This window comes from Artibeus jamaicensis, unplaced genomic scaffold, assembly GCF_021234435.1.
Source record: "Artibeus jamaicensis isolate MK-2021 breed Jamaican fruit bat unplaced genomic scaffold, CSHL_Jam_final scaffold_1031, whole genome shotgun sequence".
Classification (NCBI taxonomy): domain Eukaryota; kingdom Metazoa; phylum Chordata; class Mammalia; order Chiroptera; family Phyllostomidae; genus Artibeus; species Artibeus jamaicensis.
The window spans coordinates 589,984-734,162 of record NW_026522026.1 but is presented as its reverse complement, the minus strand read 5'-3'; the positions used below and the strand labels follow the sequence as shown (position 1 = coordinate 734,162).

Sequence of the window (144,179 nt, the reverse complement as noted above, 5' to 3'; positions counted from 1 at the left end):
TACAGAACACAGACTGATAGATTTATTGGGGAAAGGGACTGGGAGGCTGGGTGAAAAAGGCAAAGTGATTAAGCCAAAAGCACTCCCGTCATAGACACAAACAACAGTATGGTGATTTCCAGAGGGAAAGAGAGGTTGGGGAGGTAGAAAAGGGTAAAGGGGGACAGTGGTGAAGGGAGGGGGCATGGCAGCAGGAGGGGAACACACAGTGCAATATACAAATGATGTATTGTAGAATTATATAGAATTATTATTATAGAATGATGTACACTTGAAATGTACATAGGTGTGTTAACCAGTGTTACTGTAATAAATTCAATAAACATTTTTAAAAAATGAAAAGTTTAGTATTCAAAGTAAAAAGACTTCATACAATGTTTCCATGTACCTACCTCTGTGTGAGGGTCCTTCTCAGGGCTGAGAATTGTGCTGGTCAGAATGTGTCCTCCCAGTTATTTGTCCAAAGATGACAAAAGAAAGTGAGTAAGAATGAGAAACTGTAGCTCTTATATATGCTGCAATGGATTTCTAGTGATAATAAGGAAAAGCTAGTTGGAACAAATAAACTAGGTTCGTGTTACTTAAACAAAGATAGAGAAGTATCATTGCCAATTTGGCAATCTTTTTCTAAAGGGTTTTATTTTTCATTTCTGAGGAGCTTAGGTCCATTCAATATTTTGTATTTCCTGTGGAAACATATGATATACAATGAATCATTATGCCCTTTTGTTTCAGTAAAATAACCTCAAGTTTGTGGTGCACAGTTGCTTCTTTATTTTAAAGAAAAGCTCAAGCTGTTCTTGAAGTACATGTAATGAGCCATCTTTTGTTATATGTTACTATTACCATATTTTTATTTTATCTGAAAGTTAACTACATTATGTGAGAAATGGAAATATCAAGTTATTTTATTTATATTATTTTATATTTTTAAATGTCAAGTTAATTTTAAAGTAAACTCTAATACAAGAGAGACATAATTTGGGAGGACAAAACAAAATTAAAATTAGAAATTGTTATTACATCAGTGTGGCTAAATACCACACACAGAGCACTGTGGCCAGTTATGTCCTGAGTGTCTTGATTATACTACCTGAGTTTTGACCCCTGTTGTACATCTTTTGGGTTTAACGTTTCTACCCCTTTTTTCAGTTGAGTAGTAAAGTTGCATTACTATTTTATTCTTAGGTATTTCTACATGTTTGCTGATCTATGTATTATTTTTCCCATTTATGTAAAATTAGCATAGTTGTGTAAATTTTTTTGAAGAATGACAAAAGTGAGTGCTTGGATTAAAATTTGATCTAAGTTTTGGAAATAGGAAGAATGAAAAACCTAGATTCATACATTTTCTTAATGTTAACTGCACTTGAATTCTCTGAGTCTCTGATTATTTCAAGATATGTAGATGATTTAAAAGATACTTAAATGAACCTTTTTTAAAAGGAAGGTTCCTGTGGCTAGTGAAGAACTAAAACAGTGTTCTGAGATTGTGTTTTGACCTGGTTTCGTCAACACATAGCAGAGAGAAAGGAGGATGGAGGGAAACTGATGGATTAAAAAAATTGAAAAAGTAGACCGAGTAATCACAATGTGTAGACCTTATTTGGTTCCTAATTTACAGGCAGTATACAATTTGGACACCAAGAGGTTTTTTGATATTCTTAAGGGAATTAATGTTATAGGTGAAATAAGTGTATTGTCATTACCTTACAAACAAGAATCCTGGTTTTTAAGAGATCCATTCTGGAATAGTTACAGATAGAATCAGGAGACTGAGACTTGCTTATCTATACTCTGTTTTGCCGATAGGGAATTGAGGTATGGGCGAAGCATGATGTATTAATTGTTATTGGGGCTAGGCATTGGGTACATAGATATTCATTACACAATTCTATTTTCTGTACATTTTAAATTCCCCATAACAAAGTTTTAAAAAATAGAATGTATCTATCACTTGAAAGAATAAGTAACCTTTATAAACTTAACAATATATGTTAGTGTGCTGCAGAGAATAAAGTGAATTTACAGTCAGGACATTTTCTTCAAAGAGTAATGCCAATATTTATTTCTGTGTGATATCAGATTAGCTATTTCAACTCATTTTACATCAGTATCTTCATTGAAAATGTAGACATTTATACTTTCCATGTCATGGAGTTCAGCTACTCCATAGTTCATTCATTCACTCATTGAGTCATTTAATCCCTACTACATTTATTGAATGTCAGACAACTATTGTCAAAGTGACAGAATATTTAAATGTTTGATTGTTAAAAATATTTGGGGAGTTCTGCAGAGATGGTGTCAGAACAAAGAAGCTACATTTTGAGAGTTGACCTTAATTTTAAACTATTGCACTTAATTTAAAAATGCATTAGCTTTGTCACATTTTGTTGACTTAAAAACACTCTGATGACATAATCAAGTGTAATATACTGTATAATTGGTTTGCTAAACTTGGGGCTTAATCAGTTACTGAACAATTAATATGTCCTAATGGTGAAAATGATTCTATGTGTAAGTTAACATGGAAAGTTTAACAAACTGCTGTCTTCTCTGAAAAGAATTCAGCTTGTCAAATGAGAAGTGTTTCTTCTTTCTTGTTTGGGTGCCCATATATTTTTAAAGCAAGTGTTTTAAATCCTGGAAAAATCTACACTGTAACAGATCATTGGCTTTGGAGGACTTAGGATGAACATTGTCAAAAGTGAAAGATCATTTCTGAGTGACTTGTGGCCAACAAGAGCAACATAAGCCAACGGAAGCTCCTATCTGTTTAGAAAGGAAACAGTCACTCAAGTTAATCTTTAGTTAATTGATGGCTTTAAAGATCCTGAGCTAATACTTTCTAGAATAGTACCTAAAGAAACTAGTGTCTCTAGTCACCGGGACAAGGTGACAGTGAAATCAGACTTAAGTGTCAGACATAAATATATTTTCATGAATAAGCACACTTGACCCAATGAAACTCGGTCGTGCAGGAACTTATTTGCAGTCTGCTGCTCTGTGGTGCAGCAGTACCAGTGTGTCTTTAGACCTGAGGAAGGCGTGTAAATGTGTCACTTCCAAATTGTGGATTCAGCTCCAACCTGTGAAGGAAAATCAGTATAGAGTTGCCTTTTAATTAGAGTTTTATTAGATGGGTAACTCTCTAAGAAGGATTATAGCTCCTCTTTGAAGATCTCTTGGGGGATATTGCTGGCTTCATCTTATTACTCAAAATATGCTTCCTTTTTCAGGCTTTATTAAACAAAACCCTGGCTATATACAAGCTTTTTCTGTAAATTAGACCTGCATGGTTTTAAAAATGCAAAATGTAAATGAAACACATTTGTTAGTTGATGAATCATGTTACATTTGTTTTTTTCCTTTAATCGACAAAATAACTCTAAGCCATAGTGAGGGAGAAATGAATATCCTGGTTTATTATACAAAGAACTAGAGGAGTAGAGTTAGTATTAGGGTCACATCACACATATTTAATAAGATTCATTTCTTTCCTACTTTAAAAGGATTGTTGTTCAGGTACAGTTGTCCCATCTGCTTTCCCATTGCTCACTCCTACCCTGCCTTCCTCCCTCCCATAATGTCCATGCCCTGAATCCTCTATGTGAGTTCCTTTGCTTGCTCTTTCCCCTTCTTTCCCCTGTTATCCCCCTCTCACTATCCCCTCCCATGTGGCCACTGTCCATTTGTTCTTTATTTCCAAGTCTCTGGTTCTATTTTGTGTTTGTTTTGTGGATTAGGTTCCATCTATAGGTGAGATCCTATGGTACTTGTCTTTCACTGCCTGGCTTATTTCACTTAACATAGTGCTTTCCAGTTCCATCCATGCTGTTTGTGAAGGGTAGAATCTCTTTCTTTTTGAAGATTATCTAAAAAATATTCATAGTTTATTGATAAGAATTTGTTACATAAAAAATAAAGAAGGGCCCTGGCTGGTGTAACTCAGCAGATTGAGCATGGGCCTGTAAACCCAGTGGTCTCATGTTCCATTCCCAGTGAGGGCATATTCCCAGCAAGGGCCAGGTCTCCAACTGGGGGCACGTGAGAGGCAACCACACATTAACATCTCTCTCCTCTCTTTCTCCTTTTCCCTCTCTTTAAAATATAAATAAATAAAATCTTTAAAAAATAGAAACAAGTAGGACTCTAGTAAATAAGTTTATTTATAAACTGAAAGTTGTATCTTCATTACTTAAAACCTAGTATAAATACCTTAAATAACAACTGTATGTTTTGGGGAGGTAATGATATATTATCATGTAAAATGGAAATCTGAAGACTGCAGTTTCAGAATTGACCTTGACCTCTATAAATAGTATGGCCTTTGGAGAAATTTTGGTAAGCTGTCAGGGCTTTATTTTCATCTGTGAAATAGTCAAGTTAAAATAAATACCTCCCTTTTGTTCCCATGAGTGGCAGATCTAGATTTGGAGGGGCCAAGGCTCATGTAAGTTTGAGAGCTGACAACAATTAAAAATACAAAATTATAGTTACCAATTACCTGCTGTTTGTTTGACAGCAGCCATAGAGAAGGGGAGAAAGAGGGACGGCCAAATGCCCCAGGCTTCACTGCAGTGGGAATGGTCTGTTAGAAGTTTGGGATAGGAATGGAGTCTGCAATATTTGTCTTTCCTGCAGAGACAACAACAATGTCAGTGACTACCAAAAGCAAACTTTTATTCCTCTCATGTCACTTGTTGACCACTGAGGGCAGCCTGGTCCTGGGATTTTGTGGTGTGTGTTTGTCATTCCAGGACCCAGATGGAAGAAACAGTGTCCAGTTAGGACTCGAATCTCTTGTGGTGTAAGGAAAACAGAAGAGCAGGACTGGTGGGACTGCTGCCGAGGAGCGGCCTGTGTTGCCTTGAGCTCACACTGCAGTGCCCAAGCAGGTCAGGGTGCCACTTAGTCAGTGAGGCGTACTGTGTACAGAGGGCGGATGCCCTGTGGCCCTATGATATTGGGTGGAAATCTACAATCCTCTTTTTATAAGGGTGGTGGAAGGAAATGGCTGGGAACAGTAGTACCATCTATCACAATTGGGAAGCCGAGCCAAGGGACTGACAAATGCATTTCATTTATTCCTTTAAAACAACCTTATTCTTTGACAGTCTAATTCCTTCTGCCTTGTCTGTGATGCAGTTTTACTAATGATCATCTTTTGAAAACGAAATGTTCAACTCCATATGTTCAACTGTATATAATTTATGCTCTTGCCTGCCTTAATTTCTCTGGTCAGTGTCCTGTGGCTTTATGTTCTGTTTAATGGGAAACCTCTCCTGTTGCTGTTTCACTCTTCACCCCTTAACTTTTTATGATTTGGACATTTACTGAGTTTCCCATTTCTAAGCATCGTGTCATCCAGGTGGTTATTGCTCTTCTTATATTTTCTCTAAGTGTTTATAAATTCTTAACCCTTTTTCTTTTCTTGGCTTTTTTGAATAGCTTATGAATTTTGTGACCTCTCACTGCCCCTTTCTACCTGCTTTCCTGTCTTTCTTCTGGTCTAAGAATGAGTTTCCTCATGATGGTACCTTTTTCACTCCTCCTACTTTTGATTTTCTCCCCACCAGTTTTGCTCCAAATCCCCAATTCTCCTCCTCCTCTCCCTCTTCTCTCTTTACTATACAACAATAAATTCACAGAGGATGTTGTGTTTCTCAGAGCAATGTGCTCTAAATTGTATCCAATGGTAAAGACCATCTGAATTGCATTGATGTGGAGTTTCTGCAGTAGTAGTGGTGCAAAACATTTTGTTACATAAAAGTGCAGGATAAGCAGCACACACAGCTGACTGGACCATCACAACTGATTCCTTGTTTGTTTTTGCATTACAGATGTCCTGGGCATGAGTGGTGGGAAAAGTTAATAGTATGGCCACAGCAGCCAGGTGGAATGCCTGTCCTTCATTCCCTACTATGTGTCCTTGGGTAGTTGATTACATTCCATGTGCCTCAGTTTTTGTAGAATGTCAATAATGATGGCAATTATCTTATAAGATGATGGTGAGTATTAAATAGTTATATGTGAAGCTTGGGAACAGAGTTTGGCAAGCATAAGAAATCCAATGTTTTGTCTAGTTCTCAAGGTATATTTTTCTATGATAAACTTCTGTGGTTAATTCTCTATAGATTTTCCCTCCCAATTGCAGTAATGTGAACTCTTAACCCTGGTCCTTGTTAATCTGATTATAAATTCCTATTCTTATATCAATTTTTCTAGGTAAGTGTGATATTCACAGACAGCTTGTTTCACAGGGTAAAGAGCAAATGGGAAGTGTGGAGAGTATTGTAGTTTATGCATATTCATGTTCCCGGAATTTAAATCCTGGTATGTTGTGCACACTTAACACAGGTTTGGAGGGTGTGAATGTGATTGGCAATTGCTCTCTTACCTCCATACATTTGCTATATTTTTATCCAGCATGCGTCCTCCTACTTTTCCCTGCCTATTGAAATCAGTCCTTTCATTTCCATCTCTAAGAAAGCATTTTTTTCTGTCTCCCCAGTGAAAATCATAGTATGTCTTATGGATCATTTTTTATAGTCCTAATTTTACTTATGTGCCATACCTCAGGAATTCTTAGATAAGAAATAATTTCTTTATTAAAGAAGGATTCCTTTCTTAACTAAGGAAAAAATTCTTACCTTTGATTGTTACTTCATCAGGACCTGGTTGTGTCTCATTAGCTAGTGAATTTGCTTCCAGTCCTTTTCTACCAAGATTTTGTGATTATATGTATGTTCTATAATAGTTTATCTATTCTAGTCTTCTCTCGAGAGGGATAAATGTCTCCCTCCTGTTTATGTTCATTATTGTTTAATCTTGCATATAATACAGGGTGGGAAAGAAGTAGGTTTACAGTTGTTCATATGGAAAATAATATAACAATCAATAAGTAATTAGAAGAAACTATGTGTTTCACATACTTACATCTGTAAAACTACTTTTTTCCCACCTTGTAAATAATATGAATTCCTTAGATTGTTACTTAGTTCATTGCCTCGTTTCTGTTTTTGCTACTAGAATGTTTGATGAAGAGGAATTGAGTTTTTTTAATATTTGCATTATTCTGTTCCCTAGTCTAGATCCAGGTCACTTTTTATTAAAAGACTTGGATGAGTTAATTTATCAACTACAAATTGATACAAGAATTTTGTATGAAGTTATTCATGAGATGGTACAAAGTTTCACTTGAAGGATATCTGGAGAAAATACCTCTGTGACAAAAGAATAGTCATTATGATACTTGGAAAAATAGTATCAGTAGATCTATAGAAATTTGTTTTAATTATTTTTTCATCCTTTTTGAAAATATTCCTTCTAGAGTATGATCTCTCTGAAGATAGCATGTATTTGTATCTTTTTTTTCTAGTTTTTATCATGGTGGGAATTCTATGTATACATTTATATGAGGTCTGTCTCAAAAAAGTCCAGTCATTGCAAATATAACGAGAATGGTTGGTGTAACCCTGATAGAACCCGGCAGCCAAGGAGAGTGGACTGGAATGTGCATTTGTGAACAATGATGACTTTGCTGTACTAGTCAGTGGGGGTGGTAGACGCCACTGAGTGAGCATGTGTACTGTGTGGCTGTCACACTCAACATGACTGAGTGTGTAGAGCAATGAATCTGCATCCAATAATGTGTTATGGGTGAACGTTCTTCTGAGGAAATTCAGAAGGTCGCAGCTATGGGCAACTTCATCATGTGATTGGCAGCTTCATCATGACAATGCACCTGCTCATGCATCCTGTCCTGGTGCAGAGGTTTTGTTGAAACAACAAATCACCCAGGGGACTGAGCCCCCCTACAGCCCAGACTTGGCATCCTGCAACTTCTTGTTTTCCCAGAACTAAAATCATCTTTGAAAGAAGGGGGATTTCAGACCATCAATGAGATTCAGGAAAATGCAACAGGGAAAACTGATGGCGATTGGGAGAACTGTGTGAGGTCCCAAGTTGCCTGTTTTGAAGGGACTGAGGCATCATTGTCCTGTGTACAATGTTTGTTGTATCTTGTATTTTGTTCAACAAATGTTTCCACTTTCTATATTACATGGCTGGATACCTTCTGGAGAGGTGTTGTATGTATAGAATTACATTTTACATAAATTATTTAGAAGTAATTTTTTGGTTGTTACTCAATGCACTAGGGTTTCACAAAAAGTTGTTTATAAATATTATAGTATTTTAACATGATGTTATACGGGCTGAATTGAAAAAGTTACTTTCGGCCCAGGAACATTTACATTTTGTTTTTCTGGACTAGTACCTTGTGTACTATAGAGTCATCTGAAAGAGTAGAGGTGCTGGCTGACAATACTGCTGTCACTGTACAGAGTAGTAAAGAGACCAATACCCATGTGATCAAATGCATAAACCAAGTTATCATTAGAAGTTTTCACAGTGTACCAAAACTAAAGAAGAAGCAATAAAGGCCCACTTTCCTTATCAGTTTTCTCTGTTTAGGAGTACACTACATCATAATGTAACCAGGCACCAAGATTTAGATGTATGACTGTTATTGTTATTATGCTTACTAAGAAACAAGAATGTAAACAAAGGTAAACTACAAAATAAAAAACTTCATAGGATGTTCTGAAGATGAAGTTGATGTTGCTCATATAAAAGTCTGACCCATGTGATTAGTGTTCAATTTCAATAGGCATTTTCTCTTGAAATCTTTTAATTTTTAAAATATGGTGATTTCATGACTCTCCAATAATTGTGGAACAATGCACATTTAAAATTTAAAGGTGAGTTACAAGCGTTTGGTGGCAGTGGGGAAATTGATTTGACATTGAGCTTAAACTATCAAGTTTTCTTTGCCAATAATTTCATGTAGTTTTCAAGTGGAACCCACACACAGTTTGTAGTTTAGTAATTATGCTGACATATTCCCTTACTATGCATGTGTATGATCCAGTAAATCTTTTTTTTTTAATTTTTATTTAGTTATTTTTCAAGTACAGTTTTTTTGTCTATTTCTTCCATCCCAGCCTCCTCCACCCCTCGCTCCCCACCTCCCTCCCATTTCCACCCCCCTTAGTTCTTGTCCCTGTGTCCTTCCTATTTGTTCCTCCAAATCCCTCCCCCTTTTTCCCCTTAACTTCCCTTCCTTCTCCCCGCTGGTCACTATCCCCTTGTTCTCTATTTCAGTGTCTTTGTTTTTTTTTCTGCTTGCTTGTTTGTTTTGTTATTTAGCTTCCTGTTAAAGGTGAGATCATATGGTATTTGTCTTTCAGCACCTGGCCTATTTCATTCAGCATAATGCTTTCCAGTTCCATCCATGTTGTTGCAAAAGGTAGTAGCTCCTTCTTTCTCTCTGCAGCATAGAATTCCATTGTGTATATGTACCACCATTTTTTGATCCATTCATTTACTGATGGGCACCTAGGTTGCTTCCAACCCTTGGCTATTGTAAATTGTGCTGCTATGAACATTGTGGTGCATAGGTTCTTTGATATTGATGTTTTAGGATTCTTAGGATATAATCCCAGCAGTGGAATTGCTGGGTCAAAAGGCAGGTCGATTTTTATTTTTCTGAGAAAATTCCATACTGTTTTCCATAATGGTTGTACCAGTCTGCAATCCCACCAACAGTGAACTAAGGTCCCCTTTTCCCCACAACCTCTCCAACATTTGTTGTTCGTTGCTTTGTCTATTATAGCCATCCTGACTGGTGTAATGTGGTATCTCATTGTGGTTTTAATTTGCATCTCTCTGATAGCTAAATATATTGAGCATCTCTTTATGTGTCTCTGAATGTTCTGTATGTCCTCCTTGGAGAAGTGTCTGTTCAAGTCCTTTTCCCATTTTTTAATTGGGTTGGGTGTCTTCTTAGAGTGGAGTCGTGTAAATTCTTTGTATATTTTGGAGATTAAACCTTTGTCTGAGGTATCATTGGCAAATATGTTTTCCCATACAGTTGGTTGTCTTTTTAATTTAATACTGTTTTCTTTAGCCATGCAGAAGCTTTTTATGTTGATGAGATCCCATTTGTTTATTCTTTCCTTTACGTTCCTTGCTCTAGGGGACATATCAGTAAAGAAGTTGCTGCATGAAATATCTGAGATTTTCCCGCCAATGTTTTCCTCTAGGACTTTAATGGTGTCAAGACTTACATTTAAGTCTTTTATCCACCTTGAATTTATTTTGGTGTATGGTGTAAATCTGTGCTCAGGTTTCATTTTTTTGCACGTAGCTGTCCAGTTCTCCCAACACAATTTGTTGAAGAGGCTATCTTTACGCCATTTTATGTTACTGCCCCCTTTGTCGAATATTAATTGACTTTAGAGAGTTAGGTTGATTTCTGGTCTCTCTGTTCTGTTCCATTGGTCTATGTGCCTGTTTTTATGCCAGTACCAGGCTGTTTTAATTACAGTGGCCTTGTAATACAGTTTGATATCAGGTATTGTGATTCCCCCTACTTTGTTCTTCTTTCTCAAAAGAGCAGCTGCTATTCGGACTCGTTTATGGTTCCATATAAATTTTCGAAGTGTTTGTTCTATGTCTGTGAAATATGCCATTGGTACTTTAATAGGTATTGCATTGAATCTGTATATTGCTTTGGGTAGTATGGACATTTTGATGATGTTAATTCTTCCAATCCATGAACAAGGTATATGTTTCCATTTGTTTGTGTCTTCCTTGATTTCTTTCTTCAGAGCTGTGTAGTTTTCTGCATACAGGTATTTTACCTCCTTAGTTAGGTTTATTCCCAGATATTTTATTTTTGTTTTTGCTATATTGAATGGGATTTTTTCCTCGATTTCTGCTTATGCTGTTTCATTGTTGGTATACAAAAATGCCTTTGATTTCCAGGTATTCACTTTGTATCCTGCTGTTTTGCCAAATTCATTAATTAGTTCAAGCAGTTTTTGGGTAGAGTCTATAGGATTTTCCATGTACACTATCATGTCATCTGCAAACAGTGACAGTTTTTTTTCCTCCTTTCCTATTTGGATGCCTTTTATTTCCCTTTCTTGCCTGATTGCTGTGGCTAAACCTCCCAATACTATATTGAATAGAAGTGGTGAAAGTGGACATCCTTGTCTTGTTCCTGATCTTAGTGGAAAAGCTTTTTGTTTTTACCCATTGAGTATGATGTTGGCTATAGGTCTCTCATAAATGGCCTTTATTATATTAAGGTATGCTCCCTGTATTCCCACTTTGCTGAGTGTTTTTATCATAAATGGGTGTTGTACCTTATCGAAAGCTTTTTCTGCATCTATTGATATGATCATGTGATTTTTGTCTTTGCTTTTGTTTATGTGATGTATTACATTTACTGATTTGCGAATATTGAACCATCCTTGCATCCCTGGGATGAATCCCACTTGATCATGATGTATGATCTTTTTGATATATTGTTGGATGCGATTTGCCAATATTTTGTTGAGGATTTTAGCATCTATGTTCATCAGTGATATTGGCCTGAAGTTTTCTTTCTTTGTTGTGTCTCTATCTGGTTTTGGAATTAAGATGATGCTAGCTTCATAAAAAGAATTTGGGAGTTTTCCATCCTTCTGGATTTTTTGGAATAGTCTGTGGAGAATAGGGGTTAGCTCTTCCTTAAATGCTTTGTAGAATTCTCCTGTGAACCCATCTGGTCCAGGGCTTTTGTGTGATGGGAGTTTTTTTATTACTGCTTCAATTTCTTTTGCTGTTTTTGGTGTATTTAGATTTTCTGCTTCTTTTTCACTGAGTTTTAGAAGATTATATTTTTCTAGAAATGTGTCCATTTCCCCTAGGTTTTCAAATTTTTTGGCATACAGTTCTTCATAGTAATTTCTTACAATCCCTTCTATTTCTGTGGTATCAGTTGTAATCTCTCCTCTTTCATTTCTGATTGTGTATATTTGTGTCTTCTCTCTTCTTTTCTTGATGAGCCTACTTAAAGGCTTTTCTATTTTGTTTATCTTTTCAAAGAACCAACTCCTGGATTCATTGATTCTTAAAATTGTGCTTTTAGTCTCTATGTCATTTAATTCTGCTCTAATCTTGGTTATTTCCTTCCTTCTGCTTGCTCTGGGCTGTCTTTGTTGTTGTTCCTCGAGTTCTTGCAGGCATAGTGTTAGGTTGTTTGTTTGAAATGTTTCTATTTTCTTTAGGTAGGTCTGTATTGCTATAAACTTCCCTCTCAGGACTGCCTTTCGCTGTGTCCCATAAGTTTTGGGTTGTTGTGAGATCATTTTCATTTGTTTCCAGAAATGTTTTGATTTCTTCCCTAATTTCATTCTTGACCCATTCGTTGTTTAATAGCATACCATTCAGTCTGCATGTTTTTGGGTGCTTTGTGTTTTTTTCTTTGGGGTCGGTTTGTTTCCTATCATGTGGTCTATCTTTGAGAATGTTCCTTGTGCATTTGAAAAGAATGTGTATTTAGCTTTTTTGGGATGAAGGGCTCTCTCTATATATATCAGTTAAGTCCATTTCATCTAGGGTGTTGTTTAATGCCACAATATCTTTGTTGATAATTTGTTTGGAAGATCTGTCCATTTTTGATAGTGGGGTGTTAAAATCCCCTACTATAATTGTGTTGCTGTCAATATTTTTCTTGAAGTCCTCTAAGATTTTCTTGATATATTTGGGTGCCCCTATGTTTGGTGCATATATGTTTACAATGTTAATGTCTTCTTGGTGGATTCTTCCCTTGAGTATAATGAAGTGATCTTCTGGGTCTCTCTTTATAGCCTTTGTTTTGAAGTCTATTTTGTCTGATATGAGAATTGCTACCCCAGCTTTTTTTTCTTGTCCATTTGCTTGGAAAACTTGTTTCCAGCCTTTCACTTTTAGTCTGTGATGGTCTTTTGTTCTGAGGTGGGTCTCTTGTAGGCAGCATGTGTATGTCATGCTTTCTTATCCATTGAGCTATTCTGTGTCTTTTGATTGGAGCATTTAATCCATTTACGTTTAAGGTTATTATTGATAGGTACTTATTCATTGCCATTTTTGTACCTGTGTTCCTCTCTGTCTCCCTCTTATCCTTCCTTCCCTTAAAGCAGACCTTTTAGTATTTCTTGTAGAGCTGGCTTGGTGGCAGCAAATTCTTTTAGACTTCTTTTGTCTTGGAAGCTGTTTATTTGGCCTTCTATCTTGATTGAGAGCCTTGCTGGGTAAAGTAGCCTTGGTTGTAGGCCTCTGTTTCTCATTACTTGGAATATTTCTTGCCATTCTCTTCTTGCTTGAAGTGTTTCCATTGAGAAGTCAGTAGCTAACCTTATTGGGACTCCCTTGTATGTTATTTCTTTTTTCTCCCTTGCTGCCTTTAAGATTCTCTCTTTGTCTTGGAATTTTGCCATTTTGATGATGATGTGTCTTGACGTGGGCCTCCTTGGGTTCCTCTTGGTTGGAACTCTCTGTGATTCCTGGATTTGTGAGACTTTTTCTCCTATCAAATTAGGAAAATTTTCTCTCATTACTCGTTCAAATACGTTTTCTATCCCTTGTTCTTCTTCTTCTCCTTCTGGTATTCCTATTATTCGGATATTATTACGTTTCATATTGTCTTGCATTTCTCTTAATCCCTCTTCATTCTTTCTGAGCCTCTTTTCATTTTCTTGCTCTTTCTGTGAGATGCTTTCTACCTTGTCCTCCAACTCACTAATCCTATCCTCCGCTTCATCTATCCTACTTTGGAAACTTTCTACTGTGTACTTCAATTCGGAAATTGTGTTCTTCATTTCCTCTTGTCTCTTGCTGATAGTTTCCATTTCCTTTTTGATGTTGCTGTAGTTTGCAGAGATCATTATAGTTCCCCTGTAGTTTCTGTTAGTTCACTGTGAGCTTTTTGAACTTCGTAATAACCAGTGCTTTGAATTCACTGTCTGATAGTTGATCAGCCTCTATTTCATCTAACATTCTTTTTGAAGTTTCTGCTTTTTCTTTCATTTCGGGATTGTTTCTTTGTCTCCCCATTGTTTGAGACTCTTCTTGTTAGTGTCAGCTTCTAAAATTGATCTGTTCTGAAACCCTGGTTTTATGGTGTAAACTTCTGTGGTATGATCCTTGTGTCGTTCAGTGGTGCAGACTCCTTGAAGTTTCTTGATGTTCTTCGTCTCCACCTACACTCACGCTGGTCCTCGTGCTGGTCCCTGTGTTGGTCGCCTACCACTGCTGAATGTCCCAGCTCTATTAGCCACCTCCTCAAGCACCCAGGCCCGTTACTACGGCAGCGGCACAGAGGCTGGGAATGTCCCCGCTCCTGTATCTGGCTCTCTCTGCCGTCCAGGGCCGTCACAGGGGTTTGGAGTGTCCTGGTTTCCGTACCTGACTCCCTGGCATCTAGTCCTGTCTCTATGGCAGTGGCACAGAGGCTTAGAATGTCCCAACTTCCTTACCTGATTCCCCAGTGTCCAGTCCCGTCGCCATGGCAGCAGCACAGGGGCTGAGAACGTCCCAGTTCCCGTAGGGGGCTCCTCTGCCACCCAGGGCTGTCTCAGGGGTTTGGAGAGTCCCGGCTTCCGTACCTGACTCCCTGGCTCCCAGGCCTGTTGCTCTGGCGGCAGCACAGGGGCCGTGCCAGACCCAGCCACAGTAGCTGACTCTGCTGCCATCTGGTGTTTCAGTGTCGGTCACAATCTCTGGTCTTTTAATTTCATAAATGCTGGGTAACTGATGGTTTATTGTGCTGTTTCTCTATAGATCTGCCAGGATTTTCACCCATGAGTAGAGGAGCTAGTATCGGTTCCATCTTACTCCTTCGCCATCTTCCCAGCATTCCTCCAGTAAATCTTTTAAGTTAATGCTGAGTACTTCATGAATTGTTACCTTCTGTAGTCACATATTCACTTTGTGAAAAACAATATTCTTCCATTCTCCTTGATGCTGTAAAGTATTTTCATACGAACACACATTTTTAGCCAAGTGTTTTAAATCCAAGGTGTGATTTCTAGCTGTTGTGGAACATTGGCTAAAAGATCTAGGATGAACAGTGTCAAAACTGAAATAACCCCTGCATGGATCACTGCCAATAAAGGATCAGAGAGTCCAAAAGAGGCAGAAAGCACACTGCTTTGAAAAACAAATACTTTTACTCAAGTGGAGTTTTAATTAAAATCTGACCCAAAGACATCTTGACTAAATACTTTTTAGAACAAGATCTAAAATGGCAATTGTCTTTCCTGACAAGAAATTCAGGTTGCCTGTGGAATCTCACTCTTGTTAGTGAATAAAGTCATTTAACAGATAAAACTTAATTTTTTTGCATTACATTGTACGTTCAATATTTTGTATTAGGTTCATATGTACAGCATAGTGGTTGGACAACCACATACTTTATACAATGATTTCCCAGAGGTTTCATGTACTTACCTGGCACCACACATAGTTACTAGTGTGTTATTGACTATGTTCTCTGTTCTGTACTTTACATCCCCATGACTATTTTTGTACTACCAATTTTTATTTCTTAATTCATTCACCTATTTCCTCCAATTTCTCAACCCTTTTCTCCTCTGACACCCATCAGTCTGTTCTCTGTATCTATGGGTCTAATCTTAGGAAATGGTTTTTCTTAAGAAATCTGTATCTGGTGGAATTAAAATTTATGAGTTATCTTTGCTCTCCTGTTATAAAGACTCTTTTTTTTTCCTTTAGTCATCTTTTTGAATTATATACTTGGTGGCTAGGTTTTAGAACAAATTAAAAAATTTCAACCTGTTACTGAATTGATCCTTTTGCATTAGGAAATATGCCTTGTCTCTGGTAACACTTCATGTCTTCAATCTCTTTTGCCTGCTATTAGTATAGCTAAACCAGATTCCTTTTGGATAGTGTTTTACATGGTGTACTTTTTTCCCCTTGTTTCACCCTCTTCTCAAACAATCAGTGTCTTTTTGCTTAAGGAGAATCTCCTGTAGACAATACATAGTTTTAACAATTAGCTTTGGCAGTCTTTGTCTGTAATTAGATAATCCAGTTTGCTTGTTACTGATGAAGGGCTCCCTGCCTGTGTTGGACTCAATACTATGGCATCAGCATTTGAGTAAAGAAAAAGCAGTTATTGTTAATCAACCAGCAAGGAGACTGGTCATGAGGCTCTAATCCATCTCCTGATCCAAGGATTTCTGTGTTATATTGAAAAGAAGAATTGAAGGAAGTTATGTGTATTCTATAGAGTTACATTATTTGACCAAATGAGAGCTTGGAGGATGTATCACATCCTCCAAGCTTTTGGAGCTTTTTATGCATCACATGTTCATAGTGGGGGGGTTAATATGTAGTCCCCAGTAGATTTCCTGCTAATGATGTTGAAAGGTGAGTTGTTTCTCCAGTGTGCATATCAGACTGCATGAACTGTAGTTTTGTTCTGTTACCTCTGGAAGAGATTTCCCTATCTCTAGAAATAAGACAGGCCAGTTTGTACTGGTTGTGCAATTACAACTTCCCCTTTTTCTTCTTCATTCCTTACTCCTTAGGGAAAGATGATGACAAGGTCTGGTTTCAGTTAAGATGGTTGATTAACTCCAAGATGGAGTCAGATTAGTCTTCCAATTGTATCCTTCTTATCTGGCTCTTAGGATTTCTGCTGCCCACCTGTTCCACAATGGTCCCTGAGCGTTAGAGCATCCACTCTGGGTGTTTAATTACAAGCAGAGAGCACAGCAATGGTAGAGTTGGAAGTGGGCTAGGGTACCTAAACCCTAGTATGAGACAAAGAATAAAGTGTCACTTTGGTTGTCATGTTCCCCAGGACCTGAACCATACTGATGCTGTTGTGATGATCACTGGAGAAAAAGAAAGTATGGGTTTGATCACTGTTTCCTGCTGATCAGGGATGGAGGTGAGGATTTGAGAAATGAAATTGCTTTATGTTTATTAAAGTAAGCCAGGGTACCTGTGAAGAGTAAACAAATATTTAATCTTAATAGAAGTAAGGTTTTTTACGTTTATAGTTCTGATCTCAAGAGGGACCTGATTCCTGAAGATGCCAGGAAAAACAGATTGTTTAGAAAATGGTCTATGGCCAAGGTTCTGTTTGTGCCAGTATGTTGGTGATTTCTAAATATTTTGCCACCTGGCAGGTGGGGTTAATATATAAGCAGCAACTTTTTTTTTCACACGGATACACCCAGTATTTAAAAGTTTATATGGAATCACAGAAGGCCCCCATAGCAACAGCATCCTTAGAAAGAATTTAAAAAAAAAAAGGAATCATTGTACCTGATATCAACTATATAATGAGGCAGGGGTTCCCAACCCCTAGACTGTGGATTGATACCAGTCTGTGGTCTGTTAGGAACCAGGACACACAGCAGGAAGTGAGCTCCAGGGCAGCCAGCAAGGGAAGCTTGGAAGCTTCTCTGGCATTAATTACCTCCTGAGCTCTATCTCCTGTTCCCCCTGCCCCTGTCCATGGAGAAAAGTTGTCTTCCAAGAAACCGGTCTCTGGTGCCAGAAATGTTGGGGACTGCTTCTATAAGTCCATAGTAATGAAAACAGACACATAGATCAAGGGAACAGAATATAGAGCCAGACATAAAGCCACACTGTTATAGTGAATTAATATTTAACCGAGGAAGCAAGCACATGCAATAGGCTAAAGATAGTCTATCCAATAAATGGTGTTAGGAAAATTGATCAGATACCTGCAGAAATATGAAACTATGATGATCTTCTTACACCACACACAGGAACAGATTCAAAATGGATCAAAGACTTAAATGTTAGACCTGAAAGCATAAAAATCCTAGAAGCAAACATAGGCAGCAAAATCTTGGACATTGCTTGTAGCATGTCTTATTGAGTGTATCTTGCCATGTAGGGGAAGCAAAAGAAAAAATGAACACATGGACTATATCAGAGTAAAAAGGTTTTGGACAGCATAGGAAAACAAATAAAAGACAACACATAGAATGGGAGAACATATTTCCTGATACATCTGAGGAGGGGTTTATATCCAAAATTTATCAAGTACTTTCAAAATTCAACACCCCCAAACAACCCAAAGCCTATTAAAAATGGGCAAAGGACTTGAATAGACACTTCTCCAAAGAGGAAGTATGGATGGCCAAGAGACTCATGAAAAGATGCTCAATGTTGCTAATGATCAGAGAGATGCAAGTTAAAAGCACACTGCGATGCAATATTATACCTGTCAGAATGGTTGTCATCAATAAGTGAACAAACAACAAGTACTGGTGAGGATGTTTGGAAGGGCAGCCCTTTTGCACTGTTGGCAGGAATGTAGATTGGTGTAACCACTGTGGATAGCAGTAGGAAGCTACCTCAAAAAATTAAAAATGGATTTATCTTTTGACTCACCAATCCCTTTTGTGGGACTATATCCAAAGAAACCTCAAACAGTACTTGGAATGACATAAGCATCCTGTGTTTATTGCAGTATTGTTTACCTTCACCAAGACAGGGCAGGATCCTGAGTGTTTACCCTTGAATGAGTGGCTAAAACAACTATGGGGATGTTTACCAATGGAATACTAGTTGACCATAAAAATGAATAAACTTTTACCCTTTGCAACAGTATAGATGGACCTGGAGAAAATTGTGCTGAGTAAAAGAAGCCATTCAGAGAGAGACAAATCCAAACACTTTCACTCATATGTGGAATCTAATAAATGAACTAACAAGGCAAAGATAGATAGACTCAAAGTGAGCAGGATGGCAGCTAATATGGAGGAGAAAAGGAGAGGGTATGGAGGGACCGAGCAAAAAGGACAAAGGTCTTCTGTTTTAAAAATCTCTGTGGACTTTCATTTATTTAAAAACTTTTTAGTTGAATATGCTATTAGAGTTGTCCCATTTTTTCTCCCCTTTATTCTTCTTCATCCTGCATCCCCCTCCCACCAGCATTTGCCTAACTTGTTTTATGTTCATGGGTCATACAGATAAGTTTGCTGGCTTGTCCATTTCCTATAGTGTTCTTTTTTTTAAACTTTTTTTTGGCATTTTTTTCATTTTTAATGGCATCGATTATGCCATTACATTTGGTCTATTTCCCCTCCTCCGTTCCCCTCCACCCTGCACACCCCTCCCCCACCATTCTCCCCCCTTTAGTTCATGAACAGGTGTCTCAAGTTCTTTAGATTCTATATATCCCCTACTATTCTTACCCTCCCCCCTATCTATTTTCTATCCTCTGTCTATGCTACTTATTTTCTGTACCTTCTCCCACCTTCTCCTTCTCCCACTCCCCTGTTGCTAACCCTCCATGTGATCTTCATTTCTATGGTTCTGCTCCTGATCTAGCTGTCCTCTTAGTTTGCTTTTGTTTTAGGTGTGGTTGTTGATAACTGTGAGTTTGCTGTTCTTTCACTGTTCATCTTTTTTATCTTCTTTTTCTTAGGTAAGTTCCTTTAACATTTCATATAGTAAGGCCTATGAGATGATAAACTCCTTGAATTTGATTTTATCTGAGAAGCACTTTATCTGTCCTTCTATTGTAAATGAAAACTTTGCTGGATAGAGCAGTCTTGGTTGTAGGTCTTTGGTTTTCATGACTTGGAATACTTCTTTCCAGCCCCTTCTTGCCTGTGAGGTCTCTTTTGAGAAATCCTCTGACAGTCTGATGGGCACTCCTTTGTAGGTGACTGTCCCCTTATCTCTTGGACATCTTTAAATGTTCCAACATCCGAATTATAGGGGTACTAGAAGGGGAAGAGGAACACCCACGAGTGGAACACTTATTTGAACAAATAATAAAGGAGAATTTCCCCAGTCTCGCAAAGGAAATAGACTTCCAGGAAATCCAGGAAGCCCAGAGAGTCCCAAGGAAGTTGGACCCAAGAAGGAACATACCAATGCACATCATAATTATATTAGCCAAGATTAAAATGAAAGAGAATTCTAGAAGCAGCAAGAGATAAGAGGACAGTCACCTACAAAGGAGTGTCCTATAGTGTTCTTAACCTCCCCCTGTCTGTTTTGTATCTGCCATTTATGCTTTTTATTCCCTGTACCTTTCCCCCATTCTCCCTCTGCTCTACTCCACTGACAACCTACCATGTAATCTTTATTTATGTGGTTCTGTTCTTGTTATAGCTGTTCGCTTAATTTGTTTTTGTTTTTGTTATTCTTTTTAGATTTAATTGTTGATAGCTGTGAGTTTGTTATGATGTCACTGTTCATATTTTTGATCATCTTCTTTTTCTTAGATAAGTATTTTTAACATTTCATATAATAAGGGTTTGGTGACAATGAACTCCTTTAACTTGGCCTTGTATAGGTAGTACTTAATCTGCCCGTCCATTTTAAATGATAGCTCTGTTGGATAGAGTGATCTTGGATGTAGGCCCTTGCCTTTCATGACTTTGAGTATTTCTTTCTAGCCCTTTCTTGCTTGTAAGGTGTCTTTGGAAAAAATAAGCTGATGGTCTTATGGAAACTCCTTTGTAGGTAACTATCCTTTGTAGGTAACTATCCTTTGTAGGTAACTGTCTCCTCTCTTCTTGCCACTGTGAAGGTTTTCTCCTTATCTTTAATATTGGCTAATGAAATTATGATGTGCCTTGTGTGCTTCCTTAGGTATAACTTCTTTTTTTAGTTTTATTTAGTTATTTTTCAAGTACAGTTTTTTTTGTTTATTTCTCCCATCCCAGCCCACCCCTACCCCATGCACCCCACCTCACTCACATTTCCACCCCCATTAGTTCTTGTCCACTGTGTCCTTTGCACTTGTTCCTCTAAATCCCTCCCATTTTTCCCCTTACATTCCCTCCCCCCTCCGCTCTGGTCACTGACCCCTGTTCTCTATTTCAGTGTATTTGTTTTTATTTTGCTTGCTTGTCTGTTTTGTTGTTTAGCTTCCTGTTAAAGGTGAGATCACATGGTATTTGTCTTTTCACCCCTGGCTTATTTCACTCAGCAGAGTGCTTTCCAGTTCCATCCATGTTGTTGCAAAGGGTAGTAGTTCCTTCTTTCTCTCTGCTGCATAGAATTTCATTGTGTATATGTACCACATTTTTCTTTATCCATTCATTTACTGCCAGGCACCTAAGTTGCTTCCAGCTCTTGGCTATTGTAAATTGTGCTGCTATGAACATTGTGGTGCATAGGTTCTTTGAAATTGATGTTTTAGGATTCTTAGGATATAATCCTAGCAGTGGAATTGCTGGGTCAAAAGGCAGGTCGTTTTTTATTTTTCTGAGAAAATTCCATACTGTTTTCCATAATGGTTGTACCAGTCTGCAATCCCACCAACAGTGAACTAGGGTCCCCTTTTCCCCATAGCCTCTCCAACACTTGTTGTTTGTTGCTTTGTTTATGATAGCCATCCTGACTGGTGTAAAGTGGTATGTCATTGTGGTTTTAATTTGCATCTCTCTGATAGCTAGCGATATTGAGCATTTCTTTATATGTCTCTGGATCTTCTGTATGTCCTCCTTGGGGAAGTGTCTGTTCAAGTCCTTTTCCCATTTTTTAATTGGGTTGGTTGTCTTATTAAAGTGGAGTCGTGTAAGTTTTTTGTATATTTTGGAGATTAAACCTTTGTCTGAGGTATCATTGGCAAATATGTTTTCCCATACAGTTGGTTGTCTTTTTAATTTAATACTGTTTTCTTTAGCCATGCAGAAGCTTTTTATTTTGATGAGATCCCATTTGTTTATTCTTTCCTTTATATTCCTTGCTCTAGGGGACATATCCGTAAAAATGTTGCTGCGTGGAATATCTGAGATTTTCTTGCCAATGTTCTCCTCTAGGACTTTAATGGTGTCATGGCTTATATTTAAGTCTTTTATCCACCTTGAATTTATTTTGGTGTATGGTGTAAGTTGGTGCTCAAGTTTCATTTTTTTGCACGTAGCTGTCCAGTTCTCCCAACACCATTTGCTGAAGTGGCTATCTTCAGCCTGGTACTGGCATAAAAACAGGCACATAGACCAATGGAACAGAATTGGTCTTTTGATTACAGGCTGTTTTGATTACAGTGGCTTTGTAATACAGTTTGATATCAGGTATTGTGATCCCTCCTACTTTGTTCTTCTTTCTCAAAAGAGCAGCTGCTATTCGGGCTCATTTATGATTCCATATAAATTTTCGAAGTGTTTGTTCTATGTCTGTGAAATATGCCAGTGGTACTTTAACAGGTATTGCATTGAATCTGTAAATTGCTTTGGGTAGTATGGACATTTTGATGATGTTAATTCTACCAATCCATGAACAAGGTATATGTTTCCATGTGTTTGTGTCTTCCTTGATTTCTTTCTTCAGCGCTGTGTAGTTTTCTGCATACAGGTCTTTTACCTCCTTGGTTAGGTTTATTCCCAGATATTTTATTTTTGTTTTTGCTATATTGAATGGGATTTTTTCCTCGATTTCTGCTTGTGCTGTTTCATTATTAGTATACAAAAATGCCTTTGATTTCTGGATATTGACTTTGTATCTTGCTGTTTTGCCAAATTCATTAATTAGTTTGAGCAGTTTTTGGGTAGAGTCTATAGGATTTTCCATGTACACTATCATGTCATCTGCAAACAGTGACAGTTTTTTTTCCTCCCTTCCTATTTGGATGCCTTTTATTTCCTTTTCCTGCCTGATTGCTGTGGCCAAAACTTCTAATACTATATTGAATAGAAGTGGTGAAAGTGGACATCCTTGTCTTGTTCCTGATCTTAGTGGAAAAGCTTTTAGTTTTTGCCCATTGAGTATGATATTGGCTATAGTTCTCTCATAAATGGCCTTTATTATATTGAGGAATGCTCCCTGTATTCCCACTTTGCTGAGTGTTTTTTTTATCATAAATGGGTGCTGTACCTTATCAAAAGCTTTTTCTGCATCTATTGATATGATCATGTGATTTTTGTCTTTGCTTTTGTTTATGTGATGTATTACATTTACTGATTTGTGAATATTGAACCATCCTTGCATCCCTGGGATGAATCCCACTTGGTCATGGTGTATAATCTTTTGGATATATTGTTGGATACGATTTGCCAATATTTTGTTGAGGATTTTAGCATCTATGTTCATCAGTGATATTGGCCTGAAATTTTCTTTCTTTGTTGTATCCCTATCTGGTTTTGGAATTAGGATGATGCTGGCTTCATAAAAGGAGTTTGGGAGTTTTCCATCCTTCTGGATTTTTTGGAATAGTCTGTGAAGAATGGGGGTTAGCTCTTCCTTAAATGCTTTGTAGAATTCTCCTGTGAAACCATCTGGTCCGGTGCTTTTGTGTGATGGGAGTTTTTTGGTTACTGCTTCAATTTCTTTTGCTGTTATTGGTATTCAGGTGTTCTACTTCTTTTTCATTGAGTTTTGGGAGATTATATTTTTCTAGAAATGTGTCCATTTCCCCTAGGTTCTCAAATTTCTTGGCATACAGTTCTTCATAGTAATTTCTTACAATCCCTTCTATTTCTGTGGTATCAATTGTAATCTCTCCTCTTTCATTTCTGATTGTGTTTATTTGTGTCCTCTCTCTTCTTTTCTTGATGAGCCTACTTAAAGGCTTGTCTATTTTGTTTATCTTTTCAAAGAACCAACTCCTGGATTCATTGATCCTTAGAATTGTGCTTTTAGTCTCTATGTCATTTAGTTCTGCTCTGATCTTAGTTATTTCCTTCTTTCTACTTGCTTTGGGCTGTTTTTGTTGTTGTTCCTCGAGTTCTTGCAGTTGTAGAGTAAGGTTGTTTGTTTGAAATGTTTCTATCTTCTTTAGGTCGGCCTGTATTGCTATAAGCTTCCCTCTCAGGACTGCCTTTCGCTGTGTCCCATAAGTTTTGGGTTGTTGTGAAATCATTTTCATTTGTTTCCAGAAACATTTTGATTTTTTCCCTAATTTCATTTTTGACCCATTTGATAGCATGCCATTCAATCTCCATGATTTTGGGTGTTTTGGGTTTTTCCCTTTGGGGTTGGTTTCCCATTTCAGTCCCTTGTGGTCAGAGAAAATGCTTGGTATGATTTCAATTTTCTTGAATTTGTTGAGGCTCGTTTTGTGTCCTTTCATGTGGTCTATCTTTGAAAATGTTCCATGTGCATTTGAAAAGAATGTGTATTTAGCTTCTTTGGAATGAAGGGCTCTATATATATCACATAAGTCCAGTTAATCTAGGGTGTTGTTTAATGCCGCAATATCTTTGTTGATATTTTGTTTGGAAGATCTGTCCATTTTTGATAGTGGGGTGTTAAAATCCCCCACTATAATTGTGTTGCTGTCTATATCTTTCTTGAATTCCTCTAAGATTTTGTTTATATATTTTGGTGCTCCTATGTTGGGTGCATATATATTTATGATGTTAATGTCTTCTTGGTGGATTCTTCCCTTGAGTATTATGAAGTGACCTTCTGGGTCACTCTTTATGGCTCTTTTTTTGAAGTCTATTTTGTCTGATATGAGAATTGCTACCCCAGCTTTTTTTTCTTGTCCATTTGCTTGGAAAATTTGTTTCCAGCCTTTCACTTTGAGTCTCTGATGGTCTTTTGTCCTGAGGTGGGTCTCTTGTAGGCAGCATGTGTGTGGGTCATACTTTCTTATCCATTGAGCTATTCTGTGTCTTTTGATTGGAGCATTTGATCCATTTACATTTAAGGTTATTACTGATAGGTACTATTCATTGCCATTTTTGTACCTGTGTTCCTCTCTGTCTGTCTCTTTTCCTTCCTTTCCTTAAAGCAGACCTTTCAGTATTTCTTGTAGAGCTGGCTTGGTGGCAGCAAATTCTTTTAGACTTCTTTTGTCTTGGAAGCTGTTTATTTGGCCTTCTATCTTGATTGAGAGTCTTGCTGGGTAAAGTAGCCTTGGTTGTAGGCCTCTGTTTCTCAATACTTGGAATATTTCTTGCCAATCTCTTCTTGCTTGAAGTGTTTCCATTGAGAAGTCAGTAGCTAACCTTATTGGGACTCCCTTGTATGTTATTTCTTTTTTCTCCCTCGCTGCCTTTAAGATTCTCTCTTTGTCTTGGAATTTTGCCATTTTAATGATGATGTGTCTTGACGTGGGCCTCCTTGGGTTCCTCTTGAATGGGACTCTGTGTGAATCCTGGATTCGTGTGACTTTTTCTTTTATCAAATTAGGGAAGTTTTCTCTCATTACTCTTTCAAATATGTTTTCTATTCCTTGTTCTTCTTCTTCTCCTTCTGGTATTCCTATTATTCGGGTATTTTTACGTTTCATATTGTCTTGCATTTCTCTTAATCCCTCTTCATTCTTTCTGAGCCTCTTTTCATTTTCTTGCTCTTTTTGTGAGATGCTTCCTACTTTGTCTTCCAACTCGCTAATCCAATCCCCGCCTCATCTATTCTACTTTTGAAACTTTCTACTGTGTTCCTCAATTTGGAAATTGTATTCTTCATTTCCTCTTGTCCCTTGCTGATATTTTCTATTTTCTTTTTCATGTTGATGTAGTTTGCAGCAGATCATTATAGCTCCCCTGTAGTTTCTGGTAGTTCATTGTGAGCTCTTTGAACTTGGTAATAACCAGTGCTTTGAATTCAATATCTGATAGTTGATTAGCCTCTATTTCATCTAGTATTCTTTCTGAAGTTTCTGCTTTTTCTTTCATTTGGGGATTGTTTCTTTTTCTTTCCATTGTTTGAGACTCTTCTTGTTAGTGTCAGCTTCTAAAATTGATCTCTTCTGATGCCCTGGGTTTATGGTGTGAAATTCTGTGGTATAATTCCTGTGAATTTTAGTGGTGCAGACTCCTTCAGGTATCTTGATGTTCTCCGTCTCCACCTTCTCTTGTGTTGGTCCCTGCGCTGGTCCTCTCACTGGTAGCCTACCACTGCTGAGTGTCCCAGCTCCTGTAGCCAACTCCCTGGCACCCAGGCCCATGGCTATGGCAGTGGCACAGGGGCCGCAAGTGTCCTGGCTCCCGTAGCTGACTCTGCCTCTGTCTGGTGTTTCAGTGTCGGTCACAGTCTCTGGTCTTTTAATTTCATAAATGCTGAGTAACCGATGGTTTATTGCACTGTTTCTCTATAGATCTGCCAGGATTTTCACCCACAAGTATGGGAGCTAGAATCCACTCCGTCTTACTCCATCGCCATTTTCCCAGCATCCCCCTTAGGTACATCTTCTTTGGGACTCTCTGAGCTTCCTGAACTTCCTGGAAGTCTATTTCCTTTGCCAGATTGGAGAAGTTCTCCTTCATTTTTTTTCGAAGTAAGTTTTCAATTTATTGCTCTTCCTTTTGTCCTTCTTGCACCCCTATGATTCACATAGTGGAGTGTTTAAAATTGTCCTAGAAGTTCCTAAGCCTCTTCATTTCTTTGAATTTTAGTTTCTTCATTCTGTTCTAGTCGAATGTTTATTTCTTCCTTCTGCTTCAAACTGTTGATTTGAGTCTTGGATTTCTTAGTATCACTGTTGGTTCCCAGTACATTCCCCTTTATTCACTTTGTGTAGCTTCCTCTGTTTTGCAACCATACTCAACAATTACTGTGACCATCCTCATTACCAGTGTTTTGAACTCTGCATCTGACAGCTTGGCTATCTATTCATTGCTTAGTTCTATATTTGGAGCTTTGATCTTTTCTTTCATTTTGTCCATATTTCTTTGTGTTGGCATTCTTGTTACATGGCAAAGTGGGGAGCTTTAGATATTCACAAGGGTGGGGTCACCCAGGTTGCTGAGTTGTGGTGCTATATGTTGGGTGGGGTCTGAGAGGGAACACCTGCTCTTGTCCCTTGGTTGGCTCTTGGCTGCTTTTCAGTGAAGTCCCAGGTACTTACAAGTAAATTGGCCCCTTCTGGTGATGATTTGTACATTGGTGGGTTTGTGAACATTCTAGGACCCTGTGGGTCTCCAATGAACTCTCCGATGAGGTTGGGGGTTTCTCTTGCCACAACAATCCCCAGATTTTTACAGTCAGAGGTTTTGAGGCTTTATTTTCCCTGCTGGAAAACTTGGTTGTGTGGTCTATTTCGCTCCCTGGCTATTCCTTCTCGTTCATCCACATGCAAATGTGGGACTGCCCAGTCTGCCAGCTGCCACCTTGTGGTCTGCCAGCTGCTGCCTTGCTCTCCCAGATCTTCTAGCTGCTGCCTTGCATGAGAGTCCTCTCCACCTCTCTGCCTGTCTCAGTTCATCTGACCAGTCTGGATGAATATTTCTTTAACTTCTGGATTGTTGGACTTCCATACAGTTTTATTGTCTGGAAGTTCTGATTATTTTCTGTTTTTGAATTTGTTGTCATCCTTTTTTTGGTTGTGTGAGGAGGGAAAGTGTATCTAGCTATGCCTCCATCTTGGTAGGAAGTCAGGACCCTTTGTGTGTGTTGGCATCCAGCTGAGATTGTATAGTCCACTTGTATAATGTTTTTCTGAAATGTCCCCCCTCAGTGCTTAGAAGCCTTGATTAGGCTTGATTGCACACTAAGATATAAATTCTAGAAAACAAGCAAATAATGGGCTCAGCCAGAAATTCCTTAAAAGACAATACAGTGAAACTTTCTGTCCTAAAGCACCTTTACCCCATGTCTAAAACAGCTTACAGGTCAGTGCTGGGTTTTATGATCTGGTGGACAGTTTTCCCACATTGGCTGTTGGGACTTCTGGAATCTGTGTTTGTGTATCCAGTAAAGAAGGAAAGCCTAATGCCAAGAAGCCATAGCATTCACTCATGTACACCACATTTTTGTAATTTCTGCATATTGTTTTTCCTGCTTGTTCACATGTTTAATAATACTTCAAACTCAAAGTATACTCAGTCAAGTCTGAGTTGTCACTAAAACCAATTTGTGCTTTTGCCATAACTGCTTTTGGTGACCTATGAAAGTAGTTCACTATTCCCTTGACCCAGAAAGCTCCACAAAATCATGCAATTCAAGAGTTTCAAATTCTCATGTTCACTTTAACACCCATAAGACTTTCCAGGCCTTCAAGTGTATAAAAGTCTGAAATGCTAACAAGTATCTGAAAGATGTCCCTTTACAGAAGCCACATGTGCCATTTTGTTGTTATAATGGTGGAATTGGCAGGTGTGCTGAGGCCACACAGTGACGCTAGACACAGGCTTGGTGACCCCAGAACAGTGCTGAATTTTTGCTGCACATTCTTGAAAATGCAGAGTAATTCAGAGCTTGAGAGGTTAGATGTAGATTCTCTTCTGCTTATTCAGAACATGCAGGTGAACAATCTTCTCAGAGGCAGCACAGAATGTTCAGAGTTTGTGGGCAGCTTAACCCACACATGAGCTCTCTCTGCCACATTGAGACAAACCTACTGAAAAAGAGCAGATTGTTCCTAAACCAGAAGAGAAAATGCACGGAAGAAAAACATATCCAAGAAGAAACTAAAGAAAGAAAAACATAAGGCCTGGGAGTAAATTCAGCATAAAATAAGTGTGCATCAAAGGCAAAGCAGGAAAAAAGAAAGCTTTTTTAAACTTTCACTAGCCCTTGTGGCACAGCTAGTCTCATATGTAACTGCAATTCCTGGAGTGGCTTCTGTTTCCCATCTATTTCTGTTATTCTTTCCTGGAAAAACTGGGATCTTGGTTAAATTCAGTCCTTCCATTTATTCTGCTCTTGTATACATCCTACTTGCTCAGCTCAGTATATACACTTAAAAGTTGTTTCTCTTCTAAATTTTTATTTATTTATTTAAAGATTTAACTTATTTTTAGAGAGAGGGGAGGGGAATGAGCAAGAGAGAGGAACATCAATGTGTCATTGCCTCTCGGAAACCTTGTACAGGCCCTCAATCCAGGCATGGACCCTCACTGGGAATTGAACCTGCGACCATGTAATTTGCAAGCTAGTGCTCAATTTACTGAACTGCATCAGCCAGTGTACGTCTCTTGAAAATTTGTCAGGTTGTGCCTCTTAATTCCATCTCATGGTTCCCTAATCAAACATTAATCTAGATATTTCTGCAAAAAGGATATCTCAGATGTTATTAAATATAGATAACAACAGAGAGATGTTCCTGGATTATTTTGGTAGGCTCAATATAATCATCTAAAGTTGTAAAAGTAGATAAATTTCTTTATCTGGAGTCAGAGATCTGGTTAGGATGAAAAGGCACCAGAGGTGTGCAGGGGAGATGTCTGGCCAACATGGAGGCATCGGTGGAAATACTGTACCTTTGCACACAACCAAATTTAAGGACAGCAAAGATTTAGAAGCAAAGTACAAGCAAAACAGACAGAAATGTTATCTGTACCAAAGTCCGAATAACAACAAACCATTCATCTAGACTAGTAAGAGGGGCGGAGTAGGTGTCTGGTAGAGAATGGTCCAGACAAGAGGAGGCATTTATTTGCAACCCAGGCGGGCATGGGACAAAAACCCAGTAATGCTTGCAAGGTGGCAGGCTGACTGAGGACACACATTTGTGTGCAGAGAAAACAGACAGGTTTAAAAACAGTCAGTGAGACGGACTGTGCAACCAGGGCCCCAGGGACAGGAAATAAAGCCTAAAAGAATGGACTGGAAAAACTTTGGGGGGCTGAAGTGCCAGGAGAGGCTCTCAGCCTCAAAGGAGAGTTCACTGGAGAGACCCACAGGGTCTTAGAACAAACACAAATCCACCCACCCAGGAACCAACACCAGAAGGGCCCAATTTGCTTGTGGGAAGGGGTAGAGGGGTCCAAAATCTGAGAGAGATAGGAAAAAATGCCATTGCTCCCTCTCTGATCCTGCCCCCAGTCACAACACAGTAACTGACCTGACTTTCCCCATAGAACACGTAACCATTTGCCCCTCACACATAACAGGCTGGAACAGAGCAAAACATTGTGGCTCAAATAGAAGAACAGCTCAAAGCCCCAGAGACAATATTTCTAAGTGACCAAGTGATAGGTAATCTATTGGATGCACAGTTCAAGACATGGTAATGAGGATGCTCACTGAACTGGTTGATTTTAGTTGCAAATTAGATGAAAAAAATGAAGTCAACATTAAGTGAAATGAGGCAAAATGCACAGGGAACCTATAGTGATAAAAACAAATCTGGGACTAAAATCAATGGAGTGGACCAGAAGGAAGAAAGAAGTGATCAAACAGAAAAGAATTAAGAAAAAAAATTCAAAAAAATGAGGAGAGCCTTAGGAATCTCCAAGATATCTTTAAACATTGGATCATGAGAATTATAGGGGTACCAGAAGGGGAAGAGGAAGAGCAACAAGTGGAAAAGTTATTGGAATAAATAATAAAGGAGAACTTCTCCAATCTGGCAAAGGAAATAGATTTTCAGGAAGTCCAGGAAGCTCAGAGAGTCCCAAAGAAGTTGGACCCAAGGAGGAACACACCAAGACACCAAGATTAAAATGAAGGAGAGAATTCTAAAAGCAGCAAGATATAAGGGTACAATCATCTACAAAGGAGTTCCCATCAGACTGTTAGGGGATTTTTCAAAAGAGACCTCACAGGCAAGAAGGGGCTGGAAAGAAGTACTCCAAGTCATGAAATCCAAAGACCTACATCCAAGATTGATCTGTCCAGCAAACCTTTCATTTAGAATGGAAGGACAGATAAAGTGCTTCTCAGATAAGAGCAAAATCAAGGAGTTCATCATCACCAAGCCCTTATTATATGAAATGTTAAAAGGACTTACCTAAGAAAAAGAAGATAAAAAAGATGAACAGTGAAAGGACAGCAAACTCACAGTTATTAACAACCACACCTAAAACAAAAGCAAACTAAGTGCATAACTAGATCAGGAACCTACAGAAATGGTGATGACAGAAGGGTTAGCAACCAGGGTGTGTGAGGAAGAGAAGGGGGGAGAAGGTACAGAGAATAAGTAGCATAGATGGTACATAAAAATAGGGGGGAGGGCAAGAATAGTTTGAGAAATGTAGAATGTAAAGAACTTGTGACACATGGACCTAAACTAAAAGAGGGGAATGGGTGGAAGGAGTGTTCAGGTTGGAGGTGAATGAAGGGGGGAGAATGGGACAACTGTAATGGACTAATCATGAAATATATTTAAAAAATAAAAAAGAAGAGCTGTGCAGGGGAAATGAATGAGCCTTGAAACACTCTTTTCTAGAGCCTCTAAAAAAGATGCAGCCCTGCCAGTGCATTGATTCAGCCTTGGGAGACTCTAAGCAGAGGAACTAACTGAGCCATGTCATTGTGTGGACTTCCAATTAATGGAACTGTGAGGTAATACATTTGTGTTACGATGCCAAATTTGTAACTATATATTATGGCAGTAATGGAAAAGAATACTAGGGTTAAATAAAGACCTCGAAGTCGACATATCCAATGCAGAATTTAGAATATTTCAAATCCTTGTCCACTGAGACTTCTCTGGTCTTTCCTTCCTCATTAATATTACCATTATTCACATAATTACTGGAGCCCCATATAAAATTATCTCCAGATGATTGTTTTCTGTAAGTGCATGATGGGTTCTGGTACTCAGCGGGCATCCCGTTGCCTATCTTCTAATTTTATCACCCAGATTTCAGGTGTCTCACTGTACTTTCCCTAATTATATCTTTGGCCCCATGGTATAAGGTTTGGCTTCTGTCAGCTTCTTGGCACCTGCATTGCTTACCTGGGGACAAACTGGTAACTTTTCTGACAACAGTGGAGATTTCATATTATTGCTCAACTCTTTTTTTTAAACAGTGGGAATAATTTTTGTTCAAGTGGAGAGTACTTTGCTTTTTTTTTAACATTTTGAAAATTATTGTTCAAGTATAGTTTTCTGCTTTCCACTTCCCCCACCACTCCATCCCACTCTCCCTCCCTCCCCTATTTCCAACCCCCTTGTTATTTTCTATGGGTCTTTTATCACTGTTCCCGCAAATCCTTCACCCTTTGCCTGTATAATCCCTCCCCTCTCGCATCTGGTCACTGTCAGTCTGTTCTCAATTTCAGTGTCTTCAGTTATATTTTGCTTGTTTGTGTATTTTGTTGATTAGGTTCCTGTTAAAGATGAGATCCTATGGTATTTGTCTTTTTTTTTTTTTTTAAGGTGAACGATTTGTGCATTCTGAAGAGAAACCTGGGTATCAATGTTTCTATAAAGGTAATAATAGTGCCTTCTTTCTCTCATTTATTTATTGATCATGATCACCCCAAAACATTTTTTCATTGCTTTATGAGAGAGCATCAGAGAGAGAGAAAAAGAGAGAGAGACAGAGACATCAGTGTTGGAGAGAAACTTTGCTTGTCTGCATTCTCGTACAAGCCCCACCCAACCAGGGATTGAACCCACAACTTCGGTATGTGTTGCAACCAGGAATCCAAACTGTGACCTTTTGGACCATGGGGCAGCATTCCAACCAACTGAACCACATACAACAGGCCAGGACTATTGCTCAAGTCTTTATTTTCAGTTTGTTAGCCTAATGTTTATGTGAGTTGTTCTGGCTTCCTTCTAAGATGATTTCTCCACCAGTTTAGGACTACTGGAATATGTCATCCTTATCACCAGTTGGAAACTACTTTATTGCAAAAGCCTTTGGGTGAAGTAGCAGTAGTTGTATCTTGGGTAGTAGTTGCAGGGCTGGTGGGTGATTGTGTGGCTGTGGTCAAACTCCTTGTAGCAGATTCTACTTGGGATGCAGGGTTTAAGTAGGCAGGATACACAGGAAGGTTTCTAGAGAATTAGAGAGCAGGCCAGGAAAGGGGAGGGGGTGGTGGAGGACTCCCTGGGCCATTAGGGGGAGGAGGAGGAGGTGGTGGAGGACTCCCTGGGCCATTAGGGGGAGGAGGTGGGGGTGGTGGAGGACTCCCTGGGCCATTAGGGGGAGGAGGTGGGGGTGGTGGAACACTGTCTGTGCCATTGGGGGGAGGAGGGGGTGGAGCAAATTCTGGGCCAAAACTAGTAGGTTCTGGAGGTACAGGAAGACGCAGTGGTGGTGGACGTGGTCTCCTGTGGTGTCTGTGACTCTCACCAGGCTGAGGGAAAAAAGAAGAAAACAAGTTAAATTAAATATTTCATTGTGAAGACCAAGAACTTACAGTCTCTGTGGCAGGCAGAATTCTGAGATGGCTCCCAAGATTCCTGTTTTCTGTTGGCCAATGCTGTTCTGACTGTACCAGGTGAGCCTTTTAAAATAGGTTGCACAGGTCAGAGACACAAGATGTCAGAGAGATTTGAAGCTGCAGCAAGTGCTGTTGTCTGGGCTTTGGAGCTTAGAGCCATGTCGTGGAGAGGAACACATGGGAATAAATGGTAGAGGGGCAAGAGGAGCTAGGAATGGTCACTGGCTCAGAGCAAGCAAATAAGGACCTCAGTCCCTCAAACAAGGGACCTAATCCCTCTAATAGTCACAGAAGCCTGAAAGAGGACCTGGGCTCCAGAAACGAACACAGTTTTGGCAACACTTTTTCAGCATTGTCAGACCCTTAACAGAGAATCCAACCAAGCCAAGGCCAGAATTCTGACTAAAGAATCTGTGATATAATGAATGGAGTTTTGAAGCTAGTAGTTTGTGGAAATTTGTTATTCAGCAAGAGAAAATACTGTATCTATCTAAGTCACACAGTTTGAAAGTCTGTATTAGGGAAGAGGAAGAGTTTTTCTTTTTTGTCCTGTGAATGCCTAGGTGCTCAGTGAAAGCTGAGATAGTGCTGAAGGAAAATAAAAAGGGAGTTAAATCACATCCTTAGCCTCTAGTAGATAGAGACTGCCATTGGCATTAGTTCCAAATTGAGAAATTGTGGAGCTGATTGAGATATGAAAATTTTTCATATCTTGTTAAAGAGTTCAAGTTGTTTTAGACGTTGAAATTAGGAAGTTGTCAAATATGTTACTGAGCACCTACTTTGTGCAATATGCTGAAGTAGGAGCTATAAAGGTATAAACATGCAGTTTGTGAGTCTACAGATTAAGTAGCTATGATACTAGAAGGTAAAAAATTGCGCAAAGAGAGTCAGTTCCCTGCCTCTGCTACTTAGAGACTGTTGAGTGGGAAATGCTTTCTGAGCCTCTCTCTTACTTCACCTGGAAAATGACATTCCCAAAAGTACCCCTGTCCTAGGGTCATGGTGAGATTTGTTGTGAAACATTATTAGCAAAGTGCTTAGGGCAGTGCTTGGCTTAGGTGCAGTGCTCAGTGAATGTTACATGCTGCTATTTCTTATGTTAAGACCTAGGATAGTGGTTGCAGTTTTTGGAACGAAAAATAGTGCAGGAAACAAATACATTTAGAGTGACTAGTTTTGGAGAGAGGAAGGATTGTCTCACTGAGAAGGCAGCATTTGAAAGGGGGCTTAAATAATACAAAACTGTGTTGAGGGCAGGTCAAAGGGAGGGAAAGTATATAAAAGCTCCAAGGCAGGAAAATGCAGGTGCTATTCTCTTGAGTCCTCTTCTCCTCTGTGGGACACACAACTGAACTTCCTTCCTGCTCTCCCCAGGTCCTTCAGGGACTTGTGTGACACTGCCAGTTCCCAAATGTAGGAAACCCCTAAATGATTTGTTTTCTTGATTCCTACTTGCAGGTCCCTAACCAGAGGTGGCAGATGTCAAAGCCCTGTTCCATTGCAAATGTGTGGTGTTTCAGTGTTGCCCCGCAAATCCTTCAAATGCCTTAGATTTATGCCACACCACTCCCCAGAAGCCTGCACTTTTCTAAGTTGTTGCCAGTTTAATTAGAGTTCTCTTCCTCTTCTTTAGCCCTCATCCACCCCACTAAGCTGGTGTTTTCTACTGTTTCTTCAAAGTAATGTGGGAAGGTACACATGAACTTTATTGATTTACTGGCCACATACCTAAAGTCATAAGTATTTGGATATTTCCTTTTTCTTTATAAGTGTTTCTTCAGGATTCTGTCAGTCTTTCCTTTTTTATGCCTGAACTTCAATATGTGCCTTTTAACTGGCTTGTTTTCCCACAAGATAACTAGCACCCATGTGCCACTTTTAAACAACGTCCCCTTCCAACCATGCATTTTCCTGTCACCTCTTTCTCTTCACCTCTGTGCTTGATGGCAAAACTCTCTGAAAGGGTAGCCTAGCTTTGCTGACACTGATCCCACTTCTCATACGTGAGCCACTCTTCGAACTGACTTTTGTCCCCAGCATGCCAGTAAAACACTTTCTTTGGTGTTACCAATCCAACACAAAATGCCTAGTCACAGCTCTGAACCTGTTATGTCAGCTCTCCCTACTTAGTGACAGTGTATTGAATTGGGAAGGGCATTTGACCCAAGTGCTGACAATCCAAAGGCTAGATCAGGGTGTTTGAAAAGTTCAAGACTTGTCTTTCAATCCGCAGAAACTCCAAATCTTTAGGGTGGAAGAATACTTCCCATTATTTGCACTGTTGAGACAGTGACTTTGCTGAAAGTACCCTTATCTCCTGATCATATCCTGGGTATCAATCTAAAAGTTATGTGTAAAGCAAAAAATCTCTGTAGTAAGTATCTGCTTTTTCATAGCCTTTTACCTTAGCCACAGTGATTAGCTTCCTTTTCACAAGTTAACAATGACAATGAACTTGGTAAAGAAGATGAAGATACTATGTTAGAAAGAAAAATTACCCTCTTGTTGGACTAAAATGAAGCTAATTTATTCCATCACTTGGCTTAAGAACAATTCATCTAGAATATGAATACTTAGAATCTCAATGTATTTATTCTTTAATGGGATTAATATTTATTCATTTTCTTTGGTAGAAATTTCTCTGGCGTTTATCTCTTTTTCCCAAAACTGGAATAAATCTATCCCCACTTTGTAGCTGACTATTATTCTGTTAATTATAGAACACCAAAACATGTCGCTTTTTTTCCCTTGATAGTTTGAATATTCTTTGAATATTTAGAATTCTCTGTGGTGCTTAACCCAGTCCTCTACTCCTGGGAGGTGTTTATTGATATAAATATTTACAGCTTATTAAATGTTTCCTGAGTCCTTGGAAAAATGCATATTTCTGGGTCTTACTGTCAGACACTCATTCATTCTGGAATGTGGCTTGGCTTACTGTATTTTTAATAAGTGAGTTATTTTACTCTGATGTAGATAATACATGAAGCCTATGTTCATAAAATTCTTTTGTTTTAACTATGTCATTGTGTAGATGAGGAAACAATATTCCTATTAAATTAAAGAACATATTGAGGTATATTTAAAAAAATGTCACTAAGTTTACTGGAAATAATTGCAAGAAATGAGTTTCCCTACTTGTGAAGTTGCTAATGTATGTGTCTGCAGTTTTATTCATGTCTGTGTAATGCAGTCTGATATTACAGAATTAAACAGTGGCATGTGGTAGCCATGAGCTGTGTGTGGCAATTTAAATTACAGTAGATGTATAATTTAAGTGGAAATTAAGCAGTAGAACAGTGATTGAGAACTGCTAATATATAAGGAATAGTAACATCATTAGTGTGAAAACTCTGACTAGTAGCTGCATGAGAAATATGAAGGGTGATTAAGGAGACTTACCGAGAAACAGGCTTGAAGGGCCAAGAGGCCCAAGAGTAGGCACAGTGATTTCATCCTTACTGTTACTCCTGGAAATAAGCACAATGGCTCATCAATATTCCTTGTGTTTTGAAAGTGTCCCAACCACTGGTATTTGAAACAGTGTACAAATAGTACTGTATAGCATTTTAAGAAGATTGTCTAATTTTATTTTGGATTCAGTATTAAGAAGGAGCAATACTATTAGGCTTCTGATGTGGAAGTTTGAAATAATGAAACTCATTTTCACTTTTGACTTGTAAGCTAAACATAGGAGATAATGGCAATAAGTTGTTCATTAAATGCTTTATTTGACAGAGCTTTTATGAGTAAGATTTTTTCTTTCATATGTTATCTTGTAAGGTAAGTCTTTTTCTTACTGTGGAGATGTCTCAAGAAACATTTATTTATATATGTGTATTGAAGTTGTTGGTATTACATCGGTTAACAGAATTATATAGGTGTTAGGTGTCCAATTCCATAGCACATCATCTGTGAAATGTACTGTGTGTTTACTACACCAAGTCAGTCTCCTTCCGTGTCTTTGCAGTTGGCCCTCTTCACCCTCTTTTGCCACCTCCACCCCATTTCCCTCTGGTAATGGCCATAATTTAGTCTCTGAGCGTTTTTATTTGGCTTAATCTCTTCACCAAGAAATAAAATTTAAAACCTAAGATTTAGTTATAGTAATACCTCTAAAACAAATTTATAAGGTAATGCGGTGCCTATTATAAAATATCATGATGTTCAAGTCTGAACAAGGGTGCATTTCAAAGACAGTTGACCCTTGAACAAAACAGGTTTGAGCTGCAGGTATCCACTTATATTGGGTTGTTTTCCAGTAAATACACAGTGGGCACTCCATATCCCTAGGTTTTGCATTCACAGATTCAACCAACTGAAGATTGAAACTGGTTTTGATCTTCTCACTGGGAATCTGTGGGCACAGAGGGCCAACTGTGTGCCTTTTTCTACACCGTAGTATATATAAGGGACTTGAGCATTCACAGATTTTTGTATACATGAGGGACCAAAAATCAATCAGTCTGCAGATACTGAAGGATGACATGTGAGTCAAAGATTATGCTTGGATTTTCTACTGTGGGGCATTGGCACCCCCAACCCCTATGATGTTCATGGGTAAACTGCAGTTGAAAGAAAAATTGTCATGTAATATATCCTATTTTTAACAGCATTCTACTAAGTTGTTTTATTCCATGATAAGCAATCTCAAGTTCTCCCCAAAATTACATATAATGTACATCAAAGACCAAGGCAGAATTGGGGATACGTTCAGGTGTTTTTCTCTCAATTGGCTTCAAATTTACAACGAATTTCAAGTTCATGATAGCCTCTGTTCTGGGAGAGCAGTACATGCATGTCTGTGAAGACTGGCTTTCTAGTAGTCAGCTCTACCTATCAGGTGAGTGTGTTGACTGAACAAGTCCTAAAACAATCGTAGGGACAAATTTCACTGAATATTCCATTATACATGCAGATAGCTTTTTCTTTAAGTATTACTTTTCGTCTGACACATTCTTGGATAATATTTAAAAAACAAAGTCAAAACTCAGGATAAACATGTGCTGTAGAACAATTCAATTCTCTTAGGGTTTATTTGCTAGTGTTCTGGTCATAATGAAGCTCAAAAAATGTTAAGGCACATCAGGGGGAAGAATTGATTGATTGTGTAATTGGCTTGATTAATTGTCCTAAGTGCTCACACAAATGCTTTTCTCCGACATTAGAATTTCACAAGATTTAATGATTTACCAAATTTCATGTAAGTCACATATTATTTTAGGGAAAAGTGGATGTTCTCCAGAAGCCCATGAAACTGATATGTTTAAAAGTTTCAGAACAAAATGGTGTGGTACTGGCATAAACAATCATATAATCAGTGGAACAGAATAGAGACCCCAGAAATTGATGCATGCCTTTATGGTCAATTAATATTTGGCAAAAAAGCAAGAATATGCAATGAGGTAAAGGTAGTCTTTTCACTAAATGGTGTTGGGAAAGTAAATAAATATGTGAAAAAAAAGAAATCGGATCAGTTGTTCACCATTCTCAAAAATAAAATGAAAATGAATTAAAGATTATATTTAGGACTCGAAATCTTAGAAATCCTAGAACAAAACATAAGCAGTAAGATCTCAGACATTTTTCCTGGCAATATTATTTGTAATATAGCTTCTTGGGAAGGAGAATAGAAGGAAAATCAGACACATGGGAGTACGTGGAACTAAAAAGTTGTCATACAGCAAACTATCAACAAAATGAAAGGACAGCCACTGAACTGGTGAACATATTCACCAACAGTACATCTGATAAGTGGTTAATGCCCAAAATTTATGGAGAACTTAAAAACACAAAACAAGAAAACCCCAGAACAAATACAATAAAAAAATGGGCAAAAGACCTGAATGGACACTTCTAAGAGTACATGCAGATGGCCAATAGGTATATGAAAAGGTACTCAATATCACTAATAATCAAAGAAAGGCAAATTAAAAGCACAATGAAATATCTGGTCGGAATGGCAAGCATCAATAAATCAATAAACGACAGGTCCTGGTGAGGATGTGGAGAGAGGAAACCCTTGCACAGTGTTGATAGAAATGCATACTGGTGTAGCCAATGTGATAAACACTATATTGTTTCCTAAAAAAATTAAAAATAGAGCTGCCTTATGACTCAGCAATTCCCCTTCTGGAAATATATCCAAAGAAATCCAGACCTTGAATTAAAAAAATATATGTACCCTATGTTCATTGCAGCATTAATGACCATCACCAAGATTTGGGAGCAGCCTAAGTGGCCATTAACAGGTGAAGGAGTCAGAAAGCCATGGTCCATCTGCACAGCAGAGCACTACTCCACTGTAGAAAGAAGGAAATCTTCCTTTTTGGAACAGCGTGGATTGACCTGAAGAGCACTATGCTAAGAGAATTAAGCCAGTCAGAGAAAAAGACAAATACTATATGACTTGACTTATATGTGGAATCTCATGGACAGGAATAGTTAACAAACAAAAGAGAAACAGATTCATAGGTACAGAAAACAGACTGATAGGTTTATTGGGGAAAGGGACTGGGAGGCTAGGTGAAAAAGGCAAAGTGATTAAGCCAAAAACACTCCCGTCATAGACACAAACAACAGTATGGTGATTTCCAGAAGGAAAGAGAGGTTGGGGAGGTAGAAAAGGGTAAAGGGGGACAGTGGTGATGGGAGGGGGCATGGCAGCAGGAGGGGAACAGACACTACAATATACAAATGATGTAGAATTATATAGAATTATTATTATAGAATGATGTACACTTGAAATGTACATAGGTGTGTTATCCAGTGTTACTGTAATAAATTCAATACACATTTTTAAAAAATGAAAAGTTTAGTATTCAAAGTAAAAAGACTTCATACAATGTTTCCATGTACCTACCTCTGTGTGAGGGTCCTTCTCAGGGCTGAGAATTGTGCTGGTCAAAATGTGTCCTCCCAGTTATTTGTCCAAAGATGACAAAAGAAGGTGAGTAAGAACGAGAAACTGCAGCTCTTATATATGCTGCAATGGATTTCTAGTGATAATAAGGAAAAGCTAGTTGGAACAAATAAACATCTAGGTTGGGTGTTATTTAAACAAAGATAGAAAAGTGTCATTGCCAATTTGGCAATCTTTTTCTGAAGGGTTTTATTTTTCGTTTCTGAGGAGCTTTGACCCATTCAATATTTCGTATTTCCTGTGAAAACATATATTATACAACAAATCAAAATGCCCTTTTGTTTCAATAAAATAACCTGGAGTTTGTGGGGCACAATTGCTTCTTTATTTTAAAGAGAAGCCCAAGCTGTTCTTTTTCAAATAACTGTAATGGGTCATCTTTTGATATATGTTACTATTACCATATTTTTATTTTATCTGAAAGTTAACTACATTATGTGAGAAATGAAAATGTCAAGTTGTTTTTGTTATTTTATTTTATATTCTTAAATGTCAAGTTAATTTTAAAGTAAACTAATACAAAAGAGGCAAAATTTGGGGGGATGAAACATAGAATTAAAATTAGAAATTGTTATTAAATCAGTGTTGCTAAGTAACACACACAAAGCACTGTGGCCAGTTATGTCCTGAGTGTCTTGATTATATTGCCTGAGTTTTGGCCCCTGTTGCACATCTTTTGGGTTTAAGTTTCTACTCCTTTTTCAGTTGAAGTAGTAAAGTTGCATTACTATTTTATTCCTAGGTATTTCTGCATGTCTGGTAATCTATGTATTATTTCTTCCTTTTATGTAAAATTAGCATACTTGTGTAAATTTCTTTGAAGAATTACAAAAGTGAGGGCTTGGATTAAAATTTGATCTAAGTTTTGAAAATAGCAAGAAAGAAAAACCTAGATGCATACAGTTTTTTAATGTTAACTGCTCTTGAATTCTCTGAGTCTCTGATTGTCTTAAGATATGTAGATGATTTAAAAGATACTTAAATGAACCTTTTTTAAAAGGAAGTTTCCTGTGGCTAGTGAAGAACTAAAACAGTGTTCTGAGATTGTGTTTTGACCTGGTTTTGTCAACACATAGGAAAGAGAAAGGAGGATGGAGGGAAACTGATGGATAAAAAAAATGGAAAAGGTAGACCAACAAATCACAATGTGTAGACCTTATTTGGTTCCTAATTTACAGGCAGTATACAATTTGTACACCAACTGATTATTTGATATTAGTAAGGGAATTAATGTTGTAAGTGAAATGATTGTATTGTCATTACATTACAAACAAGAGTCTGTTTTTTAAGAGATACATTCTGGATTAGTTACAGATAGAATCAGGAGACTGGGACTTGCTTATCTATACTCTGGTTTATGGGTAGTGAATTGAGGTATGGGTGAAGCATGATGGATTAATTGTTATTGGGGCTAGGCATTGGGTACATAGATATTCATTACACAATTCTATTTCCTGTACATTTTAAATTCCCTAGAACAAAGTTTTAAAATAAGAATGTATCTATCATTTGAAAGAATAAGTAACCTTCATAAACTTAACAATATATGTTAGTGTGCTGCAGAGAATAAAGTGAATTTACAGTCAGGACATTTTCTTCTAAGAATAATGCCAGTATTTATTTCTGAGTGATATCAGATATGCTATTTTAAATCATTGTACATCAGTACCTTCATTGAAAATATGGACATTTTTAATTTCCATGTCATGGAGTTCAGCTACTCCATAGTTCATTCATTCACTCATTTGACAGTCATTTAACTCCTACTACATTTATTGAATGTCAGACAACTATTGTCAAAGTGACAGAATATTTAAATGTTTGATGTGTTAAATATATTTGGAGAGTTCTGCAGAGATGGTGTCAGAACAAAGAAGGTACATTTTGAGAGTTGACCTTAATTTTAAACTATTGCACTTAATTTAAAAATGCATTAGCTTTGTCACATTTTGTTGACTTAAAAAAACTGATGATATAATCAGGTGTAATAAGCTATATAACTGGTTTGCTAAAGTTGGGACTTAATCAGTTACTGAAGAATTAATATATCCTAATGGTGAAAATGATTTTATGTGTAAGTTAACTTGAAAAGTTCAACAAACTACTGTCTTCTCTGAAAAGAATTCAGCTTGTGAAAAGAGAAGTGTCTTTTCTTTCTTGTTTTGGTGGCCACATATTTTTAAAGCAAGTGTTTTAAATCCAGGAAAAATCTACACTGTAACAGATCATTGGCTTTGGAGGACTTAGGATGAACATTGTGATAAGTGAAAGGTCAGTTCTGAGTCACTTGTGGCCAACAAAGGCTCAGAGCAACATAAGCCAATGGAAGCTCATGTCTGTTTAGAAAGGAAACAGTCACTAAAGTTAATCTTTTAATTAATCCATGGCTTTAAAGATCCTGAGCTAATACTTTCTAGAATAGTACCTAAATAAACTAATGTCTCCAGTCACTGGGAGTTCAAGGTGACAGTGAAGTCAGAGACTTAAGTGTCAGACATAAAAATATTTTCATGAATAATCACACTTGACCCAATGAAACTCGGTCATGCAGCAACTTATTTGCAGTCTGCTGCTCTGTGGTGCAGCAGTACCAGTGTGTCTTTGGACCTGAGGAAGGCGTGTAAGTGTGTCACTTCTGAATTGTGGATTCGGCTCCAACCTGTGAAGGAAAATCAGTATAGAGTTGCCTTTTAATTAGAGTTTTACTAGATGGGTAACTCTCTAAGAAGGATTATAGTTCCTCTTTGAAGATCTCTTGGGGCTTCTTCTTATTACTCAAAATATGCTTCCTTTTTCACGCTTTATTAAACAAAACTCTGGCTATATACAAGCTTTCTCTGTAAACTAGACCTGCATGGTTTTAAAAATGCAAAATGTAAATGAAACACATTTGTTAGTCGACGAATCATGTTACATTTGTTTTTTTCATTTAATAGACAAAATAACTCTAAGCCATAGTGAGGGAGAAATGAATATCCTGGTTTTTTAAACAAAGAACTAGAGGGGTAGAGTTAGTATTAGGGTCACATCACACATGTTTAATAAGATTCATTTCTTTCCTATTTTTAAAGGATTGTTGTTCAGGTACAGTTGTCCCACCTTCTTTCCCATGCTCACTCCTACCCTGCCTTCCTCCCTCCCATAATGTCCATGCCCTGAATCCTCTATGTGAGTTCCTTTGCTTGCTCTTTCCCCTTCTTTCCCCTGTTATCCCCCTCTCACTATCCCCTCCCATGTGGCCACTGTCCATTTGTTCTTTATTTCCAAGTCTCTGGTTCTATTTTGTGTTTGTTTTGTTGATTAGGTTCCATCTATAGGTGAGATCCTATGGTACTTGTCTTTCACTGCCTGGCTTATTTCACTTAACATAGTGCTTTCCAGTTCTATCCATGCTGTTTGTGAAGGGTAGAAGCTCTTTCTTTTTGAAGATTATCTAAAAAATATTCATAGTCTATTGATAAGAATTTGTTACATAAAAAATAAAGAAGGGCCCTGGCTGGTGTAACTCAGCAGATTGAGCATGGGCCTGTAAACCCAGTGGTCTTATGTTCCATTCCCAGTGAGGGCATATTCCCAGCAAGGGCCAGGTCTCCAACTGGGATTGTGTTAGAGGCAACCACACATTAACATCTCTCTCCCTCTCTTTCTTCTTTCCCTCTCTCTAAAATATAAATAAATAAAATGTAAAAAAAAAAAAAAGAAGGACTCTAGGAAATAAATTTATTTAAAGAATGAAAGTTGTATGTTCATCACCTAAAAGCTAGTATAAATACCTTAAATAACAACTGTATGTTTTGGGGAGGAAATGGTATATTATCATGTAAAATGGAAATCTAAAGACTGCAGTTTCAGAATTGACCTTGCCCTCTATAAATAGTATGGCCTTTGGAGAAATTTTGGTAAGCTGTCAGGGCTTTATTTTCATCTGTGAAATAGTCAAGTTAAAATAAATACCTCCCTTTTGTTCCCATGAGTGGCAGATCTAGATTTGGAGGGGCTAAGGCTCATGTAAGTTTGAGAGCTGACAACAATTAAAAATACAAAATTATAGTTACCAATTACCTGCTGTTTGGTTGACAGCAGCCATAGAGAAGGGGAGAAAGAGGGAGGGCCAAATGCCCCAGGCTTCACTGCAGTGGGAATGGTCTGTTAGCAGTTTGGGAGAGGAATGGAGTCTGTAATATTTGTCTTTCCTGCAGAGACAACAACAATGTCAGTGACTACCAAAAGCAAACTTTTATTCTTCTCATGTCACTTGTTGACAACTGAGGGCAGCCTGGTCCTGGGATTTTGTGGTGTGTGTTTGTCATTCCAGGACCCAGATGGAAGAGAGAGTCTCCAGTTAGGACTGGAATCTCTTGTGGTGTAAAGGAAAACAGAAGAGCAGGACTGGTGGGACTGCTGCCGAGGAGTGGCCTGTGTTGCCTTGAGCTCACATTGCAGTGCCCAAGCAGGTCAGGGTGCCACTTAGTCAGTGAGGCGTATTGTGTACAGAGGGCGGATGCCCTGTGGCCCTATGATATTGGGTGGAAATCTACAATCCTCTTTTTATAAGGGAGGTGGAAGGAAATGGCTGGGAACAGCAGTACCATCTACCACAACTCGGAAGCCGAGCCAAGGGATTGACAAATGCATTTCATTTATTCCTTTAAAACAACCTTATTCTTTGACAGTCTAATTCCTTCTGCCTTGTCTGTGATGCAGTTTTTCTAATGATCATGTTTTGAAAACAAAATGTTCAACTCCATATTTTCAACTGTATATAATTTATGCTCTTGCCTGCCTTAATTTCTCAGGTCAGTGTCCTGTTGCTTTATGTTCTGTTTAATGGGAAACCTCTCGTGTTGCTGTTTCACTCTTCACCCCTTAACTTTTTATGATTTGGACATTTACTGAGTTTCCCATTTCTAAGCATCGTGTCATCCAGGTGGTTATTGCTCTTCCTATATTTTTTCTAAGCGTTTGTAAATTCTTAACCCTTTTCTTTTCTTGACTTTTTTGAATAGCTATGAATTTTGTGACCTCTCACTGCCCCTTTCTACCTGCTTTCCTGTCTTTCTTCTGGTCTAAGAATGAGTTTCCCTCATGATTGTACCTTTTTCTCTCCTCCTACTTTTGATTTACTCCCCAGCAGTCCTGCTCCAAATCCCCAATTCTCCTCCTCCTCTCCCTCTTCTCTCTTTACTATACAACAATAAATTCACAGAAGGAGTTGTGTTTCTGAGAGCAATGTGCTCTAAATTTTGTCCAATGGTAAAGACCATCTGAATTGCATTGATGTGGAGTTCCTGCAGTAGTAGTGGTGCAAAACATTTTGTTACATAAAAGTGCAGGATAAGCAGCACACACAGCTGACTGGACCATCACAATTGATTCCTTCTTTGTTTTTACATCGCAGATGTCCTGGGCGTGAGTGGTGGGAAAAGTTAATAGTATGGGCCACAGCAGCCAGGTGGAATGCCTGTTCTTCATTCCCTACTATGTGTCCTTGGATAGTTGATTAAATTCCATGTGCCTCAGTTTTTGTAGAATGTCAATAATGATGGCAATTATCTTATAAGATGATGGTGAGTATTAAATAATTATATTTGAAGCTTGGGAAGAGAGTTTGTCAAGCATAAGAAATCCAATGTTTTGTCTAGTTCTCAAGGTGTAATTTTCTCTGATAAACTTCTATGGTTAATTCTTTAAAATTTTTCTTTCTCAATGGCAGTAATCTGAACTCTTAATCCTGGTCCTTGTTAATCTGATTATAAATTCCCATTCTTGCATCTATTTTTCTAAGTAAGTCCTGTATACACAGACAGCTTGTTTCATGGGGTAAAGAGCAAATGGGAAGTGTGGAGAGTATTGTGGTTTATCCATATTCATGTTCCCAGAATTTAAGTCCTGGTATGTTGTGCACACTTAACACAGGTTCAGAGGTTGTGAATGTGATTGGCAATTGCTTTCTTTTTTTTCTTTTATTTATTTTTATTTTTATTCATTTTTATTGAAGTTGTTTTATTTTTAGGTTTTGTAAAAAATATTTTTTAATTTATTTTTTATTGATTATGCCATTACAGTTGTTCTATTCCCCCCCTTCATTCCCCTCCACCCTACCCTCCCCCATCCCCATCATTACCCCGCCTTTTGTTTATGACCATGTGTCTCTTACCTCCATACATTTGCTATATTTTTATCCAGCAGGGGGCCTCCTACCTTTTCCTGCCTTACTGAAATCAGTCCTTTTATTTTCATCTCCGAGAAAGCATTTTTTCCCATATCCTCAGTAAAAATCATAGTATGTAATATGGATCATTGTTTTGGCCCTAATCTTAGTTATGTGCCGTAACTAAAAAATTCTTAGCTAAGAATTCCTTTCTTACCTTTGATTATTACTTCATCAGGACCTTGTTGTGTTTCATTAGCCAGTGACTTTGCTTCCACCCCTTTTGTACCAAGATTTTGTGATTAATGTCTCTTCTATAATAGTTTATCTATTGTAGTTTTTTCTAAAGAGGAATATATGTCTCCATCCCACTTATGTTCATTACTGTTTAGCCTTGCATATAATACAGGGTGGGGAAAAAAGTAGGCTTGCAGTTTTTCATAGTGAAAATTATATAATAATCAATAAGTAATTAATTAGAAGAAACTCTGTGTTTCACATATTCACAAGTGTAAAACTACTTTTGTTCCACCTTGTAAATAGTATGAATTCCTTAGATTGTTACTTAGTTAATTGCCTCATTTCTATTTTTGCTACTTGAATGTTTGATGAAAAGCTATTGAGTTTTTAAAATATTTGTATTATTCTGTTCCCTAGTCTAGATCCAGGTCATTTTTCACTAAAAGACTTGGATGAGTTAATTTATCAACTATAAATGGATACAAAAATTTTGTATGAAGTGAGTCATGAGATGGTACAAAGTTTCAGTTAAAGGATATCTGGAGAAAATACCTGTCTGATAAAAGAATAGTGATTATGATATTTTGGAAAATAGTACCAGTAGATCTATAGACATTTATTTTACTTATTTATTCCATCCTTTTTGAATATATTCCTTCTAGTGTATGATCTCTCTGAAAATAGCATGTATTTGTATCTCTTTTTTCTAGTTTTTATTATGGTTGGAATTTTATGTATACATTTATATAAGGTCTGTCTGGAAAAAGTCCAGTCATTACAAATAAAATGAGAATGGTTTGCATAACATCGATATAACCTGGCAGCCAAGGAGAGTGGACTGGAACTTGCGTTTGTGAACAATGATGACTTTGCTGTACTAGTCAGTGGGGGTGGTAGATGCCATTGAGTGAGCATGTGTACTGTGTGGCTGTCACACTCAACATGACTGAGTGTGTAGAGCAATGAATGTACATCAAATCTTGTGATATGTGTAAACATTCTTTTGAGTAAATTCAGGAGGTTGTAGCTATGGGCAACTGGTGATTGGCAGCTTCATCATGACAATGCACTTTCTCGTGCATCCTGTCCTGGTGCATAGTTTTTGGTGAGACAACAAATCACTTAGGTGACTGAGCCCCCCTACGGCCCAGACTTGGCATCCTGCAACTTCATGTTTTTCCCAGAACTAAAATAACCTTTGAAAGGGGAGGGATATCAGACCATCGATGAGATTCAGGAAAATACAATGGTGAAACTGCTGGCGATTGGGAGAACTGTGTGAGGTCCCAAGGTGCCTGCTTTGAAGGGACTGAGGCATCATTGTCTTGTGTAGAATGTTTGTTGTATCTTGTATCTTCTTCAATAAATGTGTCCACTTTCTACATTACCTGGCTGGATACCTTCTGAACAGCCCTTGCATGTATAGAATTATATTGTACATAAATTATTTAGATGTAATTTTTTGGTTATTACTCAATGCACTAGAGTTTCACAGAAAGTCCTTTATAAATATTACAGTATTTTAACATGATGTTATATGGGCTGAATTCAAAAAGTTACTTTTGGCCCAGGAACATTTACATTTTGTTTTTCTGGACTAGTACTTTGTGTACTATAGAGTCATCTGAAAGAGTAGAGGTGCTGGCAATACTGCTGTCACTCTACAGAGTAGTAAAGAGACCAATACCCATGTGATCAAATGCATAAATCAAGTTATCATTAGAAGTTTTCACAGTGTAGCAAAACTAAGGAAGAAGCAATAAGTGCCCACTTCCCTCATCAGTTTTCTCTGTTTAGGAGTAGACTACATCATAATGTAGCCAGGCACCAAGATTTAGATGTATGACTATTACTGTTGTTGTACTTACTAAGAAACAAGAATGTAAACAAAGGTAAACTACAAAATAAGAAACTTCATAGGATGTTCTGAAGATGAAGTTGATGTTGCTCATATAAAAGTCTGACCCATGTGATTAATGTTCAATTTCAATAGGCATTTTCTCTTGAAATCTTTTAATTTTTAAAATATGGTGATTTCATGACTCTCTAATAATTGTGGAACAATGCATATTTAAATATTAAAGGTGATTTACAAGCATTTGGTGGCAGTGGGGAGATTGAGTTGACATTGAGTTTAAACTATCAAGTTTTCTTTGCTAATTATTTCATGTAGTTGACAACTGCAACTCATACACAGTTTATAACTTACTAATTATGTTGACATATTCTGTTACTATACATGTGTATATCCAGTAAATCTTTTAAGTTAATGTCGAGTATTTCATGAATTGCCACCTTCTGTAGTCACATATTCACTTTGTGCAAAACAATATTCTTCCTTTCTCCTTGGGGCTGTAAGGTATTTTCATATCAACACACATTTTTAGCCATGTGTTTTAAATCCAAGGTGTTATTTCTCATTGTTGTGGAACATTGGCTAAAGGATCTAGGATGAACAGTGTCAAAACTGAAACAATCCCTGCATGGATCACTGCCAATAAAGGATCAGAGAGTCCAAAAGAGGCAGAAAGCACACTGCTTTGAAAAACAAACACTTTTACTCAAGTAGAGTTTTAATTAAAATCTGACCCAAAGACATCTTGACTAAATACATTTTAGAACAATATCTAAAATTGCAATTGTCTTTTATAAAAAGAAATTTAGGTTGCTTGGGATATCTCACTGTTATTTGTGAATAAAGTCGTTTAACAGATAAAACTTAATTTTTTTGCATTACATTGTACGTTCGATATTTTGTATTAGGTTCATATGTACAGCATAGTGGTTGGACAAGCACATACTTTATAAAGCGATTTCCCTGAGATTTCATGTACTTACCTGGCACCACACATAGTTGCTAGTGTGTTATTGACTATGTTCTCTGTTCTGTACTTTACATCCCCATGACTATTTTTGCATTACCAATTTTTATTTCTTAATTCATTCACCTATTTCCTCCAATTTCTCAAACCTTTTCTTTCTGACACCCATCAGTCTGTTCTCTGTATCTGAGTCTAATTTTAGAAAATGGTTTTTCTAAAGAAATCTGTATCTGGTGGAATTAAAGTTCATGAGTTATCTTTGCTCTCCATTTATAATGGCTTTTTTTCTTTCTTTAGTCATCAGTTTATATTATATACTTAGAGGCTAGGCTTTAGAACAAATTAAAAAATTTGACCTGTTATTTAATTGATCCTTTTGCATTAGGAAATATGCCTTGTGTCTGGTAAAACTTCTTGTCTTCAGTCTCTTTTGCCTATTAGTATAGCTGCATCAGATTCCTTTTGGATAGTGTTTTACATGGTGTACTTTTTTCCCCTTGTTTCACCCTCTCCTCAAACAATCAGTGTCTTTTTGCTTAAGGAGAATCTCTTGTAGACAATACATAGTTTTAACAATTAGCTCTGGCAGTCTTTGTCTGTAATTAGATAATCCAGTTTGCTTGTTACTGATGAAGGGTTCACTGCCTGTGCTGGAGTCAATACTATGACATCAGCAATTTTGTAAAGAAAAAGTAGTTATTGCTAATCCACCAGCAAGGAGACTGGTCATGAGGCTCTAATCTATCTCCGCAACCAAGGATTTCTATGTTATATGTATAGATTTTTTTATGAATATACTGAATATTCTCTTCCATTGTTTGAGTTTTTAAAAAAATTATTTAATTATTGTTCAAGAACAGTTTTCTGTTTTTTACTCCCATCCCAGCCCACCCCCCCATATCTCCCCACCTCCCTCTTGTTTTTAGCCCCCTTAGTTTTTGTCCATGTGTCCTTTATAGTACTTCCTGTAAAACCTTCCCTTTTTTTCCCTGAAATTCCCTCCCCTCTCCCCTCTGGTCACTGTCCCCGTGTTCTTTATTTCAGTGTCTTTGTTTTTTTTTTTTTTTTTAAATAAATTTTATTTAGTTATTTTTCAAGTACATTTTTTAATCTATTTCTCCCATCCCACCCCCCCTGCCCCGTCTCCCCCCTCCCTCCCATTCCCCCCCCCCCAGTCCTCATTCTTGTGTCTTTCATACTTGTTCCTCAAAATCCCTCCCCCTTTTTCCCCTTAAATTCCCTTCCCTCTCCCCTCTGGTTCAGTGTCTTTGTTTTTATTTTGATTGCTTTTTTGTTTTGTTGTTTAGCTTCCTGTTTAAGGTGAGATCATATGGTATTTGTCTTTCAACACCTGTCTTATTTCACTCAGCATAATACTTTCCAGTTCCATCCATGCTGTTGCAAAGGGTAGGAGCTTCTTCTTTCTTTCTGCTGCATAGAATTCTGTTGTGTATATGTATCATAATTTTTTGATCCATTCATTTACTCATGGGCACCTAGGTTGCTTCCAGCTCTTGGCTATTGTAAATTGTGCTCTATGAACATTGGGGGGCATAGGTTCTTTTGGATTGATGTTTTGGGGTTCTTATGATATAATCCCGGCAGTGAAATTGCTGGAGCAAAAGGCAGGTCCATTTTTAGTTTTTTTACAAAATTCCATACTGTTTTCCATAATGGTTGTACCAGTCTGCAATCCCACCAACAATGGATTAGGGTTCCCTCTTCTCTACAACCTCTAGAACACTTATTGTTTGTTGCTTTGTTTATGATGGCCATTCTAACCCGTGTAAAGTGGTATCTCATTGTGGTTTTAATTTGCATCTTCTTGATAACTAGTGATACTGAGCATCTTTTCATGTGTCCCTGGATCTTCTGTATGTCTTCCTTGGAGAAATGTCTGTTCAAGTCCTTTGCCCACTTTTTAATTGGGTTGCTTGTCTTCTTAGAGTGGAGTCTTGTAGGTTCTTTGTATATTTTGGAGATTAAACCCTTGTCTGAGGCATCACTGGCAAATATGTTTTCTCATACAGTTGGATCTCTTTTAATTTTAATATATTTTTTAAGCCCTGCAAAAGCTTTTAATTTGGATGAGATCTCATTTGTTTATTATTTCCTTTATGTCCCTTGCTCTGGGGGACATATCAATAAAAATGTTGCTGCGTGAAATATCTGAGATTTTCTTGCCAATGTTCTCTTCTAGGACTTTAATGGTGTCACAGCTTATATTTAAGTCTTTTATCCACCTTGAATTTATTTTTGTGTATGGTGTAAGTTGGTGCTCGAGTTTCATTTTTTTTTGCACATAGCTGTCCAGTTCTCCAAACACCATTTGTTGAAGAGGCTATTATTAGTTAATTTTATGTTGCTGCCCCCTTTGTTGAATATTAATTGGCCATAGAGATTTGGGTTTATTTCTGGGCTCTCTGTTCTGTTCCATTGGTCTATGTGACTGTTTTTATGCCAGTACCAGGCTGTTTTGATTATAGTGGCCTTGTAATACAATTTGATATCAGGTATTGTGATTCCTCCTACTTTGTTCTTCTTTCTCAAAATAGCAGCTGCTATTTGGGCTCGTTTATGGTTCCATATAAATTTTTGTAGTGTTAGTTCTATGTCTGTGAAGTATGTCCTTGGTACTTTAGTAGGTATTGCATTGAATCTGTAAATTGCTTTGGGTAGTATGTGCATTTTGATGATGTTAATTCTTCTGATCCATGAGCACGGTATATGTTTCCACTTATTTGTGTCCTCCTTGATTTCTTTCTTCAGGGCTGTGTAGTTTTCTGCATACAGGTCTTTTACCTCCTTGGTTAGGTTTATTCCCAGATATTTTATTTTTGTTTTTGCTATATTGAATGGGATTTTTTCCTCGATTTCTGCTTGTGCTGTTTCATTGTTGGTATACAAAAATGCCTTTGATTTCCAGGTATTCACTTTGTATCCTGCTGTCTTGCCAAATTCATTAATTAGTTCAAGCAGTTTTTGGGTAGAGTCTATAGGATTTTCCAGGTACACTATCATGTCATCTGCAAACAGTGACAGTTTTTGTTCCTCCTTTCCTATTTGGATGCCTTTTATTTCCCTTTCTTGCCTGATTGCTGTGGCTAAAACTCCCAATACTATATTGAATAGAAGTGGTGAAAGTGGACATCCTTGTCTTGTTCCTGATCTTAGTGGAAAAGCTTTTTGTTTTTACCCATTGAGTATGATGTTGGCTATAGGTCTCTCATAAATGGCCTTTATTATATTGAGGAATGCTCCCTCTATTCCCTCCCACTTTGCTGAGTGTTTTTATCATAAATGGGTGTTGTACCTTCTCAAAAGCTTTTTCACTGTCTATTGATATGATCATGTGATTTTTGTGTTTGCTTTTGTTTATATGATGTACTACATTTACTGATTTGTGAATATTGAACCATCCTTGCATCCCTGGGATGAATTTCACTTGGTCGTGGTGAATGATTTTTTTAATGTATTATTGAATGTGGTTTGCCAATATTTTCTTGGGGATTTCAGCATCTATGTTCATCAGCGATGTTGGCCTGAAGTTTTCTTTCTTTGTTGTGTCTCTATCTGGTTTTTGAATTAGGATGATTCTGGCTTCATAAAAAGAGTTTGAGAGTCTTCCATCATTTTGGATTTTTTGGACTAGACTGTGAAGAATAGGGGTTAGCTCTTCCTTAAATGCTTTGTAGAATTCTCCTGCGAAACCATCTGGTCCAGGGCTTTTGTGTGACAGGAGTTTTTTGATTACTGCTTCAATTTCATTTGCTGTTATTGGTCTGTTCAGGCTTTCTCCTTCTTCATTGCATTTTGGAATATTATATTTTTCTAGAAATTTGTCCATTTCCCCTAGTTTTCAAATTTTTTGGCATACAGTTCTTCATAATAATTTCTTATAATTCTTTGTATTTCTGTGGGGTCAGTTGTAACCTCTCCTCTTCATTTCTGATTGTGTTTATTTGGGTTCTCTCTCTTCTTTTCTTGATGAGCCTGCTTAAAGGCTTGTCTATTTTGTTCGTCTTTTCAAAAAACTAGCTCCTGGATTCATTGATTTTTAGAATTGTGCTTTTAGTGTCTGTGTCATTTAATTCTGCTCTGATCTTGATTATTTCCTTCCTTCTACTTGCTCTGGGCTGTCTTTGTTGTTCCTCAAGTTCTTGTAGGCGTAGGGTTAGGTTGTTTGAAATGTTTCTATGTTTCTTAGGTAGGCCTATATTGCTATGAACTTCCCTCTCAGGACTGCCCCTTCACTGTGTCCCATAAGTTTTGGGTCGTTGTGAGTTCATTTTCATTTGTTTCCAGAAACTTTTTGATTTCTTCCCTGATTTTATTCTTGACCCATTCATTGTTTAATAGCGTGCTATTCATTCTCCATGATTTTGAATGTTTTGGGTCTTTTCTCTTGGCCTTGGTTTCCAGTTTCAGTCCCTTGTGGTCGGAGAAAATGCGTGGGATGATTTCAATTTTCTTAAATTTTTTGAGGCTTGTTTTGCGTCCTGCTGTGTGGTCTATCTTTGAAAGTGTTCCATGTGCATTTGAGAATAATATGTATTTAACTTTTGGGGATGAAGGACTCTATATATATCAATTAAGTCCATTTCATCTAGGGCATTGTTCAGTGACACAATATCTTAGTTGATATTTTGTTTGGAAGATCTGTCCACTTTTGACAGTGGGGTGTTAAAATCCCCTACTATAATTGTGTTGCTGTCAATATCTTTCTTGAAGTTTTCTAAGATTTTCTTTATATATTTGGGTGCTCCTATGTTGGGTGCATATATATTTACAATGGTTATGTTCTCTTGGTGGATTATTCACTTGAGTATAATGAAGTGACCTTCTGGGTCTCTTTTTATGGCCTTTTTTTTGAAGTATATTTTGTCTGATATGAGTATTGCTACCCTGGCTTTTTTTCCTGGCCGTTTGGAAAATTTTTTTCCAGCCCCTCACTTTTAGTCTGTGTAGGTCTTTTGTCCTGAGGTGGGTCTCTTGTAGGCAGCAAAGGTGTGGTTCATGCTCTCTTATCCATTCAGGTATTCTATGTCTTTTGATTGGAGCATTTAATCTATTTACATTTAAGGGTAGTATTGATAGGTACTCATTCATTGTCATTTTTATACTTGTGCTTCTCATTGTCTCTCTCTTTTCCTTCCTTTCCTTAAAGCAGACCTTTTAGTATTTCTCATAGAGCTGGTTTGGTGGAGGCATATTCTTTTAGACTTCTTTTTGTCTTGGAAGCTCTTTATTTGGCCTTCTATCTTGATTGAGAGCCTTGCTGGATAAAGTAACCTTGGTTTTAGGCCTCTGGTTCTCATTACTTGGAGTATTTCTTGCCATTCTTTTCTTGCTTGGAGTGTTTCCAATGAGAATTCAGTTGCTAACCTTATATGGGCTCCCTTATAGGTTACTTCCTTTTTCTCCCTTGCTGCCTTTAAGATTGTGTCTTTGTCTTGAAATTTTGCCATTTTAATGACAAAATGATGATGTCATTAATCATGATGTGTCTTGAAGTGGGTCTCTTCTGGTTCCTCTTGATTGGGACTCTGTATTTCCTGGATTTATGCAACTTTTTCTCTCATCAAACTAGGGAAGTTTTCCATCATTACTTTTTCAAATAAATTTTTTATCCCTTGCTCTTCTTCTTCTTCTTCTCTTTATGGTATCCCTCTTATTCGGATATTATTATGTTTCATATTGTCTTGCATTTCTCTTAATCCCTCTTCATTCTTTCTCAGCCTTTTTTTCTTTTTTTGTCGTTTCTGGGCATTTTTTTCTACTTTCTCCTGCAACTCTCTGATTCATTCTTCTGCATCAACGATACTGCTTTTGATACCTTCTACTGTGTTCTTCAGCTCTGAAATTGTATTCTTCATTTCCTCTTGGCCCTTACTGATAGTTTCTATTTCTTTTTTCATATTAATATAGTTTTCAGTGAGTTCATTGTAGCTACCCTGTAGTTTCTGGTAGTTCATTGTGGGGTTTTCAAACTTCCTGATAACCAGTGCTTTGAATTCAATATCTGATAGCTGACTTGCCTCTATTTCATCTAGCATTCTTTCTGAAGCTTCCTCCTTTCCTTTCTTTGGGGGGTTGTTTCTTTATCTTCCCATTGTTTGTGAGACTCTTCTTGTTTGCTTCAGCTTCTTAAATTGATTTGTTCTGGGTTCCTGGGTTTATGGTGTGAACTTCTGTGGTATAATACCTGTGAAATTCAGTGGTGTAGTCTCCTTGATCTCCCCAAATCACTGGTCTTGGGATGTCCTTAATGTTGACTCTGAGTTTGTCTTTGGGTTTTTGTTGTTTCTGGGTCTTTTTTTGTGGGTTCTTCCCACCCGCTGGTGAACCGATGGTCCCTTTGTCTTCTACCCATTTTAATTTGCTGTGCTGGTGAGGGCAGGTTGTGTTGAAGGTAGATCTTCTGCATATACATGGTTTTGAAGATTGTGTTTTGCTTTTGTTCAGTTGTTTGCCCTGGGCAGTTTCTCTGCTGTTTAGTTGTATTTTCAGATAGGTCTTGGGTTGAGGTTTGTGTGGTTTCTATTCCCTCCTTCACCTTCATCTGTTGTTGTCTGTTGGTGGTTCCTTTGTTGTTGGGTTTCCTCTTCCTTTGGGTATCCTGGTGCTCACTGCTTCCACCTATTCTTTTTTTTTTTTTTGATCAGTTGGAGGGGAAGGCAAACTGGTTTATGACAGCAGGAGAGTATTTTATGATATGTACAGTATAAGCCAGTAAAGAAGAGATAGGAGCTCCCCTGACTATGTACAGTGACAACCGTAATCTTCAACCCACCTGGCCACTTTACAGAAAGGGTGGAAGGAAGATAAGGCTCTTGTTGGGGAGGGAAGGCTTGTGATTTGGATCCAGAAAGGAGTGAGTTTGAGGGAGGTCAGATTCTGAGGTAAGGTGAGAATAAGGAGTGGTAAATAGGTGTAGTGTGAGAGAGAACAGAGTCAACCACTGCAGTATTATAGTTCAGGCAACAATGTAGTGGGCTAAGATCTGGGGGGGGTTGTTCTGCAGTATTTATAACAGCATGCAACAAATATTATTTACAATAATATTAGAGCAACAATCATATGACAGAATCTATAATATACCAAGATTAGGGAGTATTGGACTTTCAATAGTTTGTTAACTGGGCCGGGGAAGTAAAGGACAGTAAATTAGCAATACACTATGGTTGAGGGGACAGGGGAAACCTGTCAAGTGATACAGTATATCCAGCCAAGGTAAAGAAGACTATACAGAAAGAGGAAGAATACAGAGATACCATTAAAATAGAAGATGTAATAATAATGAAGAAATAATGAAAAAATCAAATATGCAGTAACTTGTAGTTTTTTTGTTATAGCAATGTGAATTTTGTCTCTCTGTCTCCACTGTTGGGATGCCCCCTCTTTGAGTCCAACTCTGGTCTTTTCCCTTTTCCAAGTCTTTTGTCTCACTTGGGGGAGAGGGGGTGAATAATAAACAAAAAAATGGTAGCAGAAGGGAGGAAAAAGTGGTAGGTTTGGTTTGGAAAGAAAGGAAGAAGGAATAAGAAGAAACAAGAAACAAGAAGAGAGAGGGTAAAAGCATTGAAATATAAAACAATAATAAAGTTAAAAAATAAAAATATTAAACAAACAAACAAACCCTCTTGTTGGCTTCCAGCTGGTCAAGCCTTTTCTTCCGGTCACACTAGCTGCAGCAGTTTAAGGGTCGATTAGTGCTGCTTTTCTCCCTTCTCGGTGAGCTCAGCCAGTCTCATGATTGCTCTCCCAAGATCCTCTCCTTAGTGCTCCACTGACAGCAGACTTTTCCCAGAATTCACAGTCCTGGCCTGGGGTGTGGGCATGCATTCGGGCCAGGCTTCTCTGTCCCACCAGCCTGGGCACGAATCCCTTCCCAGTGCTATGGGGGAACGCAAAGGCGACTCTTGATTCTCCCAAGCCAGTGACCACAGACTCCATGTGTGATCAATGCTCTGATTTGCTTCTTCATACCCACTCCTCTCTCTGATAATCCAAGCAAACAGATCTCTCCTGGCAATGTTCAAACTGCGCCCGCCCTGGTGGGTAGGGAGGGAGCTGGTGACAGGCTCTCTCCCAGGGGCCCTGCAGCCGGCCCTAGGCTCCCAGAGTCCACAGCAGACCCAGCAGACCCGGCCCAGGCCCAGTGCAACAAGGGACGCAAGTGTGACTCTCAATTCTCCCAAGCCAGTGGCCACAGACTCCACGTGTGATCAAAGCTCTCTGTTTTGCTTCTTTATACCCATTCCTCTCCCTGATACTCCAAGAAAACAGATCTCTCTTGGTGTTTTTCAAACTATGCCCAGCTGGGTAGGGAGGGAGCTGCTGACAGGCTCTCTCCCAAAGTCCTTGAGCCAGCCCTTAGCTTCCAGAGACTGAGGCCCACCCCGGGAATGAGGTGGACCAGCCCCGGCCCTGGAGCGGCCCGGTGGATGGCCTGCAGCCTCTGCACTGTTCCCTCAAACCTTATTGACCTGCATGTGTCTCTCCTCACCATCTGGTCATTCAGAGTCTGCTCCAATTTCTGGAACCCTACCTTCCTATATGCTGGGTCCCTGTCGGCTGTCCACTGTGCTCTCTGCACATCAGCTCAGTTTTTCTCCAATGAGGGGGGGGAAGAGAAATCCTTTGGCCTACTCCACCACCATCATTCATTGCTTGACTTTTCGATTTCTGTGATATATTTAAAGGAAGAAATCATGCATTTTCTTGTCACCTCTTTCTCTTCACCTCTGTCCTTGACAGCAAAACTCTCTGAAAGGGTAGCATAGGTTTGCTGACACTGATCCCACCTCTCATTCGTGAGCCACTCTTCGAACTGACTTTTGTCCCCAGCATGCCAGTGAAACACTTTCTTTGGTGTCACCAATCCAACACAAAATGCCTAGTCACAGCTCTGAACCTGTTATGTCAGCCCTCCCTACTTAGTGACAGTGTATTGAATTGGGAAGGGCATTTGACCCAAGTGCTGACAATCCAAAGGCTAGATCAGGGTGTTTGAAAAGTTCAAGACTTGTCTTTCAATCTGCAGAAACTCCAAATCCTTAGTGTGGAAGAATACTTCCCATTATTTGCCCTGTTGAGACAGTGACTTTTCTGAAAGTACCTTTATCTCCTGAGCATATCCTGGGTATCAATCTAAAAGTTATGTGCAATGCCAAAAATCTCTGTACTCAATATCTGTTTTTTTGTAGCCTTTTACATTAGCCACAGTAAATAGCTTCCTTTTCACAAGTGGACAATGATAATGAACTTGGTAGAAATGATGAAGATACTATGTGAGAAAGAAAAATTACTCTCTCAGGGGAATAAAAGGAAGCTAATTTCTTCCATTTCTTGGCTTAGGAACCATTCGGTTAGGATATGAATACTTAAAACCTCAATGTATTTATTCTTTAATGTGTTAATATTTATTCATTTTCTTTGGTAGAAATTCCTCTGGAGTTTATCTCTTTCCCCAAACTGAAATGAACCTATCCCTGCTTTTTAGCTGACTATTACTCTATTCCTTATGGAACACCAAAACTTGTAGCTTTTTTTAACCGTTAAAATTTTGAATATGGTTTGAATATTTAGAAGCCTCGGTGGTGCTTAACCCAGTCCTCTACTCCTGGGAGGTGTTTATTGATATAAATATTACAGCTTGTGAAATGTTTCCTGAGTCCTTGGAATAATGCATATTTCTGGGTCTTACTGTCAAACACTCATTCATTCTGGGATGTGGCTTGGCTCACTATATTTTTAATAAGTGAGTCAGTTTACTCTGATGTAGATAATACATGAAGCCTATGTTGATAAAATTCTTCTGTTTTAACTATGCCCTTATGTAGATGAAGAAACAAAATCCCAATCAAAGTAAAGAACATAGCCAAATATATTTCAAAAATGTCACTAAGTGTATTGGACATAATTGCAAGAAATGAGTTTCCCTGCTTGTGAAGTTGCTAATGTATGTGTACGCAGTTTTATTCCTGTCCGTGTAATGCAGTCAGATATTACAGAACTAAACAGTGGCATGTGGTAGCCATGAGCTATGTGTGGCCATTTCAATTACACTAGATGTATAATTTAAGTGGAAATTAAGCAGTAGAACAGTGATTGAGAGCTGCTAATATATAAGGAATAGTAACATCATTAGTGTGAAAACTCTGACTAGTAGCTGCATGAGAAATATGAAGGGTGATTAAGGAGACTTACCGAGAAACAGGCTTGAAGGGCCAAGAGGCCCAAGAGTAGGCACAGTGATTTCATCCTTACTGTTACTCCTGGAAATAAGCACAATGGCTGATCAATATTCCTTGTGTTTTGAAAGTGTCCCAACCACTGGTATTTGAAACAGTGTACAAATAGTACTGTATAGCATGTTAAGAAGATTGTCTAATTTTATTTTGGACTCAGTATTAAGAAGGAGCAATACTATTAGGCTTCTGATGTGGAAGTATGAAATAATGAAACTCATTTTCACTTTTGACTTGTAAGCTAGACATAGGAGATAATGGCAATAAGTTGTTCATAAATGCTTTATTTGACAGAACTCTGATGAGTAATATTTTTACTTTCATATATTTTCTTTTAAGGTGAGTCTTTTTCTTACTATTGAGATGTCTCAAGGAACATTTATTCATATATTTTTATTGAAGTTGTTGGTATTACATCGGTTAACAGAATTATATAGGTGTAAGGTGTCCAATTCCATATCACATCATCTGTGTACTGTACTGTGTGTTTACCACTCCAAGTCCGTCTCCTTCCATGTCTTTGCAGTTGGCCCTCTTCACCCTGTCTTGCCACCTCCACCCCATTTCCCTCTGGTAATGGCCATAATTTAGTCTCTGAGGGTTTTTATTTGGCTTAATCTTTTCACCAAGAAATAAAATTTAAAACATATGATTTAGTTATAGTAATACCTCTAAAACCAATTTATAAGGTAATGCGGTGCCTATTATAAAATATCACGATGTTCAAGTCTGAAAAAGGGTGCATTTCAAAGACAGTTGACCCTTGAACAAAACAGGTTTGAGCTGCAGGTGTCCACTTATATTGAGTTTTTTTCCAGTAAATATATAGTGGGCACTCCATATCCCTAGGTTTTGCATTCACAGATTCAACCAACTGAAGATTGAAACTGGTTTTGATCTTCTCACTGGGAATCTGTGGGCATAGAGGGCCAACTGTGTGCCTTTTTCTACACCGTAGTATATATAAGGGACTTGAGCCTTCACAGATTTTTGTATACATGAGTGACCAAAAATCAATCAGTCTGCAGACACTGAAGGATGACATGTGAGTCAAAGATTATGCTTGGATTTTCTACTGTGGGGCATTGGCACCCCCAACCCCTATGATGTTCATGGGTAAACTGCAGTTGAAGGAAAAATTGTCATGTAATATAGATCCTATTTTTAACAACATTCTACTAAGTTGTTTTATTCCATGATAAGCAATCTCAAGTTACTTCCAAAACTACGTATAATGTACATCAAAGACCAAGGCAGAATTGGGGATACGTCCAGGTGTTTTTCTCTCAATCGGCTTTAAATTTACAACGAATTTCAGGTTCATGATAGCCTGTGTTCTGGGAGAGCAGTACATGCATGTCTGTGAAGACTGGCTTTCTAGTAGTCAGCTCTACCTATCAGGTGAGTGTGTTGACTGAACAAGTCCTAAAAGAATCTTAGGAACAAATTTTACTGAATATTCCATTATACCTGCAGATAGCTTTTTCTTTAAGTATTACTTTTCCTCTGACACATTCTTGGATAACATTTAAAAAACAAGTCAAAACTAAGAGTAAACATGTACTGTAGAACAATTCAATTCTCTTAGGGTTTATTTGATAGTGTTCTGGTCATTATGAAGCTCAAAAAATGTTAAGGCACATCAGGGGGAAGAATTGATTGATTGTGTAATTGGCTGGATTAATTGTCCTAAGTGCTGACATAAATGCTTTCCTTTGACATGTAGAATTTCACAAGATGTAATGGATTTTATGACTTACCAAATTTCATGTAAGTCACATATTATTTTAGTGAAAAATGGATGTTCTCTAAAAGCCCATGAAAATGATATCTTTAAAAGTTTCGGAACCAATCAGAGTGGTCCTGGCATAAAAGCAGATATATAGATCAGTGGAACAAAAGAGAGACCCCGAAATAAATGCATGCCTTTATGGTCAACTAATTTTTGGCAAAAGCAGCAACAACATACAATGAGGTAAAGGTAGTCTATTCAATAAATGGTGTTGGGAAAGTTGAATCAATATGTGAAAAAATGAAATCAGATCATTTGTTCACCATTCTCAAGAATAAACTCAAAATGAATTAAAGATTAAATGTAGGCGTCGAAATTTTAAAAATCCTAGAAGAAAACATAAGCGGTAAGATCTCAGACATTTCTCATGGCAATATTTTTCTAATATATCCCCTTGGGGAGGAGAACAGAAGAAGAAACAGACATATGGGACTACATGGAATTAAAAAGTTGTCATACACCAACCTATCAACAAAATGAAAGGATAGCCACTGAATTGGTGAACATATTGACGAACAATACTTCTGATAAAGGGTTAATACCCAAAATTTATAGAGAACTTAAAAACTCAACACAAGAAAACCCCAGAACAAATACAATTAAAAAATGGGCAAAAGACCTGAATGGACACTTCTCCTAAGAGGACATGCAGATGGCCAACAGGTATATGAAAAGGTACTCAACATCACTAATCATCAAAGAAAGGCAAATTAAAAGCACAATGAAATATCTTGTCGGAATGGCCAGCATCAATAAATCAATAAATGACAGGTCCTGGTGAGGATGTGGAGAAAGGAAACCCTTGCACAGTGTTGGTAGAAATGCAGACTGGTTCAGCCACTGAGGAAAACAATATGGAGCTTCCAAAAAAAATAAAAATGGAACTGCCTTATAACCCAGCAATTTCCCTTCTGGGAATATGTCCAAAAGAAATCTCAAAGTGATTTGAAAAAAATATATGCACCCTATGTTCGTTGCAGCATTAATGACCATCACCAAGATTTGGGAGCAGCCTAAGTGGCCATTAACAGGTGAAGGAGTCAGAAAGCCATGGTCCATCTGCACAGCAGACCACTACTCCACTGTAGAAAAGAAGGAAATCTTCCTTTTTGGAACAGCATGGATTGACCTGAAGAGCATTATGCTAAGAGAAATAAGCCAGTCAGAGAAAAGACAAATACTATATGACTTCACTTATATGTGGAATCTGATGGACAGGATTAGTTAACAAACAAAAGAGAAACAGATTCATAGGAACAGAAAACAGACTGATAGATTTATTGGGGAAAGGGACTGGGAGGCTGGGTGAAAAAGGCAAAGTGATTAAGCCAAAAGCACTCCCGTCATAGACACAAACAACAGTATGGTGATTTCCAGAGGGAAAGAGAGGTTGGGGAGGTAGAAAAGGGTAAAGGGGGACAGTGGTGATGGAGGGGGCATGGCAGCAGGAGGGGAACACACACTGCAATATACAAATGATGTATTGTAGAATTATATAGAATTATTATTATAGAATGATGTACACTTGAAATGTACATAGGTGTGTTATCCAGTGTTACTGTAATAAATTCAATAAACATTTTTAAAAAAATGAAAAGTTTAGTATTCAAAGTAGAAAGACTTCATACAATGTTTCCATGTACCTACCTCTGTGTGAGGGTCCTTCTCAGGGCTGAGAATTGTGCTGGTCAAAATGTGTCCTCCCAGTTATTTGTCCAAAGATGACAAAAGAAGGTGAGTAAGAACGAGAAACTGCAGCTCTTATATATGCTGCAATGGATTTCTAGTGATAATAAGGAAAAGCTAGTTGGAACAAATAAACATCTAGGTTGGGTGTTATTTAAACAAAGATAGAAAAGTGTCATTGCCAATTTGTCAATCTTTTTCTAAAGGGTTTTATTTTTCATTTCTGAGGAGCTTTGACCCATTCAATATTACGTGTTTCCTGAGGAAACATATATTATACAACAAATCAAAATGCCCTTTTGTTTCAATAAAATAATCTGTAGTGTGCGGGGCACTGTTGCCTCCTTAGTTTAAAGAAAAGCCCAAGCTGTTCTTTGTCAAGTAATTGTAATGGGTCATCTTTTGTTATGTGTTACTATTACCATGTTGTTTATTTTATCTGAAAGTTAACTACACTTGTGAGAAATGAAAATGTCAAGTTGTTTTTGTTATTTTATTTTATATTTTTACATGTCAAGTTAATTTTAAAGTAAAGTCTAATACAAAAGAGGCAAAATTTGGGGGGATGAAACATAGAATGAAAATTAGAAATTGTTATTAAATCAGTGATGCTAACTACCACACACAGGGCACTGTGGCCAGTTATGTCCTGAGTGTCTCCATTATATTACCTGAGTTTTGGCCCCTGTTGTACATCTTTTGGGTTTAACTTTTCTACTCCTTTTTCAGTTGAGTAGTAAAGTTGCATTACTATTTTATTCTTAGGTATTTCTACATGTCCGCTGATCTATATATTATTTGTTCCATTTATGCAAAGTTAGCATGGTTGTGTAAATGCTTTTGAAGGATGACAAAAGTGAGTGCTTGGATTAAAACTTGATCTAAGTTCTGGAAATAGCAAGAAAGAAAAACCTCGATTCATACATTTTCTTAATGTTACCTGCACTTGAATTCTCCGAGTCTCTGATTATTTCAAGATATGTAGATGATTTAAAAGATACTTAAATGAACCTTTTTTAAAAGGAAGGTTCCTGTGGCTAGTGAAGAACTAAAACAGTGTTCTGAGATTGTGTTTTGACCTGGTTTCCTCAACACATAGCAAAGAGAAAGGAGGATGGAGGGAAACTGATGGATTAAAACAATGGAAAAAGTAGACCAACGAATCACAATGGGTAGACCTTATTTGGTTCCTAATTCACAGGCAGTATACAATTTGTACACCAAGAGGTTTTTTGATATTCTTAAGGGAATTAATGTTATAGGTGAAATAATTGTATTGTCATGACCTTACAAACAAGAATCCTGATTTTTAAGGGATCCATTCTGAAATAGTTACAGATAGAATCAGGAGACTGGGACTTGCTTATCTATACTCTGGTTTGTGGGTAGTGAATTGAGGTATGGATGAAGCATGATGGATTAATTGTTATTGGGGCTAGGCATTGGGTACATAGATATTCATTACACAATTCTATTTTCTGTACATTTTAAATTCCCTAGAACAAAGTTTGAAAAAAGTAGAATGTATCTATCACTTGAAAGAATAAGTAACCTTTATCAACTTCACATTATATGTTAGTGTGTTCCAGAGATGAAAGTGAATTTATAGTCAGGTCATTTTCTTCAGAGTGTAATGCCAATTTTATTTGCTGAGTGATATCAGATAAGCTATTCCAACTCCTCGTACGTACATCAGTGTCTTCATTGAAAATGTGGACACTTATAATTTCCATGTCATGGAGTTGAGCTACTCCCTAGTTCATCATTCCCACATTTGACAGTCATTTAAGCCCTACTACATTTATTGAATGTCAGATATAGTTGTTGAAGTCACAGAATATTTAAAATGTTTTTGTGTTAAAAATATTTGTGGAGTCAGAGATGGTGTCAGAACAAAGAAGCGACATTTTGAGAGTTGACCTTAGTTTTCAATTATTGCAGTTATTTAAAAATGCATTAGCTTTGTCACATTTTCTTGGCTTTAAAACACTCTGATGACAGAATCAAGTGTAATAAACTGTATGGCTGGTTTGCTAAACTTAAGGCTTAATCAGTTACTGAACAATTAATATGGTCTAATGATGGAAATGATTCTATGTGTAGGTTTACATGGAAAGTTTAACAAACTACTTTCTTCTCTGACAATAATTCAGGTTGTCAAAAGAGAAGTGTCTCTTCTTTCTTTTTTGGGTGCCCACATATTTTTAAACGCAAGTGTTTTAAATCCAGGAAGAATCTACACTGTAACAGATCATTGGCTTTGGAGGACTTAGGCTGAACATTGTCAAAAGAGAAAGGTCAGTTCTGAGTGACTTGTGGCCAACAAAGACTCAGAGCAACATAAGCCAATGGAAGCACATGTCTGTTTAGAAAGGAAACAGTCACTGGAGTTAATCTTTAATTAATTCATGGCTTTAAAGATGGTGAGCAAATACTTTCTAGAATAGTACCTGAATTAAGTAGTGTGTGGAAGATCAAGGTGACAGTGAAGACAGAGAATTAAGTGTCAGACATAAAAATAGTTTCATGAATAATCACACTTGACTCAATGAAACTTGGTCGTGCAGCAACTTATTTGCAGTCTGCTGCTCTGTGGTGCAGCAGTACCACTGTGTCTTTGGACCTGAGGAAGGCGTGTAAGTGTGTCACTTCTGAATTTTGGATTTGGCTCCAACATGTGAAGAAAAATCAGTATAGAGTTGCCTTTTCATTAGAGTTTTATTAGATGGGTAACTCACTAAGAAGGATTATAGTTTGTCTTTGAAGATCTCTTGGGAAATATTGCTGGCTTCATCTTATTACTCAAAATATTCTTCCTGTCTCATGTTTTATTTAAAAAAGCCTGGCTCTATAAAGTTTTCTCTGTAAACTAGACCCAAAGCATTTAAAAATGCAAAATGTAAATGGAACACATTTGTTAGTTGATGAATCATGTTACATTTGTTTTTTTCCTTTAATGGACAAAATAACTCTAAGCCATAGTGAGGGAGAAATGAATATCCTGGTTTTTTAAACAGAAATCTAGAGGGGTAGTGTTAATATTAGGGTCACATCACACATGTTTAATAAGATTCATTTCTTTCCTATTTTAAAAGGATTGTTGTTCAGGTACAGTTGTCCCACCTGCTTTCCCATTGCTCACTCCTACCCTGCCTTCCTCACTCCCATAATGTCCATGCCCTGAATCCTCTATGTGAGTTCCTTTGCTTGCTCTTTCCCCTTCTTTCCCCTGTTATCCCCCTCTCACTATCCCCTCCCCTGTGGCCACTGTCCATTTGTTCTTTATTTCCACGTCTCTGGTTCTATTTTGTGTTTGTTTTGTTGATTAGGTTCCATCTATAGGTGAGATCCTATGGTACTTGTCTTTCACTGCCTGGCTTATTTCACTTAACATAGTGCTTTCGATTTCCATCCATGCTGTTTCCAAGGGGAACGAGCTCCTTATTTTTCAAGATTATTTAAAAACAATATTCAATGTCTATTGATAAGAATTTGTTACATAAAAAATAAAGAAGGGCCCTGGCTGGTGCAACTCAGCAGATTGAGCATGGGCCTGTAAACCCAGTGGTCTCATGTTCCATTCCCAGTGAGGGCATATGCCCAGTAAGGGCCAGGTCTCCAACTGGGGGAACGTGAGAGGCAACCACAGATTGATATCTCCCTCCTCTCTTTCTCCTTCTCCCTCTCTTTAAAATATAAATAAATAAAATCTTTAAAAAATAGAACAAAGAAGGACTCTAGTAAATACGTTTATTTAAAGAATGAAATAGTTTATTTAAAGAATTTGGTTTTATGTTCTGTTTAATGGGAAACTTCCTGTTTTGCTTTTTACCCCTTCATTTTTTTATGATTTGGACGTTTACTGAGTTTCCCATTTCTAAGCATTGTGTTATCCCGGTGGTCATTGCTCTTTTTATATTTTCTCTAAGTGTTTGTAAATTCCTAATTCTTTTCTTTTCTTGAGTTTTTTGAATAGCTTATGAATTTTGTGACCTCTCACTGCCCCTTTCTACCTGCTTTCTGTCTTTCTTCTGGTCTAAGAATGAGTTTCCCTCATGATTGAACCTTTTTCTCTCCTCCTACTTTTGATTTTCTCCCCAGCAGTCCTGCTCCAAATCCCCAATTCTCCTCCTCCTCTCCCTATTCTCTCTTTACTATACAACAATAAATTCACAGAAGAAGTGCTTCTGAGAGCCATGTGCTCTAAATTGTATCCAATGGTAAAGACTATCTGAATTGCATTGATGTGGAGTTCCTGCAGTAGTAGTGGTGCAAAACATTTTGTTACATAAAAGTGCAGGATAAGCAGCACACACAGCTGACTGGACCATCACATTTGACTCCTTGTTTGTTTTTACATTGCAAATGTTCTGGGTGTGAGTGGTGGGAAAAGTTAATAGTATGGGCCACAGCAGCCAGGTGGAATGCCTGTTCTTCATTGCCTACTATGTGTCCTTGGATAGTTGATTAAATTCCATGTGCCTCAGTTTTCCTATCTGTAGAATGTCAATAATGATGACAATTATAAGATGATGGTGAGTATTAGATAATTATATTTGAAGCTTGGGAACAGAGTTTGGCAAATGTGAGAAATCCAATGTTTTGTCTAGTGGTCAAGGTGTATTTGTTCTCAAGGTGTAATTTCCTCTGATAAACTTCTGTGGTTAATTCTTGATAGATTTTTCCTTTCAAGGGCAGTAATGTGAACTCTTAATCCTGGTCCTTGTTAATCTGATTATAAATTCCCATTTTCATATCCATTTTTCTTGGTAAGTCTGATATCCAGGGACAACTTGTTTCATGGGCTAAAGAGCAAATGGGAAGTGTGGAAAGTATTGTGGTTTATCCATATTCATGTTCCCAGAATTTAAGTCCTGCTCTGTTGTGCACACTTAACACAGGTTCGGAGGGTGTGAATATGATTGGCAACTGCTCTCTTACCTCCATACATTTGCCCTTTTTGTCCAACAGGGGTCCTCCTACCTTTTCCTGCCTATTGAAATCAGTGCTTTCATTTCCATCTCCAAGAAAGCATTTATTTTGCTGTCTCTTCTGTGAAAATCATAGTATGTAATATGGATCATTGTTTGTGGCCCTAATCTTAGTTATGAGCCATACCTAAAAAATTCTTAGCTAAGAATTCCTTTCTTACCTTTGATTATTACTTCATCAGGACCTGGTTGTGTCTCATTAGCCAGTGAATTTGCTTCCACCCCTTTTGTACCAAGATTTAGTGATTATATGTCTCTTCTATAATAGTTTATCTATTGTAGTTTTCTCTCAAGAGGAATAAATGTCTCCGTCCCATTTATGTTCATTATTGTTTAGCCTTGCATATAATACAGGGTGGGTAAAAAGTAGGTTTACAGTTGTTTATATGGAAAATAATATAACAATCAATAAGCAGAGAAGAAACTCTGTGTTTCACATACTCATAAGTGTAAAACTACTTTTGTTCCACCTTGTAAATAGTATGAATTCCTTTGATTGTTACTTAGTTCATTGCCTCGTTTCTGTATTTGCTACTTGAATGTTTGATGAATAGGAATTGAGTTTGTTTTAATATTTGCATTATTCTGTTCCCTAGTCTATATCCAGGTCATTTTTTATTAAATTATTTGGAGGATTTATTTTATTAGCTATAAATTGATGAAAAATATTTTGTATGAAGTGATTCATGAGATGGTACAAAGTTTCAGTTAAAGGATATCTGGAGGAAATCCCTCTCTGATAAAAGAATAGTGATTATGATATTTTGGAAAATAGTACCAGTAGATGTATAGAAATTTATTTTACTGATTTATTCCATCCTTTTTGAATATATTTCTCCTAGTGTATGATTTCTCTGAAGATAGGATGTGTTTGTATTTCTTTTTTGTAGGTTTTATCATGGTTGGAATTTTATGCACACATTTATACAGGTCTGTCTGGACAAATCTAGTCATTACAAATAGAATGAGAATGGTTTGCATAAGAGCGATATAACCTGGCAGCCAAGGAGAGTGGACTGGAATGTGCATTTGTGAACAATGATGACTTGGCTATACTAGTCAGTGGGGGTGGTAGATGCCATTGAGTGAGCATGTGTACTGTGTGGCTGTCACACTCAACATGACTGAGTGTGTAGAGCAATGAATGTACATCAAATCTTGTGATATGTGTAAACATTCTTTTGAGTAAATTCAGGAGGTTGTAGCTATGGGCAACTGGTGATTGGCAGCTTCATCATGACAATGCACTTTCTCGTGCATCCTGTCCTGGTGCAGAGTTTTTGGTGAGACAACAAATCACCGAGGTGACCGAGTCCCCCTACAGCCCAGACTTGGCATCCTGCACCTTCTTGTTTTTCCCAGAACTAAAATCACCTTTGAAAGGGGAGGGATATCAGACTATCAATGAGATTCAGAAAAATGCTATAGGGAAACTGATGGCGATTGGGAGAACTGTGTGAGGTCCCAAGGTGCCTGCTTTGAAGGGACTGAGGCATCATTGTCCTGTGTACAAAGTTTGTTGTATCTTGTATTTTGTTCAACAAATGTTTTTACTTTCCATATTCCATGGCTGGATACCTTCTGGACAGCCCTTGTGTGTATAGAATTATATTTTACATAAATTATTTAGATGTAATTTTTGGGTTATTACTCAATGCAGTAGGGTTTCACAAAAAGTCGTCTATAAATATTATAGTATTTTAACATGATGTTCTACGGGCTGAATTCAAAAAGTTACTTTTGGCCCTGGAACATTTACATTTTGTTTTTCTGGACTAGTACTTTGTGTACTATAGAGTCATCTGAAAGAGTAGAGGTGCTGGCAATACTGCTGTCACTCTACAGAGTAGCAAATAGACCAATGCCCATGTGATCAAATGCATAAATCAAGTTATCATAAGAAGTTTTCCCAGTGTAGCAAAACTAAGGGAGAAGCAATAAGGGCCCACTTTCCTCATCAGTTTTCTCTGTTTAGGAGTAGACTACATCATAATGTAACCAGGCACCAAGATTTAGATGTATGACTATTATTGTTGTTGTACTTACTAAGAAACAAGAATGTAAACAAAGGTAAACTACAAAATAAGAAACTTCATAGGATGTTCTGAAGATGAAGTTGATGTTGCACATATAAAAGTCTGACCCATGTGATTAGTGTTCAATTTCAATAGGCATTTTCTCTGGAAATCTTTTAATTTTTAAAATATGGTGATTTCATGACTCTCCAATAATTGTGGAACAATGCGTATTTAAATATTAAAGGTGATTTACAAGAATTTGGTGGCAGTGGGGAGATTGAGTTGACATTGAGCTTAAAGTATCAAGTTTTCTTTGCTAACGACTTCATGTAGTTGACAAGTGGAACCCACACAGAGTTTGTAACTTCCTAATTATGTTGACATATTCTGTTACTATGCATGTGTATGATCCAGTAAATCTTTTAAGTTAATGCTAAGTACTTCATGAATTGTCACCTTCTGTAGTCACATATTCAGTGTGTATGAAAGAATATCTTTCCTTTCTCCTTGGTGCTGTAGTTTCATACGAACACACATTTTTAGCCAAGTGTTCTTTATTGTTTTTATAAGATTTTTTTAATCTTTAGAGGAGAAGGGAAAGGAAGGAGAGAGTGGGAGAAATATCAATGTATGGTTGCCTCTCATGAATCCCTTGCTGGAAACTGGCCTGCAACCCAGGCATATGTCCTGACTGGGAATTGAGCAGCGATCCTTTGGTTCACAAGGCCAAGCTCAATCCATGAGGTACACCAGCCAGGGCTTTTAGCCAAGTGTTTTAAATACAAGGTGTGATATCTAGCTGTTGTGGAACACTGGCTAAAGCATGTAGGATGAACACTGTCAAAACTGAAAGAATCCCTGCATGGATCACTGCCAGTAAAGGATCAGAGAGTCCAAAAGAGGCGGAAAGCACACTGCTTTGAAAAACAAAAAGTTTTCCTCAAGTGGAACTTTAATTAAAATCTGACCCAAAGACATCTTGACTAAATACTTTTTAGAACAAGATCTAAAATGGCAATTGTCTTTCCTGACAAGAAATTCAGGTTGCTTGTGGAATCTTATTCTTGTTAGTGAATAAAATCATTGAACAGGTAAAAATTAATTTTTCTCCATTAGAGATTACATTCAATATTTTGTATTAGTTTCATGTGTACAGCATAGTGGTTGGACAACCACACACTTTATACAGTGATTTCCCAGAGGTTTCATGTACTTACCTGGCACCACACATAGTTACTAGTATGTTCTTGAGTAAGTTCTTTGTTCTGTACTTTACATCCCTATGACTATTTTTGCACTACCAATTTTAATTTCTTAATTTATTCACCAATTTCCTCCAATTTCTCAACCCTTTTCTCCTCTGACACCCATCAGTCTGTTCTCTGTATCTACAAGTCTAATTTTAGAAAATGGTTTTTCTAAAGAAATCTGTATCTGGTGGAATTCAAGTTCATGGTTTATCTTGGCTTTCCTGTTATAATGACTTTTTTCTTGCTTTAGTCATCAGTTTCATTATATAGGTAGAAGCTAGTTGTTAGAACAAATTTATGAATTTGACTTACTACGGAATTGATCCTTTTGCATTAGGAAACATGCCTTGTCTGTGGTAACACTTCATGTCTTTAAATCTGTTTTGCCTGCTATTAGTTTAGCTACATCAGATTCCTTTTGGATAGTGTTTTACATGGTGTACTTTGTTCTTCTTGTTTCACCCTCTCCTCAAACATTCAGTGTCTTTTTGCTTAAGGAGAATCTCTTGTAGACAGTACATAGTTTTCACAATTGGGTCTGGCAGTCTTTGTCTGTAATTAGATAATCCAGTTTGCTTGTTACTGATGAAGGGCTCACTGCCTGTGTTGGAGTCAATAGTATGGCATCAGCATCTGAGTAAAGAAAAAGCAGTTATTGCTAATCAACCAGCAAGGAGACTGGTCATGAGGCTCTAATCCATCTCCTGATCCAAGTATTTCTGTGGTATATTGAAAGGAAGAATTGAAGGAAGTTATGTGTATTGTCTAGAGCTACATTATTTTATCAAAATGAGAGCTTAGAGGATGTTAGCTTTTTATGCATCACATGTTCATATTGGGGGGGTTAATATGTAGTCCCCAGTAGATTTCCAGCTAATGATGCTGAAAGGTGAGTTGTTTCTCTAGTGTGCATGTCAGAATGCATGACTTGTGGTTTTGTTCTGTTACCTCTGGAAGAGATCTCCCTATCTCTAGAAATAAGGCCAGTTTGGACTGGTTGTGCAATTACAACTTCCCCGTTTTGTTCTTCATTCCTTACTCCTGAGGGAAAGATGGTACCAAGGTCTGGTTTCAGTTAAGATGGTTGATTACCTCCAAGGTGGAGTCAGATTAGTCTTCCAATTGTCTCCTTCTTATCTGGCTCTTAGGATTTCTGCTGCCCACCTGTTCCTCGATGGTCTCTGAACCTTAGAGCAGCCACTCTGGTTGTTTAATTTACAAGCAGAGAGCACAGCAATGGTAGAGTTAGAAGTAGGCCAGGGTACCTAAACCCTCGTATGAGACAAAGAATAAAGTGTCACTTTGGTTGTCATGTTCCCCAGGACCTGAACCATACTGATGCTGTTGTGATGATCACTGGAGAAAAAGAAAGTATGGGTTTGATCACTGTTTCCTGCTGATCAGGGGTGGAGGGGAGGATTTGAGGAATGAAATTGCTTTACATTGATGAAAGTAAGCCAGGGTACCTTTGAAGAGTAAACAAATATTTAATCTTAAGAGGAGTAAGGTTATTTACATTTGTAAATCTGATCTCAAGAGGGATCTGACTCCTGAAAATAAGCAGCTAAAAAGATTCTTTAGAATACCTGTCTGTGGCCAAGGTTCTATTTGTGCCAGTAAGTTGGTGATTTCTAAATACTTTCCCACCTGGCTGGAGGGGTTTATATAAAAGCAGCAACATTTTTTTCACAGAGCTATACCCAATATTTCAAAAATGTATATGGAAGCACAGAAGGTGCCTATAGCAACAGCATCCTGAGCAAGAAGAAAAAAGGAGGAGTCACTTTTCTTGTTATTGACCATATTATAAGGCAGGGGGCCCAACCCCCAGAGTGTGGACTGATACCGGTCTGTGGCCTGTTAGGAACCAGGACACATAGCAGGAAATGAACTGCAGGGCAGCCAGCAAGGGAAGCTTGGAAGCTTCTCTGGCATTAATGACCTCCTGAGCTCTGCCTCCTGTACCCCCTACCCCTGTCCAGGGAGAAAATTTGTCTTCCATGAAAATGGTGTCTGGTGCTGAAAATGTTGGGGACTGCTGCTATAAGGCCATAGTAATGAAAACAGACACATAGATCAAGGGAACAGAATAGAGAGCCCAGAAGTAAAGCCACACTGTTATAATGAGTTAATATTTAACCGAGGAAGCAAGCACATGCAATAGGCTAAAGATAGTCTATTCAATAAGTGGTGTTAGGAAAATTGTTCAGATACCTGCAGAAATATGAAACTATGATGACCTTCTTACACCACACACAGGAACAGATTCAAAATGGATCAAAGACTTAAATGTTAGACCTGAAAGCATAAAAATCCTAGAAGCAAACATAGGCAGCAAAATCTTGGACATTGCTTGTAGCAATGTCTTATTGAATATATCCTGCCATGTAGGGGAAGCAAAAGAAAAAATGAACAAATGGACTATATCAAAGTAAAAAGGTTTTGGACAGCATAGGAAAACAAATAAAAGACAACACACAGAATGGGAGAACATATTTCCTGATTCATCTGAGGAGGGGTTAATATCCAAAATTTATCAAGTACTTTCAAAATTCAACACCCCCAAAACAACTTAAAGCCCACTAAAAATGGGCAAAGGACTTGAATAGACACTTCTCCAAAGAGGAAGTATGGCTGGCCAAGAGACTCATGAAAAGATGCTCAATGTTGCTAATGATCAGAGAGATGCAAATTAAAAGCACACTGCGATGCCATTTTACACCTGCCAGAATGGCTATCATCAATAAGTGCACAAACAGCAAGTGCTGGTGAGGATGTTGGGAAAGGGCAGCCCCTTTGCACCGTTGGCAGGAGTGTAGATTGGTGTAAGCACTGTGGACAGCAGTAGGAAGCTACCTCAAAAGATTAAAAATGCATCTATCTTTTGACTCAGTGATTCCATTTCTGGGAGTATATCCAAAGAAACTTCAAAGAGTACTTGGAATGACATAAGCACCCCTGTGTTCATTACAATATTGTTTACCTTCACCAAGACAGGGAGGCAGCCTGAGTGTTTACCTGTGGATGAGTGGCTAAAACAACTATGGGGATATTTCTGATGGAATACTAGTTGAGCATACAAATGATTAAAATTTTACCCTTTTCAACAGTATAGATGGTCCTGGAGAACATTGAGCTGAGTAAAATAAGCCATTCAGAGAGAGACAAATCCAAATGCTTTCACTCATATGTGGAATCTAATAAATGAGCTAACAAGCCAAACAGAGACAGACTGAAAGTGAGCAGGATGGCAGCTGATGGGTTGGAGGGAAGGAGAGGGTATGGAGGGATTGAGCAAAAAGGAAAAAGTGCTTCTTTTCATAAAATCTTGTGGACTTTCATTTATTTAAATTTCTTAAATTGAATATGCTATTAGAGTTGTCCCATTTTTTCTCCCCTTTATTCTTCTTCATCCTGAATCCCTCTTCCACCAGCATTTGCCCACCTTAGTTTATGTTCATGGGTCATACACATAAGTTTGCTGGCTTGTCCATTTCCTATAGTGTTCTTAACCTCCCCCTGTCTGTATTGTATCTGCCATTTATGATTCGTATTCCCTGTACCTTTCCCCCATTCTCCCTCTGCCCTACTCCCCTGGCAACCTTCCATGTAATCTTTGTTTCTTTGATTCTGTTCCTGCTATAGCTGTTTGCTTTACTTGTTTTTGTAATTTTTTTAAGTTCAGGTGTTGATAGCTGTTAGTTTGTGGTGACTTCACTGTTCATATTTTTGATCATCTTCTTTTTCTGAGATAAGTCCCTTTAACATTTCATATAATAATGGTTTGGTTATGATGAACCCCTTTAACTTGACCTTGTCTAGGAAGTACTTAATCTGCCCTTCCAGTCTAAATGATAGCTTTGCTGGATAGAGTCATCTTGGATGTAGGTCCTTGCCTTTCATGACTTTGAGCATTTCTTTCTAGCCCTTTCTTGTTTGCAAGGTGTCTTTGGAGCAATCAGCTGATGGTCGTATGGAAACTCCTTTGTAGGTAACTGTCTGCTTTTTTCTCTCTTCTTTGAAGGTTTTCTCCTTATCTTTTATATCAGAGGATGTAATTATGATGTGCCTTGTGTGTTTCCTTAGGTCCAACTTCTTTGAGGCTCTCTGAGCTTTCTGGACTTCATGGAAGTCTTTTTTCTTTGCCAGATTGTGGAAGTTCTCCTTCATTATTTTGCCAAGTCAGTTTTCAATTTGTTGCTCTTTCTTTTGTCCTTCTTGCTCCCCTATGATGAAGATGTTGGTATGATTAAGGTTGTCCCAGAGTTTCCTAAGTGTCTCATTTCTTTGAATTTCTGTTTCTTCATTCTGTTCCAGTTGAATGTTGATTTCTTCCTTGTGTTCCAAACTGTTGATTGGAGTCTCGGTTTCCTTAGCATCCTGGTTTGTTCCCAGTACATTTTCCTTTTTGTCACTTTGTGTAGCTTCCTCTGCTTTGCAACCATACTCACCAATGACTGTGAGCATCCTGATTACCAGTGTTTTGAACTCTGCTTCTGATAGGTTGGCTATCTATTCCTTGCTTAGTTCTATATTTGGAAGTTTGATCTGCTCTTTGATTTTGGTCCTACTTCTTTGTGTTGACATGCCTGTTACATGGCAAGGTGGGGAGCCTTAAGTAGTCATCAGGGTGGGGCCACCCAGGTTGCTGATTTGTGCTGCTATATGTGAGGTAGGGGCTGAGAGGGATCACCTCTAGGCTTCTGCTTGGCTCTTGGCTGCTTTTCAGTCAAGTCCCCATCTACTCATAAGCAAATTGGGCCCTTCTGCTACTGATCTGTGGGTTGGTGGGTTTGGGTACATTCTAGGACCCTGTGGGTGTCCAATGAATTCTCCTATGAGGTTGGGGGTTTCTCTTGCCAGGACAACCCCTGGATTTTTACAGTCAGAGGTTTTGAGGCTTTATTTTCCCTGCTGGAAAACTTGGTTGTGTGGTCTATTTCGGTCCCTGGCTATTCCTTCTGGTTCATCCACATGGAAATGTGGGACTGCCCATTCTGCCAGCTGCCACCTTGTGGTCTGCCAGCTGCTGCCTTGCTCTCCCAGATCTTCTAGCTGCTTCCTTGCATGAGAGTCCTCTCCACCTCTCTGCCTGTCTCAGCTCATCCAACCAGTCTGGATGAATGTTTCTTTAACTCCTGGATTGTTGGACTTCCATAGAGTTCTATTGTCTGGAAGTTCTGATTATTTTCTGTTTTTGAATTTGTTGTCATCCTTCTTTTGGTTGTGTGAGGCGGGAAAGTTTATCTACCTATGACTCCATCTTGATAGCAAGTCAGGACTCTTTTGTGTGTGTGTGTTGGCATGCAGCTGCGATTGTATAGTCGACTTGTATAACGCTTTCCTGGAATGTCCACCCTCAGTGCTTAGAAGCCTTGGTTTGACTTGATTGCACACTGAGATATAAATTCTAGAAAACAGGCAAATAATGGGCTCAGCGAGAAATTCCTTAAAAGACAATACCTTGAAACTTTCTGTCCTAAAGTAGCTTTCCTCCATGTCTGAAACAGCTTACAGGTCAGTGCTTGGTCCTTTTTGATCTGGTGAACTCTTTTGCCCACATTGGCTGTCGAGACTTCCGGAATCATTGTTTGAGTATCCAATAAAGAAGGGAAGCACCAAGAAGCCACAGCATTCACTCAGGCACACCACATTTTTTTGATTTCTGCATATTGTTTTCCCTGCTTGTTCACACGTTTGATAATACTCCAAACTCAAAGTATACTCAGTCAAGTCTGAGTTGTGACTAAAACCCATCTGTGCTTTCCTCATAACTGCTTGTGGTGACCTCTGAAAGTAGTTCACTATTTCCTTCACCCAGAAAAATGCACAAAATCATGGGACTCAAGAGTTTCAAAACTTCATGTTCACTTTAACACCCATAAGACTTTCCAGGCCACCCAGTGCATGGAAGTCTGAAACACTGCCAAGAATCCGAAGGATGTCCCTTTACTCAAGCCATGTGTGACATTTTGTTGTTATAATGGTGGAATTGGCAGGTGTGCTGAGGCCACCCAGTGACGCTAGACACAGGCTCGGTGACCCCAGAACAGTGCTGAATTTTTGCTGCACATGCTTGAAAATGCAGAGTAATGCTGAGCTTGAGAGGTTAGATGTAGATTCTCCTCTGCTTAATGAGAACATGCAGGTGAACAGTCTTCTCAGAGGCAGCACAGAATTTCCAGAGGTCATGGTCAGCTGAACCCACACATGAGCTCTCTCTGCCACATTGAGACAAACCTACTGAAAAAGAGCAGATTGTTCCTAAACCAGAAGAGAAAGTGCACAGAAGAGAAATATAACCCCGAAGAAATGAAAGAAAGGAAAACATAAGGCCTGGGAGTAAATTCAGCATAAAATAAGTGTGAATACAAGGGAAAGCAGGAGAAAAGAAAGCTTTTTAAAACTTTCACTAGCCCTTGTGGCAGAGCTAGTCTCATATGTAACTGCAGTTCCTGGAGTGACTCCTGTTTCCCATCTATTTTTCTGTTCTTCTTTCCTGGCAAAATTGGGAGCTTGGTTCAATTCAGTCCTTCCATTTATTCTGCTCTTGTATACATCCTGCCTGCTCAGCTCAGTATATATACTTCAAAGTTGTGTCTCTTCAAAAATTTTATTTATTTACTTATTTATTTAAAATGTAACTTATTTTTAGAGAGAGGAGAAGGGAATCAGAGAGGGAGAGGAACGTCAATGTGTGGTTTCCTCTCACAAGGCTTATTCAGGGTGATCTGGCCCTCAATCCAGGCATGTACCCTCTTTGGGAGTCGAACCCGTGACCATCTATTTTGCGGGCTGGGCTCAACTCACTGAATGACATCAGCCAATGCATGTCAGTTGAAATTTCGTCAGGTCGTGCCCTCCAGTTCCATCCCATGGTTACCTAATCAAACATTAATCTAGATATTTCTGCAAAAGGGACATCCCAGAGGTTGTTAAATATAGATAACAAAAAAGAGATTACCTTAGATAATTTTGGTAGGCTCCATATAATTATGTAAAGTCTTAAAAGTTGATAAATTTCTCCATCTGGAGTCAGAGAGGTGGTGAGGAAGAGTAGGCAGAAGAGGTGTGCAGGGGATACTTCTGGCCAAGATGGAGGCATTGGTGGAAATACTGTACTTCTGCACACAACCAAATTTAAGGACAAGAAAGATTTAGAAGCAAAAGTACAAGCCAAATAGACAGAAAAGGGAACTGTACTAAGTCTGGACAACAAGGGACCATTCATCCAGACCAGTAAGAATGGTGGAGACTTGTCTGGTGGAGAATGGTCCCCACAAGAGGAGGCATTGATTTGCCACCTGGGCAAACAAGAAAAAAAACACCCAGTAAGGCTTGCAAGGCGGCTGGCTGACTGAGGACACATTTGCATGTAGAGAAAACAGGCAGGTTTAAAAATGGTCAGTGAGACAGACCGTACAACCCAGGACCCCAGTGATGGGAAATAAAGCCTCAAAGCACAGACTGGAGAAAGTTTTGAGGGCTGAAGTGCCAGGGGATACTCCCAGCCTCAAAGGAGAGTTCATTGGAAAGACCCACAGTGTCCTAGTAGAAACCAAGCCCACCCACCCAGGAACCAACACCAGAAGTGCCCAATTTGCTTTTGGGAGATTGCAGATGGGACTGAAATCTGAGAGACAGTGGAACAAATACTATTGCTCTCTCTATGATTCGACCCCTAGTCACAACACAGTAACTGGCCTGACCTGCTCCATTGAACACCTAATGCTCAGCCCCTTCCCCATAACAGACACAAACAGACCAAAACATTATGGCTCAAATAGAAAAACAGCTCAAGGCCCCAGAGCCAATGCTTCTAAGTGACCAAGAGATAGCTCATCTATCAGATGCAGAGTTGAAAACACTGGTGATCAGGATGCTCACTGAACTGGTTGATTTTAGTCACACATTAGATGAAAAAATGAAGGCAACATTATGTGAAATGAGGCAAAATGCACAGAGAACCAATGGTGATGTAAACAAATCTAAGCTAAAATGAATACAGTGGACCAGAAGGAAGAAAGAAATGACCAAACAGAAAAGAATGAAGAAAGAAAAATTGAACAAAATTCGAGGAGAGGCTTAGGAACATCTAGGACATCTTTAAACTTTCCAACATCCAAATTATATGTTGCCAGAAGGGGAAGAGTAAGAGCAACAAATGGAAAAGTTATTGGAACAAATAATAAAGGAGAACTTGCCCAATCTGGCAAAGGCAATAGACTTCCAGGAAGTCCAGGATGCTCAGAGAGTCCCAGAGAAGATGGACACAAGGAAGAACGCACCAAGGCAAACGATAATTACATTAGCCATGATTAAAATGAAGGAGAGAATTGTAAAAGTAGCAAGAGATAAGGGGACAGTCACCTACAAAGGTGTTCCCATCAGGCTGTCAGGTGATTTCCCAGAAGTGAACTTATAGGCAAGAAGGGGATGGAAAGAAGTATTCCAAGTCATGAAATCCAAAGCCCTACATGCAAGATTGCTCTGTCCAGCAAAGCTTTCATTTAGAAAGGGAGGGCAGATAAAGCACTTCTCAGATAATGTGAAGGTAAAGGAGTTCATCATCATCAAGCCCTTATTATATGAAATGTTAAAGAAACTTATCTAAGACAAAGAAGATAAAAAAGTACGAACAGTGGAAGGACAGGAAACTCACAGTTATTAACAATCATACCTAAAACAAAAGCAAACTCAGTAGAGAACTAGAAAAGGAACCTACAGAAATGGAGATCACAGAAGGGTTAGCAATCTATAGAAGCAGAACCAGAGCAATGGAGATCACATGGAGGGTTAGCAACAGGGCAGTGGGAGGAAGAGATGGGGGAAGAAGGTACAGAGAATAAGTAGCATAAACGGTACATACAAAAGAGGGGGGAGGGCAAGAATAGTATGGGAAATATAGAATGTAAAGAACTTGTGGCACATGGACCTAAACTAAAAGAGGGGAATGGGTGGAAGGAGTGTTCAGGTTGGAGGGGAATGACAGGGGGAGAATGAGACAACTGTAATGGCCTACTCATGAAATATATTTAAAAAATAAAAAAGAAGAGCTGTGCAGGGGAAATGAATGAGCCTTGAAACATTCTTTTCTAGAGCCTCTAAAAAAGATGCAGCCCTGCCAGTGCATTGATTTCAGCCTTGGGAGACCCTAAGCAGAAGAACTAGCTGAGCCATGCCATTGTGTGGACTTCCAATTAATGGAACTGTGAGGTAATACATTTGTGTTAAGATGCTAATTTTGTGACAGTATATTATGGCAGTAATGAAAAAGGATACTGGGGTTATATAGAGACCTCAAAGTCGACATATCCAATGCAGAATTTAGGATATTTCAATTCCTTGTCCACCGAGACGTCTCTGGTCTTTCCTTTCTCATTAATATTACCATTATTCACATACTTACTGGGGCCCCATATAAAATTATCTCCAGATGATTGTTTTCTGTAAGTGCGTGATGGGTTCTGGTACTCAGCGGGCATCCTGTTGCCTACTCTTCTAGCTTTATCACCCAGATTTGAAGTGTCTCACTGTACTTTCCCTAATTACATCTTTGGCCCCATGGTATAAGGCTTGGCTTCTGTCAGCTGGAACCTTCATTTGAGTTGCTTACCTGGGAAGAAACTGGTAACTTTTCTGACAACAGTGGAGATTTCATAGTATTGCTCATCTCTTTTTTTAAAACACTGGGAATAATTTTTGTTCAAGTGGAGAGTACTTTGCTTTTTTAAAAACAAGTTAAAAATTGTTGTTCAAGTATAGTTTTTTGCTTTCTGCCTCCCCTACCACTCCATCCCACCCTCCCTCCCTCCCCTATTTCCACCCACCTTGTTTTTGTCTATGTGTCTATTTTAATTGTTTCTGCAAACCCTTCACCTTTTGCCCCTATAACCCCCTCCCCTCTCCTGTCAGGTCACTGTCAGCCTGTTCTCAGTTTCAGTGTCTTAGTTATATTTTGCTCGATTGTTTGTTTTGTTGATTAGGTTTCTGTTAAAGGTGAGATCCTATGGTATTTGTCTTGTTTTTTAAGTTGAAAGATTTGTTCATTCTGAAGAGAAATTTTCGTTTCAATCTTTTTTTAATGGTAATAATAGTTCCTTCTTTTTCTTATTTATTTATTTATTATGATCACCCAAGAACATTTATTCATTGCTTTATGAGAGAGAGAGAGAGAGAGAGACATCAGTGTGAATGAGAAAGTTCGATTGGCTGCATTCTTGTACATGCCCCCCGACCAGGGGTCCAACCCACAACTTGGGTATGTGCTCCAACCAGGAATCCAAACTGTGACCTTTGGTCCATGGGACAGCATCCCAACCAACTGAACCACACACAACAGGCCAGGACTATTGCTCAAGTCTTTATTTTCAGTTTGTTAGCCTAATGTTTATGTGAGTTCTTCTGGCTTCCTTCTAAGATGATTTCTCCACCAGTTTAGGGCTACTGGAATATCTCATTCTTATCCCCAATTGGACTAGTTTGTTGAAAAAGCCTTTGGGTGAAGTAGAAGTAGTTGTATCTTGGGTAGTAGCTGCAGGGCTGGTGGGTTATTCTGTGGCTGTGGTAGATTTCATTGTAGCAGTTTGTACTTGGGATGCAGGGTTTAAGTAGGCAGGATACACAGGAAGGTATCCAGGAATTAGAGAGCAGTTCAGAAAACAGGAGGGGGTGGTGGAGGACTCTCTGGGCCACTAGGGGGAGGAGGAGGAGGTGGTGGAGGACTCCCTGGGCCACTAGGGGGAGGAGGAGGAGGTGGTGGAGGACTCCCTGGGCCACTAGGGGGAGGAGGAGGGGGTGGTGGAGGACTCCCTGGGCCACTAGGGGGAGGAGGAGGGGGTGGTGGAGGACTCCCTGGGCCATTAGGGGGAGGAGGAGGGGGTGGTGGAGGACTCCCTGGGCCTTTAGGGGGAGGAGGAGGGGGTGGTGGAGGACTCCCTGGGTCATCAGGGGAAGGAGGAGGGGGTGCAGGTGGTCTCCCCTCTTCTCCTTGACTCTCAGCAGGCTGTGGGAAAAAAGAAGTTAACAAATTTAAATTAAATATTTCAGTGGGTATCCAAAGAACTTACAGTCTCTGTGGCAGGCAGAATTCTGAGATGGCTCCCAAGATTCCTGTTTTCTGTTGGCCAATGCTGTTCTGACTGTACCAGGTGAGCCTTTTAAAATAGGTTGCACAGGTCAGAGACACAAGATGTCCGAGAGATCTGAACCTGCAGCAAGTGTTGTGGTCTTAGCTTTGGAGCCAAGAGCCATGTTGTAGAGAGGAACACATGGGAATAAATGGTGGATGGGCAAGAGGAGCTAGGACTGGACCCTGGCTCAGAGGAAGCAAATAAGGTCCTCAGTCCCTCAAACAAGGGACCCAATCCTTCTAATAGTCACACAAGCCTGAAAGAGGATTTGGCTCCAGAAACGAACACAGTTTTGGGAACAGTTTTTCAACCTTGTCAGACCCTGAGCAGAGAATCCAACCAAACCAAGGCCAGAATTCTGACCAAAGAATCTGTGATATAATGAATGGAGTTTTGAAGCTAGTAGTTTGTGGAGATTTGTTATGCAGCAAGAGAAAATACTATATCTATCTAAGTCACACAGTTTGAAAGTCTGTATTAGAGAAGAGGAAGAGTGTTTCTTTTTTGTCCTGTGAATGCCTAGGTGCTCAGTGAAAGCTGAGATAGTGCTGAAGGAAAATAAAAATGGAGTTAAATCACATCGTTTGCTTATCGTAGAGACAGCCATTGGCATCAGTTTCAAATGGAGAAAATTTCTCCTGTCTCATTGAAGAGTTCAAGAATGTTTCAGAGTTTGAAACTAATAAGTTGTCAAATATGTTACTGAGCACCTACTTTGTGCAATATGCTGTAGTAGGAGCTATAAGGGTATAAAGATGCAGTTTGTGAGTGTACAGATTAAGTAGCTATGATACTAGAAGGTACAAAAATTGCCCAAAGAGAGGCAGTTCCCTGCCTCTGCTACTTAGAGATTGGTGAGTGGGAAATGCTTTCTGAGCCTCTCTCTTACTTCACCTGGAAAATGCCATTCCCAAAAGTCCCCCTGACCTAGGGGCACGGTGAGATTTGTTGTGAAACATTATTAGCAAAGTGCTTAGGGCAGAGCTTGGCTTAGGTGCAGTGCTCAGTGAATGTTATGTGCTGCTATTTCCTATGGTAAGCCCTTGGATAGTGGCTGCAGTTTTTGGAAAGAAAAATAGTGCAGGAAACAAATACATTTAGAGTGACTAGTTTTGGAGAGAGGAAGGATTGTCTCACTGAGAAGGCAGCATTTGAAAGGGGGCTGAAATAATACAAAACTGTGTTGAGGGCAAGTCAAATGGAGGAAAGTATGTAAATGGTCCAAGGCAGGAAAACGCAGGTGCTATTCTCTTGAGTCCTCTTCTCTATGGGACACACAACTGAACTTCCTTCCTGCTGTCCCCAGGTCCTTCAGGGACTTGTGTGACACTGCCAGTGCCCAAATGTAGGAAACCCCTAAATGTTTCCTTTTCTTAAATTCTACTTGCAGGTCCCTAACCAGAGTTGGCAGAGGTCAAAGCCCTGTTCCATTGCAAATGTATGGTGTTTCAGTGTTGCCCTGCAAATCCTTCAAATGCCTTAGATTTATGCCACGCCATTCCCCAGAAGCCTGCACTTTTCTAAGTTGGTGCCAGTTTAATTAGAGTTCTCTTCCTCTTCTTTAGCCCTCATCCACCCCACTAAGCTGGTGTTTTCTACTGTTTCTTCAAAGTAATGTGGGAAGTTACACATGAACTTTATCGATTTACTGGCCACATGCCATAAAGTCATAAGTATTTGGATATTTCCTTTTTCTTTATAAGTGTTTCTTCAGGATTCTGTCAGTCTTTCCTTTTTTATGCCTGAACTTCAATATGTGCCTTTTAAGTGGCTTGTTTTCCCACAAGATAACTAGCGCCCATGTGCCACTTTTAAAAAAGTCCCCTTCCAACCATGCATTTTCTTGTCACCTCTTTCTCTTCACCTCTGTCCTTGACAGCAAAACTCTCTGAAAGGGTAGCCTAGGTTTGCTGACACTGATCCCACTTCTCATTCGTGAGCCACTCTTCGAACTGACTTTTGTCCCCAGCATGCCAGTGAAACACTTTCTTTGGTGTCACCAATCCAACACAAAATGCCTAGTTACAGCTCTGAACGTGTTATGTCAGCCATCCCTACTTAGTGACAGTGTATTGAATTGGGAAGGGCATTTGACCCAAGTGCTGACAATCCAAAGGCTAGATCAGGGTGTTTGAAAAGTTCAAGACTTGTCTTTCAATCTGCAAAAACTCCAAATCCTTAGTGTGGAAGAATACTTCCCATTATTTGCACTGTTGAGACAGTTACTTTCCTGAAAGTACCCTTATCTCCTGAGCATATCCTGGGTATCAATCTAAAAGTTATGTGCAATGCCAAAAATCTCTGTAGTCAATATCTGTTTTTTCGTAGCCTTTTACCTTATCCACAGTAATTAGCTTCCTTTTCACAAGTGGACAATGATAATGAACTTGGTAGAAATGATGAAGATACTATGTTAGAAAGAAAAATTACTCTCTCAGGGGAATAAAAGGAAGCTAATTTCTTCCATTTCTTGGCTTAGGAACAATTCGGTTAGGATATGAATACTTAAAACCTCAATGTATTTATTCTTTAATGTGTTAATATTTATTCATTTTCTTTGGTAGAAGTTCCTCTGGAGTTTATCTCTTTCCCAAAACTGAAATGAACCTATCCCTGCTTTTCAGCTGACTATTACTGTATTCCTTATGGAACACCAAAACTTGTAGCTTTTTTTATCCATTAAAATGTTGAATATGGTTTGAATATTTAGAAGCCTCGTTGGTGCTTAACCCAGTCCTCTACTCCTGGGAGGTGTTTATTGATATCAATATTTACAGCTTATGAAATGTTTCCTGAGTCCTTGGAATAATGCATATTTCTGGGTCTTACTGTCAGACACTCGTTCATTGTGGAATGTGGCTTGGCTTACTATATTTTTAATAAGTGAGTCAGTTTACTCTGATGTAGATAAACATGAAGCCCATGTTGATAAAATTTTTCTGTTTTAACTATGCCCATATGTAGATGAGGAAACAAAATCTCAAAAAATGTAAAGAATATAGTCAAGCTTATTTCAAAAATGTCACTAAGTGTATTGGAAATAATTGCAAGAAATGAGTTTCCCTGCTTGTGAAGTTGCTAATGTATGTGTACGCAGTTCTATTCCTGTCTGTGTAATACAGTCTGATATTACAGAACTAAACAGTGGCATGTGGTGGCCATGAGCTATGTGTGGCAATTTAAATTACATTAGATGTATAATTTAAGTGGAAATTAAGCAGTAGAACAGTGATTGACAGCTGCTAATATATGAGGAATATTAACATCATTAGTGTGAAAAATCTGACTAGTAGCTGCATGAGAAATATGAAGGGTGATTAAGGAGACTTACCGAGAAACAGGCTTGAAGGGCCAAGAGGCCCAAGAGTAGGCACAGTGATTTCATCCTTACTGTTACTCCTGGAAATAAGCACAATGGCTGATCAATACTCCTTGTGTTTTGAAAGTGTCCCAACCACTGGTATTTGAAACAGTGTACAAATAGTACTGTATAGCATTTTAAGAAGATTGTCTAATTTTATTTTGGACTAGGTATTAAGAAGGAGCAATACTATTAGGCTTCTGATGTGGAAGTATGAAATAATGAAACTCATTTTCACTTTTGACTTGTAAGCTAAACATAGGAGATAATGGCAATAAGTTGTTCATAAAATGCTTTATTTGACAGAGCTTTTATGAGTAAGATTTTTTCTTTCATATATTATCTTGTAAGGTGAGTCTTTTTCTTACTATGGAGATGTCTCAAGAAACATTTATTTATATATTTGTATTGAAGTTGTTGGTATTACATTGGTTAACAGAATTATATAGGTGTAAGGTGTCCAATTCCATATGACATCATCTGTGTACTGTACTGTGTGTTTACCACTCCAAGTCAGTCTCCTTCCATGTCTTTGCAGTTGGCCCCCTTCACCCTGTCTTGCCACCTCCACCCCATTTCTCTGTGGTAGTCGCCATAATTTAGTCTCTGAGGGTTTTTATTTGGCTTAATCTTTTCACCAAGAAATAAAATTTAAAATATATGATTTAGTTATAGTAATACCTCTAAAACCAATTTATAAGGTAATGCGGTGCCTATTACAAAATATCTCGATGTTCAAGTCTGAAAAAGGGTGCATTTCAAAGACAGTTGACCCTTGAACAAAACAGGTTTGAGCTGCAGGTGTCCACTTATATTGAGTTTTTTTCCAGTAAATGTATAGTGGGCACTCCATATCCCTAGGTTTTGCATTCACAGATTCAACCAACTGAAGATTGAAACTGGTTTTGATCTTCTCACTGGGAATCTGTGGGCACAGAAGGCCAACTGTTTGCCTTTTTCTACACCGTAGTATATATAAGGGACTTGAGCATTCACAGATTTAGTATACATGAGTGACCAAAAATAAATCAGTCTGCAGACACTGAATGATGACATGTGAGTCAAAGATTATGCTTGGATTTTCTACTGTGGGGCATTGGCACCCCCAACCCCTGTGTTGTTCATGGGTAAACTGCAGTTGAAGGAAAAATTGTCATGTAATATAGATCCTATTTTTAACAACATTCTACTAAGTTGTTTTATTCCATGATAAGCAATCTCAAGTTACTTCCAAAACTACGTATAATGTACATCAAAGACCAAGGCAGAATTGGGGATACGTTCAGGTGTTTTTCTCTCAATCAGCTTCAAATTTACAACGAATTTCAGGTTCATGATAGCCTGTGTTCTGGGAGAGCAGTACATGCATGTCTGTGAAGACTGGCTTTCTAGTAGTCAGCTCTACCTATCAGGTGAGTGTGTTGACTGAACAAGTCCTAAAAGAATCTTAGGAACAAATTTCACTGAATATTCCATTATACCTGCAGATAGCTTTTTCTTTAAGTATTACTTTTCCTCTGACACATTCTTGGATAACATTTAAAAAACAAAGTCAAAACTCAGAATAAACATGTGCTGTAGTTCAATTCAATTCTCTTAGGATTTATTTGATAATGTTCTGGTCATTATGAAACTCAAAAAAATGTTAAGGCACATCAGGGGGAAGAATTGATTGATTGTGTAATTTGGCTGGATTAATTGTCCTAAGTGCTGACATAAATGCTTTCCTTTGACATGTAGAATTTCACAAGATGTAATGGATTTTATGACTTACCAAATTTCATGTAAGTCACATATTATTTTAGTGAAAAATGGATGTTCTCTAAAAGCCCATGAAAATGATATCTTTAAAAGTTTCGGAACCAATCAGAGTGGTCCTGGCATAAAAGCAGATATATAGATCAGTGGAACAAAATAGAGACCCCCGAAATAAATGCATGCCTTTATGGTCAACTAATTTTTGGCAAAAGCAGCTACAACATACAGTGAGTGAAAGGAAATGTATTCAGTAAATGGTGTTGGGAAAGTTGAATAAATTTGTGAAAAAAATGAAATGAGGTAGTTTGTTCACTATTCTCAAGAATAAACTCAAAATGAATTAAGGATTAAATGTAGGAGTCCAAATTTTAAAAGGTCTAGAAGAAAACTTAAGCAGTAAGATCTCAGATATTTCTCATGGCAATATTTTTTCTAATATATCACCTTGAGGAGGAGAACAGAAAGAAAAATTGACACATGGGACTACATAAAACTAAAAAGTTTTCATACATCAATCTATCAACAAAATGAAAGGACAGCCACTGAATTGGGGAACATATTCACCAACAATACCTCTGATAAAATGTTAATACCCCATATTTACGTAGAACTTAAAAACTCAACACAAGAAAACCCCAGAATAAATACAATTAAAAAATGGGCAAAAGACCTGAATGGACACTTCTCCTAAGAGGACATGCAGTTGGCCAACAGGTATATGAAAAGTTACTCAACATCACTAATCATCAAAGAAAGGCAAATTAAAAGCACAGTGAAATATCTAGTCAGAATGGCCAGCATCAATAAATCAGTAAATGACTGTCCTAGCGAGGATGTGCAGATAAAAACCCCTGGTACAGTGTTGGTAGAAATGCAGACTGGTGCAGCCACCGTAGAAACAGTATGAAGTTTCCTAAAAAAATAAAAATGGAACTGCCTCATAACCAGCATTTCCACTTCTGGGAATATATCCAAAGAAATCCAAAACGTGAATTTGAAAAAAATATATGCACCCTATGTTCGTTGCAGCATGAATGACCATCACCAAGATTTGGGAGCAGCCTAAGTGGCCATTAACAGGTGAAGGAGTCAGAAAGCCATGGTCCATCTGCACAGCAGACCACTACTCCACTGTAGAAAAGAAGGAAATCTTCCTTTTTGGAACAGCATGGATTGACCTGAAGAGCATTATGCTAAGAGAAATAAGCCAGTCAGAGAAAAGACAAATACTATATGACTTCACTTATATGTGGAATCTGATGGGCAGGATTAGTTAACAATCAAAAGAGAAACAGATTCATAGGAACAGAAAACAGACTGATAGATTTATTGGGGAAAGGGACTGGGAGGCTGGGTGAAAAAGGCAAAGTGATTAAGCCAAAAACACTCCCATCATAGACACAAACAACAGTATGGTGATTTCCAGAGGGAAAGAGAGGTTGGGGAGGTAGAAAAGGGTAAAGGGGGACAGTGGTGATGGGAGGGGGCATGGCAGCAGGAGGGGAACACACACTGCAATATACAAATGATGTATTGTAGAATTATATAGAATTATTATTATAGAATGATGTACACTTGAAATGTACATAGGTGTGTTATCCAGTGTTACTGTAATAAATTCAATAAACATTTTTAAAAAAATGAAAAGTTTAGTATTCAAAGTAGAAAGACTTCATACAATGTTTCCATGTACCTACCTCTGTGTGAGGGTCCTTCTCAGGGCTGAGAATTGTGCTGGTCAAAATGTGTCCTCCCAGTTATTTGTCCAAAGATGACAAAAGAAGGTGAGAAAGAATGAGAAACTGCAGCTCTTATATATGCTGCAATGGATTTCTAGTGATAATAAGGAAAAGCTAGTTGGAACAAATAAACATCTAGGTTGGGTGTTATTTAAACAAAGATAGAAAAGTGTCATTGCCAATTTGTCAATCTTTTTTCTAAAGGGTTTTATTTTTCATTTCTGAGGAGCTTTGACCCATTCAATATTATGTGTTTCCTGAGGAAACATATATTATACAACAAATCAAAATGCCCTTTCGTTTCAATAAAATAATCTGGAGTGTGTGGGGCACTGTTGCCTCTTTATTTTAAAGAAAAGCCCAAGCTGTTCTTTTCAAGTAATTGTAATGGGTCATCTTTTGTTATGTGTTACTATTACCATGTTGTTTATTTTATCTGGAAGTTAACTACACTTGTGAGAAATGAAAATGCCAAGTTGTTTTCATTATTTTATTTTATATTTTTACATGTCAAGTTAATTTTAAAGTAAACTCTAATACCAAAGAGGCAAAATTTGGGGGGATGAAACATAGAATGAAAATTAGAAATTGTTATTAAATCAGTGATGCTAAATACCACACACAGGGCACTGTGGCCAGTTATGTCCTGAGTGTCTCCATTATATTACCTGAGTTTTGGCCCCTGTTGTACATCTTTTGGGTTTAACTTTTCTACTCCTTTTTCAGTTGAGTAGTAAAGTTGCATTACTATTTTATTCTTAGGTATTTCTACATGTCCGCTGATCTATATATTATTTGTTCCATTTATGCAAAGTTAGCATGGTTGTGTAAATGCTTTTGAAGGATGACAAAAGTGAGTGCTTGGATTAAAACTTGATCTAAGTTTTGGAAATAGCAAGAAAGAAAAACCTCGATTCATACATTTTCTTAATGTTAACTGCACTTGAATTCTCCGAGTCTCTGATTATTTCAAGATATGTAGATGATTTAAAAGATACTTAAATGAACTTTTTTTAAAAGGAAGGTTCCTGTGGCTAGTGAAGAACTAAAACAGTTGTCTCAGATTGTGTTTTGACCTGGTTTCCTCAACACACAGCAAAGAGAAAGGAGGATGGAGAGAAATGATGGATTAAAACAATGGAAAAAGTAGACCAACTAATCACAATGTGTAGACCTCATTTGGTTCCTAATTCACAGGCAATATACAATTTGTACACCAAGAGGTTTTTTGATATTCTTAAGGGAATTAATGTTATAGGTGAAATAATTGTATTGTCATGACCTTACAAACAAGAATCCTTTTTTTTAAGGGATCCATTCTGAAATAGTTACAGATAGAATCAGGAGACTGGGACTTGCTTATCTATACTCTGGTTTGTGGGTAGTGAATTGAGGCATGGGTTAAGCATGATGGATTAATTGTTATTGGGACTAGGCATTGGGTCATAGATATTCATTACACAATTCTATTTCCTGTACATTTTAAATTCCCTAGAACAAAGTTTGAAAAAAGTAGAATGTATCTATCACTTGAAAGAATAAGTAACCTTTATCAACTTCACATTATATGTTAGTGTGCTCCAGAGATGAAAGTGAATTTATAGTCAGGTCATTTTCTTCAGAGTGTAATGCCAATTTTATTTGCTGAGTGATATCAGATAAGCTATTTCAACTCCTTGTACATCTGTTTCTTCACTGAAAATGTGGACACTTATAATTTCCATGTCATGGAGTTCAGCTACTCCATAGTTCATCATTCCCACATTCGACATTCATTTAATCCCTAGTACGTTTATTTAATGTCAGATATAGTTGTTGAAGTCACAGAATATTTAAAATTTTGTTGTGTTAAAAATATTTGTGGAGTCAGAGATGGTGTCAGAACAAAGAAGCGACATTTTGTGAGTTGACCTTAGTTTTCAATTATTGCAGTTAATTGAAAAATGCATTAGCTTTGTCACATTTTCTTGGCTTTAAAACAGTCTGATACATAATCAAGTGTAGTAAACTGTATAGTTGGTTTGGTAAACTTGGGGCTTAATCAGTTATTGAACAATTAATATGGTCTAATAATGGAAATGATTCTATGTGTAAGTTTACATGGAAAGTTCAACAAGCTTCTTTCTTCTCTGACAATAATTCAGGTTGTCAAAAGAGAAGTGTCTCTTCTTTCTTTTTTTTGGTGCCCAAATATTTTTTAACACAAGTGTTTTAAATCCAGGAAAAATCTACTCTGTAACAGATCATTGGCTTTGGAGGACTTAGGATGAACATTGTCAAAAGTGAAAGGTCATTTCTGAGTGACTTGTGGCCAACAAAGTCTCAGAGCAACATAAGCCAATGGAAGCACATGTCTGTTTAGAAAGGAAACAGTCACTCAAGTTAGGCTTTAATTAATGCATGGCTTTAAAGATTGTGAGTGTATACTTTCTAGAATAGTACCTGAATTAACTAGTGTCTGGAAGTTCAAGGTGACAGTGAAGACAGAGAATTAAGTGTCAGACATAAAAATAGTTTCATGAATAATCACACTTGACCCAATGAAACTCGGTCGTGCAGCAACTTATTTGCAGTCTGCTGCTCTGTGGTGCAGCAGTACCACTGTGTCTTTGGACCTGAGGAAGGCGTGTAAGTGTGTCACTTCTGAATTGTGGATTTGGCTCCAACCTGTAAAGGAAAAATCAGTATAGAGTTGCCTTTTCATTAGAGTTTTATTAGATGGGTAACTCTCTAAGAAGGATTATAGTTTGTCTTTGAAGATCTCTTGGGAAATATTGCTGGCTTCATCTTATTACTCAAAATATGCTTCCTTTTTCACGCTTTATTTAAAAAAAGCCTGGCTCTATACAAGTTTTCTCTGTAAACTAGACTCAATGCTTTTAAAAATTCAAAATGTAAATGAAACACATTTGATAATTGATGAATAATGTTACATTTGTTTTTTCATTTAATTGACAAAGTAACTCTAAGCCTTAGTGAGAAAGAAATGAATATCCTGTTTTTTTAAACAGAAAACTAGAGGGGTAGTGTTAGTATTAGCATCACATCACACATGTTTAATAAGGTTCATTTCTTTCCTATTTTAAAAGGATTGTTGTTCAGGTACAGTTGTCCCACCTTCTTTCCCATTGCTCACCCCTACCCTGCCTTCCTCACTCCCATAATGTCCATGCCCTGAATCCTCTATGTGAGTTCCTTTGCTTGCTCTTTCCCCTTCTTTCCCCTGTTATCCCCCTCTCACTATCCCCTCCCCTGTGGCCACTGTCCATTTGTTCTTTATTTCCAAGTCTCTGGTTCTATTTTTTGTTTTTTTGTTTTATTCATTAGGTTCCACTTATAGGTGAGATCCTATGGTACTTGTCTTTCACTGCCCGGGTTATTTCACTTAACATAGTGCATTCCAGTTCCATCCATGCTGTTTCCAAAGGGTAGGAGCTCCTTATTTTTCAAGATTATTTAAAAACAATATTCATTGTCTATTGATAAGAATTTGTTACTTAAAAAATAAAGAAGAGCCCTGGCTGGTGTAACTCTGCAGATTGATCATAGGCCTGCCAACCAAATGGTCTCATGTTCCATTCCCAGTCAGGGCATATGCCTGAGATGGGGGCCAGGTCCCCAACTGGGGGTACATGAGGGGCAACCACACATTGATATCTTTCTCCTTTCTTTCTCCTTTTCCCTCTTTCTAAAATATAAATAAATAAAATCTTTAAGAAATAAAGAAGGACTCTAGTACATAAGTTTACTTAAAGAATGAAAGTTGTATCTTCATTACTTAAAAGCTAGTATAAATACCTTAAATAACAACTGTATGTTTTGGGGAGGAAATGGTATATTATCATGTAAAATGAAAATCTAAAGACTGAAGTTTCAGAATTGACCTTGCCCTCTATAAATAGTATGGCCTTTGGAGAAATTTTGGTAAGCTGTCAGGGCTTTATTTTCATCTGTGAAATAGTCAAGTTAAAATAAATACCTCCCTTTTGTTCCCATGAGAGTCAGATCTAGATTTGGAGGGGCCAAGGCTTATATAATTTTGAGAGCTGATGATAATTAAAAATACAAAATTATAGTTACCCACTACCCAGTGTTTGGTTGACAGCAGCCATAGAGAAGGGGAGAAAGAGGGAGGGCCAAATGCCCCAGGCTTCACTGCAGTGGGAATGGTCTGTTAGAAGTTTGGGAGAGGAATGGAGTCTGTAATATTTGTCTTTCCTGCAGAGACAACAACAATGTCAGTGACTACCAAAAGCAAACGTTTATTCTTCTCATGTCACGTGTTGACAACTGAGGGCAGCCTGGTCCTGGGATTTTGTGGTGTGTGTTTGTCATTCCAGGACCCAGATGGAAGAGAGAGTCTCCAGTTAGGACTGGAATCTCTTGTGGTGTAAGGAAAACAGAAGAGCAGGACTGGTGGGACTGCTGCCGAGGAGCGGCCTGTGTTGCCTTGAGCTCACACTGCAGTGCCCAAGCAGGTCAGGGTGCCACTTAGTCAGTGAGGCGTACTGTGTACAGAGGGCGGATGCCCTGTGGCCCTATGATATTGGGTGAAAATCTACAATCCTCTTTTTATAAGGGCAGTGGAAGGAAATGGCTGGGAACAGCAGTACCATCTACCACAATTGGGAAGCCGAGCCAAGGGACTGACAAATGCATTTCATTTATTCCTTTAACAAAACCTTATTCTTTGACAGTCTAATTCTTTCTGCCTTGTCTGTGACGCAGTTTTATTAATGATCTTCTTTTGAAAACGAAATGTTCAACTCCTTATTTTCAACTGTATATAATTTATGCTCTTGCCTGCCTTACCTTCTCAAGCCAGTGGCCTGTTGCTTTATGTTCTGTTTAATGGGAAACCTCTCGTGTTGCTGTTTCACTCTTCACCCCTTAACTTTTTTATGATTTGGATACTTACTGAGTTTCTTATTTCTAAGCATTGTGTCATCCAGGTGGTTATTGTTCTTATTTTCTTTTCTCTAAGTGTTTGTAAATTCTTAACCCTTTTTCTTTTCTTGATTTTTTTGAATAGCTTATGAATTTTGTGACCTCTCACTGCCCCTTTCTACCTGCTTTCCTGACTTTCCTCTTGTCTAGGAATGAGTTTCCCTCATGATTGTACCTTTTTCTCTCCTCCTACTTTTGATTTTCTCCCCACCAGTCCTGCTCCAAATCCTCAATTCTCCTCTTCCTCTTCCTCTTCTCTCTTTACTATACAACAATAAATTCACAGAGGATGTTGTGTTTCTGAGAGCAATGTGCTCTAAATTGTATCCAATGGTAAAGACCATCTGAATTGCATTGATGTGGAGTTCCTGCAGTACTAGTGGTGCAAAACATTTTGTTACATAAAAGTGCAGGATAAGCAGCACACACAGCTGACTGGACCATCACAATTGATTCCTTGTTTGTTTTTACATTGCAGATGTCCTGGGCGTGAGTGGTGGGAAAAGTTAATAGTATGGCCACAGCAGCCAGGTGGAATGCCTGTTCTTCATTGCCTACTATGTGTCCTTGGATAGTTGATTAAATTCCATGTGCCCCAGTTTTCCTATCTGTAGAATGTCAATAATGATGACAATTATAAGATGATGGTGAGTATTAGATAGTTATATGTGAAGTCTGGGAACCGAGTTTTCCACATAAAAGAAATTAAATGTTTTTTTTAATTTTCAAGTTACCTTTTCCCTAATAATCTTCTTGGTAAAAACTTTATTAATTTTCTTTTTCTATAAAACTCTTAATCCTGGTCCTTGTTAATATGTTTATTGAGTCTAGTTCTCATATCCAGTTTTCTATATATGTCTGATATCCATGGACTACATCTTTTTCACAGGGTTAAGAGCAACTGGACAGTGTGGTATGTAGTTGAAGTGGGTTTTGTTGTATTAACTAGAGAATTTGTTTTCAACCCTCTGTACCAAGTTGTGTAATTTTGTTTCTCTGATCTTAGTTTATCTGTTACCATTTTCTGTGTTTGCTCTTCCTAAAGATGAATAAATATCTTTCTTACATGCTTATTATCATTTGTGCCTCACCTGTAATGTTTAATAGCTGCTACACTGATACAGATGGGTTCCTAGAACACTCACCTAGTGGGGGAAGTCTGTACTACAAGGGGTCAGCCCTCCAGAAGATTATTCCAATTTTTTTGGGGGGTCTTCCTTTATATGGCATTTGAAGAATATTGATTATAAATTATTTATAAGAATGAAATGTGGTTGGGTTAGAGTGAATGGAATTGAATACAACAGGGTTTTAAGGGTCATCATTAAATGGAAGAGTCCTTCTAACAGATTAAAGTGTACACAGTTCATGAGATAAGTAGGATTGTTTTTTACTGGAGATCTTGAAGCAGAAACGTTTCTCCCCATCCTCATTCTAATGTGTGTGTTGAACCAGTCTGCAACTTTCCAGTAGTACTCTGTTTGCCTTCTTGTGTCATGATAACTACTATTCACTCAGGTGCCAAGCCTGGAGACCATTTGGAACCAACATCTCTATTAATTGGTACAAGAAAAAACCAGACTGTCTTTTGTGGGAGAGAAAAATGGGTGATCCAAAGAGAGCTAGAACAAGGTTTTTCATTGGATAAAAATTCTCCTTGCTACATTTTAGCATGGGACAACAGGGTAAGGGGAGTTCCTGAAGTTAGCAGAGCCCATAAGGCTTTGTCAGTTCACAAAATGATACTGGATAATATTTGCAGCAATAAGCCTTAGACAGTATAACTTACACTTCAGATAGTGTAAGTTAGATTCAGGTATTAGTACACAAATTTAAAAATGTTAGGTGAGCCCTGGCTGGTGTGGCTGAGTGGATTGAGAGCTGGCCTGTGTACTGAAAAGTTGCCAATTTGATTCCCAGGCAGGGCACATGCCTCGGTTGTGGGCCAGGTCTCCAGGTGGGGGTGTGCAAGAGGTAACAGACCAATGTGTCTTTCCTGCATTGATCTTTCTCTCCCTTCCTTCCCTTCTCTTTAAATGTAAATTAAAAAACTGATGGATGATACCAAGCATACGTTGTTGATGGAAAGTTATCATACCTTGAATTCTTCAGTTTATTTGATGCACATTAAGAATTTATATGGTTTCAAATTTATTTTATAGTCTCATAATCAATTTTCTTCACATATCTTTTTTGGGGGGAGCCTACCAAAGACTAAATATTTTACAGAAATGCTACTTCAGAGGTAGAATCAGAAAATACAATTTCAAATAATGACATTACACCATCCTATTTACAAATGTTGGGGATTCTAGAGACTGCTGATATGTAAAAAAATAAAATAAAATGATCGATTTCAATGGTCAACAAATGACACAGAGGAAGTTACATTAGGATCTTCGGCATGTTGGGGGAAATTGATAGCTATTTTAAAATATAGCACAGCAATTGGGGGACTGTTTTTTACATCCCGGGTGTTTAACAGCCCAGTGATTTGCCTTGTTTCCTCTAGCTTATCACCTACATACTAGAGATAGTGAAACGTTCGGCTTTCTGCCTCTGTAAATCGTCTCCTGCTTTGGTCTGAAGGACAGGCCTCGCCCTCGCTCTATCCTACCCCCACCCCCGCTCTATAAAATAACTGCTTTCCCTTTGCTCAAGGCCCAGAATTTGGAAACTGACTCCTCTGGGCCCGCGCATAAAATAAACTTCCACTCCGTACACCCGAAAGTGGTTGAGTTGTTTTCTGCAACATTTGGTTCCCTGACCGGGAATCCACATTCACGCGAGCAGGCTTTTTGCCTCAGGTGTGTGGGCGAGTGGGGAGTGACCCAGAGGGAGCCCGGGGGCGAAGGGAAGGCGCGCCCTGGTGATTTCGGGTCCCGGACACCCGGGGCTCCGTGGAAGTCATCCTCCGGACCGCTCTTCAACCCGGGCAGGCGGGGTGCGGACTGGAACTCTCTGAACCTGAGAAGGCGCCGTGGGTAAGTGCCCCGGGGACCAGAGCCGGAGATCAGATCCACCCCTTGGGATGGAAAGAGAGACTGATCACCTGCCAGGCAGGCAATTAGCCGTAAGTCCTCTGGAGACCAACTGGCCATCTCGAAGGGGAAATGTATCCTCACCTGAGCAGTCCTACTCCGGCGGGACTGTATAAATTCTTGGATGTTTGTCTGTGTGTTTGTAGGAGTGGATGTGTTTGTGGCTCCACCGGTGAAAAACCTACGGAGCAAGAGTGACCCCCTCCCCCGTCCGCTGGAGGGACAGGAGGCAGCAGAGGCGCACATGACTCCCTGCACCTGCTAAGTGGGTTGCCAGGGAGACAAGCAGGGCTGCCTCAGCCGAGCCCCCATGACTGAGCCAGGAGCCAGCTGTGAAGACCTCCTGGGCCCAAGCTAACGGCCCCAGTCGTAGGTCCTTTAGGAAACCAAATACCACCCAGGAGCAAGGAGCCACCAGATTGCCTAAGCAGAGGAACCAAGAGTAAAAAGAATGATAGATAAATCCAGATAAGTAGAAATATGTATAAAGGATGTGAAAGTTTTAAATCTGGAGTAAAGGAAACCTTAACTACTTGTTTTCTGGTTTTGTGGGAAAAGAGCAAATGTCTCACATGTGGTTCTGTTTCTAATCAGAAACCTGTATTGTAAGACCTAGGAAAGGTCGCCTGTAGCCGGCTGGGGAGAATGCCTTTGCCACCCAGGAAGGGTTAGTTGGGTCTGATGTGTGCTTCAGCCTGACACAAAGCAGCATGTCTCTGCCATGAGACCGGGTCTGAAGGAGCATGTCTCTGCAAGGTGCCCGTGGATGCACTGGTACAAGAGAATGCCTCTACCTGTGTGTTGTTTGGAAACTGTGTTTCGGATTTTGCTCTGTGTCTGCTCTGAAAAGGAAAAAGAAGGAGCCCACTGGCACGTGACAAAGGCCAGGATTACAGGTGCCTACAGCCCTCAGCCTAGCTGGCTTGGACCCAGACCAGACTGCCACAGGGCTTCAGAGACTCTCCCACTCCCCTCAAAGGGGGGCCTGGCCAGAGATCTAGAGTCGTTCACCGGGAGGGAGACTGACCCAGTGTTGCTGCGGTGTGTGGGTGGCCTCCTTTCAGCCACACTGGCCCAGGATGGGTGCTGGAAGGGCCCTTGCCAGCTTTTCGAGCTGCTGGCTGGGACAGGGTACAGGGTGTCCTTGAAGAAGGGGTGCATGTCTGGGCAGGGTGGGCACACTGCGTGCTGACCCCAGAGCTCGGGAAGGGTGGAGTGCTTGGACCAGACTCTCAGGGAAGCTCTGGCTGGTTTCCACCGCGAGGCTGGACTGATTTGCTGCCGCTGGCGCTGCTTGGGGTTGGGAGTGCCCCTAGCCCTTCGGGCTGTGCCCCATGTGGGTTGGTCTTTGGAGGGCCTCCTCCCATCCTCAGAATAGATTAAGGGGGTGGGGCAGACAGCAGGAACTCCCCTGGTGACATTGCCTTCTGGGGAGGTGAGGCCCACTGTAGGGGACTGGCTTGTCTTAGCCTGGCAAATGTGACTCAGCTCTGTATGGAAAACCTACAGATGTGAAGTGGTGGGCAGGAGCCAGATCTTCAAACCGAGTTTTACCGTGGGAATCAGGCCTAGAAAATACTCACAGACTGTTATGGCTTGCTCTTGCTAAAACTCCTTCACCCTGGTCTAAAGCAACAAATGTATATTGTTTATCCTCAAGGTAACTTCCAAAGCCTGTGTGAGCTCTCCCAAGGACAGAGCTAATCAGCTCATTGCCATCCCCCTCTGCATGCTATTTTTATTTCCTTGATTGTACCTAGAATGTAGACAATAATGTTCTATATAATAGATGTTAAATCTTTCTATGATGTAAGACCCCAGGAAAACAATAAAAGCCTGTCAAGGCAAGGGTCTGGGTGCTCCCCTCTTGACGGAGTGGCCGAGGCACCATAGGCACTCTCCCCTTGAGAGAGTAGTCGTGCCTGTTCCCTTTTCCCACACAGGATGGTTGTCGCCTGTGCATTGATTCTTGTCATCAACCACAACAGGCAGACTCTGCTGGACAGGGTCTGCAACAGCCCACTACAGCTTCTCCCACCCTGCAAGTGGGAGAAGTCACTACCATGAATTCGCAGCCTCTGTGAGTAGGCTCTGCTCACCTGCTGCACTAGGGGCCTCGGGGACCTCCTGGACCTCCTTTCCTCTAGAGACTGGAGCCAGAGCCTCAGGACTGCCATTTTGGGTAAAATGGGTGAGCCACGTGAATGCCCCACTATAGAGGACATAGCATTCATGGGCGTCACCATCTTAGAACTGGCTAAGGCTTCTTTTCAGATTATGGGCTGTATGATGCTGCTGTGTAGACACTGCAGCAGTCAGGTTCTCTGGGTAACTAGTTCTGATAAGAATAGCTTTAGTTTTGAAGGTCATGAACTGAGGTCCAAGGCTGACCATCTGATTTATAGGGTGTTCAGAAAGGTAAAACATGTCTCTGCAAATCTAGGGACTTTTATTAGAAGATGCCTACCTATAGTGCTAGGGACTTTTAGCTGCCAGATACTGAGTTTAAGTAGAGTCCTTCCCAGTGTGGGAAAGGAACAGGGATTAAAAGTGGAGTATGGATAAATCTGGATAGGTAAAAAGGCTATAAAAGGTTTGTGAATATTGCAGAAAGTCTGTGGGAAGCTATAAAAATAAATGGAGATGTGAAAGTTTTGGAAAGAAATTATGTGGTGTTAGTATTAGAAGGTGTAAGGCATGGAGATGCATCTTGATGGGTATTAGAAGGACAAAGATTTTCCTTCAAGCTTTGTGTTTTTCTCCCTACCCGATCCCTCCAGAATTTGGCATTCTGAAGGAATAAATGATAATATAAGGTTTCTTTGCATAAAACCAGTAAGACCAGTCATTAATAGTGGTTTCGTTAACCAGGACTTTGACTGGAATGTCACACCTGAAGGAGGCATGTATGGGTTCTGGTCATTACCAGAAAGCTCAGAGGAACTGGGATTGACCTGTGAAGCTAGTGAAAGCCCACAAGAAGAGCCTGGTACTTTGGTTGGTTGTGAGGTTCTAGCCAGCCTTTCCAGGGAAGAAATGAAGGTGGCTTTCCTGAAAGATAGCTAAAAAAGGAACCTGTAGGTACAATAGAGGCTCAAGAATTTGAGTGAAACAATTGGTACAGGTGAAGCCAGATGGTAGATGTGTGGTTCTGCTTCTGTGCCCCAAGGGGCAGACTGAGAAGTCAATCTGAAGGTTCCCTGTGTGAGTTCCAGCAAAGCATACTTAAGGATCAGTAGTGATCCAGGCTGCTCTTGGTGTGTTTATGCAAATGAACAGTTAAAATCAAAAGCAGGACCCAAAGTAGTCCCTGTAATAACAGTGAGGGTGATCTTAAGGAGAAAAATTGTAGTTCAAGGAAAAATCACTATATTCAGTATTAGAAATCAGCATGGCGCAGCTAACTGTCTTAAAATTTTATTTTCATTTAAGAGTTGAAACCAGGTTTGTAATGTCACCGAAGATGTACAATTTACAGGTGCAAAGGACCTGTCAAATTGCCACTGTTAAATGTCATTACAGGAAGGACCTTGCAATGGAATGTCATCCCAAAAGAGTCTCATAGGCACAGAGACTGGTTTGGGGATTTTTGTGTAAATTAACCTGTGTGTTCTTCTGTTTTCATAGGGTGTATGCCTATGACCTGCCTATGCCTATGGATGATTAGTTACAATATAGGCCTCACTTGAGCCCATCTTCATTGTCGCCCCCCTGAGACTCGATGGTTTGATTCAACTAAGTAGCTAGGTTGATAAAGAGTTGGGGCGGTCTGTGGGCTTCACCTTAGAACTGATTTTCCCTTTTCTGCCTTGATAGCTTAGACAGAAAGGGCTCAGAAATCTGAAAGGAAGGAAATCTTAATGTATTCCCCTCAGCCTGAGTAAAGTATAGTAGGCCACAAGAGTCTGGGATAGGTGTAGCATGCCTTGTACATCTTCCTCCAGATAAGCCATTCTTTACTGAAGTCCCTGCCTTTGTCACTTAATAGTTATAATTTAATTGTACTTCCAATTTCTTGCCTAATCTGTCACCTCCAGAATACAACCTGTTCAGGATGCCAACGGTCCAGTAATGCCAGCCTTTGGATGCCAAGCCCGCAACTTCCTGGTGATAGCCAACTGACCAGGACCCTGTAAGGTCCTTCCCCTTGCAGAAAGAACTCCCTCTGTGCTGCACACCCCCCCCTTTCAGGGTTCCCCTGACCCAAGGGTAGGTAGGACGACATCCATGTCCAGCCGGAAGCACTTACAAGAAGATGAGACCTTTGTCCATTGTCTCGTATATAATTCCAGAAGGGAAAGAAACCTCATTAATACTCTGAATCCAGGGAAAGGGGGGACCTGTACATTCCTAGGAGAGGAATATCGCTACTATGTAAATCAGTGAGGGATCATAGCTAAGAAAGTTAAAAAATCAGAGAGAATATAAACCACCGCACCAAAAAAACAGAAAGTTAGAATTAGAGAAATTGAGGAATAAATCCTCAAGCCTGGCTCCAGTAGCTGTTTCCCTTTCTAGGACCCCTAGTTATTATCTTCTTAGGTTTAAGCTTCAGCCCCTATATCCTGTGGATCATAGTCCAGAACTTAGAAGCAACAGTTACCCGCAGGGCAACCGCCAAGATCCTGTCCCTCCAGAGACATTACTATCAGAAGATACTCCAAGATTAATAGGCCAGCCTTATAGTGATGCTAGACCAGCTAATAGTGCTGTCAAGCATCAAAGGGGGGAATGTTGGGGGAAATTGATAGCTATTTTAAAATATAGCACAGCAATTAGGGGACTGTTTGTTTTACAGCCCGGGTGTTTAACAGCCCAGTGATTTGCCTTGTTTCTTCTAGCTTATGGCCTACATACCAGAGATAGTGAAGTGCTAGGCTTTCTGCCTCTGTAAATTGTCTCCTGCTTTGGTCTGAAGGACAGGCCTCCCCCCGCTCTATCCCACCTCTGCTCTATAAAATAACTGCTTTCCCTTTGTTCAAGGCCCAGAATTTGGAAACTGACTCCTCTGGGCCTGGGCATAAAATAAACTTCCACTCTGTACACCAAAAGTTGTTTTGGCTGAGTTGTTTTCTGTAACAGGCAAAATATAAAATTGAAACAACATGTGTAGTATAAACCTATGTTGATGTAAAACAATGAACTAATGGTACATTTCATGATTAAGAATTGAAAAAATAAATAAATATACAGTGTCAAGCAGAAGTAATGCCTACTTGAGTGTGGTTGGTTGGGTAGTAATATGAGTATAATAATTTATAGTTTTTATTTGAACATTTCACCTGAAATATATGGTGTGCTTGAGTCTGATATTGTGATGTTATAGAATTACATGCTTATGATTTTGTAATAAAAGATTTTGTAATAAAAAGAGGCATTGTTTTTGCCTGACCCTGTATGTAAGATACATAACATGTACTGAGAAGCAGGTAGTGAAAGTCAAGATGATAGCAATCAAAACCAGGACCTTCATCTTGTCTTAGGGTTTTCTAGAAGTAGGATGCAAGAGATGCTTCATTGGTGTTGGGAAAATAAAAGCAGTAGCATTTGGTTTTTGCTAACTTTTAACCAAAGGAACAACATTTATAATGAAAATTATGGATACTGATAATCATAAAATCTTTGCAGAAATGTAAAAATCCTTATATTTAGTAATAAAGTTTAATAGCATACTGCACATAAATTATCCAAATATGCAAGGACAGAAAAATGTAAGCAAAAATTAAAATGTGTAGTATATTTTTATTTATGTGTGAATTTTCTGTTATTAAAATTTTTAAGGTGTTGATTTTATAATTTAAATACATAAAGGAAATACACTAGACAGAAAGTTTTAAACATTAACTTACAACTTAAAAAGTGTATAGTTAGAAATATGAAATGTTTTATTAATCTCATTTTTATTATGATTAACTTAGAAACTTGACATTTCTGCTAAACTATTATTTTTAAAACAGTAGGTTCTTTGTGTCTGAAGTTAACAAATACTCATTACATAATTAGTAAAGATTTCATTCAGAAATTGTATTCTCTTCTTTTTATCTTTATGTTTTACTGTGTATACTATTGCAGTTGTCCCCACTCTTCCCCACTCTGCCCACCTCTTCCTAGCCCCTGGACTCTACAGGCCATCATTTGTCTGTGGTTCATGCATACATGTTCTTTGGCCAATCCCTTCACCTTCTTCCATTCAGTCCCCCACTGCCCTTTCCTCCATCAACATCAGTCTGTTCCACATGTCTATGCCTCTGTTTCTCCTCAAGTTTTTTGAAATGATCATTATTGTTGAATTCTCTTATTCAAAGGAAATTAAAAAAAACAAAATTAAACTTAAATCTATTCAAGTTATTAGACAATTATATTTTCTTCATTATTTTGCATTCATATATCATACTTTAGTAATGAAACACTTTTTTTAGTTACTATTTACTTAAGTAAATTTTCTCCCAAGGAAGAAAAGTAGCTAAGTAGGGTAATAACTGATTATTTATGTGTTTAAAGTTTCAACTTCAAATGTGACTGACTGCTTTTCCAATCTTTAATTCATCATATTAAAAGCATGATAGCCATATTTTCCACATAATTGATGGCAAATTACTGTTTTAACAATTACCTTATTCAATAGGGCGTCACATGATTTTAAGAGAAAGACCACTGTATCTATAGTCACAGAGTTGAGCTTCATTCAACTGTCAAACTCTGGCCACATTACTGAACTTATCTGAGGCTTATTTAAAAAATTTTTTAAATTAAGTGATTAATTTATTTGATGAAAATGTCACATCCAAATACATGAAGAATAAAAATAGTAAACCCAATTAATAAGTTTACCTCCATCATGTAAAACAGTCAAAATCTCAAGTAAAATATAAGATACATTTAGATATTTATAAATTCTTCCTTTTATAATGAAAGAGATAAATTAAATGGAAACATTTGGTTAATTGAAAAAAATCAGCCCTAATGATTTTTTGCACAATTTAGTACAATAGATATTTCTGCTACTGAAAAAATTTTCATTTTTATAGATTCAAAACAAATATTGATTTATGTCTAAAAGGCTCAGTCCAGAGCTATTTACTATTCCAGATTACAAGCTATTTTTATTATTATCATAATTACTGACATTATTAGTATTTTACTAATAAAAGTGGATATAACCTGTAGGTTGAAACTTAAAGCATTTCCTTTTTTAAAAAATGTCCAATATTTTCTTTAAAATTTATTATCTATGAGAACTCCATTCATGGGAAATGGAGTTCGAGATCTCATAATAACTACACTTAATTAAAAACTAGATTTAATTAAAGTTGAAAGAAAATTGATTTAAGTCTTTGAAATTTTAAAAGTGATACCATAATAAGGAATCCTTCTTCTGTTTGTCCAGAAATGTCAGCCTTACCTCAGCTTCTGACGCTGGAAAAGTAGAGATGATTCATGCCTTTTAAAGGATTCCCCCCACCTCTACTCCTTTATCCTACTTTTTTCTTATTGTTAAGCAAAATATTAACATTATTTTAGCATTTGCTTCTGAGTTAATTCAACTGTTTCCTGAAGCAAACAAGGTGTGGTATAATCTTCAAAAGTTGACTTTTGCCCTGGCTGGTGTAGCTCATTGGGTTGAGCCCAGGCCTGGGAATCAAAGGATTGCAGTTCGATTCCCAGACAAGGCACATGCCTGGGTTGCAGGCCAGTTCCCTAAAGGGGATGCACTAGAGGCAACCGCACATTTGATGTTTCTCTCCCTCTCTCCTTCCCTTCCCCCCTAGAGATAAATAAATAAAATCTTTAAAAAAAGTTGACTTTTGTTCTTTTCATTTTCCTCAGAATATCATGGCTAATTATCAGAAAAAAGAAGGCCTATTAAGATTTTACTAACTTGATATTCATTAACAAATCAATAACTAGTGAAATGACTATAAACTCTAGGTCTAATGGACATTTTCATAATTAAGGCTGGTATTTATAATATTTGCCTTGCTAGTGTGTATGAATGTTGTAGAGTATAGGTGGTAGAAAGCATTTGAAAATGGTAGTTTCTTTCATGTGTACTTTTAGCTTTTTAAGGTAAGGTACTTCATTCTTGAATGGTAGTTTTTAGAGATTATAAAATGAGTTAAACATTAGTAGTTGAAATGCAGTTGCAAATGTTGCATTCTTTCCTGACTTTTTCAGACATAAAAATTTTAAAAAGATGACTAAGGAATTATTTGGACACCCCTTGATAATATCCTATACTTGTTATCAGTGGGCCAATAATAATTCTTTGAATAAATTATAAGAGAAGGTATATTTTGAACCACATAATTATCTTGCTCAGGTGAAATGTTCTAGTCATTGAACAATACAAAATGTGAGCATTGTAGTAGTTTGACATTTGCTTTGACTCCAATTAAGTTTTACTTTTCTTGAAAATGTTGGTTATCACTAGAAAGATGGGGAAGCATTATGTGCTTACACATGGAAGTTCTACTGGTGGGTAACTGGATTTGTGATGCTTTTCTTTCACATTAACTGTTAACCATGGTGTATCTTGGCATTAATTTACCTGGTGATGAACTGAAGGTCAGATGAGGATCTCTAGACTTTTTATCCTAAAGGTGCATTAGAGGGTCCTGGACACAGTGTCTGCTTGGTTATTTGTTTTACAATTTGAGCATATCTTTTTTAAACCATTGTTTTTAGGAAACAAGATACAGACCTAGATCTGTGTGCTTTTACATACAAAGTAATCTTGTACATGAAGCTTATAGTTTAATTAGCTCACAATTAAGCTTAAAGCTTAATTAGGTCATAGTTTTAAGAGCTAGCATTTTAACCTAAATTTGTTTATTTTCATAGTTTTTCCTTTCCATTGGACCAGGATATTTTAGAGTGTCTTTAACTTCTGTTAAGAGAATTTGCAATTTTTTTATAATCAGTTTTGAATTTGCTATTTTTATAGTGAGTATGACAAACTCTCTAAGGCAGTTTTGTGTCCCTATCAGCTAGATTTTCTGGTATAAATTTAGGTGATAACACTTTTGACCAAGTGAATGTGTATGAGTTTTCTTTCCTTTTCTAACTTGCAAATTGTATCTCTATATAATTCTATAGAATGAGAAAAAATGTGAGAATTCCAACCCATAAGAGTTTTGTTTTCCTTAAAGAAAGGCAGTGAACGTGGCTGGGTACAATGACAAACTGGCTGATACTTGAACTTACAAATTTCTGCATAAAATTTTTATGCCAAGGGGTCTAATACATTGATGACTATTTGAATATATTGATAATTATTCTTATTTGTTCTGGCTACAGTTTCTCGTTTCTCTGCCCATTTTTATACCTTCTCAATTTAACTTTTACTTTTTATCAAAATAACCTTTCTGAAACAATAATATATTTATGGCTTGCCTAAAACTTTGGATGCCTACCATTGTCTACACTAGCATTTCCCAAACCATGTTGCACAAGCATTGGTACCTAGAATTCCTGGAGCTACCTGAACACTTCATATACCTATTCTCATTTAAAGATTGCAGAAAATTTATCACATTTTATCAATGAATTTTACCCTGAAACTCTTCTTCACTTCTGCAAAAAACAAACAAACAAAACCCCACCCAAAGCAAAGAAACAACAACAAAAAAGTTAGTTCCAGTGAAACTAGCTTAGGAACTATGAACTGTCAATTGTGTAAAATTTTAACTCTACATAGCTACACACTGTGTGACAGTTAATTTTTTGTGTTAATTTGGTTAGGTTATGGTACCTAGTTGTGTAGTCAAACACTAGGTGTTGCTGTGAAGACATTTGATAGATAGGACTAACATTTACCATCAGTTGACTTTAAGTAAAGCAGATTACTTTTCATAATATGGATAAACCACATCTACTCAGTTTTAGGCCTTAAGAGCAAAGTCTAAAGTTTCCTAAAAAAAGAGGAATTCTGCCTTGAGATTGAAACATAGAAACATTGTCTAATTTACAGTTTACTGACTATCCCTGTGGATTTTGTCTTCAAGAAAACAGTATAAACTCTTACCTAAATTTCCAGCCTGCCAACCTATGTTATGGATTTTGAACTTTCTCATCTCCACAAGTACATGGTCCAATTTCTTAAAAGAAATCTCTATCTATCAATCAATTGATTGATCATCTACCTATCATCATCTACCTATCATCTACCTATTATCATCATCTTTCTATATCATTCCCCCCACTCCCCAGAGAATCATGACTAATACACATGGTCTTGCACACGTGATCACTTTTGCTTTTGTAAGGTTATAATGTCATTCACAATTACATATATCTGTTACCATTATCTCTCAGATGCATTTTACTCTAAGCTTATTTCAATATTATTGAGTACACTGAGTATCCTTATGCTCTGGATCTTTGCCCCTGCCTTTCCCTCTGTTTGAAACCAGTTATCCTCTTGTCCTGGTAAATTCCTATTTACCTCTAAGTATGCAATATCCCATGCTCTGAGAGCATTCATAGCCTAATAAATGAAATCAATATTCACTATTTCATTTAATTCATTAATTTTTATTCATTTAACATGTTTATTGAACACCCACTGCATTCAAAGCTCTCAGAATTGAGCAGTGGACAAAGGGCATATAATCCCTTCCCTTAGAATGGACATTCATATTTTATTTCTGTTGTTTTGGAGTTGTTATGAATAGTATCCTCTTTCAGTGTCAAGAATGTTCTGGTTTTGATGATAAATTATGTGATCTTAACTACCCAAACATAAAATCTAATAGGGAAGATAAATATTAAACACATGATATGGATTGAATTATGTCTTTTTCCTCACCCTCAAATATGTTGGAATCCTAACCCTCAGAAACTGAGAATGTGACCTTATTCAAACATGGGGTTTTTGCAGATGTACCCAAGTTAAGAAGAAGTCCTACTGGATTACTGGGCCTAATCCAGTGACCGGTGTTTTTACAACTGAGAGAACTTTTCACACAGAGGCACACAAAGAGAACATTATGTGATGAGGGAGGCAGAGATTGTAGTGAATGTCAAGGATTGCTAGCAATCACTAGAAGGTAAGAAAGAAGCAAGGAAAGATCCTCTCTTGAAACCTTCAGAGAGAACATGGCCTGGCGACACCTTAATTTCAGACTTATATGCTTCAGAAATGTAAGAGAATACATTTCTATTATTTTAAGCCATCTAGTTTGTAGTAACAGTTAACACAGTCCTAGGAAATTAATATAACAGATAATTTTTTATAATTATGGGTGTTACATAAAGCAAGATATTGTTTACCAAAGGGCATTGTGATGGGACTGACGATGCAGGAAATTACATTGTTGGAGGAAGTGACGTTTAGGGGCAGGAATCAGGGACAACATTGCAGGTTTAATGATTCTGAGAGAAGAATAGCTTGATACTTTAAAGAAACCCAAAGAAGACCTATATAGTTGGGATTTAAGAGCAAGAAAAAAAAAGACCAAGAGCATATGACACTTTTTAGATAAGCAGTGTTGAAGTTGTGGAGAATCTCACAAATATCATGAAAATTTTGTACTTTATCTTAAAGTTGATGCAAAGTCACTGAGCATTTTGAGTATGGAGACAGGACTGGCATGATCAATTTTTGTTATAAAATTCCACTTTTGCTTGATAAAACTTAGCATGAAGAAGGGGTAGTGGGAACGGAGGCATTTCTGAGGGCCTGTAGGTAAAAACTTGGTTTTCATTGGATGTAGAGAATACGAGAGAGCTGTGAAGGAAAAATCGCAGTCAGTGACTTGAACAACTGAGCAGATGGTATCTTTTGCTAAGATGGAGGGTATTAGAAAAGGAGAAAGTTGAGGGAAGGGAAATGCCAATATCAGGTGAAACTTGTGTTATGTTTGAGGTGTATGTAAGAAATCCAAAAGAACACACAAATAGTGTTGTAAAGATAGACTGCAGACTCAAAATTTAATTCATGTATTATTTATTTATCAATCAATTAATATATAGTAGGTAGAAGAATTAAACAATTCCCATATACCACACACTGTCTTTCTTTGTGGTCAGTAACTCCTCTCTCTCTCTTAGTCTTGCTCTCTTCCTCTCTTTCATATGGCCATCAGGAATACCTTATGATAAGACAGGTGTGTTCTTTTTTTAGATTTTATTTATTTTAGAAAGATGGGAAAGGAAGGGAGAAAGAGAGGCAGAGAAATATCAGTGTGGGTTTGCCTCTTGTGTGTCCCCTACTGGGGACCAGACCTGGCCTGCAACCCAGGCATGTGCCCTGACTGGGAATGGAACTGGCAACCCTTTGTTTCACAGGCTGGTGCTCAATCCACTGAGCCATACCAGCAAGGGCCATTAAGAGAGTTTTATGTCACAGGGTAGGAGTAGCTGTGGGTAAGGGATACGGTGTGGCCTGAGAACATTACCCTAGGTTCCATTAGGACAGAAGGAAATTTTGATGGAGGTATCTGTGTCAGAGGGAACTGTGGTTGGATTATTCTGTGATTCAGAAGCCATTTCTAGCCTCAGGGCTTTGGGCATGTGATCTCCCTAACTCTCCAAATTTTAGCTTAAATCTCACTTTCTCAGAGATAACTGCCCTGCTATATATGATGCAATTATTTTTCCCTAGTATCATTTACTTTTAAATTTTACATTAGTTTTCTTTTGTACAGAATTTCAACTGTTCATAATGTCAAATCTATTAACATTTTTGGTAGTTTCTTATATGCTTAGATTTCTCAACCCCATATAAATAAATATACATGTTTTTCTATAAGTTTTGTATGATTTATTTTTAAGTCTCTGATTCATGTAATTTTTTTAAGATTATGGTTTTAAATAGTACTCTAGCTTGATTTTTCCCCTAAATACTCGACCATTAAAGCAAGAGTAATTAACCACCATATCCCATGGTTTTGAAGTCTATTTTATCATACACTACATTTTTGTTAAAATATGTTTCTGTGTTTTAATATGCTACCACAGTTATTCTGGGTTATAGTCTACCTAATGGTGTAAATCTCTATTCCTCCCAATTACCCCCACCTCTCATATGTGACATTTACTATTCAGCTAGTGTTTTTTTGATATATAATAAAATTATGAGTCTCTATAGAATAATTCTATTCCTGGTATCCAGAGCTAAGTTTTTTTAAAAATAACCAGTAACTTTTTATTTTACTTAACATCCCTCCTAATTTGAGAATTTCTGTACTAGAACATCAAACACACCTATACACAGTAAATCAGTTGCTGTCAAGATTTATTGAAGAAAAATCAACAAAGTGAAACAGACAGATTTCAAAAGTCTGTCAGAAAAGGATGAAGATATATGTCCTTGAATTGCTAACCAAAGCATAGGAGTGCCATACCAGTATTTAAGACCTGAAAAAAATTGACAAATATTCAGGAAAGAAATTTTAAAAAGGGAAGTTGATTCATACATTCACATACAATACTGTTTTTGACAAATGTACAAATTTATAAAATATAATTTTGTCTTAGTTTTCATACAACATATTGTAGAAATCTGGAATATTTATGTTTCTTATGTGTGGTTATAAAACAATTACTGAAGAGCCTTAATTCTTATGTGAGTGAAGATTGCAGTTATATAGTTTTAATAGATGAGAATTATTGGTTACATACTAATGAAAAACTCTGTTAATAATAGGCTTTATATATTTTAATACTAGAGTATTTTTTGAGATGTTATTAATTTGATTCTCTTTAATTCACAGTAAATTATGCAATTGAGTATTAACTGAAATGACATAAATTGTTCAATGTAGCAGAAAGTGAGCTTTCCTTATTGTTCTCTCTTCATATCCCTGAAGACTGGGGTTAAAGATTTTATATTAAAACAATTATTGGATAACTCTGTTAAACTTTGTGAGACTAGGGGAACTTGTACTGCCCAGGTTTGTAAGTTTCCTTAGACATGCTCTGTTGCATGACCTCTATTCTTAGCATCTGTGTTTGCTAAGTCCAATACTTGCCTTAAATGACCACATTCTTCTTTTCATTAACCTTTTTGCATGCTGGACAAACTTCCTAGATATGAAAATTAGCTGTCTAGGCTATTGCACAATTCTACGTGGCATCTTTTTGTTGCTTTCAAATCAGGAACTCATGTGGTTCTTCTTTCAGGAGTTTAAAGACACCCATTTCAGTTGTAAAAGAGTCTTAAGTTTGGCTTGGGGTATCTAGATCAGGGGTTGTTTTGGAAAATGCCTCAGTGGCCTTAGTTACAAATTCCATTTTACTATTTTCAGGCAAATCTTCTTTTGTTGTAGGAGATGAATCTTCCATGAGGTTCCTATCTACTGATTTAGGAATAACAAAGTCATACCTGGATTCAACAGCAGTAAGCAAAACAGGATGGTTCTCTGCTTCATTGGCAAAATCTTTCTCCATCCAAACATTGACTCCATCCATAGACTCATCACCAGATAGCAGGATATCTTCTGCATTATCTTCATCTCTTTCGGCAGTGGTAGTAAGTTCAAACACAGTGATGAGCTTTTCCTCATCTGAGTCAGATAGTTTAGACACAGCATTGGGGTCATCTTCCGGAAGAGGTAAGTCAACTTTAGTTATTTTCTCCTCTGTAAGGGCAGTTCTGTCTGTAATAGTGGTGAAGTTTTTTTCAGCAGTGAGAGAAACTTCAGTCTTAGAAATAGAGGAGTCAGTGATGTGGACAGCCTCATCAGTAGTGACGTCAGGTTTAACTGAGGAACTATAATTATTGAGGTCAAGTCCATCCTTCTCAACTGAAAGGACAGAGGTGTCAGTAACTTTGGTGGTGCTTTTCTTTAGTGAGCCAGTGACATCAGAAGTTATTGACACATCTTTATCTCCTGGTTCAGTTACCTCCAAGAAAATATCTTCTTTTGCCATGTTAGAAGAAAAATCTATTAAAGAAACAGAAGTGACTGGAGATGAGAAATCACCTATTTTCACTGCAATGAAATTTTCAGTAATAGAGTCATTAGTCGTGGAGTGTGGGACACCTGTCAGAGTTGTAATTTCTTTTTCCAGATGGGTTGATGACTTCATGTGGGAGTCCACATTACCTTCTGAATTTAGTCTTTTCTTTGGAGATGAAAGCTTGTTGCTTGTAGTTGTTGAAAAATCACTTTCTAGCATGCAGTCACTTATGGAAGTAATGTGGTCTCCTTCTGAAGTAATGGTTGTTTCTGATCTAGGAATAATGTTGTCAGTCTCAAAGGGAATGGTTGCTTCAGGTGTTGTTTTATTGCTTTCTGTTGGAGGTTGAGAATAAATTTTTGGCAAACCATCTTCAGCCATGGGACAAAGTGGCACCATGCACACTCACAGGTCTTTCTCTGGGCCCAGTGGCACCTCTTGGCAGGAGAGTGGTATTTATTACAGTGACTGAGGCACAGGTCATCATAGTGATTGTTACATCAGCCACAGGACCAATGGCACCAGCTTCCCTTGGAGGTTGTTTCTATGCTCTGATGGGGCATCTAGTATTGATATTAGATAAAAAGACAACAGAGACTTCTTTGATTATGGAATCAACATCCACAGCCCAATATTATAATAATGAGGAATTTGTTATTAACATGGGAACAGTTCCCGTGTTAGAAGGGGTGTGCCTTCCAATATGGAGCTAGTGTCACTGGAAACAGGCGTAGCAGAGTCTGCCAGGCACAATATTTGTGGGTTTAGCATCAAATGAGGAAAACTGTGGGAGACAAGATTATCAGCATCAGCTTCAAGTTGCCTTTATTTCGAGTAAGTAACAGGGTCGAATTAAAATAAAGCATCTTCTCTTGTGATTCATATACTTAAATGTCTAAAAATATTAATTAATTTTTTGTGAGTGAATGGAGCTGCAGAAGTAATTAGGCAACGAGATCTCAGTTCTCTTCTCAAGAGAGGAAACTCTCACTTTTTCAGTGGCGATAATAAAAAATAAGTTACTGGCCTATTAAGGTCTTTACAGTTTTGTTCTTCATTGTACTCCTTACTCTTTCTTGAATTACAGTGAGAATGTCAGGTTTTGTAGTTTTAATTTCTTTAGGAATATTTTTATGTACAGTGTTATTTCAACCCCAAGTCTTCTTGCAAGGAGTTGGCATTGTACGTCAAAAATCTCCCAGGAATAGATCAGGAAGTTCAATAAGAGTATTAGCCTTGGGTGTTATATCCTTGGTTTCAGAGGGAGGATTTTATTTAACGATGTCGGTCATCATCCTTTTGTTTAACCCTTAGGTGTAGCTAATCTCCTTAAGGTTTAAAAAGAGATTGTAGCCTACTGTTAATTTTTTTTCTAATGTCATTAGCAGAGAGGATTTTTGGACTTGGACACAGCTAAATCTGAAAAATGACAGCAGCATGAACCAGAGTAGTAGTTTTCATCTCAAAGGCAAATGCTTATTTTTCTTAGATATGTACTCAGCCTCAAAATATACAGTGTCTTTTCTTAGTTATTGGTCACCTATAGCTATATTAGCACTCTCTGTAGAAGTATCAGACAGATTTTAAGATAGATTTTTTTCTTCAAAAATATGGGCAGCTTCCCTAGAAGTATTTTTCCTTCAAAGAGGTGTTACTACTGAGGGCTCCATGTTTTTATTGATGTAGGGAATGATGTCAACATCAGGAACAGGGAAGGACATCTCAAGTTAGTGATAGGCACAGGTTCTTTCTTTAAAAATATATTTTATTGATTATGCTATTACAGTTGTCTTGCTTTCCCCCCTTCATTCCCCTCCACCCTCTCTCCTACCCACATTCCTCCTTTAATTCATGTCCATGTGTCATAAGTTCTTTAGCTTCTATATTTCCCATACTCTTCTTTCCTTCCCCCTGTCTATTTTCTACCTACCATCTATGCTACTTATTCTCTGTACCTTTTCCCCCTCTCTCCTCCTCCCACTCCCATTGCTAATCCTCCATGTGATCTCTGATTCTATGGTTCTGTTTCTGTTCTAGTTGTTTGCTTAGTTTGTTCTTGTTTTTATTTTATGCATGGTTGTTAATAACATGGTTGTAAGTTTGCTGTCATTTTACTGTACATGTTTTTAATCTCTTTCTTAGATAAGTCCCTTTAACATTTCATATAATAAGGGCTTGGTGATGATGAACTCCTTGAATTTGATCTTATCTGAGAAGCATTTTATCTGTCCTTCCATTCTAGATGAAAGCTTTGCTGGATAGAGCAATCTTGGTTGTAGGTCTTTGGATTTCATGACTTGGAATACTTCTTTCCAGCCACTTCTTGCCTGCAAGGTCTCTTTTGAAAAATCAACTGACAGTCTGATGGGAACTCCTTTGTAGGTGAGTGTCTCTATCTCTTGCTGCATCTATAATTCTCTCCTTCATTTTAATCTTAATTATAGCAATGTAATTATAGCACATCTATAGCAATGTAATGTATAGCAATGTAATTATAGTGTGCCTTGGTGTGCTCCTTCTTGGGTATAACTTGTTTGGGACTCTCTGAGCTTCCTGGACTTCCCGGAAGCTATTTCCTTTGCCAGATTGGGGAAGTTCTCCTTTATTATTTGTTCAAATAAGTTTTCAACTTGTTGCTGTTCCTCTTCCCCTTCTGGAACCCCTATAATTTGGATGTGGGAACGTTTAAAGATGTCCCGGAGGTTCCTAAGCCTCTCCTCATTTTTTTTTGAATTCTTGTCTCTTCATTCTTTTCTGTTTGGTTGTTTCTTTCTTCCTTCTGGACCACTCCATTGATTTGAGTCCCAGTTTTCTTCCCATCACTATTGGTTCCCTGTACATTTTCCTTTATTTCACTTACTATAGCCTTCATTTTTTAATCTAATTTGTGACCAAATTCAACCAGTTCTATGAGCATCCTGATCACCAGTGCTTTAAACTGTGTTTCTGATGGGTTGGCTATCTCTTTGTTGCTTAGTTGTATTTGTTCTGGATCTTTTGATCAGTTTTCTCGTTTGAGCCTTTTTTTTTTTTTTTGGTCTTGTAGTGTCTGTTACATATGAAGGGCGGAGCCTCAGGTGTTCACCAGGGTGGGGCAACCCAGTTGCTGGGTTGTGACGCTTATGTTGGGGAGGGGTCAGAGAGGAAATAATGGCGCTTGCTCCGCCTTCTCTTGGATTTCAGTTTCTTCCGCCATTTCCCCCAAACAAATTGGGCCTTTCTGATGCTGGTTCCTGGGTGGGTGGGCTTGTGTACATTCTAGGACCCTGTGGATCTCTCCAATGAACTCTCTTATGAGGCTGGGAGTCTCTCCCAGCACCTCAACCCCACAAGTGCTTTTAATCAGTGTTTTGAGGCTTTATTTCCATGCACTGGGGCTCTGGGTTGCTCGGTCTGTCTTGCTCCCCAGTTTTACCTGGTTTATCTGTGTGCAAGAATGTGGGACAGCTCCCATCAGCCAGCCGCCTCTCGTGTCTTGCTGGGTCTGCCTATTGTCACCCTGTGCCTGGGGTCCACAAGCCTCCACTTTTTTTTTTTGCCTCAACCCCTCTCTGCCTGGTGCCCAACTCCACCCCTCCTACCAGTCTGTATGAAAGTGTCTATTTTAACTCCTTGGTTGTTGGACTTCCATATAGTTCAATTTTCTGTCAGTTATGGTTGTTTTTTTTTGTTTGTAAATTTTTGTTTGCCTTATTTTGGTTGTGAGAGGAGGCACAGTGTGTCTACCTATGCCTCTATCTTGGCTAGAAATTCCAGGTTCTTTATTTCTTAATAGAAATTCTGTCAGTTCCAGTGACAGTGAAGAAAATAGCAAAGTAAAGGCATTATCTGGGTTGACTAACTTAATGGCAGGTTTTTTAATTTCTACTTTCCTTCTCAACATTTAGTGTTTATAAAAGTTAATTCAGGATAAGGCATAATAAAAGAAGACTTAGTGTCCTTTAGGGGGAATATTTTTCTATATACAAAAGAGTGAGAAAAGACGTGGATGTTAGCTTTATAGCTGCTAGAAGTTATCCTAGACTACTTGGCATTTATGTTGACTGGAGTTAGAATAAGGAACAAAATATTCATTTTTTGAGCATTTAATTTATGGTTAGAAATGTCAGTTGAAATGATGATATCTTCAGAGATACTAGTTTGTCAAACAGTATTTAATTTCAGGGATTACTTTGGTCATAATACTAACTCTGCTTATATTAATAGAGCTGTGAAGTAGAATCACACTGATTACAGCAAAATAGGCTTTCTCCCCAATGGGGAATATTATTACCAGGATCTATGTTATGTATGTATGTATGTTTGTATTTATCTATTTATTTATAACATTTCAAGCTCAAAGACCTTTTATTTATTTTAAATTAAATGTATTGGAGTGACATTGGTTAATAGGATTATATAAGTTTCAAGTTTACATTTCTACAATACAAGATCTGTGCGTGCCCTCCACCCATGTTTTCCACCCATGTTTTTTAAATCATTGATGTCAAAAAGGACACTTAGTTTGAGTGTATGCCATTCATCAAAGAGCAGTAAGCGTATGGTGAAAATCTGGTTGGGACTGCTGGAGTTTTAGCAATAGTCAAGATGGAACAGGAGTCATCTGCCCCAGGTAGTGGGATGCACTTCCATTTGACCAATAGGTCATTGCCATCAAAGATATTATCTAACTTAAGGACAGATGATCATATTCTATAAGTAAGTTTCATTTTATCTGAATAGTAGTTTCTTCCGTTGTTATGTACCATTTTAAAAGAATCAACTGACACAAGTAGTGTCTCCTATAGACACTAGAATCCTTCTTTTAGAAAGAGTCTGGCCAAAGGTTTAATCTCCAAAATATATAAAGAACTTACACAACTCCACTCTAAGAAGACATTTAACCCAATTAAAAAATGAGAAAAGGACTTGAACAGACACTTCTCCAAGGAGGACATACTGAATATCCAGAGACACATGAAGAAATGCTCAATATTGTTAGCTATCAGAGAGATGCAAATTAAAACCACAATGAGATACCACTTTACACCTGTCAGGATGGCTATAATAGACAAAGCAACGAACAACAAATGTTGGAGAGGTTGTGGGGAAAAGGGGTCCTTAGTTCACTGTTGGTGGGATTGCAGACTGGTACAACCATTATGGAAAACAGTATGGAATTTTCTCAGAAAAATAAAAATTGATCTGCCTTTTGACCCAGCAATTCCACTTCTAGGATTATATCCTAAGAATCCTAAAACATCAATTTCAAAGAACCTATGCACCACAATGTTCATAGCAGCACAATTTATAATAGCCAAGAGTTAGAAGCAACCTAGGTGCCCGTCAATAAATGAATGGATCAAAAAATTGTGGTACATATGCACAATGGAATTCTATGCAGCAGAGAGAAAGAAGGAGCTACTACCCTTTGCAACAGCATGGATGGAACTGGAAAGCATTATGCTGAGTGAAATAGGCCAGGTGTTGAAAGACAAATACCATATGATCTCACCTTTAACAGAAAGCTAAACAACAAAACAAACAAGCAAGCAGAATAAAAATAAAGACACTGAAATAGAGAACAAGGGGACAGTGACCAGAGGCGAGAGCGAAGGGAATTTAAGGGGCAAAAAGGGGGAGGGATTTGGAGGAACAAATATAAAGGACACAGGGTCGAGAACTAAGGGGGGTGGAAATGGGAGGGAGGTGGGGAACACAGGGTGGGGGGGCTGGGATGGGAGAAATAGACAAAAAACTGTACTTGAAAAATAACTAAATAAAATTAAAAAAAAAAAGAAAGAGTCTGGCTTTGGCCAGGTGACACCCTTGGTTGGAGCATCATCCTGTGCAACAAAAGGCTGTGGTTTCAATCTCTGGTCAGGGCATATACCTAGGTTTTGAACCCCGGTGGGAGTGTGAATGGGAGGCAACCAATCCATGTTTCTCTCACATTGATGTCTCTTTCTCTCTCTCTGTCTCCTTGCCTCTTCCACTCTCTCTAAAATTAATAAACATATTCTCAGGTGAGGATTAAAAATATTCTATGTACCTTTGGATTTTGTATATTTATGTGAAAAAACAGTTATTAATCTTCACTGAAGTGATTATAATCATCACTGGAATGTAGTTGCTGAGGAAGTTTCAGGTTCAATAACTTCATTCACAAAAGAATTCCCACCCTCAGAAATAACAAAGGAAGTCAGAGAAGCAATTATGTTGTGAGATTTAGTTCTATCCACATACACATTTTTGCCCTCTTCCCTTTTGTTTATTATGATCTTGGGTACATGAATAAGGAAATGACAATTGAAGGATGTGTTGGCCTTTGCGGTCAGTATTTTTTGATTTCAGGATAGATGGCATGTATAGCAGGGTCAGTCATGACCTTCACATCTGCTTCGTTGTTGGTAGGCTGTTCAGGGGTATCCTTTGAAGTAATTGTTTCTGTCTGTGACTGAGAAATACCAGCCCTAAAGAATGTCTACTTTAATCTCCTTGTTAACTTGTGGTACAATATAGATTTCTGGGAACCCAGTTAATATTTTTTTCTACCTCAACAATGAATTCATGTATAATATTTGTACTTTCTGAAGTTTGAAATTCAGTATCTATTGCTCTGAGATTGGCTACATTAAATTCCAATTGGGATTTCCTTCTACCATGGAAATGATCTTCATGTCAGATCAAGATATTTTTATCAGTGTGAATAATGATAATAACTTCTGGGAGAAAGTTTGAGTTTTCAGCCATAAAGTGGCTGAACAGATCCATTTGGGAGGGAATCTGTGGGTATGTGAAAGATTGAATAAGCTGCTACAGGACATTGTCATAATCCTTATTGATTGATTTATTATACGCAGTGCTATTTCTATTCACAAGATAAGGCTTTAGGACAACATCTTTTGGAGAGTTTGTTTTTACCTGAATAACATTTTCTATGATTATACTTGCATGTATAAGATGGTCCATTTCAAATTCAGTGGCTATGGCTTAACTGCAGAAGCTTTTGTTATTCACTTTGTGTAATACAAATTTGGTTTACTATATTCATTGGGAGAAACAGTAGAAAACTTTGTGGTTCTTTTTTTGGGTTCTAAATTTTGACTACAAGAGGCATTAATATTTTTTTAAAAATTAATTCTTGGTGACAACTGCAGCAGGTGTTTTAGGTTTGACTTTGGCCATATTTTCTGAAGATCCAGTGGAATCAGCTGGGAAAACACTATAGATTAAGGCAGAGAGCCTTTGGGTCCTATTGGCTTTTAGTATTTTTCCCTTCAGACACCTTTTATGAAGTAAGTTGAGCAGGCTTTGATGCTGCTAATATTAACACCGCTGGGCAATATAGATTTGTACCTTTTACAGGTCTGAAGCTGCAATTTCTTTACTAGGAGAATTAGAAGTTAGGATGAGAGTTTGGAATAGTTCCATAGATAAAAGTCTTAGAGACAAGGCTCTCTGATGATCAAAGGCTGTAATGGCCAATGTTATTTTTGTTCTTAGCGGAGGTAGCAGGAACATTTGACATGTTGGCAGACACCTTTTTCAAAGGATAAAAGAAGGAGCTATGTCAATTACACTTTTTGTGTGTTCATTCTCACTGGTGATGTTATTACCGGAAAGCTGAGCTAAACAAAAATTACTGAAGCTCTACATGTTTCATCTTCAGTCAATCAGATACATTAGATATGGTAGTGTCTACTCTCCTGGGTGTAAATGTATTATAAATGGTGCTGATATACTTTTCCTGAGGAAATTAGCACTGTTTTTAAAGCATGATTAGTAGCATCAGTTGTGAATGTCCCGCTGTCAGTGATGGGTTTTGTGTTTTCCAAAAGGGAATACTCAGCGAGTTTATTTCCTAAATCAAGGCCATCAGAGAGAATTGCGTTGTTATCATCACCATTTATGGTGCTCTCTCCCCACAAATGTTTTGTCAGATAAACTAGAAGAAAATTCTTACTTGCATCAACCAGGTAGGGAGTAGTGGGTCTGTGAGCAATAGCGTCAGTGTCAGAGTTCTTGTTTTACTGTCTAGGAATCACAGTTTGGCCATTTTTTTAGCTTTAAACCCTGAAGGTGCTGTTGTAGGTGGACTGCCTGAAGCAGAAATTGTGGCATATGGCACATGAAAAGCATGTCTTTGAGGCATATATGCATATAATCATTTTTATTTTACCTTATTTTTTGATTTTGAGAGTACATTTATTAAAGCTGGGACAATGAAACAAGGAAGAGCTTAGGATAGAAGAAATAGCAGGGAGCCTAGGAAGGCTGCTTTGGCTCACTAAAAAGCCAGAGAAAATGGGACCTTGGAGACAGGTTCAAGGAATAAACTAGGGAAGAACTGCCACTGCCCACTTCTCTTCCAGTTGCAAGCCTTGTGGGGACCCTTAGAGCTAAAGGAGGACACATCTGGGGAGGAATGGTGTGGGTTTGCTTTGGAGAGAGCCCACTAAAGGGAGTTATTTGCTCTGTTCTCTAATTCAAAGCCATGTTTATCTGAGACCTATTCAGAACCACTGTCATCAGATGTAATAATTATAGAGTCCACATATACTGGAGTGATTTTACCGGCAGAATTATCACCCACCCTTTGTGAAATGGCTTCTGTAAAATAAATGTTTCATCATATTCATCAGCTGTCTCTCTCTCTCTGTTAGATCTTTGTGCTCACATATGTTCCCTTTAAAAGTACTTGCCATGTCTTCATCAGAGGAAATTATAATATGTGAAAGGATAACTTCGTTAGATAGAATAATTATTTCCTCAGGTGGAATATTATAATCAATCTCTTTTGTGGTATCTTTTCTCATAATAGTTACAGGAACAAGTTCAGAATATCTTGAAGTTCCCATAGATTTTGTAAAATCAGAAGAAGGGAAAACTGACCTCCATTGTAGACCATATAAATCAGTTGGAGTGCTTGTGATGGACCCTTTTGTATCAGTGACTTCATCAGGAGAGACAGGCCTATATGTTTTTGGGAGCATTAATGTGGAATCAGCAAAGATTTCTGCTAAATTTGGAGGTGTTTGAGGTTTGAAGGAAGTTGCACCAAATTCAAGAGTGAAATAATCACTCATGTTGTTATCATTCTTGGAGAGATGACTGAACTCAGTTGCTGATGAAAAGATTTTTTTCTATAGCTGGGATAGAAACTGATCCATTTGTAAAATGACTTAGTTCCAACTTAGCAGGTGGATCTTGATTGAAAATATTAATTATTTTTTGTCTTGTAGATATTATTTTGAGAATCTTCTCTAGGGGAAAAGGCTTTTATCATTGTTCTTTGAGATTTGGAATGCATTTTGTCAATCTTAGTTTTATGATTGTCAGGAGTATCTCTACTCATCAAGAAAAATGAATCAACTTCACCATCTGTGGTACTTTCTGAAAAAGTCAATCCAGTTGGAGGAATATTTCATGTTGATGGATAGAAATGAATGTCAGCTTGAGTTATTATTTGTCTCTCTGGAACATCACCATATTCAGTTGCCCTCTCTAACATTTCTGGTGTGGTTATCAAAGATTCAGACAAAGAGTTATCTGTCATTAGGCCAGAGGTTTCAGGATTTTCAGTTAAGGAATTAGGAATAAGCATGGAAGATGTTAATAGAGATAAGAATTGTCTAGATTTAACATTATCTTCTCTAGTTAACATAGAATCATCACCTTCATAACTACCTTCAGTGGAAAGAACAATGGAATCACCCATAGTGCTGGTTGCCTCATTCATAAGTGAGGAAAAGACTGAAGCTATGTTGTTTTCTTCTTCAGTATTTTGACTGATAAAGAGAAGATCATTAGGAATGACATTGGACTTAGTCAGAGGAATAATGTTCTGTGAATGGAGCATATTTGCCATGCTTGGCTTATGTTTCATTGCATCAAATCTGGCTAATAGGGTGATTTTTGCTTCATCTGGGACAGCATTATTGTAAAAAGCAGATGAGATGTCTCTCCTGTTGAATTGGTCTTCATATTCTATTGGACTGGTCATCACAGCAGGATCAATGGTATCAGTTGTGAATATACTGGCCTTTCCCATTCTTGTTATTAATTCTGGGTCTGTAACAAATGAGTACTTCATTCTTTTACCTTTAGGGATAATAGTGACAATATTATCTCCTGTTAGGTAACTATTTTCCATATCTGTTTCATCCAGAAACTCAGGTAAAACAATCCAAGTTGAATCAGTTAGAGGATAAATCTTGGATCTAGGGGTCTTAATACTAAAATTGTTAGGAGACCTTTTGAGAAGAGTGGCATCAGTGTCAGAATTACGATTCTCTTCTTTGGGGATTAAGTTTACGTGTTTTTTTGTGGTTTGGATATCAATTGGAGATCCTTGCAATAAATGTTCCAAGGTTGCCACATTGGCATAGGGTGCATGAGACTCAAAGATATTGGAGTCAGTGAGTGGGATCTTTCTTATAAGAGGGACATTTTCTTCCTTTATTAGTTCAAAAACATAGTTATCTTCTGCATCATCAAGGGCATTGTCAATAGGCATAATAGTTATTATATCCTCATTGTTTGAAATATTTTCACCTTCCAAAAGATTGTTATATGCATCTTCTGAAATATTTTCTATAAAAGAAATTCCTTCAGTGGGTATATCTTCCTTTATAAAAGTATTATATCCAAATTTATTGTTATTAATATTATCAGTAGTGTTTTTCATGTCTTCTGTTGAAATGATGATAGTAGGTAAAATAGTGACTTTGTCAGATGGAGTATTTCTTTCTCCCATTGAATTAATATTATCAGTATTTGTTGTAGTATCTTTTTTCATTTTGATAACTGGATCAAGTTCAAAATACTTAGATGAATGCCTGAAGATTGTGAAATTAGAAGGAAAAAGAGTTGATTTCCATGGTGGTAGGCCATTTGTCCCAGTGGGAGTGTTTGCAACAATTCCTTCTCCTCTAGTGACTTCAAGAGAAGAGCTTTGATCATTATACTGAGATACTTCAGGAAGACTTAATGTGGACTCACCTGAAAATATTTCTTTTAAATTGAGAGGTGCTTGAGGTTCAGTAAAAGTAGCACCAAATTCAATAATGAAAGAATTATCTTTCAATGAACTTGCATCCTTTGGGAAAAAATTGTCTGCTTTAGAAATATGAAATTCTTCTATATTATTGTCACTCTTGGACAGAGTGCTAGGTTTGGTTACTGAGGGAAGTATTTTCTCTGTAGCTGAACTGGGAATACTTGCATCTATCATGTGGCTTAAGTCAAATTTAGTAGTTAGATCTTGATCATAAAAATTAGCAATTTTTCTTTCTTCATAAACTCTGTGTTGAGAAGCTTTTGTAGGAAAAAAGGCTTTTGTGACTGTTCTCTGAAGTTCAGAATATATTTCATCTGTATCAATTTTAGGAAGATCAGGAGTTTTTCTGTTTACTAAAAGCAAGGAATCAAACTCACTGTTTGTGAGATCATCTGGAAAAGCAGTGGAGCCAGTGGGAAGTTTAGTTGAGATTAAGGAGTAATGCTTGAGGTCAGTCTTATTTTTAATGGGGTTATCACCACCATTCATAGAACTAGGGTATTCAATTATTGACTTAAACATTTTTGACCATACAATTGAAGAATTAGCCAAGAAGTTTCTTGTCACTGGGTCAGAGATTTCAAGATTTTTACTTAAGGCATTGGGAATGAAGATGGGCTTTTCTGGAATTGGGAGAGCTAGGGATCCTTTTGATTTATTATTGTTTTCAGTATTTTCATCGATAACAGGAAATTTACCCTCAGGGATGGCACCGAGGTCAGCCAAAGGAATTATGCTGTCCCATGAGTGTTGAGTCTCTGCCATATGAGTTCTACCTTTAACACTGTCCATTTTGGATAATAAGATATTTTCTGCTTCACCTTGGTCATTAGTGTTAAAAATAGCAGATGAAGTGACTTCCCTATAGAATTGATTCTTGCTTTTTAATGGAGAAGTGATCACAGTAGGATCAGTGGGTTCATCTGGGAACGTCTGTTCCTTTACCATGGTTACTATTATTTCTGAGTCAGGGACAAGGATATATTCCATCCTTTTGTCTTCAGGGAGGGTAATGATAGTGTTATCTTCCCCTAGAATGTTCTCTTTTAGAGTTGTTTCACCAAAAAAGTTGTGAAAATTATCACTTGAGTGAGTTAGGGGGTAAATAATAGATTTGAGAGCCTTAGAATTCAAATTGTCAGTGGAACTTTTGGAAACAATAGCATCAGGCTCAGAATGGGTGAGTCCTTTTCTAGATATCAAAGTTTGTAGTATTTCTTTAGCTTTGTTCACAGTTGGAGTATCTTGAGATGAATATTCAGAGGCATCAGCACTGGAGTATAATGGATGTGGCTCAGCTATTTTGGGGTCATAACTAGGAGTAGGTGTCTTGGTAATAGGGTTGTTTTTCTCCTCCTGTTGTTCAAGGACATATTCATTTGCAACATACTCAAGACCTCTGTTGTCAAGAGGAGTGCTTATTATATAGTCATTATTTGGAATATTTTCACTATGTAAAGAAATATCTGAAATGTTTTTTATAGTAGAAAATGCTTCATATTCAGGGATTATAACTTTTCCTGCAAAATATCTGTGCATGAGTCTTCTTTTAAGAAAAGTGTTCAACATATCTTTTGTTAAAATATTGTTATTTGATGAAGTAGTGTGTTTTTGAGATGGAATGTATCTTTCCTTAAATGGAATGTTGTTATTAGTCTTTGTTGTAGTATTTTTTTTCATTTTGACAACTGGATCAAGTTCAGAATATTTAGATGAACTCAGAGAAGTTGTGAAATTAGGAGAAATACTCAACTTCCATAGTAGTGCATAGATTCCAGTGGGAGCATCATGAAGCAAACTTGCTGTGCCTGTATCTTCATCAAAAGAAGCAGAGTTTTCATCCTTAAGCTTTATAGTTTTTCCCAAAGTCATGAAGAAATCAGCTGAATGGATTGTTTTTAAATTGGGAGGGTCTTGAATTTTAGCAGAAATATTAAGTTTATCAATAAATGAATCATCTTCCAACATCTTTGAATCTCCTAAAACAAAGTCTCCTGCTCCAGAAATACTGCGTTCTTTCTCCTTGCCATTATTGCTCTTGGAGAGGGCACTGGAATCAGGGGTTGAGACAAGAGTTTTCTCCAAAGTTGGAACAAGTGCTGTTGCATTTATAATGGGACCTGAATTGAATTTAGCAGGTGGTTCTTCCTCAGCAGAGAGTTTAGCTATTTTCCTTATTTCAGAAGGGAAAGGGCTTCTTTGTCTAGATGAAAGGACTTTCATAATTGTGCTCAGAGGTTGGGCATCTGCCTTAACTTTAGAATTAGCAGTGTCTCTCTCTATAGTAGGTGTTGAATCAGCCTCATCATCTGTAGAATTGCTGGTACTAGTTATTGAATCAATAGGAGAAATAGTGAAGTCCAAGGAGTGGGGCTGAAGGGCTGTTTGAATTTGAATGTCCTGATTTTCTGAAATATCAGTTCCATGAGTAAGATCAAGATATTCAGTTACTGTCTCTAATAATCCCAATACTGATTCTGAGGAGTCAGTTAAGGAGGTATTATTCTTTAGGACAGAATCCTCAGTTAAGACTTCTGGCATGAGAATGACACTTTCAGTTATTAGTGGAAATTGGAATTCTCTAGACCTAACATCATTTTTATCAGGTTGCATGGAATCACTCACTTCATAATTGTTCTGAAGGGAAAGAACAGGGGTACCAGCCATAGTAGGAGCTGTATTCATAGCTGAAGAACTTAATGGCTTGTTTTTTGTACTCTTAGAATCTTTTTCAACAAAGTGAAATTCATTATTAAGGTTGGTATTGAATGTAACTAAGGGAGCAGTGGCATCCTGTGAATGATAATTCTCAGCCTTGAAAATTTTGTCTTGATCGTGTTCTGACTTGAGTGAAATACTGGGTTTCCTCTGGTCATAAAGAACAGTGAATGTGACATATCTCCTGTTGAGCTGGTCTTTGCTTATTATTGGAGTTTCACTTATGGTGAGATCAGTGATTTCATCTGGGAATGACCTGCTTTCTCCTACAGTTTCCTTTGAGTCTAGCTCTGGGGCATTGATCTGCTCAATCCACTTGTTTTCTGGAAAAACGGTGATGATGTCATTTCCATATAAGGTACCACCTTTCAGAGCTAAATCACTTGGAAACTTTGGGGACATTTTTTTATTTTCATAAGTCAGGGAGTGAGTCATGGTTCTAGGTAACTTATTCATGAATTTGGCAGTATAGTCTTTGAGAAAGTGGCCATCTTCATAAGAATAAGGGCTTTCATTCCTGGAGATCAGCATTTGGTAATTATGTTTAGTTTTGAGTCTTACAGGATTTTCATTCAATAAACTCTCAGTGACATGGGCAGTGGGGAAGGGAGCATGAGATCCAAATCTGTGGAGACCTTGAATAAAAGCAGGTATTTCTATCATGGGGCTCTTTCCTTCTTCTCCAACATAAAAGGTACTTTCCTCTGATCCATATTTAACAGTACTGCTATCAGTACTACTGCTATTTTCAGTACTTGATAGATTTATTTTATTTGGACTGTTTTCCCTTGCAGGAAAAACCACATTTGAGTCTACTGAAAAGTCTTTGTATTGAGTTACCTTATCTTTTTCTGTAGAACCTACATATATTTTTTCATTTGCAGTATTCCTTATGTCATCCACAAAGATAATATTGTTAGGTGAAATGATTTCTTTATCACGTAGGAAAATTATATCATTAGATATAATAGACTCATCAGTCAATTTTTTGTTGCTTTCTCTCATATTGAGTGCTGGATTAAGTTCAGAGTGAGTGATTTTAACAAAATCAGTAGGAGGAGGGGTTGGTTTCAAGGGTAGATGATATAAGTTATTATTATAAGAGTTTGTAGTAGACCTCTGTAAGTTATCACTATCAAGAGAAAATGAGCTCATAGTCCCGGCCTTTGTTGGCTTTGTGGTGCTCACTGTGGAATCAGGGTAAAATATTTGTTTTAAAGTTCCAGGTGCTTTCTGTTCAACAGAAGCAACATCAGGTTTAAGAATGAAAAGATTAGTGTCCATTGAATTTATGTCTCTTAAGTTCACTGGAATTTTGGCTTCAGAAATATGAGATTCGTCCTCTACAAAACCTGTATTTTTCTTGAGGAATGCATTGGCCTCAGTTTCTGGGGTCCTGCCTTCTTTTGCAGATCGATTGATAACTGCTTTATTTACATGGTGGCTTACAACATGGTCAGAAGTGTTATTTATCTGCTCTTTTTTATAGATTATAGGTTGAAGGGCTATATTAGGTATAAATGCCATAATGTCAGATTTATTATTAATGCCTACATTTTCAGTGGTAGATACATCCGTGTCTACATTTATAGAATTCTCTAAAAGAGCAGTAACATCTAGAGGAACAGAGGAGGCCATAGATAAGAACTGAGGATCACTTTGGTCCTTGGTGACTCCACTATTTTGGTCAATAATAATAGAGTCTTCAGCCAATGGCTCTGATTCCTGTAGTGCCACAGGTTTATCAGGTAAAGAACCACCAGTTTTACTAAAAACAACTGAAGTTGTAGGTATTTTCTGATTGGGAATTAATAGAGGTTTTAATTTGTTGGACAGGATACCATCCACTGCAGGCATGATGGATTCACCATTTTCATTGCTTTCTTTAGAGTCCAAGGCAGAGACACTATGTGAAATAGCAGTGGCATTTATTTGCATTTTGTTGGCTTCAACAGGATTCAGAGAAGCTACTGAAGCTGTTTTTCTTACACCTTTAGTAATGTTCTCAACTTGGGAGGCAATGTCCTGAGACAAGGGGTTAATGTGATCATCTGAAGGCATTACTTCAAAGAAATCCATTTTATTTTCGTTGACTTTTGATTCTTCTGATGTGACAGAGTCAGTCAACCCCACAGCAGCTGGGTTGTAAACACTGGATGAAATGTCTTTCCTGTAGAAATGACCTTGACTTTTTATGGGGATGTTAATCACACCATGGTCATTGGGGACATTGTTAAATGTTCTGCTCCCTTCCATGATAATTGTTTCTTGATGTGGTACAAGTAAATAGTTGCTTTTTTTATTTCCCAAATCAGAAACTTCAGGAAGAGTGATAATGACATCATCTACACTTAGCGTGCTCTTTCCTGCAGGTGTTTTCTCTTGAGACTCAGGGGAAATCATCTCATCTGCATCAATTAGGGAAGGCATCAGGGTTTTAAGATGCCTAGTGTTGGAGTTTTTGGTGTAATCTTCGGAAGAAGTGGCAAAAATATCAGAGTCAGAATTTTCTTCTTTGAGAATAATAGTTTTATACTTTCCTTTCATTTTAAAGTCAGGTTGAGTTAGTCTAGACAGGAGACTCTTAGAGGTCTCGCCTTTAGAGGAAGGTATATCAGATGCAAATCTATTGGGTCTACGTGTAGATTGAACAGGTTTCTTAATAGACTTGTTTTCTTCCCTTTCTAGTTCAAAAGTATGCTTATTTGAAATATTTTCAGAATCACTTTTATCAGGTTCAATGATGATCAAGTCCATACCACCTAGATTATTTTCCTTTGCCAGAGTGGTCACTGGCATAAGAATAAAGAAATCATCTTTCAATGTATTTGCATATTTCAGTGATAGAGGAGGACTTGTTTCAGAGACACTGTAATAGTTTTCCACATTTATGTCCTCAGAGGAAACAGGTGTGGAGAAGGTCGCAGGTATAATGCTTATATGAGAATTAGTTATGCTACCTGTAGCAACTGGGTCTTTTTCTGTTCCTGGATCAGTTTGTTCATCAATATAGGATGCAAATATTTTGCTGGAAGGTCCTTTATCTAATAACATAGTGTTTTCCAGAGCAGACTTTATATTATCTTTCATGGGAATCTGAAATCTGTGTCTTCTTTTAGGGGGAAAGGTATATCCATTTGGGACATTTTCTTTCATCATTGGATAAATATCACCAAAAAATGCAACATGTTCTGCACCACTATTACTGTTTTTTACAACCGCTTTTTCTTGAAATTCAGGAATGAATTTCTCAAGTAGAGATTTTGAAATTTCAGCCATGTAGGATGATGCAGGATCCTCAAAGTCAAGTTGGCCATCTGTGTTTTTGGTTGTTCCTTTGAAGCTGATGGAGTTATATACATCAGAATTAAGAGAATAATGTTTAGCTGCCAAATTGTTGCCTTTAGGAACATTATCACCTGCAATAGGTGTGTCATAAATGTGATCCCTCACAGTTTCTTCTGTAAGTATGTCTTCTTCCTCTGCCATAATGTCTATGTTGTTTGGGGGATCTGCTCCATAGTTCAGTGTTATATCTTCCTCAAAAGTGTTTTCAGATTCATATTGTGGGATATAAAACATGGTGTCAATATCTCCTTGAGTAGCAGTAGTGACAGGTACAGTCAAAGTCACTGGGGTCGACTTAATATAAAAAGTTTTTGGTATTATGATATCTGCCAAAGAGGTTTTTTTTATAGGGTTTGTTGCTTGACTAGGGGCAATAGACTTCGTAAAAGTAGAGGAATCAGCTGTTAATATAATGTCATCATCTCTAGACACATAAAGATCTTTGGAAAGGGTAAAGTCATCTCCTAGTTTATTAGGTTTATAGTTAAAAGTATTAACTTTATTCATGGTCAGAAGGCCTTTCTTTACCGGAAAAGTGGCAGCCATGAAAGGCAAGTTTTTTATAACTTCAGTGTTTGGATCTGCATAGTAAATATCATTAGCTACAGAGGTAATGCCAAGAGGGGTGTTTGTTATTTCAGCCCCAGCCATTTTGTCTTCATTAGTCAGTCTATTTTCATTGCTTAAAGTGATAGCAACAGGGGTTTGATAGCCATCCGTATAATCAATAAGGTATGCATTTCCCACTGTGGAGAGTGATAGTTTATGTTTCATGATGCTCTGAGCAAGATTTTGGTTCTCTTTGGTGATTGTAGGTGGATTATCAGGGATTACATTGTAGTACACATTAGGGAGTATATGGTGATCCACTCTTCCAGTTTGGAGGGTAGAATTATGTGGTGGAAGGAATTCAGTGCTGTCTGCCGCCACATTCTCTTTGACAGTTACAGTGTTATTCAAACTGTTGGTAGCCATTGTCTCAAAATTTGTTTTGTCATTTTCTGGGTTAGTGATATCATGCAGAATATCAAAATCTTCTTCTCCAGAATTGGTAAGGTCTCTCTCACTTCTTGTTACTTCAGCAATAGGTATAATACTATTTAATTGGGAGAGAGACTTTGTGGTATCGACAGCCACAAATCCATTCCTTTCAAAGCCATTGTCTCCTGATTCAAAGTACTTGAAATTATGTGCAGGTGGAAGGTCTTTCTTTACCTGGAAAACAGCATCGTCTCCTACTGCAGACTTTACTTCCACATAGGGAGTAGATTCTTCCTCATTAGCCATTTTTTTGTCCATAAGACTTCCAAATATTTTTCTTGGTATAAGAATACCACCTATCTTTGCAGACAGAGAGGTAGTGGTTACTGTGTGCCTTCCTTCTGGCATGGTGGCCTTATTAATCATCACATCAGAACTGTTCATTGTACTTGTCCACTTACTTGTACTGGCAGTGACATTATATACATCATTGGGAGAAGTGAAGTTAACTGCAAGGAAAGTAGACTCCAATGGATGGTTCAAAGTATCCTCTGATCCTTTATTGATTTTCTGTTTTTGTATAATGGTATCATTGATGACATGAGGATTTTCAGTCACAGGATCTGATATCCAAGCACCAGTCAAGGGATCTTTAATTAGCAGGGACTTTTGAGCTTGATTCTTTTGAGCATTAGGCTTTATGGCAGGTGGCTCTGCTGCTGACAGAAGAGTGTATACTTTGTGCATAGGAAAGTCTGTTTTAGGGTTAGGACCTGCACTGCCATCAGCACGGTCGTTATTGGTAGAGAGACTAATGGGCTTTACTTTGTGTTTGAATAAAGGATTGAACATATCAGAGATGTCAGAAAGGATGATTTTGTTTCTTATTGTTTGGGCATAATCTACATCAGAGTTAAGAGAGTAAACTTTTCTTCTAATTTCTTTTATGGAAGTATCCGGATGAATGAAGGTGACTTCTCCAAATTCATCATCTTGGTCCGTGTTTGTAATTTTTTGGACCCGGGGAATACCAAAGTCAATTTCATCAGTGTTCACAGACTTAAAATTGTTCCTATCTGTTTTGAAATACACATTTGCAGGAATATTAGGATGGTGCTTAGTTATTAAATCATCTACTTTAGATCTAATTGTTTCAGCAATATAGTTGTTGTTAGGCATGTTGATGTTTTCTATCTGAACAGTGTGTCCGTCTTTTATAATTGGATCATCCTTTGAAGGCCAAATTATTTTAAAGTTACTATTGGTGTTTGGCAATGGCTCTATGGGGTTAGGTTTAGCATGATCCTTTAGAGAACTAATGCCATTTGTTTTGAAAGTAATCAAGTCCCCCAAATGCATATTTTTACCTACATCTAACATTGTTTTGGTATCATCAGAATTACTAATAATATTACTGCTTTCTTTATACATTCTATAATTGAGAGCAGGATTTATCAGATTAACATTGGAAATAGTATTAATGGGGTTGATATTGGAAGTAGCTTCATCAGTGTCAGTGGCAATCATGATAGATTTACTATCAGTCTTGTAAGTACTCCAAATAGGAGTAGATTCAAAGTCATTACTATTTTTTGCAGAGGAAATGCTAGGTGTTTGAGTATTTACTGTAGTTATATCATCATTCTCCCTTTCTGTAGCATTAATTACAATAGAATTGTCTTTTTGTGAAAGATCAGTAATGTTGCTTGCAGTTTTGCCATATCTTTTCAGGTAAGTAGTAGTAATTGTGTTTTGGTCCTCCAAATCAGGAACATCAAGCAGAGTTGCGTAATTCTCTAGAATAGCTGTGGCATCAGGTTTTTCTATATTGCCTTCTCTCATAAGGGTTGTGGTACCAACCTCTGGTTCTGTTTCTTCCTTGCGAGTAGTGGTGTAAGTTCCAAGGTGGTTGTTTGCATTTGATATGGCAATGGTACTGTCATCTGCCAAGGCATTCTCATTCTTAGCACTTTGGATGTGTGTAGCAGGATTAGGGGCAAATAATGGTTTAGATCTTCCAGTGGGTGGGAAGAAGGGTTCAAGACTTGGAGCTGCTTTGGTGTCTCTCTGTAAGGGAGGGAATTGCAATGGAAGCAAACTTATTATGGGTGGGAGGTCATGGATGGCCTGAGATGTTATTATCTTCTAAAACAGTTATCCTGCTCTGCGCTATTTTGAAGTTGGGGGAAATCTGGACGTTGTGGTACTGACAGCAGAAGTATCCTGAGTAGCAGCAGGTGTATCCTGCATAGCAGCAGATGAAGGTGAAGCATTATTCTTTGAAGTCTTTGCCAGAGTAGAACTGTATACTGTACCCTTGGCATAAGCAAAGCTAGCTGAAGTTTGAATAGCTGAAGAGTTACTTGGAGCATAATCCCCACATGGGGGAAAGTTATATACCCTAGCTTAAAGAGTCTCTGAGCAATTTCTCTTTGAAAGAGATCCAGAGAAACTTGTTACTCTATCAATACACTCAGAGTAGGTATTTAAATAGTTTGTAGGTGCAGAAATTTCTCTTGTTCTTAGGATGGAAAAGAGTTGCCTTGCAGTTGGGCTGTCTCACAAGGACAAAGGTAAATTGGCAGACAAATGCTGATCTGTCTGACTGCATATTTCCTGACTCGCATATAGTAGAGAAAAAGAATTACAACGTTTTGAGGTTCCCCTTGCAGATTACATTAAAAATCTGAAATTAATAGTTACTGCATTAACTTGATCAAATAAACATTCTGCAGGTCTTTGCTTTGTTCTTTACTCATTGATTTTTATGTTAGTCAAGTCAGGAATACACAATATCAATGTAAAAAGGAACAGCTAATTTGTCAGTTCTGAGTACTCCTGTAAATATAAACTCAGTTGTGCAATGCTAAACATTCAGTAAGAAATTTCTTACCATATAGAAAGGAGAAGCCCCATTCAGACCCTATATTATCATGCATTATACCCTCTGTTATCTATATTTTATTATGTATATAATTAATTTTAAAAGAAGGAAATTTATAAATAAAAATAGAATTTTAAAAATACAGTGACATTTTTAGCAAAACATTCTTTCTGTGTTAAACCTAGGCTGATGATCTATATCCATTCTTTTCCTTCATCTAATTTTTAGTTTCATAAGGATACGGTTATCCAAAATACCGAAACTTACCGGGAAGAAAGCCACAGAATTCAAGAAGGTCATAGTCAGAACTAGGATCTTCATCTTGTCTTGCTGTTTCCTGCAACTAAGGTACAAAATTGCCCTATGTTATATTAACACATTGATAATTTAAGTGACAATTTTAAAAACATCAAAAGTAATTAATTTTAGTATTATTGACATTAATTAAAATACTGACTTTCTTAATAAGATACACACAGTGCCCAAGAATTATTAAATTCACTGGATAGATTTCATATATGATAATATATGGAATAGAATACTGTAGTTTTAAGGTCAATACCATTTTAACAGTTCAAATAGGGAGAATTTTGGCTATTATCCATAACTTATAGAGAGTCGAGGAGTAAACAAACTAACTAGCAAATACATTTTGAACAGAGTACTTCAATGAGGACTTCATCATATAAATTCACCCTTATAATCATGTTAATAATTATCTATTTGTTGCATTTTCAGGAGCATTTAATTTAGACAAAAGTTAATTTATTGATCTTGTATTCAGCCAGAGTTTTAAATCCATCTAGTTCTGAGGAGATACTTCAAAAAAATTAAAAACCCCTTAAACAAGAAGGTCATAAGAAATAATTATTTTGTCGATGGTTTTCTTTATGTGCAAAAACTGTTTAGTTTGATGTAGTCCTATTTGTTAGTATATTTTTTGTTTCCCTTGACTGAGGAGTTGTATCAGATAAAATATTGCTCTGTGCAATGTCCAAGATTTTACTGCCCATGTTTTCTTCTACAATTTTTATGGTTTCAGGTCTAACATTTAAGTCTTTAATCCATTTTGAATTTATTCTTGTGTGTGGTGTACGAAGAGTGGTATAGTTTTATTTTTCCACATGTATCTGTCCAATTTTCCCAACATCCACTGAATTGGAGAACATATAGGCCCATATGTCTGATAAGGGTTTAATATTCAAAATTTATAAAATCTTGTAACACTCAACACCAAAAACCCAAACAATTCAATTTAAAAAATGGGCAAAGGACCTGAATAGACACTTCTCCAAAGAGGACACACAGATGTCCACTAGCCATATAAAAATATGCTCAATGTCACTAACCATCAATAAATCAACAAACAATAAGTGCTGGAGAGGATGTGGAGAAGGGAACCTTTTTTGCTCTGTTGACGGGTAATGCAAATTGGTACAGCCACTGTGGAAAGCAGTATGGAGATACCTCAAAAAATTAAAAATGGACCTGTCTTATGACCCAACAATTCCACTTCTTGGAATTTATCTAAAGAAACACAATACACTAATTCAAAAGAACATAAGAACCCCTACATTCATTACAGCACATTTATAATTGCCACAATATAGAAGCAACCCAAGTGTCCATCAGTAGATGAGTGGATAAAGCAACCATGGGATATTCACACAATGGAATACTGCTTGACCATAAAAAAGAAGAAAATTTTACCCTTTGCAACAGTATAGATGGACCTGGAGAACATTATGTGAAGTAAAATAAGCCAGTCAGAGAAAGACAAATACCATATGCTTTTACTCCTATGTGGAATCTAATGAACAAACTGAACAAACAGGCAAAATAGAGACAAACTCATAGATAGAGAGCAGGAGTCTAAGATAGGGGTGGAGGGGTTGAGGAAAAAGGAAAAAGGACTCATGGACATGGACAACAGTGTGGTGATTGCAGAATGGGGAGGGAGGTACAAGGGGTACAAATGGTAATGAAAAATGCAATAGAAAATACATTTAAATAGAAAGAATTAAGTATTTGGTGAAAGAATGGCTTGAAACCTGATTTATTCAAACCTTTACCTTGCAAAGGAATCTTTCTTTTCAGCTGCCTTCTAACTTTAACTGTTGACCAAATCAGCCTGGTTCAGCAGTGCATGGAGACGAAATCCTTGCTGAGAATGTCTAAATCTAAGGAACAAGCTCCTAGTTCTCCTCTTTATTTCAGTGGGGAGAGAAGAGGCTTCACTCTAAGGGATTGCTTCTGAGTTAATCCCAAAACAAAAGAAAGGAAGTGGCAGTTGGCTTTTGTGCAAGCACCTCTCAGTCACCCAGTGACCCTGTTAACATCATTTTGAAAGGAGCAAGGCTCATTAAGAAGCCTTTTAAAAATTAACTCTCTATGTAGCTCAGTGAATTAAGCGTGGGCCTCTGAACCAGACAATCGCAGTTTGATTCCCAGTCAGGGCACCTCTCTGGGTTGCAGGCCGGTTCCCTGCAGGCCAGTTCCCTGCAGGCCAGTTCCCAGCAGGGGATGCACGAAAGGCAGCCATACATTGATGTTTCTCTCCCTCTCTCCTTCCCTTCCCCTCTAAAGATAAATAAATAAAATCTTTAAAAAAAATTAACTCTCTAGACTCCAGTGCCTTGCCTTCCCTGTTTTCCTGCTATTTGTTAAAAAATTGCTCCTTCCTCTGCTTCCACAGCAAAAATTTGATTCATTATAATATTATTTAACATGTATTACCATTTATTAGTTCACATTGGGATTTACCCTATGAGGTTCTATTTTTGTAAGGACAGAATTATATTTGGTTGAGTGTCTGAAAATTATGTTTATAATGCAGGAAAAAGAATACATTTTCATTTTTATCATTTTTTATTGTTCAATTACAGTTGTTGCCATTCCCCCCCCCCCATTACTCTTCCCTGCTCTACTCACCCTCCACCCTCCACAGTCAACCATTTCCCCTGGAAACTGTAGGGGAAGAGTGAAGTCAAGGAATTTGTATAAAGGACCTACGGACAAGGAACATATTTTAAAAAATAACAGAATTATAACCATCTAACCCCGCCTTTTCTACATGATTTCTATAGGTTCCATGCTGAACTCTCAAGCAGATGCTTCCTTTGGTAAACTCAACACTAGCTGATAGAGCTCATAATTCCAGTTTCTGGAGCTAATTATTTATGTGGAATTCACCAAAATACATTATCCCTATTTTGCCACCTGTTGAGGTAATTCACTGCTATATATTCTAAAATCTGAACTTACATTCTTTTTATGCTATTGACTTTCTCTTTGTGCTACACAAGGCATGGCACAGCAATACTTTCATAAAATAATATAGAGACTCCTTCTGAACATAATTGGCTTGCTATCTGTTCTTATTTGAAGACAACTAAAATCTTACTGACAATTACAACTTTCTCTGTACTCTGCATAGTTCTTTCATATCTTGTGACCCTAAAATTCAAGAATATTTTGATATATAAATTTTACTAGATCTCACTAGGCAGAAAGACAAAGTCAAACTTCTTGCAGTTTTTTTTTCTTTAGGCTTCTTTAATTTCCCTATTCTCTGGCTCATCTTAATACTTTTCTGTAGCTGACATTTTTTTTCTCATGCACTAGAACAAATACTGAATTCCTACAATTAGGTCTAAGACTGTCATTGAATTGTTCTTTTTATGTACAAAGCATCTACAGACATTATAAATTACCTTCAGATAAGCAATGTGTCATGGGTTGAACAATTATAATGTTATCACTTTAGCAGCTTGTAAATACCATTCTCATGACATTAAATTTTTGTTCTTCAAGGGAACTGAACTAATTGTTGGAAAGCTAGTGCAATAATACGTACTTAAGGATGCAATGTTCATTCAATTAAAGATGATATTTGCAGGCCTTTTCATTTCAAGTAAGCCTCCAGGCTCAGAGTTACTGGTTGGCATTAATTTATCTTTAGAAGATCAAAGATAGCTAAGATTTCCACTGCATGGTTTCCAAAGCCGAACCTGGAACAATAGGATCAAAGCTTTTTCAGTTAAGAAACTTCATCTTTGAAATTATTTTTCAGTATTCCAAGTAGTCTTAATCCATTTTCCCCCTTCTTGAAGGTGAATAGTTCATTTATTTTTTCACATGCTTTCCAGTTAGTTAAATGGCCTACTCACCATTTCTGGAAGTTGTCCTGTATAACAAGTAGGCAAACACCAATGCTTTTCTGTGTACCAAATCCCACTGAAGCAGAAGGTACAGATTAGAAAACAGTGTTCATATGTAGTTATGATTCTTATACTGCAAAAGGAAAGCCTAAAGGCATAGTCTTAATTTACATTTACAGAATACTTGTTTTGTTTGATTGAATCTTCATTTTTTATCAGTACAATACATTGAATGGATGAGAATATATTGGTCCAACAAATATCTATTTAGTTCTGTGAAAGGCAGTGGTGGAAAGACAGAAGTAGAAGATATAATGCATATTCTCAAAGAATTTATAATCTATTTTAGGAGGAAAGGAATGTAAGTGATACCAACATCCAGTGTCATTTATTTAGTCATTCAAGTATTGAGTGTCTGTTAACTTTAAGTGATGCAGCATTTATATACTTCACAAAGTAATCATCACAGCAGGTCTAGGAACTGTGTGTCACCACATGTAGTTATTGTGATGTCATTGACTACCCCCTATGCTGTATATTGTATTGCCATTGAATTTTCTTTAATCTTTTAGACTGAAGCGAGTACAGTATATTGTTTCTCACATCCTTTTATCAGTAATCAATTTTTTGGTGTCTATTGGAAGGATGTGGCTTTTGAGAGTCCTACATTTATATGGAGAGACTTAGTTCCAACTTTTTTTCTGGAGCAGGATCAATGCCCATTGTTTTCTTCTCACCTGGCTTTTAAAATTCAAGCTTCTGAATTACCAAGACCAATCATGTCCTTCAGGGCAGCCTTAGACTCCATGCATATCTCCTCCTCCCTTGATTTTGTTTCCATTTTAGTATTGTGTGATTTTACCTTCTTATTTTCTTCAAAAGTCAGCTATAGATTTAAAATTACCTAAAGGAGTGGGGAGTTAGGTGGAGGAGGCAAAAGGGGAAAATTGGGACAACTATAATAGCATAAACAATAAAATATAATTAAAAACAAAAGTATATTTACTATACTTAATCCAAAATTTCTGTCTCAAAATTTAGTCTATATTTTCCATGGTTTAAAAAATAGGTAAAATGGAAAGGACACTTCAGATTATCAGTGGGCATGGACTCTCTGCTTTCATTCCTTTGATGTCTTCTTGTGGAGCTTGGCTTATGGGAGTTTTTACTCAAACTTTAGTTATTTATAGTTTCTGCATTTCATGCATTTACCTTGTCAAAGCAAAAATTGCAGGGTGAAATTAAGCAGGTAGGAAAGACTTCATTCAAAACTACTGCAATGGACGTCTGATGAAACAAAACGTGAGAGATTTTTAAATGCTGGAATGAGCTGAAGGATGTTATCAGAATGCTGATAAATGGGATGTGCCAAACACACTGTGTAATTCTTGAGTTTGCAAGTGTTTTTCTCTGTGAGTAAACCATTTGTGTTTGCTAATTGGTGCTTATTTGACTTAGTTTTCCTAACCTGCCATAGAAACTGAAAGATTGGGGTACTCGAGGGTTATACAGTTGGAAAGAGGCTTTTAGAAAGATGGCAATATCTCAAAGTGACAGAAAGAATTTATAATTGCTAGTTCTCTAAAGAAATGTCCTCAGACTCCAGGGGCCTAGAGTCAGGAAAAAACCTGTCTAAAGTTTAATTAAGCTTGGTCAACCTTATATTTAAATCTTGCTCATCTTGGGAACGTTTTAGAGGGATAACCATATTAATCTTGCAATTCATTTCCAAATATGTGAGAGTGATACAAATTCATACAGAGAACAAATGATTTTCAAAATGATTTATTGAACAAAAACTGAAGAAGTAAAATTGGGTACATTTAAGAAGTGAGAGTGAAAAGCAGAATTTCTAGAATGGTCTCATTTCTAAAGTGTGATTACACTCAATTCCTGAGGCATTGGCAAAAGTAAAGGTCAGAAGTTTAATCTTTAGGTAAATTAGAACCTACAAAAGAACATTCAGAAATATCAGATAAGTTTCTATAGTCCTACCAACATGATTTGTTTTAAAATAGCTACTTTCTATTTTTTAGATGAAATTAATTTCAAGCTCTTTGCCCTCCCCTGCCCCCAGCACCGCTTTCTTTTTCATGACAGCTCATAAATCTGTTTTAGACCCAGGCATACTCAGTTACATGCTTTATGTTCAGAGTAGTGTGCGGTAATTAGCTGGCTACATTTAAAACCTAGTCCCTCATTACCATGACTTAGAGTGTTTTCATCTACTTTAAAACAAAAGGAGAACCTCATACAAAAATTTTATAGATTATATGTTCAGCAATCTTTTCTTTAAAATAGTCTCAGATCTGCTCTTTCTTTGTTAGAGTCTTATATTGTGGTTCTATAATCTAGACTAATTTTTTACGATATTGCATGTTGACTACTATAAAAATTTCTAAACTTTTTTCATCTCCGTGGCTGTTCTTTATTGATGGTAGCATTTTCCCCTCATTTCCTCGTTAAATGAGGTGTTACTTATGTTATAGGAATGAATTTCATACTGATTTTTTGCTCCTTGATGAATTTATATTTCTCCATATAATATTATATATATGATGGTGGTCCTGTAAGATTACAATGGAGCTGAAAAATTCCTATCATCTAGTGATATTGTGCCATGATAACATCATGGAACACTGCATTAATCACGTTTGTTGTGATGCTGGTGTAAATGAACCTACTGTGCTACCAATTGTGTGAGAGTTTAGCACATACAATTATGTGTAATACATAATATTTGATAATCATAGTAAATGACTATGTTACTGATTTATGTATTTACTATATTTTATCTGTATCATTATCTTACAGTATGCTCCTTTTTACTCATAAACAACCCTGCTTTATACTCATAAAAATGCTCTAAAACTGCATGCTGTGTTACGCTGCAGCAGCCTCATACATCTCATGTTTACCAGGTCTCTTGGTATTCAGTACAGTAACATGATGTACAGGTTTGTAGCCTAGGAACCATATGCTGCACCATTCAGCCTGGATGTGTAGTAGGCTTTATCTTCTAGGTGTGTAAAAGTGCACTCTACGATGTTTGCACAATGACAACATCAGCTAAAGATGCATTTCTCAAAATATATCCCAATTTTTTGTGGTGCATGATATAGTTCACTCAAGTACAACTGATTGCAATTTATTGATTATACTTGTTCTTGTGTTTGAGCTTGTATACATGTCATTTTCCCTTTCTGAATTAACATCTGGGTGTTTTCACACTTGTAACCTCATCAGACTCCTCTTCCACATGCCACCCCCCACCCTGAGTATTTTGTTGAAAAATATATACTTTATAGTGTGGTAATCTCAGTAATTTTTATTTCAAAAAAAGAAGCCAAGTAATTGTAATTCAACTGTCTATGAAGCTATCTTTTGGGATTACTGTTCTGTAATTCTAAGCTTTATGACTGCTGTTAGAAATATTTTACTAAGACACATGAATTCTAGGCCTGGCTTTGCCAATATATGTTCTGAATTTGAGCAAATCCCATACCTCTGTATCCTGTACATAAAATGGAAGAACATCTGCTTTATTTCATAGAATTGCAAAATATATTTTTGGCAGATCAGGAGCAACCAGCTTTTGTGTAAGGTGTTTGGAAATATTTCCCCATCTAATTCTTTGCATGTCAATTTACTGCTACTGAGATGTGTTAGATGTGCCTTTGCAATTCTTTTACTGTGAGAAAGTGTTAATGCCAGTTGTAGGTACGTTGGCTATAGTTGTAGCAGCAGGTGGTGGTTGTGTGCTGCTACTGATGGGCAGACGTGGTTCCAACTGTATTTGTGGTGGCTGTAGCTGTGGATTGCATCTGGGCCGTTGGTAATGGCATTAGCTTCAGGTGTGGTAGTTGCTTCTACTGTTGTGATGGCTGGGCAGTGAAGGTTCCTGCAGTGGAGGTGGGATATAAAAATCTGCTTCAGGTGAGGAAACTGTAGTGGGTTCTGTGGATTCTGCAAATGTTGGGGTAGCTGCAGTATTTGCACAAAGGAGAGTAGCATTCTCTGCTGAGGAAATACTGACATCAGTGAAGGCAGGTGTTTCAAATTCTGGGACTACTAACTAAAGCTTCAGACATACTGTTGGAGATGGAAACTGATGGAGTCGTGGTGGAAGCTGTAGGAATAGTTACGTTTACAGATTGAGCAATTGCCTCATTTTCTGATTGTATCTTCAGTGGTTGAAGAATCAGGTTCAGTGGAAACAGAAGTAACTGGAATAGGGGTGGCAGTGCCAGTATACTCATTATGGCAATATTTGTGGCATCAGAGGCTGACAGTGTGGTTGCAAGACTTGTGGAGGTGTCAGCTATTGCCGTGTTGGTTGCCATAAGAGTTGTGGTTGCAGATGAAACAGCTGTTATGGTAGCAGTTACATATGTGGTACCTGCTTCTAAGGTTGTGGAGGTAGCCGAAGGGACTGTTCTGTTGGTGGGTGCAGTTGGGGCACCTTGGCTGCAGTGGTAGCAGCTCCAGTGGTTGTGTCAGTGATTGACTCAGTGGTTTCCTTATTGACTGAGGTAGCAGTCTCAGTGGTTTGTGTCATCCGCTGTTTAGGTGGGTGCCACCAATTCTGTGATGGCAGAATGGTTTGCAGCTTGTTGGCAGTGCCAGGCACACTGGTGGTTATAAAACTTGATGTAACTATAGTACTAGACCTGATGCAGCTGTGTCTGTGTCAGTGTCAGAACCAGAGTTATTAGTAGCAGTTTGGGGTGCTTTTGTGGTAGCAGGAGCAAGAGTCATGGCAGCACTGGCTGATAATGGGGTAGCACCAGTGCTGGTGGTGCCAATCCCTAGGGTCATGGAAGGTGTTTACATTGGGACAATACTTATGGAGGTTGTGGCTGTACCAGTGGTGGCAGCCATAGCAGGGGATGTGGCTCCTGTGTTGGCTGACATTGTAATGGTACCTTGAGCGGTGGAATCATCTAGGAGAGTGGTATCATCAGCTGTGTTTGCTTCAGCTTCTGAGGCCTCTGTGGTAACATCAGGTGTAATGGTGGGGGCAGACATTAAGAGAGTTATAGAGCCAGTCCCTGGGTTTATGAAGGTTGCAGCGCTAGAAGCAGCAGACTCTTGCAATGTGGATTCCACTGAAGGTGTCACCGAGGCCACCAGAGATGTTGGGACAGTTGTAGTGGAGGCAGCACCAATTTCTGAGTTAGTAGTTAATGTCACTTGGACTGTGGTGGCAGCCACTGAGGATAGAGTTTCAGGTGTTCTGGTGGCTACATTGAATCCCTTCGTCACAGTGGTTGGGCCTTTAGTTGTAGTGTTTTCAATGCTCGCTGGCCTTTTTGGAGGTTTTTGGTTTATGACAGGGTGACTTACAAGGAAATGAGGTGGGTGATGCTGCTGCTGGGGTGCCTGGAAATGTGGAGCGTTTGGCCATGGTCTTGGTGGAGGCGGGTAGAACTGATGCATCTTCAATGGGTACTTATGTGGTAGATTTGGTTGTGGATAAGGAAATTTAGTTTGATGAAATAGAGATGGAACATGTGGAGGAAATGGTATTATGACATTATGTGGATACTTTGTCCATGCAGCTTTAAGAGAGCTAGGTCTTTTTGGTTGAGATAATTTCAACTTGTTTTGGGCAGGTGTAGGTTTCCTTTTTTTAATTTGTTTTCTAGTTTTGTCTACTAGCGGGGGTAGTATTTTCATTCCTTGAAAGAATTTAAGCTGATTTACATCTTTCTTAAGAGGTTTAGAGAATCTCTGTTTTGATTTATTTGTTTTTTTCTCTACTGTTAAAGAGGTAGGCTGCTCTTTTTTAGGTTGTTTTATAGATTTAACCTCCGCAAGACCTGTTCTTGCAGCCACTTTACCTGATGTGGGCTGTTTCTGTGTACATTTCTCTTGAATTTTCTCTTTTGCTAGAGATCTTTTTGGTCCTGCTTGAGCATATTTAGACTGATTGAGTAGTTTTTCGGCAGCTGATTTAGCTTTTTTTAGGTTTTCATTTTTGGCTAGAGTTTCTTTGAAGGCTGGAGGTTTGCCTTCTTTGGCTTGATTCGACTGATTCCTGGCAGCTTCAGACAAAGAGCTTTTAGACTGATTTGGTCTCTTAGAGGCTGGTTGTGTTTTTACTATGGATTTAAAGGCTTTAGATTGATTCACTTGTTTCATGGCAGGTGCAGTAAAGGTTTTTTGGGACTTTTTTGGTACTTTTCTTTCGGCTATAGATGTTTTCATTTTTGTTGCTACTCCTCTTAGCTGATTGAGGTTTTTCTTGGCAGATACAGACACTGTCTTTTTAGATTTAGTTAGATTTTTCTTTTTAACTTTGGAATCTGCTCCTGTTGCTGTTGCCTTAGTTGGCTCTTTTTTGACTGGAGTTAACTGTTCATTTTTTTCTTTCTCAAAAGTTTTCTTTTTGGCCGAACTTTTCTGGGAGTCTTTTTTAGCTGCTTTTGCCTTATTTTGTTTTTTTCTGGCAGGTGATGATAAAATTTTGTGATATTTACTTGATCTTTTCTTTGAGGTTGAAGAAGTTTTGGGGGAAGCTTTTATTGCTGTGGACTCAGGTGATTGTTTTTTGGATAATTCAGGCAAGGTATTTTTTAAAGTCTTTAGAAATTTCTTTTTAGGTAGGGATGTTTTTGAAGCTGTCCCAATTGTGGGTTGTTTTAACTGTTTCTTAGCAGGTACAGACTGGATTTTCTTAGATTTTTGTGAATTTTGCTTTGTAGCTGAAATTCTTTCTAATGCTGCCTTAACAGTTTTTGGCAAGTTCAAGTCCTCGTTGGTAGAGATGGTCGGGGGTTTTGCAGATGCGTTTTGATTTTCCCTTATGGTTGAAGATGGTTTTGGTGCTGCTGCAGTCCATTTTGACTGTTTCTTGACAGTTGTCTTTTGACTTTTTTTAGGCTGTTTTAGAGTTTTGCTTGCCCACAGTGGGGTATTTTGTCTTGTTAGAGCAGATGAATGGAAAGTCAGTCCTTCCTTGGTAGAAGTCAGTGTATTTTTCTTAGGTCCGGCTTGTATACTTTGTCTTTTTGAACCCTGGTTAGGTTTTTTCTCTTTATTTGATGTCCTGAAATTTGAAGATAATTGGCTGCTTTCTTTGTTAGTCAGTACAGATGGGGCAGCAGCATGAGAATGGGTTTGAGGTTTGCGAATGCCCTCACTGGGTGGAGACCTCCCTTGTGATGTCCTGG

General features: G+C 38.0%; 1 protein-coding gene and 3 long non-coding RNA genes across 8 annotated transcripts; 1 reads left to right on the top strand and 3 right to left on the bottom strand.

The window, feature by feature from the left end:
• Positions 1-30,939: 30,939 nt before the first annotated feature.
• LOC128625903 (uncharacterized) lies at positions 30,940-94,988 on the top strand. Of its 5 annotated transcripts, XR_008389798.1 has the most exons (6): positions 32,750-32,919; positions 60,572-60,654; positions 80,090-80,206; positions 82,040-82,140; positions 86,813-86,895; positions 94,406-94,988. It is a non-coding gene; the product is annotated as an uncharacterized LOC128625903 (long non-coding RNA). The 5 variants fall into 5 exon arrangements; XR_008389799.1 differs by lacking the exons at positions 32,750-32,919; positions 60,572-60,654 and adding an exon at positions 30,940-31,026; XR_008389801.1 differs by lacking the exon at positions 60,572-60,654.
• Positions 32,691-39,801, bottom strand: LOC119038888 (uncharacterized). Its single transcript, XR_005080502.2, has 3 exons — positions 39,728-39,801; positions 36,268-36,335; positions 32,691-32,775 (listed from the first exon to the last, which is right to left on the bottom strand). It is a non-coding gene; the product is annotated as an uncharacterized LOC119038888 (long non-coding RNA).
• Positions 81,869-89,012, bottom strand: LOC128625904 (uncharacterized). The gene is made up of 3 exons (XR_008389802.1): positions 88,939-89,012; positions 85,454-85,521; positions 81,869-81,995 (listed from the first exon to the last, which is right to left on the bottom strand). It is a non-coding gene; the product is annotated as an uncharacterized LOC128625904 (long non-coding RNA).
• Positions 94,989-111,128: 16,140 nt separating the features above from the next.
• On the bottom strand, positions 111,129-112,271 carry CABS1 (calcium binding protein, spermatid associated 1). The gene has a single exon (XM_037145870.2). It carries the CDS (start codon positions 112,269-112,271, stop codon positions 111,129-111,131), a length of 1,143 nt encoding a protein of 380 aa, XP_037001765.2.
• Between the last annotated feature and the right edge of the window lie 31,908 nt (positions 112,272-144,179).

What these genes read in the sequence shown, in the direction of transcription:
- CABS1 (XM_037145870.2), bottom strand. Translation starts at nt 112,271, where the DNA reads ATGGTGCCACTTTGTCCCATGGCTGAAGATGGTTTGCCAAAAATTTAT.